Consider the following 132,489-nt stretch of genomic DNA (forward strand, 5'->3'; position numbering starts at 1 on the left):
AAAAAACTGGAATGTTGGGCGTGCAAATTATTCAGCCCCTTTCCCGTCAGTCCAGCAAACTCTCTCCAGATGTTCAGTGAGGATCTCTGACTGATATTGACCTAAATGACTAATGATGATAAATAGAATCCGCCTGTATGTAATCAAGTCTCTGTATAAATGCACCTGCTCTGTGATAGTCTCAGAGTTCCGTTTAATGCGCATAGATCATCATAAAGAAGAAGGAACACACCAGGCAGGTCTGAGATACTGTTGTGGAGAAGTTTCAAGCTGGACTTTGATACAAAAAAATTACCCAGGCTTTAAACATCCCATGGGATGTAAAGCTCCTGGCAAGGAACACTGTGCAAGTGAAAACATTAAAATGGAAGGGGAATCAGACCACAGCAAATCTACAAAGACCCGGCCGTCCGTCTAAACTATCAGCTCAAACAAGGAGAACACTGATCAAGAGATGCAGCCAAGAGGCCCATGATCACTGGATGAACTGCAGATATCTACAGCTGAGGTGGAAGAGTCTGTCCATAGGACAACAGTCGTATTCTGCACAATTCTGGCCTTTATGGAAGAGTGGCAAGAAGAAAGCCATTTCTTAAAAGATATATATAAAAAGTGTCGTTTAAAGTTTGCCACAAGCCACCTGGGAGACACGCCAAACGGGTAGAAGAAAATGCTCTGGTCAGATGAAACTAAAATCGAACATTTTGACAACAATTTAAAACATTATGTTTGGCGTAAAAGCAACACAGCTCATCACCCTGAACACACTATCCCCACTGTCAAACAGGGTGGTGGCAGCATCATGGTTTGAGCCTGCTTTTCTTCAGCAGGGACAGGGAGGATGGTTAGAATTGATGGGACGATGGATGGAGCCAAAGATGGGACCATTCTGGAAGAAAACTTGATGGATTCTACAAAAGACCTTAGACTGAGACGTAGATATGTCTTCCAACAAGACAATGATCCAAAACATAAAGTAAAATCTACAATGAAATGGTTCACAAATAAACATATCCAGGTGTTAGAATGGCCAAGTCAAAGTCCAGACCTGAATCCAATCGAATCTGTGGAAAGAACTGAAAACTGCCATTAACCACGCTCTCTTGACGAAGATCTCCCAGGTGGACACGCGTGGATGCAAAACCTGGAAGCGGATCAACAGGCAAGGTAAGTACAAGCCAGAACGTGAACTTAACCAGAACGACATGAAGGTCAAACAAGCACGGAGGTAGGTAATGAACTGGCGATGAATGCTGGGCTGGATCTCCTTATGAAGGCGGTGAGGTGATGAGCTGAGTGTCCACAGCTGGTTCCAATCTTCGGGTGCAATGAGAGAGGGGAGGGGGAGCAGAACTGCCAGAGGCACCCATGAGAACAGTAATAAATATCAAAGGTAACTTGCTAGTTAATTTATGAAAATAAAGTCATCTTACCAACCCTATAGACCTATGATGATATCAAATTTTGTGTGCCTTTATTTGTGGACAGTTTTGGTAAACAAAAAAAATGTAGTAAAAGGGACTGAGCCACAGCAGGTTTTAGATAAATGAAAGCAAAAAAACTTTTGAAAACATAAATTCAAAGGGACACTATCTTCTGTTATCCCCGGAACTCAAAATAATTATGCGAGTCCTTGTTTTTCCCCCTACACATAAGCAGAAAGCATTTGTTTGGAGCTGCAGTTTTACATGTTTCACTGCGTGTGAGTGGAAGTTGTTTTACATGTGCTTTTATGAAACACCTATAACAGGAGGAGTAACCAGCCAATCAAAACCTCTGCTCCGCTGGATGCCTGAGCAAGTGAGGGTGCAGTATTACCAGATGGCTGATCTTTGAAGGTATGCAAACACCTCTTTGATTGATATGGCGGCTGTGGAGCAGTGGAAGGCCGGTCGACCCATAATCATAATATTGCAGGTTCGATTCCCGGCTTGCACGCCCATGTGTCAAAGTGTCCTTGGGCAAGACACTGAACCCCACCTTGCCTCTGGTGGTAGGTTGGCTGTCACCAGTGTGTGAATGTGTGTATGCATGGGTGAATGGGACTGTGACTGTAAAGCGCTGTGGGCCTTCGAGTAAGGTAGAAAAGTGCTTTATAAGTATACGCCATTTACCATACGCCATTAAGTGGATCTGTAAACCTGGATAGTGGTAAAGAAGAGATTCACTTCAATTCAATTTTATTTATATAGTCCAATATCTACAACAATAGTCATCTCAATGGGCTTCACACTGGTAATTGTGTTATAAACAGATGGCAGATCCTCTGATCCCTATGTCCTGCTCTAATCGTTGGAGTAAAATACTGTGATCGATAGTGTCAAAGGCTGCACTGAGATCTAACAGGACCAGAACAGAGAGTACTCCCTTTTCTGACACCAATAATAATTCATTAGAGACTCTAATTAGTGCAGTTGCAATGCTGTGGTGAGGTCTAAACCCTGACTGAAAATCTTCAAAGTGGCTATTGTCCTGTAAGTGGCGGTAAAGCTGCTTAACTACAACTCTTTTTAGGATTTTTGAAATACAGGGAAGGTTTGATATTGGTCTATAGTTGGCCAGGTTGCTAGGATCTAAATTGGGCTTTTTTCAGAAGAGGTTTAACAACTGCATATTTAAAAGATTGTGGCACATAACCTGTTTCCAGAGAGGTATTTATTATGGTAAGTATGGATTCATTAATTAGGGGGAAGGTGTCATGGTTTGGATTTCTTTGTATTGGTTTTTCCTTTCTACCTTGTTCTGTCATGTTTGAGTTCTGTTTCCTGTTTTATTTTGAAAGGTTTCCTGTTTTGTCATGCTTTTGAGTTTTCTTTCCTTAGTCCCAATCTGTCCTGATCTTGTCCACCTGTGTCTTGTCAGTGCTGTTTGCATTTAAGTCTTGTCTCATCCTTCCTCTTGTACTGGTCCATTAACGTCTCTTCCCTGGCTGTCATGTCCATGTCTGTCTTCTGCCATGTTTTCAAGTTTTGCCCACAGTGAGTTTGTTTTGTTACCCTGCTCTGCAGCGCCTTTTGTTAAATAAACCCCTTGCCCTGGAACCGTGTGCCTCCGTCTCTGCATTTTGGGTCCTTCACGCTCACCAGCCCCCCCAACCTGACAAAAGGTTTCTTTAAAAAGCTTAGTGGGAATTGGGTCTAAGAGACAAGTTGAGGTTTTGGTGGATAAAATAATTGATGTTATTTCCGCTTGATCCACAGCAGTGAAGCAGTCTAATGTTACACTTCTACTGCTCAGCTCAGCAAGCTTTCACTTCTACCGCTTCAGGCTGCTCTGGGCTGATAGTAGGAATAACTTGATTCAACATATGTCTAATATTTGAGATTTTTCTATCAAAAAATGTAAGAAAATGAACAGAGCTGAGAGTAACAGGAAAATGTGGTTCTACTGATCTCTGACTGCAGGTTAATCTGGCAATTGTTCAAAAAAGAAATCTTGGATTATTTTCAGTCTCTTCTATTAAGGTTGAACAGTACTGGGTTCTAGCTCTACATTGAGCTTTTTTTAAAATGTTATTTAAGAGGCTATGTTTCCAGGTATTGCTCTGGACCAGACCGACGTTGTTTTCTTTTTAACTCACGGGTTTCTTGTTTAAGAGAATGTGTTTCAGCATTAAATCACGGTGCAACTCGGTTTTGTCTAACAAACTTAGGTTTCAGGGGGCAACAACATCGAGTGTACGCCTGAGCGCTTGGAAGGCATCATTAACAAACTGGTCATTTATACTAGAAATGAAGCTATGGGAGCTGGTCTCAGAGTAGGTCAGAAAAATCTGCTGATGTGAGGGCTCAGTTCTTGAACTTTCTTTTTTCATTTTTCTTTCTGCTTTGAGTTGTCATTCCTCTCTCTTTCTGACTATCTCTCAGCCTATTTCACCCTCCCTTCATCCCTCCCTTCTCTCTGTCAGCTAATCAATGAGCATGCAGCCTCAGGGGAAGAGACTTCGGCTGCATGGATTTCCAATCAGACTGTCAACCCAGTGAGGGATGGCAGCATCAGAGTGTGCCGGGGAGTACAAAATGTACTATGTGTGCATACATCTACTGTGAACTCACACTTCAGCGGTTTCAGTGTCAGAGTAGCTAATTGTGTAACCTAGTTGTAATTTTTTTCATGATAAACACGTGCATTAATGCCAAACTCAAGTCTGGAATTGGCTGATGTTTATTTAAACTGGGCATCTGCTCTTTTTATTGAAGTCTACAGCTAAAGCCTGAAAATGACTTTATTAAAGTGTCAGGAAACTCGACCTGGGACGATGGCAGGTGAGGCAGTGCCACCTGCATGAATTTTGCGCATTTTCAATGTATGAAATGTCGGCCTTTAGTGATTCATGCGTGATTAACGTAATTATGCGTGTTTCTTGTGTTCGGCATTAATCGATGTGCGCAGATGTCCCTTGAGGATTTCAGCCGATGAGTCTTCACGTGAATTCAGTATAGAGTTGTTCAATATTTTTGGTCAGTTAAAAATCATGCAGTTTTTTTACATATTTTACCATTTATATATACAGTTATTATCTAAATCTTATGCAATTGTAAGCGATTTTAGCAAGAACCACACGCAAATTTGTGTCTTTCCAGGACCGTTCCATGTATGTCAAACAGACTTTTCACGCATGTACCACTGATTTATAACTTTTATATCACATATACGGCACACATATCACAGTAAAATTACCTAATAGATGCACAAATCACAAATAAATTGCATATAAGCAGTGGATTAGTGACGCATCATTCACGTTCTAAGTTTATTTACCTGGTCTTCGGGTGGTGTTTTTGTATTTCTGGGGTTTTAATATAATTCATTCGTGATACGTTTAGGAAAATTTCATGTAAAGATCAGAACTTTTCTCATTTTTTACACGTTTAGTCACGTATAACCAATTTTCATCCGATCAGTAGACGTAAAATGTACGTAGTGGCTGTGTGACTCCGCCTTAACTCAGCGTGCTAATAATGTAATGCTTTTTTTTTAATGTAGGATGCAGGTATTTTTATTACCTGTTGATTACATGGCTCCTCATCTACTAATCTCCTTGGTCCTCAAATCTCCTTGGTCCTTGGATACCCTTCCATTGGCCTGCTCCTCGATGGCCTTAAGAAGGTGCGTCACTCCGGAAATGACGAAAGGTTATTTCTCTCTTACCATTGGTGCATATAAAATTTTGTTGTTAAGATTACGTGCAGGATCCATATTTCACTGTCGATTCTCTGTTGGAATCTGTGCTTCTGATGGCTTTCTATGATGCGATGAATACAAAAATAAAACCTTCTCCTTAAACTCACTACTTGATTTCACTTCCTCAGATTTGGTCTTTAAAAGCACCTTTATTCCCTTTATCTCAAGCATTCTAAAACTGATCAGTTATGCTAAGTCATTCATTGACTAATACTGCTTTTGTCTTTATCTATGCATCGCTTCCTGAGCCTGTGACCCCCTACTCCCCGGTCAGCACTTCCGTTTCTGGCGGATGACGTAAAACCCTTGACAAAGTTGGCTGGCTTCCCACTTCCACAGTCTCTGTTTGTCCTGCAGCTCCCCTGCAGATCGCGCCCCTGCACTCCTTAAACTGGTGACGCAATGACAACTGCACTCCACGTACCTATTTCTGCACTGAAAGTGATGGGGCGGTGGACCTCCTCCACGTTCCAAAGAGACTTCAGACTTAAATCAACTAATATGTTAGCAGCAGAATGGAATACAAGTTCTTGGATTATGGATGTTTGAATACTATATTTGCCAGGTGGAAGCCTCAAATTTAGGATGTTCTGAAGCTCGTATTATAGCATGCCGATGGAGCTCGAATTGGATGTTACTTAAGTTTGTTTTGTTAGGATGCCAGATGGAAGCATTGAAATTATGGCCGTTAAGCTCGTTCGTAGTACTTCAGAACGAAGCTTCAAATTTATGGATGTTACTTACGCTTGTCTCATAGTATGCCAGTGGAAGCGTCAGATTTGGACGTTTAGCTTCATGTCGTCTTACAGGTTGGTTCATGGCGGTTTCAATTTATAGTTCCCTACAACGTCTTTGGGGACATTGGCTCCACGTTCAATTTGCCTGGCTCTTTTTCTGTTCTATCTAGGTAGTATATTCCCTTCGTGGCACTGTACTTGAACAGGAGCGGCCCTATGGTCAATGGTGCCGGGTCACACGTAGCAGTTCCACTAGATAGTGTGTTCCCTTCTTGGTGCTGTACTCGAACGGGAGCGGCCCAACGGTCAATGGTGCCTGGTCACACATAGCAGATCCACTAGATAGTGTGTTCCCTTCGTGGCGATGTACTCGAACGGGAGCGGCCCAACGGTCAATGGTGCAACTGCATGAGTTGTCTGACTGAAGTGAGTGTCCTTGGGAGCATTTCAGGCAGACAACTCGAGCAGAGCATTTAACTGGTAACTCCTCCCTAGGGCGGTTCAGTTCAATCAACTCACCTGTTCAGCATCCTATTTAATTCCAGGCGTGCGTGTCCATTCCTTCTGGGTCCATCCAATTTTACGTTCTTTATTTCACAATTTGTTATGTCAGATTTGGAAAACCAGCTATGGACATCCAAGCACTTTTTAAATATATTTTATTTGCTTTCAAATGGGAAATTTAGAAAACATTGAACAAGGAACCAGAGTCAGGAGGCTCCATGTGTAGAACTTTCTTGAGGACACATGGAGAGGCATGTGGCTGGCAGACATGGGTCAGAATGAATGCAGAATGAAAGTCGAAGATCAAGCAGAGGCAGATGGTCAAAAAATGCTCAGAATTGTGGGCCAGAGACACCAACAAGACTTCACACTAAGCAGATTTTTGCAGGGCAAACAGAGGTGCAGATCCTGGGTTGAAAGCCAGACCTAATGGCCAGGAGACAAGTTGGGGCATTCTCGGCGGTATCTGTTCTTGGGTGCCGTAGACGGCGTGCTGGAACTGAACGTCTGAACTGAATGCCTCCCATATTTCCTTACAACGGCCGAACCAGTCGTCTACAAACGGAAGCTCTGAAGGGCCGCCCGCTCAGAGGAAGAACGGAGGCTGGAAGCCCGAGACGCACTGGAATGACGAGAGACCAGTGGCTGCTTTTTTGAGGGAGTTCTGGCTGTACTTCGCCCAGACAGGAACCGACTCCAGTCCTCCTGCCGCTGATGACAGTAAGTCCTCAGGAATCAAATCACCCACTGGTTCATACGTTCCGCCTGGCCATTGGACTAACCTGATGTTGGGCTGATGGGGATGCCCAAGCCTTTGCACATTGCTCATCATACTCGGGACATGAACTGAGGACCCCAGTCTGCCACGATGTCCTCAGGAAGGCCACAGTACTGGAAGACTTGGTGAAGCAGGTGCTCTGCAGTCTCCTGAGCCGACGGCAGCTTAGGCAGAGGGAAAGTCTGACACAGCAACTGCAGGAGACCAGCGGGGCACTGACAAGGGACCGAGGTCCTCTAGCAGGTGTAACACTGGGTGACGTACTGTGCAACGTCTGCCTGCAGGGTTGCCAGATTGGCAGATAGAGTTTGTGTGGCGGTTACCTTACCTGCCGGCAGGTGTTTCATGGACCAGGTGGAGCACTTGCTGCCGATGGGACAGAGGGACAAATGTACGGTTGGCTGGGCAAAACAGAGGATGCAGATGTTGTTCATTGATCTGGGCAAGTTCGGTCATTATATCCCATTTTACTGGAGCCAGGATGAGCGTAGGTTAGACAATGGGTTTGGGATCAGACAGAGCATCAGGGGAGGTGTCCTGGATCAGACAGCGTATCTGCTTTGCCATTCTTGGAGCCAGGTGATCTGGAATTGGAAACGAGAAAAGGACAGGGGCCAGCATGCCTGGCAATGGTTGAGTTGCTTAGCAGTATGGATGTACTCCAGGTTACGGAGGACGGTCAAAACAATGAATAGTAGCGAAGCTGCATCCAACCAAAACCTCCACTCAACAAATGCCGCCTTCATGGCCAACAGCTCACGGTCACCCAAGTCATAGTTGCGCTCAGTGTTGGTGAGCTACCGAGAGTAGTAGGAACAGAGGTATGTTTTGGCTGGCTGACTGTAGCATTGGGATAGGACCCTCCCAATGCCGGTACTAGGAACATCTACCTCTGCAATGAACTAGGATGTGGGATCCGGATGGCGGAGTATGGGAACCTGGGAGAAGTGGGACTTGAAGGCCTGAGTGGCTGTGGGTCTCCAGTGTAACTGACACGGACCGCCCTTGAGTGAGGTAAGTGGTGCATCGCCCTGATAAACCACCGGTAGAAGTTGGCAAAGCTCAGAAAACGTCTAAAGGTTTTGCACAGACTTTGACTGCAGCCACTGGAGCACAGCCTCTACCTTCCCTTGTTCTATGGCCACCCCCTGAACACTGATGACTTAGCCCAAGAATGAGACTGGTGAAATTCACATTTCTCCTGCTTGCCGTACAACCAGTGGGTGTTAAGGCTGTGCAGGACATGATGGACGTGAGACACGTGCTCCTCCAAAGTGTCAGAGTAAACCAGGATGTTGTTTATTTTCACAATGACAAACTTGTTGAGCAGGTCCCAGAAGACATCATTAATGAAGGCCTGGAACACAGAAGGAGCATTGAAGAGGCCAAAGGGCATGACCAGGCACTTGTAGTGCCCCAAGGTTGTAGAGAATGTGGTTTTCCATTCTTTACCTGCACAGATCTGAATGGGGTTATATGCACTGCACAGGTCCAGCTTTGTGAAGAATTGCACAGTCCGTAGTTGCTCCAGAGCTGCAGGAACCAGGGGCAGAGGGTAACGATACTTTACTATGAACTCATTCAGGCTGTGAAAGTCCATGCATGGCCTAAAACCCCCATCTTTCTTCCTTCAGGAAGAAGAACCCAGCAGACACAGGAGAAGTGGACAGCTGGATGAACCCCTTGGCCAGCTCCCTCTTGATGTGCGCCTGCATTGCCTCAGTTTGTGATTGAGACAGAGGAAAGACCCTTCCCTGGGCAGGAGTGGCTCCCGGCAGGAGATAAATAGGGCAGTCATAGGATCCGTGCAGAGGTAGCTGGATGGCGTTCTGTTTGCTGAACACCTCTTGCAAGTCCCTGTACTAAGCAGGTACAACCCCTGCTTCTGGCATTGAAAAAGCTTCCTTAAGGTTTGTAAAGGCTACACGTGTCTGAAGAGAGTCTTCTGGGTTACACCTCCGACCTCCTTTGTTCCGAAGACACTGGTTAACACAGAAGGTGGAGGAGAACAATTGCTGCCGTAATGACCAGATGATGCTGTGGCCATGCCTCTCCAACCATGGAAGTCCCAATATGACAGGTCCGTGAGGAGAGTTGATGGCAAAAAACTGGATAACTTCGTGGTGGTCGAGACATGAGGTGAGCCAGATGTCTTGAGTGAGGTAATGAATCCTCCCTGTGTCCGGCGGCCGGCCGTCTAGAACAGAGAATGCAACTTGAGCATTGCAAGGGAGGAGAGGGACTGCACAAGTATGGTCAAAGAACAGATTGATGAAGTTACCAGTAGCATCCAAATCTAACATTGCCTGTGTCTTACATGGCTGTGGTTCACATAAAGGGTGACTGCGACCTCAAATATCAATGGCTCGTTGGAACGACGTGGCGGTTGGATGGGGCAGGCTGCTTGCCGGTGGCTCGGCTGTCCGCAGTAGAAACAACTTTTCACGGTGATATCTCCCACATTCCGCAGTGGACAGAAGAGTGGAACCCAGGTGCATCGGTTCGAGGTCTGCAGTTTGGGTGGGCTGGAGTGGTGTTGAATGTATTGAGGAGGAACTAGAAGGAGTGACATGTGGGTGCCGGGAACGCATCAGGTGATCCAGTCAAATGGCTGATTCAAGGAGTGATTCCATATCCAGGCCCCTGTCACAACATGCCAGCATCTCTTCAGAGAGTGAAAGGCGAGGGTGTTTGAAGTGCAGTCATTTTGTGTCGCCAGGGTTAGGAACCTCAGAGAATGTACTGAAACAGTGTCCTTTCACTGGGTTATTTCCAGCAAATGATCTCCCGGATCCTTGCTGTCAGCCGTGTGTTGGAAGACTTTTCGGAGCTGCCGGGTGAACGCGGTGTATGAATGGATTGGCCTATAACCAATCGAGTGCCTTGCCGGTGAGAAGTGAGCACAGGAGTGACACCTTGGTTTCCCCAGTAGGATAGAGACAGGTCTCATGCCGGAGACGCAGTTCACATTGCATGAGGAACACACAGCGGTGCTAGGACCTCCCACTAAATTTGTCAGGTAGCGATAAACAAGGACTGACTTGGTGCTTACAGTGTGTTTAAATGGTACTTATTATGGGACTTACTGGGTACTTACATGTTACTTACTGTATATTTATTTTGTACTAATTGGTTCATACCTATGTGGTACATACTGGCAGTGACGTGCAGTGCAGAAATGACAGGTGAGGCTGTGCCTCACCTGTCATTATGGGAAGAAAAGAGAAAAAATAAATTCAATTATTATTTTTAATCAGTAATTTGTGCTTTGCAGTCATTTTCCATTTAAATGTACCATTTTTGGGTGATTTTTCTTTTCAAAATCGCTGAATTTCCGCATTTGCCGTTCAGATAATAAGAAGTGACGTGCGATGAGGCACCAGCCCGCTGAGCCTCACCTTGGATTGGGCAATACCTATGCAGTCAGACGGTACTGCTGTCTCTCTGTATGTCGGTTCAATCACTTGTACTATATGAGCTGAGTTTACATAATTTAGCAGATGTATATGATGTACAGTGTTTGTTTTTATAAATAACTGTATGTGAGGGACGTGTTTCTTGTGCTGAGCGCTTAACGCCGGCGAAAAAGCCGCTGGGTGAGGCCAGACATTCTCGTGCCTCATGTTAGGGGGCGCCGGTGAGCCCTGAGATTATGACGCTAAAAAACAATAGAATAAGTGATAGCAAGCGGCAAGTCATTTTCTTTAGAAGGATCGGCGTATGGACTTTATTTACAAGTAAATTTAGACGATAATAACGTTTGTTTTTTTCTATGCTGCAGTTTGTATATGAAAAAAAAACACGTTGAAATGATATTTTAAACAAAACACGTTAACTGTTGTCAATCAAATGGTGAATAGGTTACTCAGTATGGTTCATGTGTTTGTAAATCTGACTGATGACGTCAGTGCCTCACCAGCCATTAACCTCACCAGCCATTAACCTCACCGCACGTCACTGCATACTGGGTATTTATAATATACTTACCGGGTATTTAGATATTGTGCAAAGGAGTCTTTTGTGGTACTTACCACATGTAAGAACAAGGTCAGTACAAATAAAGTACCTTGACCTTTAGGTCTGCACTCGTATGTTTCATGGTATTTACCATGAATTTACCACAGAAACTACCCCCTAAGTACAATGAAACTGAACTGTAAAAGAAAGTAAGCCCTATTTCCACTCAACTACATGGTACTTTCAGTAGTAAATGCTGGGTATGTTCACGTATTACCTTTCCGTACAGTGTAAAAACACTCTTGGTCTTCTGACCTTACAAAAGGAGAGAATGCTAAATTGTTGGTAAAGGTGAAGTAACTGCATTGTAAAAACATATTCTGGCCTGATTACTTCTTGTAACATAACAATTTAAAGAGAAACAAGACAGCAGTGAAAACAACAATCTTTAATATGATACACTTCTGCAGCATACAAAGTGTCATCACAATGACATTTGTTTTAAGTTCTCAACAAAATAGTAAAAAGGAGCATTCTAAAGAACAGATTTTTTTCATATTGTTTATCTTTGTTCCAGAGTTTTGTGTTGTTCCAGGAATGATTTGCTCTCCTTTGCATAACTCATGAGTTTGTCACCCACCGTGAAAACAGGAAATGGCCCCTGATCCCCCCTTTTCCAGCCAAAGTCATTTCTGCAATAGTTGCAATCAAATCTATTGTATTTTTGTCTCTATTACACTGGCGACATGTGAGGGTCGTGCTTTTTGTCCGTCGAAATTCCTTCGGTAGAGTTTGGTAACGGTGCAGGACTTCTTCATGGTTGTAACTGCAAGAAAAATCACAATACAAGCTCAAATGAACATAAAAAGCATAACGACTTTAATGAAATACAAAGTGGAAATAGGACTGACTTTCCTTTACAGTCCAGTTTCATTGTACTTAAGGGGTAATTTCTGTGGTAAATTCCTGGTAAATACCTTGAAACATACGAGTTCAGACCAAAAGGTCAAGATACTTTATTTTTACTTACCTTGTTCTTACATGTGGTAAGTACCACAAAAGACACCTTTGCACAACATGTAAATACCCAGTAAATATATTATAAATACCCAGTATGTACCACATAAGTATGAACCAAATAGTACCACATAAATACACAGTAAGTATCATGTAAGTACCGAGTAAGTCCCATAAAAGGTACCATGTAAATACCCTGTAAGTACCCAGTAGTTACACAATAAGTACCATGAAAATACCACTTAAGTACACTGTTAATACAGTACTGTAAAAGAAAGCATTACCCATTGAGTTGTTATCCTTACCATGACAAAGGTGGATAAAGGTGGAGAGGATTTCATGTAATCCATGGACACAAATCATTGGAAAAAAAAGGTTCAGCGTACTGTCTTGTGGGGTCCAGATGACGCCACTCCCAATGTTAAAGTGCCTAGGATAGCACAAGGGTTACAATTCAGAACAGAAAAAACACTTCCTTAAAGAATCTCTTTCAGCTCTAAAATTATATTTATCTTTCAAATAAATTATTACACAAAGTAATTAAATGTCTGGTATGGTGTGTTTCAGAGAAGCTTTGTCCTTTTAACAGCAAGCTCTTTTTTCCTGTATTTTCTTTCTGTCCCCTCCCCAGTTATTCACTGGGGACTGATGATACATCAGCAGGGGTTGACATAGCCCAGAAATTTGCACTGGCCCACAGGGCCAGTAGGTTTTGAAAGTTACTGGCCCTGCCTGAAAGTTACTGGCCCGACACTGCACACAGCTCCGCAGGTGCTTGCAACTTTAGGGGGGTCCGGGGGCATGCCCCCCCGGAAAATTTTAATATGGGGAAATTTGGTGCATTCTGGTGACATCTAGCGCTTATTTATACACTTTTCAATTACTGAAAATAGAGCATATCAAACTTAAATCTGCTCTAGTCTGTTTCAGATGTTTTGAAGAGAGCACTGCAGTGAAGTAAGTAGCACTAGTTAAGAAGTTTTCATGCTGCCCAGGGCTCCAGACTAACTTTTTTCACTAGGAGCACAGTGGCCCCCAACTGAAAATTTTAGGGGCACAACCAGAAAATTTAGGGGCGCATACCGTAAATCAACATGCTAACCAAATCTACTAATTTCCACTGTATTACTATTAATAAATACTTTAATAATAGATGCAAAAATTACAATGTGCTGTTTGAAATTCAGTGTCACATTTTATTCTGCACTTTTGAAAATGCAACAAGGTAAACTGACAAAAGTATCGCTGTCACGATACAACGATACAAGCGGCGTTGTATCGGAGATTTTATTTTTAGGCCATATCGCCCAGCCCTACTTTCGTTACTTAATTAAATTAAATAATTGAAAAATTAAATAAAATTAAATTACTGAGATCATTCAGCTAACTAGAAATACTTACTGCTTACAGTGTTGTAAAGAAAAACAAAATTAAGTAGTTTGACCTTATACTCCATTTGAGTCTGAGATTCAGGTATTTTGAGTTGCCTTTGATTCTTTGACATTCAGCTTAAAGCTTAGTGCATACAGTTTCATCTTCAATGCATTCATTAAATATCTTGCTGTCCATACTACTAATTCCACCCGTCACTCCATCTAACATATTCCTATCTATTCCTGCCATGTCTTCCACATCTCTGACATGCTTCAGTGTCTCTTCAGTGACGGTGTCGGATTTATGATCATCGTGGTGAAAAACCACCAGGGGGCGCGCTGATATGTGTGTCAGTTTAAATATATCTGCCTAAAATGTAATAATAACCCACTGGCTTGTTCCTTCGTTCTTGCTGTTTAACATTGTTTAGTATTGAATTGTTACATTCAATAAAGTTTGAAAAAAAAAATTGAGTGAGCGGGTGCCGCGTGGTGCTCGGCAGTGACAGCCGCGCGCGCAGGCGGGAGAGGAGGAGAAGAGTGATAAAAGGTTTCCCATAGAAACCCTTGAAGTCTGAACACAGGACTAGCAGAAAAAGTGAATTATAAAGACGAGGTAAATCTACACGTTTTCGCAAAATATACTTTATTGAAAAAGGTGAAAAATGTATTAACCGTTAGATATTTTAATGGCCCGAGCGGACAAGTAAAAAATAAAGTCTTGTGGTCCGTACTGCTTGAAAAACAGGACCGGGCCAGCGGACAAATGGCTATGTCGAGCCCTGCATCAGTGAGCTGACTTTGGCATCACAAATGGCTAATGGCAAGTTTTTCAGTGCTTTTTTTAATTGTTAAGGTGCTCTACTCTCTAATCAAACTTCATTCATACAGTACATACAGACATAAAGACACAGATGGGTGGGCAGAGTGGGAGCCAAGCCTTGTAGAAACTGTAAATAACAGCTAGTGACAGACAACATGGTATAGGGTTTTTGATTTAAGCAGCTAGGTAATCTTTGATTTATGCTCTAAATAAGAGTGACAGAGTCTCCTGGCTTCATGTCTGCAAGTAATAACTTGTTTAGAAAAAGATGGATATTCTTGCTTTTTAGACATTTTCAGCAGTTTTGGCAAGAATAAACAAGTCAAGTGATTTCACTTTATCAGTTCATGCCCTACATTTGAAAATGAGCTGAGAGTAGACAAAAAAAAATTAAGCCCCAGCCATCATTATTTTACCTAAACAATCATTTGAATCGATCTTTAACCCTGTTGTCACTTACCGACCCCTATAACCCAGTGCGCCCTGTTTTTGGAGAAAATATATCCATGCACAGGGAGAACATGCAAACTCCACACAGAAAGGACTCAGCTGGGACATAAACCAAGGCCCTGTCGCTGTGAGGTGAGAGTGTTAACCACTACTCCACCGTGCAACCATAATTGTTTTGTTAATCTCCTTTTTTTCACTCCCACTCTGCTACCAGCTGTTATATAAAGGTCCCTGTTGCTCTCTGAACTGGTGAGGATTGCAGACACTCTGGTTATAGAGCCACTGTCTGTTTGTAAGGGTCTGCAGGCATACATGCCTGTTAGTCCGCATCCAATGAACTGGTAACACCCCCACTACACACAAAAAAATATCAGACACTGACACAGTGTGAGCTTTATGTCCTGCACCCACTCCAGCTCTGTTACAGGGCTCCCTTCAACTGCAGTCACTTTTGTTAATGCTTAATGCTTGATCCTTGTACTGAGTTTCACATAAATGTATACAGATTTTTAAAAAAGCATTGAGCTCAAAAATCCATAAAATGATAAAATGTCTTTATCCTATCTCACTTTTGCATAAATAGTTGCCGTGACTGAATGAAATGTTTCACATGTGTTTGTCTGAATGCATAAGTATGGGTGTGGGAACATTAGGTGTATTATGTCCATGTTTACTTGTTTGTATGTGAACATTATTGGATCCAACGGGTATGTTTGCAACATTTGAGTGTGTGTGTGTGGACGGGCCCCACCCCTTTTAGATCTTTTATACAGTCAGGATCATAAATATTTGGAAAGAGACACATTCTTTCTAATTTAGTTTCTATACATCACCACAGTGAATTTTAAATAAAACAACTCGGATGCCATTGAACTGCAGACTTTCAGCTTTTATTCCATGGGTTGAACAAAAAGATTGCATAAAAATGTGAAAAACTAAAGCATTTTTTAAACACAATCCCTTCATTTCATAGGCCTGTTAGCAATTGGACAATTGACTTCCATGCTATTGCATGGGCAGATGTGGGCAATTCCCTTATTATGTCATTATGAGTGAAGAAGATAAAAGGCCTGGAGTTGATTAAAGGACTTGTGCTTGCATTTTGAAGATTTTGCTGTGAACAGACAACGTGCGGTCAAAGGAGCTCTCCATGCAGGTGAAAGGAGACATCATTAAGATGACAAAACAGGAAAAAACCATTCCAGAAATTGCTACAGTATTAGGAGTGGCAAAATCAACAGTGTGGTGCATCCTGAGAAAGAAAGAAAGAAAGAAAGAAAGAAAGAAAGAAAGAAAGAAAGAAAGAAAGAAAGAAAGAAAGAAAGAAAGAAAGAAAGAAAGAAAGAAAGAAAGAAAGAAAGAAAGAAAGAAAGAAAGAAAGAAAGAAAGAGTTGAGTTTCAAAACACCTTTAATGACCAATCATCATTAAACAAATGAAATATTCACATCAAAAAATTAAAGAAAAACACAAAAACAAAGAAACAAACTCAAAAATTTACCACTAAAGAGTCATCCTTGACGAAACACAAAACATTTTGTACAGCCCAAATATTTTCAAAAACATCAAGTGCATGTGTGAGCCTATAAAAACCAAATTCGACGTTCAACCTTGCCACCAAAAGTCTTTTAAAAAGAAACAGGACATCGTCAGACCCAACTCCCCGTATCCGATTTTTCCTCGTCAACCATACCGCCAACTTGGCTTCACCGGAAAGAAAATTTAACAAAACATGGACTCTCCGCTTTCTGGCCAAATATTTTGGCCCATAAATGAAACACACAGATGAAAACTGTTCTCCCAGCCCCTCAAAAAAAGAACGAAGAAAAGAAAAAAGTCCAGTCAGATGTTGACACTGCAAAAAAAGATGTTCCACAGTTTCTGCAACAGAACAGCACGGACACCCATCCCCCGCGCCAGGATTAAGGTGCACCAGATATCTGTTCGTGGCTATGATCCCGTGTACGACCCTCCACTGGAGGTCACCTACCCGTTTCTCAACAGGAGCTTTGTACAGGGATCTCCAACAGCCCCTCGGGGAAGACCCCGTGCCAAACAACTCAGCCCACCTCGACACTCTGACGTCCATCAAGGAGCGCAAGTTCAAAACTTTAACACAAAAGATATAAAGCCTTCTTCCCAATCGTTTCAAAAGTTCCTATTTGAGGAGTAGTCCAGGACAGGAGTTTAGTTCCGTCCTCCTGCCATCCCTCGCAGGCCGGAGAAACCTGCAGAGGAGGAAAGATGAAATCCACACCATCCACCCACTGGCTAGATGCAGTAGGATCCATCACATAGGTTTGATAGGACACAGGCAAGGAGAGACAAATCTCCTTCACGAGATTTTCCAATGTTCTGAGAGATCTTATTCCGGTAAAAGCAGAAAGCTCAGGAGCAGGAGTCATTAGGAGATGTCCAAGCTTCACACAGCCCGCATCTCTCAACTTCGACCTCATGGTAGCAGAAACCAGAATCTGTGAGTTGAGGAGGTCGTTTCCAAAAATGGGTTCTTCGAACAGCCATATTCCAGGTGTTGAAACTATTTCCCTTTTGCAGAGCAACAGTCGCCAGGCTTGTAGGACAGAGCAGTAGAAAGGTGAAAGTCCAGTCAGGTCCAAGGTATGAAGCTGGGGCAGAAACAAATGTTTGTCAAATCCATAACCCCCAGCTTTCCTCAGCAGCACACATGCAGTATCCAACCACGGCAGTCCAAAACCGTGGAGCAGACGCTGCGCTGTCCGCAGTCTAAAGGCGGCTACACGGGCCGAAATATCAATCAGTCCCTGACCGCCCTCCTCAACCGGCAGGTAGAGAATGGCAGCTCTTAGCCAATGATGACCAGACCAAAAGAAATCCACCACGGTCTTTTGAAGTGCAGTGATGAGGCTTGCAGGAGGAGGCAACACCATCATACTATGCCAAAGTGTCGAGGCAACCAAGTTATTGACAACAAGAACTCTACCCCTGAAGGAAAGCTGAAGCAGCAGGTATTTCCATTTAGACAGTCTGGCACACACTCTCTCCATGACACCCTCCCAATTCTTTTTCTGAAAAACGTCACTGCCCAAATAAACTCCTAAAAACTTCATCCCCTCCATTCCCCAATCAAGATTCCCAGGCAAAAGAGGCAATGTGGAGCCCGACCAACGTCCCAACAATAGAGCGGTGCTCTTACCCCAGTTCACCTTAGCCGAAGAAGCCCTTTGGAAAAGATCCAGAACATTGCACAGAGAATCAATATCTGCCTGATGTCGAACAAAAAACGTTACGTCATCTGCATATGCAGACACCACAAGAGACGGTTTGTGGGACATTTCTGGTAACATCAATCCTGTAAGCAGAGTACGTAGCCTATGGAGAAAAGGTTCAATGGCAATAGCGTACAGTTGTCCAGAAAGTGGACATCCCTGTCTAATCCCTCTCTGAACCATAACAGGTCTGCTCGGTCCGCCACCAATCTTGACTAAACAAAAAGCCTCCTTATACAAAAGAGCCAACAAAGACGTAAAAAACTCTCCAAAACCAAAAGCTCTCAAAGCAGAAAATAAATAAATATGATCAACCCTATCGAAGGCCTTCTCCTGATCCAAGGATAATAGTCCAACTGAGGTGTCACAGTGTTTGCAAACATCAAATAAATCACGTACAAGAAAAAGATTGTCCATAATAGATCGGTCAGGCACACAATAGGACTGATCTCTGTGAATGATCCATCCATCCATCTTCCTCCGCTTATCCGGGACCGGGTCGCGGGGGCAGCAGACTGAGCAGAGATGCCCAGACTTCCCTCACCCCAGCCACTTCCTCCAGCTCCTCTGGGGGGACCCCGAGACGTTCCCAGGCCAGCCGAGAGACGTAGTCTCTCCAGCGTGTCCTGGGTCTTCCCCGGGGCCTCCGCCCAGTGGGACATGCCCGGAACACCTCTCCAGGGAGGCGTCCAGGAGGCATCCGAACTAGATGCCCGAGCCACCTCAACTGGCTCCTTTCGATGTGGAGGAGAAGCGGTTCTACTCTGAGCTCTCCGCGGGTGACCGAGCTTCTCACCCTATCTCTAAGGGAGCGCCCAGCCACCCTGCGGAGGAAGCTCATTTCAGCCGCTTGTATTCGGGACCTCGTTCTTTCGGTCATGACCCATAGCTCATGACCATAGGTGAGTACTGGAACGTAGATCGACCGGTAAATTGAGAGCTTTGCTTTTCGGCTCAGCTCTCTCTTCACCACGACGGACCGATAGAGCGACCGCATAACTACGGACGCTGCTCCGATCCGCCTGTCAATCTCACGCTCCGATTTTCCCTCACTCGTGAACAAGACCCCAAGATATTTAAACTCCTCCACCTGGGGCAAGGACACTCCACCGACCGAGAGATGGCAAACTACCTTTCTCCGGTCAAGGACCATGGCCTCAGATTTAGCGGTGCTGACCCTCATCCCAGCCGCTTCACACTCTGCCGCAAACCGCCCCAATGCACGCTGGAGGTCCCGGTTCGATGAAGCCAACAGGACAACATCATCTGCAAAAAGCAGAGAGGAAATCCTGTGGTCCCCAAACCAGATCCCTTCCGGCCCCTGGCTGCGCCTAGAAATTCTGTCCATAAAAACTATGAACAGAACCGGTGATAGAGGGCAGCCCTGCCGGAGTCCAACGTGGACCGGGAACAGGTCTGACTTACTGCCGGCTATGCGGACCAAGCTCCTACTCCGGTCATACAGAGACCGGACAGCCCTCAGTAAGGCTCCCCGGACCCCATACTCCCAGAGCACCCCCCACAGGATGCCACGGGGGACGCGGTCGAACGCCTTCTCCAAATCCACAAAACACATATGGACTGGATGGGCGAACTCCCACAAACCCTCCAGCACCCTAGATAGGGTGTAGAGCTGGTCCACTGTTCCACGACCAGGACGGAAACCGCACTGTTGTTCCTGAATCCGAGGTTCGACTATCGGACGGACTCTCCTCTCCAGTACCCTGGCATAGACTTTCCCAGGGAGGCTGAGGAGTGTAATTCCCCTATGGTTGGAACACACCCTCCGGTCCCCCTTCTTAAAGAGGGGAACCACCGCCCCTGTCTGCCAGTCCAGTGGTACGGTTCCCGACCGCCACGCGATGCTGCAGAGACGTGTCAGCCAAGACACTCCCACAGCATCCAGAGACTTGAGGTGCTCAGGGCGGACTTCATCCACCCCCGGCCTCTGTGAATGATTACACCTAAAACATTCTTAAGTCTATTGGACAGGACCTTAGAGAGCAACTTATAGTCTGTACAGAGCAAGGCAAGCGGTCTCCAGTTCTTCAGGAGAGTTAAGTCTCCTTTCTTAGGAAGAAGAGAGAGAACAGCATGACGGCATGAGAAAGGTAACAATCCAGTCTGTGAGCAATCCTTGAACACCTCTAGTAGATCCGGGCCCAGGCACTTCCAGAAGTGTTTATAAAAATCCGCCGGCAGCCCATCCAAACCAGGAGACCTCCCGAGCGCCATCTGACCCACAGCAGCAGTCAATTCCTCCATGGAGATTGTAGAGTCCAAAAGATCCCTGTCTGCGTCACTCAGTCGTGGGAGTCCCTCCATCAGCTGATCCACACAGTCGCTGTCGCAGTCCTCTTTTCCGAATAAGCCGCTATAAAAATCCACCGCAAGAGTTCTCATGGCAGCCGGACTCGTAGTAACAGTCCCATCAAGAAGGCGCAGACAGACCATCTGTTTCTTCCTAGAAACAGATTTCTCCAGGTTGAAAAAGAACGACGTGGGAGCATCCATGTCTCTGATGGTGGTAAACCGAGCTCGAACTAAAGCTCCCTTAGCCCTTTCACGGAGAAATGAACTCAGTTCACCCCGTCTGCTCTTAAGTAATTGACCTTGTGAAGCACTATGAGTTGAACAAGTGTTTTCTAGCCCAGAAATTTCTTTTTCCAAAGCAGATATTGCTCTCTTAGTTGCAACTGTGGAATGGCTCGTATACTGCTGACAGAAAACCCGTATTTGTGCTTTACCCACCTCCCACCACTGGCTAACAGAAACAAAATCAGATCTTCTATATCTCCAAAGCTCCCAAAAAAACTCAAATTTCTCACAAAAAACTCTATCCAGTAGAAGCTTCACATTGAAATGCCAGTATGAACTTCCTTTTGTAGAAGATCCAAGGTGTAATTCTAGTGTTATCATATGATGATCACTAAAAGCAACTGGATAAATGGAACATCCATAAACCCTGTTTCTAAAACTGTCTGTGATATAAAATCTGTCCAGTCTAGCGAGGCTCAATTTTCCACCCACATTCCTGGCCCACGTGTATTGTCTGGTTTGGGGATTATTAAGCCGCCACACGTCAACCAAAGAAGAGTCAGAAACAATCTTTGATAAAACCGATGATGACTGAAAATGAGGTTCTGCACCTGTTCTATCTAAAGTAAAATCTAACGTGCAGTTCCAGTCACCGCCCATTACTATAACGTCCCCTGGATCACAGTTCTTCAAAAAATCCTCTAAAGTGAGGAAAAAGGGGATTCTGTGAGCACCTTCTGCAGGTGCATAAAAGTTGATCAAACAAAATTTAAACCCGTTCAGTTCAACCCTCACAGCGAGGAACCTGCCCGCGGCCACCTCACTAACGGATAAGATATTAAGACTCAGCCGAGGTGAAAAAAGAACCGCCACCCCAGCAGAGAAGACTGTACCATGAGAAAAGAAAGACTGACCCCTCCACCACAGAGCCCATTCTGCTTCAGTCAGTACATCACTATGTGTCTCCTGTAAAAACAAAATATCCAGAGCTTTATCTTCAAAAATGTCTTTAATAATCGCCCTCTTTTCCGCATCCCTCCCACCATTAATGTTTAAAGAGCCTGCCTTAAATGTAAACATAGAGTGAAGAAGGAAAAGTGAAGAAAATAACAGGAAAAGAATCATCCACACACACACACAGTCATAACTACGTCAGTGTTTCACCCTTTTTCTTCATTTTCAACCTTCTGGAGCTTTTACCCTTCAAAGCCTTCAACTGTTTACGAACGGTAGTGACATGTTTCTTTAATCTAAACCGTTTCTTTTCATCAAGTATATTAAAGTCAACCTGTTTCTGCAAAGTTAGTGACGTCAGAATGAACTTCTCCAAATCTGGAAAATAATCAGCCACTTTAACTGGTCTACCAAATGAATCTTCTAGGAAGTGATTGATTTCCTCAAGTGAATAAATGTCATCGGACGATATCTGGGACTCTGCCAGAGAGACACAGTCAGAGTCTGAATCCAGCTCCATGTCTGTGGTGACAGGAGGAGGAATCACAGCAGAAAAATCATCAGTAACAGCAGACTGTCCATCTGCACACTCAACCCCTTCACCAGTCACCCCTGTGCCCATTTTATCACCACTAGAATGGTCAGAAATACCGCCAACATTCTCAACACTGACACTCACACCACCTTCAGACTCCTCCTGAAGCTCTGAGGCAGAAGCAACAGTGTTGTCTCTAACATTAACCTCACTATTGCTGCTCTGAGCAGCTTCAGAGCTGCAACCTTCACCAGGATCTGTACCAGTTAGAAGGGCGGGGTCCCCCACACCCACACAGTCTGCAGCGGCGAGCCCCTGCTCCACCTGAGCGGCCGGAGCGGCCTCATCAGGCCGCCCTTCAGCTGCCCTGTGAGGGCAGGCGGCGCGCTTATGCCCAGCGTTTCCGCACTCAAAGCACTTCAGATTTCCCGTGCTGGCATAGACCAAATAATTGCCATCCCCGTGCTTCACGCGGAAGGACACGTCCAGAGTCTGAGCAGAAGAGCTCAGAAACATGAAAACCTGTCTGCGGAAGGTCTGAACATGTCTCAGCTTCTCACTCCTGCAGCCCAAACCTACAGTTCGGAAACCGCTAGCAAACTTTCCGTAACGCTGCAGCTCTTTTTCCAGAGCGTCGTTGGGAATGAACGGGGGAACCCCCGAAACAATGACACGCGTCGACGGCACCGCGAGCGGGGACACCTGCAGGAACTCCCCGCCCACAGTGACGCCACACGCGATCAAGTCAGATACCAAACGCTCCTCCGTCAGAAAAACTATCACTCCTTTGTTCATCCGAGAAGCATAAGTAATGTTGGCGTGACCAACTAAGTCTCCCACGGCAAGGAGAATTGTCTCAACAGACACCTGTGGGTCGGGTTGGACGCGGATCCCATGCCTCAGGGACAAGGACGGCGTCTGAGACGCCATCCCGGCGAGGCGGGTGAACCGCTGATCCCCCAAACTCACCAGTGAAAGTCGTTAAAAACAGTAAATAACTCAAAATAGAAAACGAACAAAGGAGCACTAAACCACACAAACTTTCTGTCAAACTCTCAAACTCACTCACTCACCCACACCGTCCATGCTGACGCCGCTACCAATCTCCCAGCATGCAGTGCAAGAAAGAAAGAAAGAAAGAAAGATTTTTTGATTTTTACAAAAGCTTTAATAATCACATTAAATTAAAGACACACTGTACGTTAAAAGAAAGATAATAAGACCTAAAAAAAAAGTACCCCATTGCGGAGCATCAACAACAAAATCAGTATATAGCCTGTAATTCGTTAGAATTTGAACACTATGTTATCCTCCTCCCCGATAGTACACAGAACTCCCTCCAGAGCCCACGTATTTTTAAACTTTTGAAGGTCGTCGATCAACTTAAAGTAAGCATATTCAACATTCACTCGACTTTTCAGAAGAGAAAAAAACATAAAGGTAACATCCACACAACCAACAGAGAGTAACCGGTTTTACCTTGTTAGCCAGATTCCGAGTTTAGCTGTTGCGAAAATAAAATTGAGTATGGTGTGTACATGTTTCCTTCGGGCTGTATATTTGGGGCCAAAAATGAACAATGGGAGAGAGAACACCTCCCCGAGCCTGAGACACCAGTCCTCCAAAACTGTAAACAAACCCCTTAGCCTGTTACACTCTATTGCCAAATGTGCCAGAGTTTCAGATGTCCCACAAAAATCGCATTTGTCTGATTGAGTTGGTACAAAGTTTGCTTTGTATCTGTTCGTAGCTATTGCACCGTGTACAATTCTCCACTGGAGATCAGCTGCGCGTTTTTCAACAGGCAGCTTGTACAGGGACCGCCAGCGTCCTTTTGGAGTGTGCCCTGTTCCAAAAACCTTAGTCCACTTGGAGGCATCCATGTCTTTCAACGACTGCAGATGTCGTACTTTCACGCATGTGGTGTATAGTGTCCTTTTTGCCATGGTCTCAAACTCCCCATGTCCTGCATTACCGAAGGCAAGCAGTTTATCCTCATCTTCTGTCCAATCCTCAACATTTGGGGAGACGGTCAAGGGCGGAAAAGAATATTGAGAAGTACCAGTCCAGCTTTCATTGAGTAGTTGAAGAAATTGTTTCCACTGGGCAGGAACAGATTTCATGACGTCATCCACCACTTTAGCTAGGAGCCTGGGACGTAGACCAACCCGTTGTCTCATGGCTTCCAAGGGTAAGAGCAAGTGACCCAGCTTCACACAACCAGCATTTCTCAATGCTGATCTAACTGAGGACGAAGTCAAAAGATGAGAGTCAATGAGGGTATACAAGAACAAGGGTTCTTCGAGTATCCACAGTCCAGGAGTGGCATCCTGAGCACGGATAAACCTTAGAGCTCTCCAGGCGTCAAGAACTGAACTATAGAACGGAGTGATACCACTTAAATCTAGATGCCCTCTGGTCACAAGGAAGAGCTGCTTGTCATAGCCAAGGCCTCCGGCTCTTCTTAGGAGGATTTTGGCAGTGTCGAGCCATCGCATGCCGCTGTGATACAGCAGCCGCTGGGCAGTCCGCAGTCTGAAAGCCATCAGTCTGGATGTGACGTCAATTAATCCCTGCCCCCCTTCTGCTAGCGGCAGAAACAGGGAAGCTTCTCGTGTCCAATGTTTACCGTTCCAGAAAAAATCAGTAAGCACACGCTGCACCTTGGTGAGTAGATCTTTAGGAGGGGAAAGTACCAGCAGTTTTTGCCATAGCATTGAGGCCACCAGGTTGTTTGCAATCAGGACACGTCCTCTGTAAGACAGCTGAGGTAGCAACCATTTCCATTTAGACAACCTAGCACAAACTTTGTCCAACATCCCATCCCAATTTTTCATTTGAAACTCACTTATACCCATATAAACCCCAAGAACTTTTAGACCCCTTCTGGTCCAAACTATGTCTGCAGGCAATGTAGGAGGTGTTTTTTCCCCCCCATTGCCCGGACATACAGGCTGTGCATTTCGACCAATTTACCATAGCAGAAGATGCCTCGGCATAAATCTGAAAGCACTCACTAAGGGCGGTGACATCATCCTGACTGGTCAAAAACACAGTGACATCGTCGGCGTAGGCACTCACTACCAAAGGAGGAGCCATCCCACCTAACCCTGGCAAGGAAACCCCCGTCATCTTAAGTCGTAGTCTACACAAGAGAGGTTCAATGGCCAAAGTATACAGCAGCCCAGAAATAGGACAGCCTTGCCGTATACCACGGGACATTGGAAAGGGTCTACTAAGACCACCACCGACCTTCACCAAACACTCGGCACTAGTATAGAGCAGTTTCACCCAAGAAAGAAAAGTCCCACCAAACCCAAAGGCGCTCAACGTAGAAAACAAGTAGGTGTGGTCTACTCTGTCGAAAGCTTTTTCTTGGTCTAGGGAAATTATTCCACAGTGAAAATTAGCTTCGGTGCACAAGTCAAAGACATCCCTCATAAGAAAGAGGTTGTCTATAATGTGTCTGTCAGGGACACAATAAGTCTGGTCTGCATGCACTAATGTGTCCATGCAGCCTTTCAGTCTGTTGGCGAGAAGCTTGGAAATCAGTTTATAGTCTGTGCATAAAAGAGCCACAGGTCTCCAGTTCTTTAACTGAGCCAGATCCCCCTTTTTGGGGAGGAGCGACAGTACAGCTCTCCGACAAGAAGTAGGCATCATGCCTGCAGAGAAACACCTCAAGACCACTTTATGGAAATCATGTCCTAGTAAATCCCAAAAATGTTTGTAGAATTCCACCGTTAGTCCGTCCAACCCCGGGGCTCGTCCGAGGGCCATACCCTGTAAAGCATCTGAGAGCTCATCCAGTGTAACGGGCCTGTCTGCAGACTCTCTGTCTTCAGCGCTGAGTTGAGGAAGGCCGCTCAAAAGGTCAGCAGTACTCTCAGAGCAGCAGTCCTCAGCTGAGTACAAGTTCCTGTAGAAATCCAAGGCACATTTGCGGATTTCGCGCTGTTCAGTTGTAAGTTCTCCATTCGGCAGCTTCAGACAGGACATTTGCTTGCTACAGCAAGCTGTTTGTTCCAAGCCAAAAAAATAAGAACTGGATGCATCCATATCCTTGAGGCTGAGGTATCGGCTCCTAATGAGGGCCCCCTTAGCCCTTTCCTCCATAAGATGAGAAAGCTCGCGCCGTTTCGCTTGAAGATTCTCAGCTGCAGAGGCATCACGACCAACAAACAGAGTCCGCTCAATAGTTTTTATTCCATCTTGAAGAGCTTTAACAGTAGATGTCAATCTTGCTGTAGAATGCGAGGTGTACTGCTGGCAAAAAACACGGATCTGGGTCTTCCCCATCTCCCACCATTTATCTAGTGAGGCAAACTCAGCCTTCTCTAAACACCACTGTTTCCAAAAGATATTAAAACTTCTGCAAAAATAACTGTCTTGCAGGAGCTTGTTGTTAAAGTGCCAAAAGGACCCATTTTCCTGCCCTGAAGCCAAGCGCAGGCTGATACAGACCAGGTGGTGGTCGCTGAAGGTAGTAGGAACAATGAGACTCTCCACCAGGCTAGGTCTAAGGGAGTCAGTGATGTAAAACCGATCCAATCTTGCTGCATGGGGAACACCATCAGTAATCCTAAACCATGTGTGCTGCCTGTCATTTATGTGTTTAACCCTCCATGCATCAAATGTATTTAAATGTTTAATAGTTTGTTTTAGGTAAGCTGAAGATTGTGGATGAGGTTCGGCCCCGGTTCTGTCTTTCATGAAGTCAATCGTACAGTTCCAATCCCCGCCCATAATAAGCTGGTCTTGTACATAATTGTCCATGTGGAACCTGAGAGACCCAAAGAAACTCTTCCTTTCACTCCCTACATTAGGAGCGTAAACATTAACTAATATTACAACTGCATTGTTAACCTCCAGCTTAACTACCAGCAGCCTCCCTGATACCACTTCCTCAACAGATAACATTTTTGTCCTCATTCTCTTAGATATGAGAATGGCAATTCCACAGCTGAGATTTGTTCCATGGCTCATAAGAACCTGACCCCTCCACCATTTCTGCCAGTGGATCTCATCACCTGATACAGTGTGAGTCTCCTGCAGAAATACAATATCTAAATGTTGCTGTTTAACATAATCACTCAATAAAGCTAATTTATTTTTATCCCGTCCCCCATTGATGTTAAGAGAGCCGACACTCAGAGTGTGCATGGAGGGGATAGGAGAGGAAAAGCAGACAGAGAAGGCCACTAAACACCAGTTTGAGAGAAAAGACCCCGCGTGAAGTATGATCATGATTTCAGCCCTCTGAGTTTCTTAACAGATTTTCCTCTGATCTCCTTCCTCAATGCAGTCACCTGCTTTTTTAGCCTGTACCGTTTTTTATCATCCAACACATCAGGTCCAACTGAGCGCTGCAGAAAAGTGACAGTCCTGACAAACTTTTCGATGTCTGGAAAGTATTCCTTAATTTTTACTGGCCGCCCATACGTCTCTTCTAAGTACAAAAGAATTTCATCCAGAGAATAAACGTCACCACTTAATAATGAAGCATCCACCCCAGAGGGGTTGTCAGATTCTACATCATACTCATCATCACTCAGTCCCCCCTGACTGCTTCCAACTTCCAACTCATTTTCTGCACTTTTAGGCCCATCTGCTGCTGTCACCCCCATGTCCATAGCGGCCACAGCAGAACCCGGTTCGCATGCATCACTCTGCACCTCTTGAGCCCCCTCTGTAGGAGTGGGCCCAGCAGCAGGGGGAGGGGGGCAGACTTCTACAGCAGCACTTTCGACCTCGGTCCTGATCTGACCGGCTTCGCCGCTCTGCTCGACGTGAGGCGTGTCATCAGTCGAAATTGCCGCAACATCCCTGGGTGTGTTGTCATTTGCTTCCGCAGAGGCGGGAGGCCCAGCGTCAGCTGACATAGCAGCTGAGCTTCTGGACTCCCCCTCCAAAGTCGCCCCTGTCTCCGTGTCCGTCTCCTCCCGCTTTTTGTGCGGGCAGGAAAAGCGTTTGTGCCCCACATCACCACATTCAAAGCACTTCATCTGACCTGAGCTGGCGTAAACCATGTAGCTCCCGTCACCGAATTTCACCCGGAAAGAAACTTCTAAAGTCTCGTTCGGGTTCTCCAGAAACATGAGAGCCTGTCGTCTGAGGGACTGCACATGTTTCAGTTTGGGGTCTCTGCATCCTAAAGTCAAGGGCCTGAACCGGCTCGCAAATTTGCCGAAACGCCGCAGTTCATTCTCCAGGAGCTCATCGGGAATAAAGGGTGGGACACCTGAAACGGTTACGCGCACGCTTGGCACCGCCAGGGGGCTCACCGCAACAAAACTGTCCCTAATGATCACACCCTTCTCAATAAGTTCATGAACAAGCTTTTCTTCTTTAAGAAAAACAACAACAGCCTTGTTCATGCGCGACGCAAAGAGCAAGCTGCTGTGTCCTACCTGCTCGCCAACCGCTAACAGAACCTCCTCCACTCCGACTGTAGCGTCAGGTGGAACCACACGAGCGCCGTGTCGGATGGTGGGAGGAGGCGCCCCGGGGGACGCCATCCTCCCAGTTTCCACAAGCTAACAAACACTAAGTTCTATTCCTCTAACGGTGTAACAAAAAGCAAACTCACCCAATCGTGCAAAGAATGGAAAAAAAGAAGGCAAATGAGTGAAAACAGTTTGCGCTGAAGCACTCTCCAATCTCACTTCCCCGCCATTCATTCAGTCTTTCCCCACGCACCGGAAACCGGAAAGAAAGAAAGAAAGAAAGAAAGAAAGAAAGAAAGAAAGAAAGAAAGAAAGAAAGAAAGAAAGAAAGAAAGATTTTTTTTTGATTTTTACAAAAACTTTAATAATCACATTAATTTAAAGACATACTGTACATTAAAAGAAAGATAATAAGACCTAAAAAAAGTACCCCATTGCGGAGCATCAACAACAAAATCAGTACATAGCCTGTAATTCGTTAGAATTTGAACACTATGTTATCATCCTCCCCGATAGTACACAGAACTCCCTCCAGAGCCCACGTATTTTTAAACTTTTGAAGGTCGTCGATCAACTTAAAGTAAGCATATTCAACATTCACTCGACTTTTCAGAAGAGAAAAAAACATAAAGGTAACATCCACACAACCAACAGAGAGTAACCGGTTTTTCCTTGTTAGCCAGATTCCGAGTTTAGCTGTTGCAAAAATAAAATTGAGTATGGTGTGTACATGTTTCCTTTGGGCTGTATATTTGGGGCCAAAAATGAACAATGGGAGAGAGAACACCTCCCCGAGCCTGAGACACCAGTCCTCCAAAACTGTAAACAAACCCCTTAGCCTGTTACACTCGATTGCCAAATGTGCCAGAGTTTCAGATGTCCCACAAAAATCACATTTGTCTGATTGAGTTGGTACAAAGTGTGCTTTGTATCTGTTCGTAGCTATTGCACCGTGTACAAGAAAGAAAGAAAGAAAGAAAGAAAGAAAGAAAGAAAGAAAGAAAGAAAGAAAGAAAGAAAGAAAGAAAGAGAAAGAAAGAAAGAAAGAAAGAAAGAAAGAAAGAGAAAGAAAGAAAGAAAGAAAGAAAGAAAGAAAGAAAGAAAGAAAGAAAGAAAGAAAGAAAGAAAGAAAGAAAGAAAGAAAGAAAGAAAGAAAGAAAGAAAGAACTGGTGAACTCAGCTACGCAAAAAGACCTGGACGTCCACGGAAGACAACAGTGGTGGATGTTCGCAGAATCATTTCCATGGTGAAGAAGAACCCGTTCACAACAGCCAACCAAGTGAACAACACTCTCCAGGAGGTAGGCGTATCAATATCCAAGTGTACCATCAAAAGCAGACTGCATGAAAGTATATACAGAGGGTACGCTGCAAGATGCAAGTCACTCAGAAGCCTCAAGAATAGGAAGGCTAGATTGGACTTTGCTAAAAAGCATGTAAAAAGCCAGCACAGTTCTGGAAAAACATTCCTTGGACAGATGAAACCAAAATCCACCTCTACCAGAATGATGGCAAGAGAAAAGTGTGGAGAAGGCGTGGAGAAGCTCATGATCCAAAGCACACTACATCATCAGTAAAACACTGTGGAGGCAGTGTGATGGTCTGGGCGTGCATGACTGCTAGTGGCACTGGGACACTAGTGTTTTTGATGACGTGACACAGGACAGAAGCAGCCCAATGAATTCTGAGGTGTTCAGAGACAGACTGTCTGTGCAGATCCAGGTGAATGCAGCCAAACTGATTGGACGGCGTTTCATAATACAGATGGACAACGACCCAAAACATACAGTCAAAGCAACTCAGGAGTTTATTAAAGCAAAGGAGTGTAAGATTCTTGAATGGCCAAGTCAGTCACCTGATCTTAACCCAATTGAGCAGCATTTTACTTGTTGAAGACTAAACTTCAGACAGAAACGCCCACAAACAAACAGCAACTGAAAGCCACTGCAGTAAAGGCCTGGCAGAGCATTCAGAAGGAGAAAACCCAGCATCTGGTGATGTCCATGAGTTCAAGACTTCTGGCTGTCATTGCCAACAAAGGCTTTTCAACCAAATATTAGTAATGACTTGTTACGGTTTCTGTTTCTTTGCCTTTGTGTTTTGATTCTTTTTGTTCTGGCATGTTATCAGTTTACTTCCTGTTTTATTTTGAAAAGTTCCTGTGTTGTACTTTGGTTTGGAGTTTTACTTTGGTTCCCCTCTGTCCTGATTGTTTCCACCTGTGTCTTGTTGTCTTGCTTTTATTTAACACTAGAACGTCCAGGATTTTTCACTCCCCCTGCAACGTCCAGAGCAGAGCCAAAAGGCTGGGTGGCTCAAAATGACTAATTCAACAGCCTACAATTAGCCACCTTTCATGTAAATGCAGCATGAAAACAAAGATGCCTAAATTTTACAACACTGAGCAGACATTGAAAATGATCCTGGAGCAAGTCAACCCATTTGACTTGGAGGGAGAAGAGATATTCCTTCAGCTGGACTCAGCCTGGATGGGTCACCAGTCCATTACAGGGCCACATAGTAAATAACCAGGACCACTCACATACACACGTGGGAGAAATTTAGAGTCATTTAATTTAACCGCATGTTTCTTGGACTGGGGAGCCAAAGGAGGCATATTTGACGTGGAATTCATAGTTTCAACTACAATTCAACAAAAAACAATGAAATTAAAATAAACAGGTTTAACAACATATATCTTTACATTGCTGAAGGTTTTCATTGCTTAGATCTCGGAAATCAGATCACAGAAAATGAGATTTCACTGTTTAAAAAATGCTTTAGTTTTTCCACATTTTTAAGCAATCTTTTTGTTCAACCCATGGAATAAAAGCTGAAAGTCTGCACTTCAATGGCATCTGAGTTGTTTTATTTAAAATTCACTTTGGTAATGTACAAAAATAAAAGTAGAAATAATTTGTCTCTGACCAAATATTTATGGTCCTGGCTGTACATATGAACCTAACAGCAATGATTATAAACCTCCAGAAACTTGTTGCTTTATGATGCTTTATGATTTTTTCTCTTCTTCCCTCCTTTTCTTTTCCGTCCGGTCCAAGAAAAAAACTGTTACAAATATAATTATTTTGAATAAAGCTTAGTCTAAATTACAAAAGTGGGTTATCCAAACAAACAGGTTGTGTGTCAAAAGATTCATTACCCCATGTTGTAACAGTAAAATATGTCCAACACAAGAGGCCTTCAGCTTTCATCTGTTTGCTCAGCTGTTGGACAGGAAAATAAATAAATAAATAAAATGCCTTAAATGCTCACATAGTTTTTGAGAATTACAAAACAGGAATTTGGCTTCTCTCAACAGGAAATATGGAAAAACAAACATTGATTTTGTTTTTTGTTTTTATGTAATTCTGGGATGTGCATTCATCTTTCCAAAAGTAATTCAATTCCCAGGACACATCAGGTTCGAATAAAAGGCAGGCTATAAGCAAATCCCGCCTCTAATCTCCTATTTAAATGACCAACATGGCTTCAGCCAACAGAGTAATGATCCTGATTGATGATGGCCGCTGCACAGTCATATAAACAGCAACAACCTGACAGCTTGAAAAATTTCAAACATTAAAAACCGCGTTGTCCATAGATCTGCAGGGGGGCGCTTAATGTGGAAATACGTTTCCTAGGTGAAGCTGCAGCAAAGAGACAGATGATTTATTTTGTGAAACATTGCATTATCCCTTGTGCTATCCTAGGCACTTTAACATTGGGAGTTGGGTCATCTAGACCCATAGACAGTGCGCTGAACCTTTTTTCTTCAATGATTTGTGATCTTCACTGGTGTCCATAGATTACATGAAATCTTTCCACCTTTATCCACCTTTGTCATGGTAGGGAGAACATGTCAGTGTAAGGGTGGGGTCATCTAAGATGGCACAAGGGTTAAGCAGTCCAGTTATTTCCACTGTCAATGCAATTTCAAAATAAAGTTTTGACTGGCTGGACGATTGTAGAAACCTCATTTGATTAATTGGCGCAATGCCAATCCAAGGTTTTTGGGCTCACTGACTAATTTTGTATTATCTCCATTTAAAGGGAATGTTTCAGTTCAAAGAGTGCCGTTGCAGTCAATTAAAACTAATTAGAGAGCTGAGTGTGGCGTGCTGCTGTTCCTGCAGGTCCTGCTCTCAGCTGACATTTCCTGCTGACATTAAGTGATGAAATAACCTGCTTTTTTTTTGTTTTAATGAGCCTATTGCTAACACACAGGGAGGATATGTACTGTCGTTTAGCTGCCATGGTTACAAGTAGAGGATATTCTTTTGGTGTTGCTCCATGTGCTGCCTGTCAACTTTTAGAAAAAACAGCTGCAACTTCCCGCTTTTTCTGCCACAATTATCACAAAAATGCATGTGAGATTGCAGAGGGGCTGTAGTATCTATTCTAAATATTTTTTTTATACTATCCTTTTTTATTATTACATTATTACATTCATGATATCTAAGGTTATGTTTAATTCATTTTAATTTCTTTTTTAAAATGTATTCATTTATTTTATTTTTTAATTAATATTACTGTTATATCTTATTTTCATTATATTTTATTATATTTTTTTAAATTATTCATATTCTGACGCTGTTTTTACTCCAGTGTTTCCTCTTGAAGATCCATTGTTGTGGGACACTACAGGCTCCACCTGTAGGGGATGCTGTTGCTACGGTGCTCGTTCTCATTAAGCCGCCTGGGGTCCGGCTCTGTGGTCTAATAGCCGTGGAGTGGGCTCTGAACTGCTGTGTTGGGCGGGCGGCGTGACAATGACCCTAGAGGTCGGGCTGGGCCTTGGAATTAAGGGATCCCCATTATACCGTGTCCTCACAGCTGTACCAAGCCAGACTTCTTCTTTAAGCTTCATTTCTTACATTTTTGTTCAGAATTATATTGGGGGCACTAAACAAGTTTGAGTTTTAATTAGAATGTAGATGCTTTGGCAAAGCAGTCCATTTTTAAAGTAGTGTTGATTTGCTAATACCTTTGGGTAAACATGAATGATTAGTACAGTATGAGCAAATAACATCTACACAGTCAGTGACAGAAGGAATAGGACGAGTAGCAAAGGGGGAGGATGTTCCATTAATGTCAGAAGTCGGTAAAAAAGAGCTAACTGGCACCCCTCTCCTGCCGTAAAGATGAGGGGGTAATCAGCAGAATAGGCCTGACTGCTTGTTTACAATCAACAAGCACAGCAGTACCAAGCTAGGGGGGTATTCCAGAAAGCATGTTTAAACTACCCTGACTTTGAGCCTGAACTCTGGCTGAAATCCGCCTGAACTTGCTTACTCTAGGTATGTCAGTTCCAAAAGACCGGATATGAGTTAGCGTAATTACGCTCCACTTGGTAACCCTGGGTTAATGCGCGTGTACGGCAAGTACATAAAGACATTTTCATTGGCGATTTCCGGAGTCACCATGGAAACGCGTGGAGAAAAAAAGAGAGCCCTATACTCCAGTGAGACGGAGTCTGAGATTTTAATGAAGCCGAAGATTATACACCCCTCCAAAAAGTAATACGGCTGCATCAGCAAAAGAAAGTTTCTGCTTGGAGAAAAAGAACGAACAAAGTAAACGCAAGAGTTTCTATCTCGTTTCTATTTTCATTGTGACGCATATATATATGTTGTGTGGTGAAACCTTTTCCTGTCATTTTTTGCATGCTTTTGTGTTGAAGTTTGTTTTTGATGGAGGAAGTCTTCTCTGATTTTTGTTTGCATGCTTTTATGGTGGAGTTGGTTTTTGTGTTTTGTGTTGTTTCACCCCCATGAAGACTGAGTCCCAGATTGGACACACCTGGGTGTCCAATCAATAAGCTGATGGCCCCACCCATAAAGCTGCACTGGCAGCAGGAGAAAGGGGGAAGAGCAGCTGGTAGCCGTTGAAGGACACAGCACTGGAGCAAACTGTGTGGCTGGAGCTGCAGTCAGTGTAGGAGTCTTCTCCAGGACAGGAGTGCCACAGCGCGACATACACTCAGGGTGAGGAGCCCTGCCGGTGTGTGAGTATCCTCTACCCTTCCAGTGGCACTGTCACTCGGCATATAACCAGGCCTGTTTGCCCCACAAAACTGAGACACTCGCAGGATCTATCTTCACTTTGCAGGTAGATGTTGGGAGGAACACCGCGCCTGCAAAGGGTGGACAAAGACAAGACTGTGGCTGACTGCAGGACCTGTCTCCCTGGTGTTTCATGGACTATTTCTTTTAATTATTTTAACAATGTTTTTATGAGGTCCCTCTTTAAAGTTTTTACTGTTTTTACTACCTTTTTAAACATTTGGTCTTAGTTATTTAGGTTTTAACCGTTCGGGCTTTGTCGTGTTGTGGCTGCATGTTTTTATTGGATTAAATTATTGCAGTTTAAAAAACAATTGCTCCTTGGGTTTTCTGTGTGGCGCTCTTTCCCTGGTCCTGAATCTTTTGGGTGTAGCAATTTAACCGGACCCCGCTATTTGGCAAAGGTGGGGCCCGACATAATTTTGGCGTTGTCGGCAGGATCAGGTTTTAAGAGTGCCCGCAGTAAACTACGGAACATATGATGATGATGATGCCAGTGTACCCCGGGGCCCCTTGGCTCCCAAAATTTAAAGGTGTTGATGACGATGTAAAGTACTGTGAATGGAAAGAACAAATGTTAGGCTTGTTGGCTTCACAGGACCTGTCAGAAAGTCGGAAAGTTGACATTTTATTGGGTGCGTTAGTCGGGGAGGCAAAACGACAAATTAATGTGCTGGAAGATAATGAGAAGGATACAGTGCGGAAAATTGTTTTATATTTGGACTCATTATATGGGGATACAACCCCCATTCCTGTCTTAAGAGCTAAGTTTTTTAGATGCACGCAAAGATCCGATGAACCAGTATCCTTGTATATCCTCCGGTTAAAAGAGCTGTATTGCAGGTTGCGGCGATACGACCCTGATGATGCCCCCTCTGATGCAGCCTTAAAAGAGCAATTGCCGTTGGGATTGCAGGAGGGTCCTTCGGCCCAGGCCCTGAGGACTTATGCCAGACACAACCCAGACCAAGATTTTTCCTCTATCCGGAAAGAGGCTCTGCTATTGGACACTGACCGAGAGACTCTACAGCCTGAGGTAACATGCGCAGCAGTAAGTGGCCCATGCGCACCTCTGTCATCACAGGACACCAGCTGGCGGGAGACTATGAAACGAGAAATTATGGAGGATGTAAAAACGCAAATGTCCGGCCTCACACAGGAATTGCTTCGAGAGCTTAAGCCCCTTCTACAGCAACAGGTTGCAGAAAGACAACCCCCTTCCCAAGCCAAGAGGGGACGGCAACGACAACATCCAGCAGCAGCGATAAATCAATGGGATGAGCAAGGTAGACCCATTTGCCGCCTGTGTAAACAATCTGGTCACATTTCCAGGTTTTGTAGGACACCAACCACCTCACAGTCACCGTTAAACTAGACATCCCTGCTGCTGAGGTCCAAGGGGCAGGGATTGGACCCATGGTGGAAAAGAGAGCCCCAGAGGCTCTCATTGGTGACTGTCCCAATATTCGTGTGAGTATAGAGGGAGTGGAGCTGACCGGACTACTCGATACAGGGTCCCAGGTGACATTAATGCAGCAAAGTCTCTTCGAGCAGCATTTTACCCCAGCTAAGCTAGGGAAGGTCCCTGTAGTTTTTCAGTTGCGGGCGGCCAATGGTCTCGAAATCCTTTACACTAACTATGCAGTGTTAGATTTCGTGATAGAAGGTATTGAGATACCTGCACGTGGGGTTGTGATTGTAGAGGATGGTAATTGCTCGCACCCCCTTATTGTTGGGATGAATGTTGTGGCTGCTTGCTGGGACACCCTTTTTAACTGGCCAGCTAGACACACTGCCCCCCCACCAGACTTGCAGAAGCAAAAGGCGTGGAGAGATGCTTTTGGCACATGCCGGAAAGTCAGGGCCACCATGGCAGAGGATGGATTCTTGGGATCTGTACGGCCAGCCAGCCGGCACCCCATTAAAATCCCCCCAAGAGGCGAATTGTTGGTGCAGGGACGAGCTCGAATGGGCCCAGGGGGGACAGACTACTGCGCGTTAGTTGAAGCAGGGCCTAAAATGCAAAATATTGGTGTGGCTAGGACGCTTGCTATGGTTAAGAATGGCAGAGTCCCAGTGAGGCTTTTAAACCCACATCCTTACCCAGTTAGCATAGGTCGCTACCAGGAGCTGGGCAAGCTCTATCACGTAGAAGACGTGGATGTCCAGGGACAACGAGATCTGAGCTTGGCTACTACATGTGACTCTGTCGTTGAAGTCCGTCTGGTGGATACAGCAGCTATAGATGGCCAAAAGTCACCCACAGAGGTGGGTGCACCCATCGATCAGTCACACCTCACAGAGGATCAACAGAGGGACCTACGGAGCTTGCTGCAAAAGTGGGCCAAGGTATTTGCACAACACGATGAAGACTTTGGGCACACTGATTCGGTGCAGCATACTATACATACAGGGGATGCGCCACCGATTAAAGAACGTTACCGACCACTCCCTCCTACAATGTACCGGGAAATGAAGATATTACTGGCTGACATGCTTGAAAAAGGAGTGATTAGAGACAGTTGTAGCCCGTGGGCTGCCCCTATTGTGCTGGTCCGAAAAAAGGATGGCAGCTTGAGATTCTGCGTAGAATACAGAAAGTTAAATGCTGTCACTCACAAAGATGCCTTCCCCCTTCCCAGGATTGAGGAGACCTTAACCAACTTGACACATGCTGAGTGGTTTTCTACTCTCGATTTGGCCAGTGGTTATTGTCAGGTTGCCATGGACGCCAAAGATCGCGAAAAGACTGCTTTTACCACACCACTTGGCCTCTTCGAGTTTAACCGTATGCCTTTTGGACTCTGTAATGCACCAGCGACCTTCCAGCGCCTGATGCAACAGTCTGCCTGGGCTATCCCTACACGGGACCAGACGGCTCAGACTACTGTTAAGGCCCTTTGGACTAATGTTCAGCCTTTTGGGTGCCCGGCTAGATTCCATTCAGACCAGGGACCCAATTTTGAGTCGGCGCTTATGAAAGAACTGTGTGAAACTTATGGCATAGCGAAAAGTCGCACCACACCGTACCACCCTGCCGGGAACGGCGGCGTAGAGCGCCTTAACCAGACTTTGTTGGGAATGCTTCGTTCACTGGAGGTCTCAAAGCAAGACCGCTGGCATGAGTATTTACCAGAACTCTTACATGCTTATAATAATACCATGCACAGCGTGACGGGCTATACCCCTGCGTTTCTGATGTTTGGTAGGCATTTGAGGCTACCAGTAGATGTAGCGCTGGATGTGAGCCCTCAACAGACGAGGCATAACTTGGGTGGCTGGGTAGCTGACCATCAAAAAAGGCTCTCATTTGCCTACAGTTTAGTCAGAAAAAGAGTAGACGAGGCCACATCCAAAAGTAAACGGTTTTATGACAAGAGGGCGAATGCTATGCCACTGGCGCCCGGGGAGCGTGTGTGGGTCAGAGACCGAAATAGACAAGGTAAAGGCAAACTCTGTCCCCGGTGGTCCTCGGACCCGTATGTTGTGTTGGAGACTGTGGGGAACGCAGGGGTGGTGTACCGTGTCCGCCCAGAAAGGGGAGGCCGAACATTAACATTACACAGAAACTCTCTGAAGGTGTGCACAGCGCCCTTGGAGGAACCCCCTCCAGCGGTGGTGGAGGATAGGACACGGGTACAAACTTGTGCACCACCACTGATCTATGGGTTTCCCCCTGCACCGGCGGGGACATCCGAACCCGAAGAAGGAACTGGACCACGGCGCTCTACAAGGACGACGTTGGGGAGACCATAAAATGAGGATGTTGTGTGGTGAATCTGGCAAAGGTGGGGCCCGACACACACATATATATATATATATATATATATATATATATAGTAACTAAAAATAATGAGGAAGTATTAGACTTCTTGAAGCAGTATGGCAAAATTAATAAGATTAAAGTAATTTCTGACTAATTCAGAATATAATGACACACTTGTAGTGGAGTACTGCTCAGGTGCAGCTGTAGAGGCTCTACGCCCTAAATTACCATACAGTTTAGTTTTTGAAGATCACGTTTCCTCGTTCTGCATTTTTGATTTATCAACGGTTTGTTCAGCGCGTGTTGCTACCACTAAAACCGCATCATACTTATCAGAACTCCAGGACCTTGCACGGCAGCACTTCAGCCTCTTTCACAGGTGAAACAGCAACCTTCCAGTTCGTATTTTCCTGCCCCATCGTTGGGAATGCCACCATCAGATATCGGAGCTTCAAACCAAGACATCCCAGAGCCTGAACCATCTCAAACTCCAAAGTCTGCGTCTCAATCAATCCCTCGCCTGTCTAATTCTGGTCCAGATATTCATTCACCTGAAGTGCAGCGGTATGTAGTGGAGCATATTGTTAAAAGCGAAGACATCATACACCAGCAAAGACTTAAACCATTTTCAGGAAGATTCCCCAGACCAAACCATGAAACAGATAATGAAACCTGGAGGTCTGGAGTGGATCTGCTGTTGAAGGATCCTGCTGTGTCTGATCTCCAGCGCTCAAATTCATTCACTACGCAACATAAAAAGCCTGATAAACAGCAACTTCAAATATCTACATCTCACCCCAAACCAGGCTATTCCTTTAGATACAGGAAAGATGGACACATCAGACCACAATGTAAGAATGAGCCAAACTCAGCACTTGTGGCAAAGAAGAAGAAACTGTTTGCACAAAAACAAAATAATCTCCATTCACAACCCTTAAACTAATGTCGGTGCCTGTTGAGGGACAAACAAGGGGCCCATGACCAACCTGGTCCAAAGAAAACAAAAACCATCCAGTGTTACCACTATTCCAGGGTCTTTCTATAATGAAAAACTAACAGATCAACCTGTGAAGCCTCTGGAGCACATACTGGAAGTTGAAGGAGCTGCAGGACAATCAATACCCCATCTGGGGTATGTGGAAATTCCTATTCTTTTCCCCAAAGACTTTGTTGGAGCTGAGCTTGAAATACAAAGCTGTGGTAGTGCCTGACGTCCGTCCAGAGAGCCCATCTCCTGTACTTATTGGGATGAACACTCTTCAGGTGCTGTATGCCAACTACATCAGTAGAGAATTTAAGATGTTCCAGCCAAGTGCTTGCGGCCATAAAGCAGTTTTAAAAATCCTAGAACTCTGCCACCACCAGAGTCAAATGGGAAAGAGCTGGAATTGTGCGGCTAAACAACCAGAGAGCAGTCCCTGTTAAACCTAGCTAAGTCTTATATCTGGAATGTTCTGCCAAGATTCAATCCTCATCTACAAATAAATGGGCAATAATTGACTATCCATCAACACCTTTACCTGGTGGATTAAGTGTCCAAAGGTGCCTAGTAAAACTTCCTAAATATCCTCCATATTTACGTCCCTGTTATTTTCAAGAACGAGTCCAAGCAAGATATTCTGATTCTGGCTCTGTCAGCTATAGGTGACATAGATGACGCACCTGCCATCTTGTCACAGCAAGTCAGGTCTCCAGCCAAAGAAAACCAAACAGTCATGGAGTTTAATTTCGATGACTCGCCCATTCCAGCAGAGTGGAAAGAGCGCATAACAACATAACTCAACAAAATGCCTGAAGTTTTTGCTCAACATGACTTAGATTTTGGTTGCACTGACGAAGTGAAACATCACATCAAATTGCATGACAAGACCCCCTTCAAGCATCGCTTTCGTCCGGAAACATCTACGTGATCTGTTTGAAGCAGGAGTCATCAGGGAATCAGAGTCATTATTCTCCTCCCCCATTCTGTTGCAGCTGCCTTGTAAGAACCAGTCTCCAGACAGACCTTTCACATTCCCACATTACTTTTGTTGAATCCCTTTCTGTTACTGCTCATGCTATCCCAACCGATTTTGATGAATACAGTAATGGCCTTCCACTCATCCCTTCTATGTCTCATGATGACTTAAGAGCAGAGCAACAGGCTGACTCAGCCATCAGTGAAGTTGTTCAACAACTCAACACTGGTGAAAAAGTTCCCCAGGGTCAAAGAGGAGCTGCCAGAGTTGCCCTTACTGCTACGAGAGTGGAACCGGCTGGAATTGGAAGATGAAGTGTTATACAGAAGACAACAGGAGGGTCGTGTTTTTCTTCATCTAGTCCTTCCCCCAGGGCTGCGGCTTATTGTTCTTAAAGCCCTTCACAATGACATGCGCCATATGGGCATAGAACGCACCCTGGATCTGCTACGACAACGGTTTTTCTTGCCCTAAATGGTAGCGGATGTGGAACAGACTATCAAAACATGTGATCGTAAGACACTGACAAAGAAAGCTGCTCCATTAGTCAACATTAAAACTTCTTGTCCACTTGAGTTGCTGTGTTTGGACTTTTTGTCACTTAAAACTGACAGTTCAAACACCAAAGCCATTCTAGTCCTTACAGATCATTTCACAAAGTTTTTTGTAGCTATTCCCACTCCAAACCAAAAAGCCAAGACTGTTGCCAAGTGTCTGTGGAATGACTTCATAGTCCCATATGGCATTCCAGAGTGTTTGCATTCAGATCAAGGACCACCGGACTTTGAGTAAAAATTAATCAAAGAACTCTGTGAAACAGCTGGGATAACAAAGACTCGAACTACTCCCTACCACCCACATGGAAATCCAGTCAAGCGTTTTAACCGAACACTCTTAAAAATCCTGGGAACGCCAGAATCCAAGCAGAAGTCCAAGTGGCGAGAGTACGTAAAACCTCTTGTACATGCTGACAATTATACCAAGAATGAAGTCACAGGGTTCACACCATACGAACTCCTGTTTGGTCGATCACCTCGCCTTCCAGTGGATTTAGCCTTTGATTTACCAGTTCGAGAGCCCCCTACTTCCTTCCAGCAAGTCCATCTGAACTTGACACTGCAGACATCCCACTAGTAAAACCAAAGACTCGTAGCCAAATTCACTCTTATCCCATTGCTCCTTTGGAGACCGAAGATGATGAATCAGTCTTCTCAGGACGTCCAATTCTACTTCCAGCAAAGTTCAGAGTGGAAACAGTTGTTAGACCTCAACCACAGCAAGAGCTCAGTGATGCTACAGATGATGCTGTTCCACCTGTCCCAAATGACAGAGAGTCTGATCCTCAGTTACCAACCACAGCTCTTACAGCTATGGACTCACCAGGTGAACACCCACCTGCAGTTGAAGAACCTATAACCTCATTCGAGGGAGAAGAAATATCCCCAGCCGGTGATGAGTCCGCACAACTCGAAGGAGTGCCTGAAAACTTACCAGCTGCTACGTTGTCTCTGGATCCTGAGGCTGAAGGTGTTTACCAATTTGATTAATTGATAGATGAAGACAATTCTAGCTCTGCTGAGGTGCCTAGTGATTCAGCAGACGCAGAGTTGCCACACAGACACTCTACTCGGCAACGTCAACAACCGCGCTAACTTAATTATTCAGTGCTCTGAAATCCCCTTGCTTTAGTTGTTCAGACACTGTGTCAGAAGCTTTAAACCATGCTGCTGCGGTGCAATCATCAAAACCCATGCAACGTGGACGTGCATAGTCTAAAGCAGGGAAGATGTAACCCGCATGTTTAATCTGCACTGTCCCTTTAAGCTATTGTACACATGCTTTCAGAGATATCACGAGATTTCAGAATGTGATTTCAGAACGGGGTTTCACAGACAACTTCAGTGTACGTTCCATTATAAATCAGTGGCGGGGATTTTTAACAAACGACATACATTCAGGAGCTAACGGCAAAATCCTTGCTGCACAATGCCCTGCACCATCGAGCCTTCAAATTCTACTCATGCTTTTCTTAAACTTTAACTGGTGAGTGACGCCGTTTTGGTTTTTGTGTGCATCTGTGTCAGCTGGTGCAGGCTTTAGATTATCTTAGACAGCTGATCTCGGTTTGTGATCATGTAAAACAAAGAAGGAAATGATGGGAAAATTATAAGAACTTTTTTTTTATTTAAAAATGTAATTATGAGTACTCTAAAATGATAAACTATTGACCATGCGCACGTTGAGTTAGTGAATTATGATTTGATGATGATTCATTGTTTGGAATTAATCAGATGTATTCTATTTTGGAAAAATATGCATATTAAGAAAACGAATTGTCATGAAATTAATTTTGAAGCATAATTCAAAGTATTTGGTCCTGTTTATACAGGCCAAGTTTTTTTTCCACCTGGGAAAATTCCCCTCCCATCTGCTGATGGAAGCCAGCTGAGCCCACCTGGACCAAATGCCCAACAGTTCTTACTGACGTTGTAGGGCAAACAAATCCACACAAACACTTCAACAATAACTCTTATCAAGCAACAAGCATTGGAGCCAATTCATCAAGTTCAAAGACTCTTACTACAACACCCAAAGAGGGTGAACTTATTTGAACACTGGACTGAAAAAAACAAACAATTATTGACGCACTGTATATATTGTCATTGTCAATTTTGGTCACTGTGAAAATATTTGCATCAAACCAGCTGAAAGAGTTTTCCTTGTGTGATTTACATTTCCTCCCTGAGACGAACCTGCCTAGTCCAATTCGTACACTTTAATCAAAAGTGTTACACAACAAATAAGACATCATTAAGAGATAAAGAAACAAGTGCCAGTTATCTGTAGAAAAAGTAATGTTTCTGGGTCACATTTTTCTCGGCACAGGGTATTGAAGCGGACCCTGGGAAAATCCGAGTGACCATGGAGATGCCTACACCAAAAGATGCTGCTGATGTGGTGAACTATGTTGGAAAGTTCTCCTCAGCTCCTCAGTGCAGACTCCAGCCTAGAAGTGGGGAACAGCACAACAGCGGGCTTTTGACAAGCTTCACCAGGAACTAAGTTCATCCACAGTTCTCGCCATAGAGCCACTTGCACTGACTTGGGCTTGTGAGCAATTTCAGTCGTACCTGGTAGGAATGGACTTTTTATTTCCCTACTTGGCAGCAGAACTCTTCATGACTTGCCAGCTTGTATTCTAAGATTTAGGTTATGACTACTCTGTTTTACATACAAAACACTTTCCAGGAAAGAACTTAATCAAGGCAGGCACAGTGTCCAGGGCACCCATCCAAGCTCTGCCCACAATGCAGGATAAGCAGTTGGAAGAAGATGTGTGTGTCACTTGCCAGCATCTGAAAGTAAACTTGCACAAATCAGAAGGGCACAGGAAATGGACTCTACGTGCCAAAAACTGAAAAAACGTAGTACAAACAGGGTGGCCTACAAGCAGGAAAGCATTTTCACCTGAGCTTCAAGTGAACTGGCAGTACCACCAAGACCTCCTTGTTACAAATGGGTTATTAATGAAAAGTGAAAGACTTGTCATTCCAGTCAACATGCAAGAAGAAATGCTGAAAAGGGTGCTTGAACAACAAACGACAAAATCGTACATTTTCTTTCTAGGGAGGAGTGGGGACAAGGCCTAGTGCACCTGGCCAGCACTGTCACCTTCAGGATCCAGTTCCGGCAAAGGTTTTTGACTGGGCCAACTGATTTGATGTGGAGGGAGCTGGCTAGCTTTTTAAGTCTTGGCACCTTTTTATGTCGTGAAAGGAAAGAACTCTCCCTCTGTGTTTCCTGCGTCCTGTGACATACTCTCCGGGTGAGCGTGATCCAGTGCCTGATCGTTGTTTGACTGTTTGCTCATGTTTGGCAGTAGCCTCTAATTTTGAAAAGCTTAGCATTTAGCATCACTACCACTTCTTCTCCCTTCATCCCCCTTTCCTGCCCCATGTGTCATATGTTTAGTGAGGATCCTGCCTCCTTTAGTGAGGATAGTGGTAGGTGTGTTACGTGTAGTGTTTTGTTTGACTTGGAGGCCAAGCTAGAGCAGTTAGAAGCGCTGCGAGGTTGTTACTAAAGTACACGTCAAGTTCCAGGCAGAAGACCACTCCGGACCCGGAGTGTTTATTGAAGCCGCCCCGCGTGTCTCCTCCTACTATCAGCTCTGCAGTTCTCGCCCGATAAATACAAGCTCATTCATTAAGGAAGTTGTTTTTTACGTCGCACGCTCTTCGTATGGAGCCAGCAGCGCCTTTGAAATGCCATGAAAAATGAACAAACTAAAATAAAATTGAATTTTTATAAAATACTCACTATTTTCCAAAGTCACAGGGAGCCACAAAAGAAGGATGAAAGAGCCACATGTGGCTCCGGAGCCATGGGTTGCCGACCCCTGCTTTAGTCTGTTCAGTTTAGTGTGGCCATTACCTATTGAATTCTATGACTTCATGTTCTTTATGATTTCATGTTTATTATACAATTACCAGTATAAGGCCCATTGAGACGACTATGGTTGTAATATTGGGCTATATAAATAAAATTGAATTGAATTGAAATTGAATCTCAGCTCACATCCTTTCATTGAAATGCTTTTTCTCCATCTTATTCTTTAACCTCTGCAGCCCAATTAGACGTAAACTTATCTCCTGTGCAGAAATAAATAGAGCCCTGAAATCTATTGACCCTCAAAATGCCTCCTGGTCCAGATGACTTGGATCCTCATCTCCTAAGGTTTGCTGCAGATTTTATAGCTAAACCCATTTTTGAGCTTTAAAACAAACAGAATTCCCAAAGTTTGGAATGCAGCCTATGTTCTTCCTCTACTGATACACGGACGTGGAGAGCAATCAGATTTTAACAACTACAGACCCATTTCCAAATGATCAGTTCTTAAAAAATTCTTGAATCTTATGTTAATTCTCAACGAAAACGTTTTCTAATATCCAACTGTGTTCTATGTGAAACTCAATCAGATTTCAGGGCCACAGTACAATAACAGCTCCAGTGTCCCTAAAAAACGACACAATCAATGTCTTGGATAGAAAACTGCATTGTGCTGTTCTTTTTGTGGATCTATTTAAAGCCTTTGACTCTGTTAATCATCAGTTACTACTACACAGACTAAATAACATTGGTGTGGGTGATCCTGCCATTGAGTGGTTTAGGGACTATCTCTCAGAGAGAACCCAATGTGTGTTTGTTTAAGGTGTAAATTCAGACTTCTTGAACATCAGCAGAGGAGTTCTGCAAGGTTTGATTTTGGCCCCTGTGGTTTTCAATATTTTTATAAACAACTTGGGTAGTCAATTGCCAAAGAATAAGGTTCCATGTATATGCAGATGATACTACCATCACCTTAACTGCCTCTTCCATTAGTAATACTGTGAAAGTTCTCCAATGTGCTTTCCAGCCTTTTCATTTTTCTCTCCATCAGCTGAAGCTGGTCCTTAATGCAAAAAAGACCAACATTTGTGACAGTTCACAAATTGTATTACAGGCTGGTATTCAAACTCTGGGAGGAGTGGAAATTGAAAACGTCTCTTCTTATAAATATCTGGTTGTGTGGATTGATGCTCAACTTTACATCTTACATTGATCATCTGTCGAAAAAACTGAAGGCTCTGCTGTGCTTTTGTAACAAAAACAAACCCTGTCTGAACAACTGTACTCTCTGCTTTCATGACCTTCACTCAACTTCAGAAGACACAGGTTATATTTCATCTACAAGGCCATTCTTGGAAATCTGCCATCATACTTAAGAAAAGTATAATATAGACCAGGGGTCCCCAAATCCAGTCCTTGAGGGCTGGTGTCCTACTGGTTTTCAAGAAACCCTGCCTCATTTGCTGCTGATTACCTGGATCCGGTGTGTTTAAGGAGCTTCAATGGCAGGTTGGTTGGAAAACGTGTTGGACCCTTGAGGCCTGGATTTATGGACCCTTAATATAGACCATTTAAACTAAGTTATTTGTAAGTTGTTTTTTTTTCTTTTGGAAACAAAACAAGTGTGCAACTGCTAAGAACAAAAAACAGTGAAGGCAAATATGGGCAGGCTTCATAAACATTTAAACAAAATCAACAACTTGTCATGAAAACACACACACACAATGTACACCAACACATTCAGACAAACTGAGAAGAAATAAAATTGGTAGAGTGTCCCTTTGCAGCAAAAGTGAAGGAGTGGCTCAAACAGGTCAGCACTCAGCATGAACTCCTTCACTTCTTTACTGTCAATGCTTTCATAAGGGGCATCGTGATAGTTGTTCTTCATGTTTAAGAGGTTTATCAGATCATAAATTTTTTATTTTTTTTTATTTAACCTTTATTTAACCAGGAAAGTCCCGTTGAGATTAAAACCCTCTTTTTCAAGGGAGTCCTGGCCAAGCGGCAGCAGCAACTAAAATGCAGTTACACAATTACAAAGAGCAAAATAAATTATAAAATTTAAAATAAAAGATTATAAAAAACAAGTGCATGTTAAGGAGTCAGCCTCGAGACCTCTCAGTTTAACTTTAAAAGCATTCAAGGAAATCAACTCTGTCAACTTCCAGTCCTTCTGCAACATGTTCCATGCATAAGGTGCAGAGTGGAAAAAAGCCTTTTTGCCCAACTAAGCATTAGTCAAGAAAATGGGTGAAACAATTGTTCACTTCTAGATAGAAGCATGACATTTGGCACAACTGTAGTCAAATAAGTGTTCTTTCATATAAGAGCAAGACCCACCTTGGATCTTGCTTGTTACTTCCATTGTTCATGATGGCTCCTGAATATGGCTGCCAAAAACACGTTTTGTTAATAACTCAAAAATATGACCTTCTTTCCACCGAGGGCCACATCAGTGTAGCGGCTGTCCTCAAAGGGCCGGATATAACTTATACATGTAACTAAATGTAATGAAACATACATGTAACTACTCCTTAATGTTAAACAACTAATTTATTTATTTATTATAATTTTTGAAAGTGACAATTACAGTTGCATAGAAAACATATGTTTGCTTGTTACTCTAGCATAAATCCTTTTAAATTTGATTCTGTCAGGTTAGGTTATATGGACAGTGTTTGAGTCATAATGTATAGTTGCCCAATTCGATATTTCAAGGCAGATTCCCCCTAGATATGAATAAATACACACCAATTTTTATTTTTTATTTTAAGAAATCAAAAACTTTTATGCTCTCGGGGGCCACATAAAATGACATGGAGGGCCACATTTGTCCCCCGGGCCTTGAGTTTGACATATGTGTTCTAGGGCATAATAATGTATTGTTACCTGCTATAAACATGTACATTCTGCACATTTTGAGCCCCAGATCAAGTCTGTATGACAAATGGTTCTTGAGACATCACATTTTGAAAACAGTAGCAAATAGCAAAATCTTACAATATCCAAACTTACAGAGATACAAAGGTTGATTATAAACACTTATGGTATATGTTAATACAAATCACATTGAGAGGTCAATATGAGCAGAATGAAAAACTTCACCAAGTTATAAAGCACAAAGCATACAATAACCTCAATGCACCCCATGCATCAATAGATTGAAGTAATAGAGAGGACCCTTGCTAGCCCTCTGGCTGGTGACATGCACCACCACAATAACATTGAGAAGTGCAGCTCAAATTTGCCCTGCTGCACTTGCACACGTCTCTACAAGCTTTCTTGCAACCACAGTGCACCAGCTCTTGACATACTTTGGAAGCTTCAGGGAGAGAGGTCCACTATGGGATGAAACCTTCCCTGGTTTCAGTCCATCCCTATTGTATAGGACTTGGTAGATTTTGCACTGAATTCAAGACTGCCTTTCTTGTGCAAAATGGCTTGACAAGCCCTGTCCACCTGAAACAGTGGGCAGGTACAACTGTGCATTATTACAGTGTACCGTTCAGGACCACTTCATGCTCTGCTGTTATAACTTCAGGTGTGGAGCTAAGTTTCATGAACACAGGTGTCACCTAAAGAATAACTTCCCAAACATCAAATGCTTGTCTTCTTGCCCCTGCCTGCAAATGAAGATGTGGTGTCTGAGCCACTGAGAGCATGGAAGAAAGGAGGGGCTTTGTGCTTGTCAGAACCAAGGTTACCTGCCAAGCTGTTTGCTGATATGTAGGTGAAATGTTTTCCCATGCCAGCCACAGGTCAATGTCCAGCTTCTTTACATATGCAACAGCTAGAACAGCAACATCAGTATCAACTGTCCTTATCCTAACTTTCCTGTGACCTTAAGCAGCACCATGAGCTACATGCAAGAGAATCCTTCTATCATCTTTATGATCAGTTGGATCAATGCCAGCAGCAGCCATGTCACTTGGTTTCTTGCATACAACCTTCATATTAGAAGTAGAAACAAACCAAACACCTTCCACCTCCAAAGAACCCACATCTCTGCCAAGACACTGGAATAACTCTACCTTGTTTTTAGTCCAGCGCAAAATTGTCTGCCAATTACTGTAAGTGACAGTATTGGGAAGTACTTCGGATATTTGGGCCTCGAGACACTGGTTGCCTTTTTGAGGCTGCAGCCAAGAAAACTCTCCCACACTACATCAAATCATTTCACATCATTAGCCTGATTAATGATGTAAGGCAAGAAAACTCCCTAAGAAAACTCTTGGAAAGTCTTTGCTATACCAGGTGTAAGGATATTCACAACAGCTGCTCCATCAAAGACCTTAATGGTAACACCTGGACTTGGTACCAACTGGTTTTGTAATATCCCAATGTGATTTGCTTGTATAAGCTATAGGCTAGAACCATTTGTCCTACAGACTTGATCTGCATGGGGGCTCAAAATGTGCAGAATGTACTTGTTAGTAGTTAACGATACTTTATTATGCCCTACAGGGCACAGAAGTACCGTAATTTCCAGACTATAAGCCGCTACTTTTTTCCTGCGCTTACAGTCGTGCGGCTTATTCAGTGACGCGGCTAATTTAAGGTTTTAATTGGCGGCCGCCATGTACGCATTTTCGGACACAGTGAATGGTTTGTATTCTCTATCTAACACCAAGCAAAAGTCCTTTTTTTTTCCAACACACCTCTAAGCAGCCAAACAGCATGGACTTGACTTCAGGTCTTAGACACTTCAGTCATGGTTCAACAAAACGAAACACGCATGCCCGGCCACATCCCAAAATCCTTTGGTGCCATTAGACCCAACGTGCATGTGATCGCCACTACAATATTATGAAGCTTTCAAGTTAAAAGCAATCGTTAAAAACAGCGTGAAAAAATCCACCATCACCATCGGGTTTGGAAAAGCCGGTCAGCTGCGTGACGGAGAGAACAGCGCATGCTCAGGAGTGCATTTACCTCTGAGTCATAGTGACTCGGCTGGCTGCACGTAAATATGTGAGAATAACATCAGCCTTTATTTTGTCGGGACACGACTGGAAACACAAATTGACGTGGTCGTGTTAACGGTTTCTAAGGACTGAGCAGAGATTTGCATTGAAACGCTCACAGCCTCCGTGTGAGCTGGAGACTGCGTGTCGTGTGAGCTGCGGGGCCGATGGCAGTCTGAAGGCTCCCACGCGTAACAACGCATCCGCCCCTCATACACAAAACGTACAGTATTAAGTCCGATTGCTCTGCACAGACACGATTTGCTCCGTTCACCGGCGCAATGGGGACAAAGCGCTCCTCCTTGAAGCCGCCCTGGCCAGAGCTGTCGGAGTAGATAGGAAGGGGAGACAAGGAGCCCGCGGGAGCGCGGAACGCAGAGGCGTCGAGCCATTCTGCAGGCTGCAGCCAGGGCTTACTCGAGGCGTCCACGGAGCAACAGTGTTTGTTGTGAAAGGAAACTTCTGACCCACGCGCCGCGAGGAGGCGCGCGTATCGCGCTGAGGCGCGCGCTTTTCAGTCGTCGCTGCTTTATTTTACTAGTGTGTTTTTTAACCAGCCCTGTTACTCCCATAACGCTGCCGCGACACAAGCGGAAGGAGAGCTTTACCCGTTCACCCCTCCATGCACTGCTGATACTTGCTCATTCTTAAACATGTACAACAGTATGGCGAGCCGGGCATTGGCCCCGCCTTTAGCCCCTAAAACTCATGGGAAATGGGGGATCGCGGATGTAAATTTCCTCATCATAACTGAGGGATGTAATGTTGATTATATGGTTACTGTTTGTAATTTTATGTATGATACCTAGATTGTCAATAAGTTAAAAATAAATAAATAAATAAAAATAATAAAAAAACCATAACTGAGGAACTTGTGAACAGAATAGAGGTCCATGCTGTTTGGCCGATGTAGATAAACACAAATACATGAGCCTGAGGCATAGCTGACTCCACCCACTGTGAGCTAATGAATCACACTTACTCTAGGAGTCAAGACGTGTTTGTCAGGATGACAATATTGCCTAATACGCGCGGCTTGTACTCCGACGCGGCTTGCGGCTTGTACTCCGACGCGGCTTGTGTATGTATCCGACGCGGCTTGTGTATGTATAAAAGTAGTTAAACACCGACGCGGCTTGTGTATGTATAAAAGTAGTTAAACACGTGAGAATGGGTGGGTGCGGCTAGTAATCGGGTGCGCTTTGTAGTCCGGAATTTACGGTACACATTTTATGAAAACAATGAAAACAATGACGTTTTGTTTTAGCATGACCTTTTAAAGTTATAAAACCGGTGTTGTTATGTATTTCAGCTCAACGCTAACGGCGATTGATGACATCATCGAGTGGGAGTAATGTCAGAATTTAAAGACACTATTTTTCCATAACTCTCCATTTGGAGGGCTAAATTTAAGGGTAGGGAGAAGCCACAGAAAACAAAAAAACAATGAATGATAATTCTGAATACGTGATCTTTTATGCCAGCGAGGGTGAGGGGACAGTATACTCATAGATAGGCACATTTTGAACTCGTTGCTGTGCATAAAATAAGCAAACTGATTTTGTAGAATAAAAGATCCCACAGCAGCATCGGTTGTAGGTTCAAACCTTAAAGGATGACTTTGTATTTAAGTTGGGATGGTCCGGTCTACCTGTTTACTTTTGACAGCATGCTGACCAGAAACTCATTTAAAACAACTACGACCCAAGACTTAGGGGGCAATTTCCAAAACCTAGAAAGGGCATTGTTGTTGTTGGGAGAAGCATTAGGGTGTTTTTAAAGCAGGCCCTGATGATGTTCACATGTTCACTGGCCTGCCAATCCCCATTATCAGCTCCTTCAGCATTTCTGTCCAAGCCGTGTCCTTCGAAAGCTTGGTCAGGATCTGAGTTGAGACAGTTTTGACATCTTATTATAGAAGCATGACAGGGCTGTGAGAATTGAGCTCACATGCATGAATGAAAATGATACAGTCTATTATGACCATGGGTTAGAGCAGTGCTTCTCAAATAGTGGGGCGCGCCCCCAGGGGGGGGCACGAAGCGATGCCAGGGGGGGCGCGCGGTGGTGGCGGTTTTAGGCACAGGTTTGTCCGGTGCGCAAATTTAACGTGGGGGCAGCGGTGACAGCGGCTCAGTGCTTGGAAAATAATCTGGTCCACTATTCGGTTCCTATTGTCTGTTCTGTCTGTCCGCGGCTGCGCGAGTGAGAACGAAAGGGGAGGGGTGGTGTGGGCCCTGTCTGCCAGGGGAATCGGGGCACGCGGACCACTGCTACCGCTGCCTGTTGCCCAAGATCACCGCTGCCCTTAGATTCCTAAGCTCATGCTAACAATGTCATTCTTTATGAACTATTGTAGACATTTTGATGACGTGTCTTTATTTTCCATCCATGTTTTCTTTGTCTGCCTGTGGTTTAGTTGGTGTCAGACAGACATAAAGACCGCAGGTAATGCAGGAAAACAGCTGCACTTTTATGAGATCAGAAATAAACAATCCGTCATTTAGAAAAAAAAAATCAGCACGTTTTTACCTATTTCTTCAGACTAAAAACGTTAAATATATTGGTGCTGCTGTGTTAATGTTTCAGATCAATTTAGATTTAATATTATTTATTGATTGAATTATTTTTTTCAGCATCAAATGGTTCAGTTGGTCAAAATGTTTCTAGTTTAAATAAGGAATGACAGATTTTTTTTATTTCAGGTACTTTCAGCTTCTTTTCTGTTTTAGACTAGAACAGGGTTTCTATGGCTAAATAAAGTTAATATTTGTTGAAAGTGGATTTATTTTGCTTTTTTCTTTTGTTAGTGTTAAAAGATACAATTTTAGGTATACAAATTTTATAGATACTGACCTGATGTATTGTCACCGCGCGAGTGTGTCTGTGTGTGTGTGTGTGGGGGGGGGTTATGGGGGGGGGGGGGTCAGGGGGGGCGCGAAACATTTTCTTTTCCTAGGGGGGGCCTGGCAAAAAATAATTGAGAAGCACTGGGTTAGAGTCAGTCTTTTCTGGGCCTTTGTTTCCTTCCTTTTACTCTGTTGATTTTGAAGAAGCACAATCATTTGCCACAGATAACATGACTCATGGATGAAGAATCAAGTGGCTTTGTGTCTTTGTCTTGGTGAAAGATTATAATACTTTTGCTGTTTGCGATTTCCCCTCATTAGTTAATTGGTAGTTAAACATTGACAGGAGAAACATGTTCCAGTTTTAGGTTTTTACCAACTAGAACGTGGAACAGTTATCTGACTATAACCTGATAACTGAGCTAAGAACAACTGCAGAGGAATGATTCCAGGAAGATTATAAGCCCACATGCCATGACTGAATTTCAGGATGTCACTTGGATAAATGAGAACCTTCCGTGACAAACTTAAGAGGAACAAGTAATGATGGGTCACTGAGATGTTTTAAGTTTAAAGAGTTTCCTTATGATATTTCATTTCTGTTTGTAGAGGTTTAGAGGCAGTCAAAACTTCTGTTGTAAAATTGTTGTTATGCTTCTGCATCTTGTTGAATGATACAAGCCAAGCCATCCTCCATGCTCCAACATGCACGACAGTGAGTATGAGGTGTTACACGGTCTGACATTTCATGTCTGTTACAAAAGACTGGCTCTGCAAACCCAAGCTTTGTTGCTGCACCTTTCTGAGAAACAATCTCCTCACCTGGAAACTTTTCCTAACAGTTCCTGCAGTTTCGGATGTAAAACACTAAAAACAGACTTTCCACCCACAATAGGAGCTGTATATGAAGTATCATTAGGCCAACACTTAATGAGCTTAATGCAGTTTATGTCCCACAGATTTTAAAAGGAACATTTGTTGGAGGAAAAGAAACCTCTTGGAGATGAACTTTTAACTGCAATTTGACTTTACACCTTGAGATACTTGAAGGAGCATCACAACCTTGTTGATGCAGCAGTGAGACATTTCCTCACACTTACGGAGATATGACAAAGGTGTTGACGTGACCCTCATCAGACAGCCGTCAGCCCCAATCAGTCTCTGCAGCTGACTCAGCGCCTTCACCGCACATATTTATTTTGTCTGGACACCACTGGAAACACAAATTCATATGATGATTTAGAGTTTCTCAGATCGTAGCAGCACTTCCACCTTCAGCCCTCCGGCTGCCGGTCCGAAGTAGTGTACAATCATCAGGAATGCACACCCGTCACAAAGCCCTCTCCTCTGCCGCTAACACAAAGCTACAAGCCTGGCCGCACTGCTCCTAGCATGTGTCTCTTAGCAGCCAGACAGACGGAGATAGCACTGACATCATCGCCCCGCCTCCCCGAAATGCTAATCTAATTGAATTATGCAACAGTATTTTCACATCCAGGGTGGATGTGAAGATGAAAATACAATCCCCTCTTTGCATTTTTATTTTAATTATGACACAGAATAAGCGGTTTTTAAGTAGAAAATGAAAAAGCATCTTGAAGTATTGATTTGTAATTTTAATTTTGAGTCATTTGATGAAGTTATATTTTGAAAATGAAAAAACATTTCTGTTCATCCATTTTAATTGTCAAATTAGACATTTCTTAATGAATTTTGCTACACATTTAGTAGAGAACTTTTTGACAATGAAATGTCAAATAGAATTTTCATTATTATTTTAATTAAGTGACAGATTAAGCTGTGTTGAAGTAGAAAAGGAAAAAGCATTTTGGCGGATTGCTTTTTAATTTTAATTTTGAGTCCAAAAATGCTGTTACATTTTGAAAATGAAAAAGCATTTCTGGTATTGACTTTTATTTTTAACTATGCTACACAAATGCTTCCATAAAGAACAAACTTTCAAGTCAGTTTTAGTTTTGCAATATTTATGTGATCTGAATCATAAATCACTTATCTTTAATCTTAAAACTGTGGGTTCTAATTTTTTTTGTGATTCTATTGAAAAAAGTTTATCTGTTTCCTGATTGAAGTCTGCACTTCAGCCTTCCACTAAAGATAATATGTTTTTCAAGTATAAGGCTAAACATTAGTACAACTGTTTTTCTATCAGAAGGCCAACGATACTACAGGTGGTAGCTCCATGTACTTCAATACTTAATTTTTTTTACTAGATTAAATTCCACCATCCATCAGTATTTTCAAATTATCATCGTGTCACATTGCCTGCATCTTTCCTTCCCCTCTTTACAGGTTCAGATCAGACGAGTTTGTTGTTTAATCAAGCTGAGTAACACCATGATAATTAAGCCCCTTCGTGGTGTCCTGCTAGAAACTAAAACCGGCATCTTCCTTCAGCTTATCAACAGAGGACAGCATGAAGTCCTCTAGAATTTCCTATTTTGACTTAGGATTTCAGAAAACATACTGGTTCAACACCAGCAGATGACATGTCCAAACCATCACAGACTGGGACAAACTCAGTTCAGGCTAAAAATATCACAATTGCAAAATGTATTTACAGAGTCATGGGACCCTATAGTATGGTAGAAAATCGAGGTTGATTTAAACCATAGATCCATGGTACTAGATACCAAGCTGACCACACTTCTCAGAAAAAGTCAGTCCTGCATTGTACAAAAGTGTTAAGAATGATGTAAGGCTGTTGCTCTCTCAAGCTAAACGAGAGAAAAAGCCCAGTTTAGATCCTAGCAACCTGGCCAACTATAGACCAATATCAAACCTCCCCTTTATTTCAAAATTCCTAGAAAGAGTTGTAGCTAAGCAGCTTAACGCCACCTACAGGACAATAGCCACTTTGAAGGTTTTCAAAAACTGCTAAATAGAGTCTGTAATAACTTGTTGTTGGCCTCAGAAAAGGTACTACTCTATATTCTGTTCCTGTTAGACCTCAGTGCAGCCTTTGACACATTTGACCCCAGCATTTTACTCCAAAGATTTGTTAGAGCATGATATAGGGATCAGAGGATCTGCCCTCCAATGGTTTGAATCCTATCTATCTGATAGGTATCATTTTGTTAATGTAAATGGACAGTCCTCTCATTGCACTTGAGTTAGCTACGGAGTCCCACAAGGCTCAGTCCTAGGACCCATCCTGTTTTTGATTTACATGGTGCCCTTGCGAAACATAATCATGGAAACACAGCATTAATTTTCACTGTTATGAGGATGATATGGAGTTGTACTTATCCAATAAATCTTTCCAGAATGGTAAATGGTTTATACCTGTATAGCTTTTCTACCTCGCTCGAAGGCCCAAAGCGCTTTACAGTCACAAACCCATTCACCCATTCACACACCCATCCACACATTGGTGGCGGCTCCGCTGTCGAAAACTGGCGAGGTGTCTTGCCTATTTCTAACTATTTCGAGAAACTCAATGCCTGTATCAGAGACATCAAGACCTGAATGACAATTAATTTCCTCCTCTTAAACCCAGAAAAAAACTGAGGTCATTTTACTAGGTCCTAAAAACCAGAGAGATGCTCTGTCTTATCAGATTGTCTCCCTGGATGCGAGCCTCCAACTCCACAGTTAGAAACTTAGGGGTTTAATTTGACCAGGATTTATCATTCAAGCCTCTCATATCACAGTCTTGTTAAACTGCATTTTTCACCTGCGCAATGTAGCTAAAATCAGAAATATACTATCTAAAAGTGATGTTGAAAGACTCCCTCCTTCATGTGGACATCCCTGAGGTTTCTTCTTTTTTCTCTCTCCAGAATCTGTTATTTTTTGGGAGTTTTTCCCTACCAAGAAGAAGGGTCAATGTTGTGGTTCTGTGGGCGTGCCTCCTCAGCAACTACTCCACACCTGCTCCTTATCATCACCTCAATACCAGATTATTGTGCCTTATGAAATTCTGCCTGTGTCTAGTTTGCCTTCCTGCCTGTCTGCAAGATCTGCTAGTTTGTTCTCCTGCCAGACTGCTCTCTTCTCCTCCATTCATCGCCTCTGCCTTGAAGTAATAAACCTGATGGCCACTTTATTTTCTTGTGTCTGCACTTGGATTCTTCAAAACACCACTATTTCCTAAAAGTCAAAGGGCAGGGATGCCCAGTTTAGCTTAGTTTGTTTAGTTTAGTTAAACCATTACCTATTGAATTATATGACTGATTTCATATTCTTATACAATTACCAATATGAAGCCCATTGAGACGACTATTGTTGTAATAAAGGGGCTATATAAATGAACTAAAATTGAATTGAATTGAGTGGGGATAAAGAATTATGGCTGGACATCATGCACAAGGTGTATGTGACAATTACATCTGATAAAATTGATCTGGGGTGGAAAATGAAGACCTTTGTTCTGCAAACCAAAGCTTTAAATGGATACCACTTTGGTCAAAAATATTGCTGCGCTACTGCGTAAAGGAATGGAAAATTTCTGACAAGAACCCTCACTTAGTAACAGATAATGCCAGGCCCATGATTGTGGCTGGAGCAGAGGGCCAGTTCAGTCACCACACGACCTGCTTTGCACATACACTCAATCTTGTCTCATAAAAGGGCTTGAGTGTGGACCATGCTTTCAGGTTGTGTGTGTGTGTGTGTGTGTGTGTGTGTGTGTGTTGGGGGGGGGGGTGGACTTTTCCCCTGCAGCCTTGTTGCATATCCTAAAATCTGATGGGTTTACCCCCAACAAGAACTGATCCGAGACATATTTACCAGATGGAACAGTTCACACTGTTCACACTGGAGCCGCCACCAGTGTGTGAATGTGTGAGTGAATGTGTGTGTGACTGGGTGAATGGGTCTGTGACTGTAAAGCGCTTTGTCCTTGTAGGAAGAAAGGCGCTATATAAGTATACGCCATTTACCATTTACCATTCGAAATGCTTGAACATGTTTTGGAACAACAGCCAGCAAGTATGATGTCCAAGGATCTGCGCTAGGGCCCCACAAATGTGGGCACACTGATTCAAGATGATTTTGTAAACATGGAGGACATTGTTCTGTTGATGAGTTCTGTCAAAATGGCTCATGCTGCAATGTGTCCGGAAGACCATGCAACCTGTCTCTTCAAGCCAAACTATTGAAACAACTACAGCCATGCAAATATGACTCATTCCTGGTTGCAGAGATCAAGAGGGTGAAGGACAATGACTTCTCCACACACGCTACAGAGGCACACAAGAATCTCTAAACAGTGATAAGTAATTTTGAAATTCAAAAGTAAACTAATACTGATACTATTAAACTACTAATTTACGAAATACTGGTCTTTTTTTATATTCTGCGCGTTCCAAATTATTATTTGATTTTATTTTTGATTTGAAATGGTTTATTTTAAGCAGTCAAATAAGAATAGTACACAGAAACATTACAATCATCAGTTATACATTCATACAATGATGTATCAAACTTGGGATGATCAGACATAAAATTAATTATTGCTTGAAAGGGAGTGGAAGGAAGCGAATATATATAATCCCACCCCTGTTTTACCGTAACCATTTTATTACAGGATTTATCATTATCCGGTTCATAACTTTATCAGACAGAATTAAGAATCCTTAGGTATCAATAAACCACATGATGAATTACTTAAAATATATAATGTAAAAATAACTATTTTAGGAATCAACATGGTAAATGCAGCTCAGTTATCTCAAATATATACAGATTATGTTAATTATAAAAATCATGCATATGATTAAAAAAATAATACTATATCAGTAAAATAAACATAACACTGTTTCAAAAATCTTCATAGCAATAATTGATCAAGTATCAAATGTTAAATATATGTGCAAATTATGTTTCATTAGGAAAAATCATGAATCCATTTTTGGAGCAAGTGAAGTAATATCATTAGAAAACAATCAATTTAATCATCACCAATAAATGATTAAGCTTTTTTTAAAATTTATATTAAGGTAATGCTGAGAAATAAAATAAAAAAGGGTCCATAGTCTGTCGAATGACCAAGGTTGGGATTCCTTCTTCTGCTGATTAACAGCCATCCTTTTGGTTTGACAGAGTTTACAGTTCTCTTCACTAATTTGTTAGAGAAAGCGATGAATCCAGGCACCATATTTCTTGAAATTATATTTGACCCTTTGATTTATTACTGCATGTTGGTTCAGACATCCGTGATCAAACACTTCTCCGGTTTGACGTAAATCCTGCAGACTTTAACCCAAGTGTTCTCAATCTGTTTACGCTTCCTGAGAAGCCTGGCATGTTAGGCGATATCAGCATTCCCTCTGGTCAGATGGTCGTTCAGATAAGCAGCAGATTCCTTCAGATTCTTCCTTTGATTCATTAGAGCTAGCTTGTGTTTTTGATTCACAAACCTGATGAAGATCGCTAGTTCATCCGTCTCCTTGCTCCTGGAGAGCGGGTGGCAGGTCTCGATGGTATTTTGATCCAGGAAAATCCCTTTAGACGTGAGAAATGATTCCACTTGGTGTTCCAGAGAAACTCCATCGCTCCCCGTTTCAGAAGAACTGCTAGCAATGCTAGCGCTGTTAGCATTAGCAATGCTAACTTTGCCCGAGGTTTGATCGGTACTCCAGTGAGAATGACATTATACATCCTTGCTTGTTGTTCCACATCGTCCAGTCTTTTCTCCAGAATGTGGACCCGGTTATCACGTTGCTTGTTTTGAGCTCGGAGTTTTAGGAACTCTTCCACTAGCTCCATGAGAGTAGTTAGCTTAGTGGTCACTTGCTCCATGAAAGGATACAACACAGCTTGGATATCATCAAGAATCTTTTTAGGTCTTCATAGTCACCTATTGCTTGGTTTTTCTTAGGGGCCATGGTCAGCTCTCTTTTTTTTGTTGAAAAAAACAACTTTTAAGTCACTTGAAGATAGTTGTATAGCTGCAGTGAGCCACACGCGTCCGTGCTGTAACCCGGAACCAGAAAAAAAAGATATTTGCAAATGATAAATACAAATGATATTTTTCAACGATTTTTCTAAATCCTCAATGCCAATAACAGTCCGCATCATTGTCAAGTTAACAACCATTAGAGTTTGTGTTAATTGCCACTGAACAAACCTCCTAAAGATAACAATATTTTTTTCACTACTAAAAACCTTCAAAGTCACCGTTCCACATTATTACGCACAACAGAGTTCCACAACATTTGATTGTTTCTAAAGAACTCAAATGGTCATTTGTTGAATTTGCTGCATTAGGCGGTCATTTTTACTGAAAATCCAAAGCTATTCCAAACTAAAACATCTTTATAGGTTAAGTTTCATTTGAACATACCGTACAGACCAAAAGTTTGGACACACCTTCTCATTCAAAAAGTTTTCTTTATTTTCATGATTCCCAGAGATGCATAGCATGTTGGCCCTTTTGCCTTCACTCTGCGGTCCAGCTCACACCAAACCATCTCGAGTGGGTTCAGGTCCAGTGACTGTGGAGGCCAGGTCATCTGGCGCAGCACCCCATCAGTCTCCTTCTTGGTCAAATAGCCCTTACACAGGCTGGAGGTGTATTTGGGGTCATTGTTCTTTTGAAAAATAAATGATGGTCCAGCTAAACGCAAACCGGATGGAATAGCATGCCGCTGCAAGATGCTGTGGTAGCCATGCTAGTTCAGTATGCCTTCAATTTTGAATAAATCCCCAACAGCGTCACCAGCAAAGCCCCCCCACACCATCACACCTCCGCCTCCATGCTTCACGGTGGGAACCAGGCATGTAGAGTCCATTCGCCTTTTCTGCGTCGCACAAAGACACGGTGGTTGGAAAGTGTGAAACAACTTATGTCATATATGTCAATATGTCATATTGTAGGTTCTTCATAGTGGCCACCTTTTGCTTTGATTACTCCTTTGCACACTCTTGGCATTCTCTTGATGAACTTCCAGAGGTAGTCACCTGAATGGTCTTCCAACAGTCTTGAAGGAATTCCCAGAATGCTTAGCACTTGTTGGCCCTTTTGGCTTCACTCTGCGGTCCAGCTCACCCCAAACCATCTCCATTGGGTTCAGGTCCGGTAACTGTGAAGGCCAGGTCGTCTGGCGTATGCTTCACGGTGGGAACCAGGCATGTAGAGGCCATCCGTTCAACCTTTTCTGCGTCGCACAAAGACACGGTGGTTGGAAGCAAAAATCTCCAATTTGGACTCATCAGACTAAAGCACAGATTTCCACTGGTCTAATGTCCATTCCTTGTGTTCTTTAGCCCAAACAAGTCTCTTCTGCTTGTTGCCTTTCTTTAGCAGTGGTTTCCTAGCAGATATTCTACCATGAAGGTCTCCTTTTAACAGATATTGTAGAGATGTGTCTGCTGCTAGAACTCTGTCTATCTAATCTGAGCTGCTGTTAAACTGCCATTTCTGAGGCTGGTGATTCGGATGAACTCCTCAGCAGCAGAGGTGACTCTTGGTCTTCCTTACCTGGGGCGGCCCGCATGTGAGCCAGTTTCTTTGTAGCGCTTGATGGTTTGGTAACACTTTATATTAAGATTCCTTAACACGCTTTGTTAATGCATTCACAAGCATTATAATATAATTTCTAGGGTCTTAGTATTATATATATATATTTGTACAATAAGTTTAATAAGGTTTATTAAATTACTTAATTAACACATTTACTACACTCAAAAAAAGGAAATTACCAGCCAATTAAGTTAACGAAAAAGTAACTTGTCATTTCAACCAGAAAATTTTATGTTTGTAAATCTTACGTGAATGAATCATGTCGATTGTACATAAAAATAATCCATTTAAAAGTTACTAATTTCAATCATGTTGATCCAACGTGATACCATTAAATTGGATGCATTAGTAATCGCAAGGAATTGTGGGATACCATTTTCTTTGTCTATCTGGGCAGATTGGGGTTTAAGTGTGAGTTTTTGTCCCTGGGTTTTATTGTCTAGCTGTTTTACTCTGTTTTAACTAGTGATTTCAACTGTTATGTTTATTTTTTTTTTGCACCATGAGTTAAAGTTTGGTAGAGGATGATGACCAACCCCCTTGTGCGGTAAACTGTTAATGTTCCAATACTTAACACAGAGTTCGTGGTAATTGAGCTCCTGGCTTGTGATGTGGGACTTTGCTGGGTAATTCATGTCATTGATGTGAAAATTAAAAGACCCATTGGTTGTAACATTGGAACAATGTACCAATTACAGATGTGTAAATAAAATTAAAGAAAAAAATAGAAATTTAAGTTAAATAAACTTAATTTTCTCATGTGTGACCAATTGAAGTGATTCAATTAAATTGGATCAACTTTTTTCTTTTTAGAGTGAGCAACAATATCAATTTAAAGTTGGGTGCAACTGCTCTATTTAAATTGAATCAACTTAAATTTATTAGTTTGAACCTAAATACATTAAGTTGACCCAACCTAAATATATTAAGTTGAGCCAACCTAAATACATTAAGTAGGACCAACATGATTCATTTTTGTTAAAGTAACGCAATCTAATCATGTGGAAATCCTTTCCATAATTTTTTTATGTTCATTCAAAGTGAACGTTTTTTGAGTGTAGCATTATTATTAGTATGTTTTCAAGATGCTAATGATACATTTACTGGCATTATAGATGCCTAACAAATGTGTCAGTGTTAATAAGCTTAATAAGATTTATTAACAACCTTTGTTAACAAATTAAGAAGTATTATTATTGTTTGGGGTTTTAGTAAGACATTTATCAGCATTATAGATGTCTCACACAAACCTAAGTTGACATGGTGCCTCTGCCAGCTGCTCTCCCCCTCCCCTGCCTGCTCTGCTCCGGACGCGACCAGCTGTCTCCACTTACCCTCATCACCACCATGGCCTCTTAAGGAGTTCCTGGACCTCCACTCGACGCCAGTTCGTTTTCCTCCCACGGTGCTTAGTCTGACTTGCTCAAGTTCTTGTCCTGTTTACCAAGCTTCATGTTACTAATTGCCCCTATCGTCTCTGACTCAGGAATAATCTACTCTGGATCTCACCTGGTCGCTGTCCCCTGGTTCCACGCTGTCCCTCGTCTGGAATCCTGCTGCTGCTCTCCTCCAGCCAGCTGCTGCGCCCCTGTTGGAAAGAAGCCTAAGACTCACCTTTCTATATAAAGACTTCTTAACTCACCTTATTGTCCTAGTCTCCTTCTGGGTTACAGCATCTGGGTCACTCTGAACTTTTGACAAACCATGACATAAGTGTTAATAAGCTTAATAAGTTTTATTAACTAACTTAACAAATTAATAGGCTTTATTAATGTGTAAGATGCTAGTAAGATATTTATTAGCATTATAGATGTCTTGCAAATACCTGAAAGTGTTAATAAGATTCATTAACATCTAAAGTCAGACCATTGTCTGGAATCAGGAGTCAGGAATCTTTATTGTCATTTTATCACATGGTAAAATGAAATTAGGTTCTCTGGTCCCGGGCCAGCCTTTTACAGGGAGACACGAATAAATAATATCAATATATGGTGTGGTTCCTCTTGAGTATTGCACAGAGAATATGTTACAAAATTGCACATTGGAGAGTATATTATTGTATTGCACAGCCCTGTGATATTGCACCTGAGAATTAACTAGTTGCACATGGGGGGTGGGGGTGGTGGTTGCAGTGATGAACTCGAGTTCAGCATCTGACTGCTTCAGGAAAGAAACTGTTCCTCAGTCTGGTGGTCCAGCTCTTCATGCTCCTCAGTTTCCTGAGGGGAGCAGGAAGAACAGAGGGTGTGAGTGGGGTCTTTCAGGATGCGGGAGGCTCGTTTCCTGCATCTGGTCTCAGAGATGTCAGTGGTGGTCGGCAGGCTGCAGCTCTGTGCAGCTTTAACCACTTGTAGCAGAGCTTTCCTCCATGCCACAGAGCAGCTGCCGTGCCACACTGTGATGCAGGAGGTCAGAACGCTCTCCACCACACTTCTGTAGAAGGAGGTCAGGACTGTGATCCCTATCCCAGCGCGCCTGAGCCTCCTCAGGAAGTAAAGGCAGGAAGTGTTGGTGCTCCAGGTAAGGTCGTTGGAGATGTGCACGCCCAGATACCTGAAGCTGGAAACCACTTCCACCACGGCCCCTCCGATGTGAATGGGGGGAGAGGGGGGGCCTCCGATGTGAATGGTCCTTCCTGAAATCCACGATCATCTCCTTGGTCTTCTTCACATTGATGCAGAGGTTGTTGTCTCTGTACCATCTCTCCATATGTTCCACCTCCTGCCTGTAGTCAGACTCAAAGATAGGCGGGGCTTTTATGTGACCTGTGTGAAAGCTTAGAGAAAGTCTAAGAGGTCATTCAATTGGCTGAAAGCGAGCACGCCTGTTTTGCTGATGAGATGATTGACAGATTCATTAGCCAATGGTAAATTAGTTGACCTGCCCATATTTGATTCCGTACTGGTCGGTCGTTAGCGTGTTAGCTTTAGCATGGCTCCTGTATGTTTACTGCCTTCGGTCGTCAAAATTACTGGCTCGTGCAACTTTCCAGTGGATTTGGAAGCAAGGCAACAGTGGTTGAATGCAGATGGCATTGAATGCAGAGAACTGTCTCCTGGTGATGGGATTTGCAATAAATGTTTCACTCAGGATAGATGCTAATACTTTATCCTTATTAGCTGTGATGCTAACGTCATTCAACACTGGTTCCTATGTTTTTTTTTGTTGGTTTTGTTTGTCTAAAATAAATTATTATATTTCTTTTACAGAAAGAGTTTTGTATGTGTTGTGTTGTCCAAATAAACATTCCTGTTTTCCAACAGAAAAGACACATCGCTGTCTTTGCACCGCATTCATCTGCTGTGTGAGTGTTGATTCCACATCTGTGACACTGGGTGTTGCTGTCGGCTCGCTCTTGGCTGCCTTTTGTGTCACGCGCCGCTCTGGCTGCACATCCGCCATTTGCGCGTGCACTTTTCTTAGTGAAATTCACTTGATTGTCCCTTGTTCTGTGACCAGAATTCTCAGTGAAAAGTTTAGATTCTGCTTGCGCTGCTTCAAAAGCTCATGCAACTGACAATGCTTTGTCTAAACTCAGTCCATCTGCCTGTAATAACTTGTCGCATAGCCGTTTCATCGCACATTTCTCCACTATCTGATCCCGTAGCATGTCATTCTCTAGTGCGCCAAAGTCACATGACTTTGCCAGCTCTCTTAATGCATTTACAAACGCATCAACCGTTTCATCCGGGTACTGAGCTCGGAGCCGAAACTTGTGTCGCTCCAGAACTATATTTCTCCGGAGTAAAATAAGCGTCTAGCGCAGCAACAGTCTGAGCATGCGTGCCTTTGTCTCCAGGAGGATTGGCGAAAATCCTCTGAGTTGGCGCTCCTCTGCAATGCAACAGTGTGGCTCTTCTTACCGAATCTTGTGCATTAATCATACCACTGGCAACTTTGAAAAATCTATTATATTCCGTGAATAAATCTGATGCGCTAAGGTTCAGCTGAACCGGCGGGGCTAGCTGAGCATAGCTTGGTCCTGGTGCAGCTCGTGCAGATCCTTGGCGCTGCTCGTCAGACGACATTGCTGAATTTTCTTTTCTTTCTTTCTTGGCTGGGACTTAAATCTTAGTCGTCCTTCTTCGTCATGGGGTCCTTAGAAAAATAATCCTCGTCGCCAAGAATGTTGTGTTGTCCAAATAAACAGTCCTTTAGTTTAGTTTTATCTTGTTTTATTTGACACACCTTTCATTCAATCTTCCAGCTTCCTCGTCTCCTGTCCTTCTGTCCTTTCCCGCCCTCTCTATCTGTCTATCTTGCGATAATTCAGGAACTTAACTATACTACAGTATGTTTAGTCTGTTTTAATGTTATAAATTTCTTTCTACAAGCTTTATGCTTTGTGGTTGTTTGTGGTACAAACCTTCCTCACTTTAGATGAGGTGCTGCAAAACAATTAATAAACTGTTAACAAAGTTTATTAATACATTTGTAAAGCTTATAAGCAGTTTAGTAATATGGACTTTGAAGACAATGGTCTGACTTTAGATGTTAATGAATCTTATTAACACTTTCAGGTATTTGCAAGACATCTATAATGCTAATAAATATCTTACTAGCATCTTACACATTAATAAAGCCTATTAATTTGTTAAGTTAGTTAATCAAACTTATAAGCTTATTAATACTTAGGTTTGTGTGATATATCTATGATGCTAATAAATGTCTTACTAGAACCCCAAACAATAATAATACTTCTTGATTTGTTAACAAAGGTTGATAATAAATATTATTAAGCTTATTAACACTGACACATTTGTTAGGCATCTATAATGTATAAACGTATCATTAGCATCTTAAAAACATCCTATTAATAATGCTTATAAATGTGTTAACTAAGTAATTTAATAAACCTTATTAGACTTATTGTACTAATAAATATCTTACTAAGACCCTAAAAATTATATTATAATACTTGTTAAAGCGTTAACAAAGCTTGTTAAGGAATTTTCATATTAAGTGTTAACCATGTGTGTGTAGTTTTTATGCCTTTGGTGTGACTCTACAATTTTCATAGCCAGAAAATCAAGAAAACTCTTTGAATGAGAAGGTGTGTCCAAACTTTTGGTCTGTACTGTAGGACCCCGTATTTTGTAGCAGCTTCACAATTCTCGCATCCATTGAACTTGTGAGTTTTTGGAGAGTTTCTGCTTGAATTTCTTTGCAGAATGTCAGAATAGCCTCCCAGAGCTGCTGTTTAAATGTGAACTGCCCCCCAACCTTTAGAGATTTTTGCCTGAGGATACTCCAAAGGTTCTTAATAGGGTTGAGGTCAGGGGAGGATGGGGGCCACACCATCAGTTTCTCTTCTTTTCTGCCCATACAGGCAATGGTGCAGAGGTATTGCTTGCAGCAGGATATGGTGAATTGTCGTGCATGAAGAGGATTTTGTTATAGAAAGCAAGGTACTTCTTTTTGTACAACGGAGAAAGTGCCCAGTCAAGGGCTGACCAGCTCTCTCCCCCATGACTCCGGCCCAAACCATGACTCCGGCATCTCCTTGCTGATGTTGCAGCTTTGTTGGGACATGATGGCCATCCACCAACAACCCATTACTCCATCCATCTGGACAATCCAGGGTTGCACGGCACTCATCAGTGAACAAAAATAATTAGTCTTCATGTATGTCTGGTCCCACTGCAACCACTTCTGCTTGTGAGTGTTATTTGGGGGGGACAAAGTTTACGTAGAACTGAAACCTCTGGAGGATCCTCCAGAGACATCAGCAGCTTCAAATACTGTATGTGCTTGCTGCTTTGTATTGGTAATTTAGGAGCTGCTTTCTTAATCCGATGTATTGGCAGAAACCTTCCACATGACCTTCTGGTGTAGATGCCTGCTGAACCCTGCCTGTGTTTGTGTTCCAGGCGTGTCCCACCTGGAAGAAACCCAGGGGAAGAATTCCGAAGACCCAAGATGTGCTGGAGACACTAAGTCTCTCAGCTGGCTTTGCAATGCTTCGGGATTCCGCCAGAGGAGCTGATGGAAGTGGTCAGACAGAGTAAAGTGTGGGAATCTTTTTTTAGACAGCTTCCCCAAAAACTGCCCCCACATGAGTGTAATAAAATGACTGAGTAAGTGGTCGGGTGACTGCACTCGTTCTTTTCTCCACCTCGCACACGGCTTATTTAGAGGTCAGCTGCAGCTAGACTAAGACAAAGTAAGAAAAGAAAAGAACTTCTAAAAAGTTTACACTCAAGCAAAGTTGCATTCTGTTCAGTGTTTCTGCAAAAAGCCTTTCAGTCTTGTATCAGGCTTTTAAGCCAGCATAAGTCTCAGTTCACGCTTGCCAGCAGGGGGCTCAGACGCCCCTTTGTAAGGTCTTCTCTGCTTCAAACACATATTTAATAATGTTAAGAAATATTGGCACATTCACAGCATGGAAAGGCTTTTTTTGTTAAGATCGACCGTTTTGGTGTTTAGACAGAAGTGGTTTAGGAGTTACAGTGATGTGGTTCTGGACTCAAAACATATTCGAAAATGTAATTGTTTTTGTTCAAAATTTAACATAAAATAAAAACAGTTTGAGAAACTGTCTTGATCATTTTTTTTGCTTAATATCAAGAACGTTGTTACGAACACATTGATATGTATGTTGTGAGCTTTAACTCAGAGCACAACTGGGAAAGCCTAATCCTGTGGTAACGGCGTCTGATAACTTGCTCTGCAGCAGCAAAGACTGCATTGGAAAATATTAGTAAAGAGTTTTGCTTGGGGGGTTAAAGGCGCATCATCCAGAAGGCTGCAGACCCTTGAGATCCTATAAAGCGGGGGCTGCTAAGACCGTCAGGTAAAATGTTGCTCATAAACAAGATGACTGTATTATCAGGTCAGTGTCATGCATATTTCCATCACATCACTGTTTGAAAAATGTAAAAAGATAAATCAGAGTTCTCTCCTCCAGGATTTGGTGTGATTTTTGCTCACAAATTCTCCAAAAGAGTGTGCTAGTTGCAGGTTAGCACAGTTTAAGTCAAATACCAATCCCATACTTTTGTCAGAGCATGAGGGGAAATGCAGCAGGAAAGTTTTTTAAAGGTAAAATAAATTTGCCGCTCGTAAAACCCTCTGGAAAGACTATCCTGAAATACTGAAAGTTTTTAAGTGTGGATTCTTTAAAAAAGGTATCAGATCCAGAATGGTTATTCTGAACAATAGAATGACTGAATGACAGATGTTTGTTTCTCTAAATAAGTCTGTGATGTTCTGGTTTCTTGGTACTAAAAGGTACTTTCTGTTTGGAATGCCAGGGGGGAGGGGTCACTCTGTCCATTTCTCTTATACAGTCGATGGATTCAAGCTTCTTAGTGCTCCATCAAGCTCACCAACTGCTCCACAATTGTTTGTCTGCAAAATATGTGGGGATTTTAGTTTTTTAAATTATCTGCCAGATGCCAGTGAAAGTTATACTGAGAGCATTTTGCCAAAATCGCAGAGCAGTGAGCAAAGGCATGAGCAGATTCAGGAGCTCACACTAATGCTGCTGATGCAGGACTCTAATAACAGTAATGGATGCTTGTGACTGACGCTGCTGCTATTTTACCATTCAGTGATGAAATAACTGATAGATCACAACAAAGAGGATGATGCAGAGACCCATTTCTGAATGTTTTCTAACATTTACTTACATCACAATTGCTAAAATAGTTTACTCTTAACCCTTGTGCTATCCTATGACCCCACCCTTACATTGATGTGTTCTCCCTATACCATGACAAAGGTGGATAAAGGTGAAGAGGATTTCACTGGTGTCCATGGATTACATGAAATCTTTCCACCTTTATCCACCTTTGTCATGGTAGGGAGAACACATCAATGTAAGGGTGGGGTCATCTTAGATAGCACAAGGGTTAAGCTAAATTGAAACAATTTAATCATCTAAAAGGAAATAAAACATTCAATTGAAGTTTTCAAAGACTTTTTCTTTGATTAAGACAAGAGAAAAGCTAATAAAACTTCAACATGTTCACTTTTTGTGTAACTACAGAAAATATAAATATAATGTTAGTCTTTTAGTGTAAAATTTATCAAACATATTGCAATCATATAATTGTTCAAATATTACAGTTGCCTTTGCACTAACATTTAACAAAGAAATCATTATTTAGAAAGAAAATATTTGTTTTTTTGTGAGGTTACATAAAATTGCATGTTAATAAACTGAAGGGAAAAACAACTCCCAGGGGAAAATTTCAAATAATTAAGTAGAATATTATTACTGAAAACTACTTTAACGTTTATTACGTCTTTTAGAAAAAAAACAGCTGCAACTTCCAGCTTTTTCTGACACAATTTTTACAAAAATGCATGAGAGACTGTGGAGGGACTGTACATCAATACAGACTATGAGTTTCTCTTTTTTTCAATTTTTGGATGCTGGCGTGCCGCGGGATTTTTGTCAAGGTGTAAGTGTGCCTTGGCTCAAAAAAGGCTGAAAACACTGGTCTAGATGACCCAACTCCTAATGTTAAAGTGCTTAGGATAGCACAAGGGTTAAAGAGCCCATTTTCTATGTGATTGAGCATCTGAGAAAAACCAGCAGGTTTTAAATATAGAGAGGAATTTGGGGGACTGTAGGATGTCTGAACATAAAAAGTAAACAAAGGGAACTGAAGAGTTCGACCGTCTCTGTGTGAGGCCTGAATGCAGGACTGGGGTAACATGGCTTTATTTTCATAAGACATGGCAACAACAGACAGAACGCACCTAAATTTTCTTGTTTAGGTTTGCATAGAACATCTTTACACGAGACAGTACAATCTTCGTCTTGTAAATATTTAGACCAGCTTCTTTTTGTTTTGTTTCGTTAGGGTAAACACTCATAATAATGTAAACTTTGCTCCTCCAGCATCTCAACAGATGTAATAGCAGCTAAAACTAACCTGATCACAGAGAAAACAATGCAGTTTTTTGAAAGAGATGTACACCAGACCCCCCCTAACCTTAAAGATATGAAGGCTGCTTTAGTCAGCAGAGCCACATCGTTCACCTCCAAATCTCACAGCATTTTGGCAGTGCCTTGTGCAACAGCAGCCCAACTGAGTGCCGAGTGCTACATGGTACTGTACCACATGGTAGTCCAACATTTCTGTGCCACTCATTTTCTATTGACCCTGAGTGATACTCCCTTTAACAAAGTGTTTTTTTATTGATTGTAAGATATGAAGATGTAAAAAAACCTTTGAAAAGATCAATCTGTGTGCAATAAATTATTTGTGTGTTCTTGCTCGGTCCTGAAATTATTCCTGTTTTGGATGTGCTGGATAGGATAACTGCTCACCAGCAGAGGTTGCTACTTTGTTCTGTTTTAATAAGAATGCACAATTAACCCTTGTGCTATCCTAGGCACTTTAACATTGGGAGTTGGGTCATCTAGACCCACTAGACAGTTTGTTTGAACCTTTTTTCTTCAATGATTTGTGTTCTTCACTGGTGTCCATGGATTACATGAAATTTTTCCACCTTTATCCAGCTTTGTCATGGTAGGGAGAACACGTCAATGTAAAGGCCCGTACACACCAGGACGAATATTCGCCAGGCGTTATTCGCCAGCGTTTTTCGCCACGTCTTTTGTGTTCACACCCAGGCAATTTTCGCTGACGATGAGCCGAGCGAACATGCAATTTCATTCCCTGACATTAGATGGCGCTTAATGTAAAACAGAAATACTCCTGTACACAAGGTGGCGCTGCGCAACTTTACACTTTTTAAAGTCGCTTTTCACTCAGAAGAAGAGAGCAAGTATTTACGCGCTTGTCAGAATCAAACAAAGAAAACATGAATATTTCAAGCACCAGTTGCTCCAACTGGTGCTTGGTTCGGGGATATTTTAGAATGTCCGTCATTATTTATTCGCGGCTGTGTAGATGCAACTCGGCGTCTATCTTCTTCGCTGGTATGTGTGCTCAGCAAGGCAGTTTTGTGTTTGAGCGCCCCCAAGTTGTGTTTTACTGTAACTTCAGAAGCTCCAGACACGTGTGCAAAAGCATTTTTGCATTTTTCTCATTGGTCGAATAGATTTCGACGCGACGCGTCAAAAAAACAAAACAAACCCGAGGCGTTTTTTAAAAAGTGACGCTTTGACACGTGCCGTTTTTTCGCGTCAGTGTGCACACTCACATTGGTGCCCTTTGTTTAGTTACGAGGCGTCGGCGAAAATCACGGGCGAAATTCGTCCCGGTGTGTACGGGCCTTTAGGGTGGGGTCATCTAAGATAGCACAAGGGTTAATGCAGACAGTAGGGCCAGCTCAGGCTGGTCAACAGGAAGTTTCAAGAACTGGGATGTGTTTAACTTCCAAGACTTGTGTACAGATCCTTGGAACATGGGGCCACAATTATCATACTGCAACATGTTCGGCATGGATATACAGCACAACAACCGGACGCAGGATCTCGTCATTGAATCTCTGTGGATTCAAAATGCCATCAACAAAATGCACCATGGACCACTCAATCCACAACGACATTGGAAAAACCCTCACCTGCAAAATGACACACACACACTGTTTGCCATCTGCCCAGAACAATGTAAACCTGAATTCATCCATGAGGACAGCACCTCTCCAACATGCTGAATGCCATCAAATGTGAGCATCTGCCCATTCTAGTCTGTTACAACATCGAACTGGAGTTAGGTTAAGACTCCGGTGAAAAGCATGCAGATGAGCTTTACTGAGACAGTTTCTGACACCTTGTGCGGAAATTCTTTGGTTCTGCAAACTGATTTTTCAGCAGCTGTCTGAGTGGCCGATCTGAGACGATCTTGGAGGCTAGCATGCTGGATGTGGAGGTCCTGGGCTGGTTGTGTCTACACTTGTGAGGATGGTTTGATGTACTGTCAAATTCTCTGAAACACCTTTGGGGACCGCTTACGGTAGAGTACATTGTGAACTCATGTGAACTCATATTTTTTGCTTAGCTTTGCTTGTTTTGGTATAATGTGTTCGATGTTAGGTGTTTTTATTATGATTACTTTTTTAGTATTATTTATAGTTGTTTTTTTTAACTTACTTTATGTAAAGACATTTTTAGGTATTCTGTAAGAGGTAAAGTTCTCTATAAATAAAGTTTTGAATTGGAATGTAAGATCTCCAGGTGCTAAGTGCAATGATTGACACCCTTGTGCTAGAAAATGATGTCCGTTATGGACAATCAGTGACAAGCGCCGAAGTCTAAGAACAAAACTCCATTAGAGTTTAGGTCAGGGAGGCCATTGCTTGCAAAAAGTCTGTTCAGGTGCCACTGTGATTACCGATGTGGGAATTGAAATTCCCAGAAAGACAATGAAGTCCTTATTGGGACACGTTTAATGGTACTCATCCAAGAAACCCAAAGAAAGCCATAGTACAGGTACTCCAAACTGCTGTTTGGACCATAGGCCAAAACCCCAGACTTATCCCCTCATAAAGGTGAAGGAATACAACCCTCTCGTCTACCAGAGTGGACTCCAAGTCATGGCGGCTGAGCTGGGGGCTCATGTGTATGTTTACTCACACTGTGATCAACTCCGGAATGGTAGAGAGACCAACCCCTCTCAAGGGGTAAAGTTTCTAAGCTCCGGTAGCTGTTAAGGTGAGCCCAATGCCTCTCAACCTCCCACACAGGCTCAGGCCCAGGGATTGACATTCCATGTCCCAAAAGACAAATTTAATGACAGAGGGTAGGGCCGTCTAGGCACTCACCTTTGACTAGCACCTAAACCACATCTCACCAGCGCCTAGCAAGCTCTCCTACAGGTGGTGAGCCTAAAGGGAAGTATTTCTACTCAATGTTAGGAGGGCTGGGCCCGATGGAGGCCTGTGTGGAGAACCCTGGCCACCAGGTCCTCACCTGCAAACCCCAGCTTCTGGCCTGGCTCCATGATGGGGCCCCCGTGACACCAATCTCCCACTTTAAAAAAAAGGTCAAATATACATATTTCCTTATAAAATCAGAGGTGGACCGTAAGCAAGCAAATTGACTTGCAGTTGTAATGCTTAATTTTGTGCTGTTACCATGGTTTTGTCTAACAAGGTTTGCATAATCTCAGTGACAGTCATATCTCATCCAAATATTTTCTGAATTAATGAATTAATGGTGGTCAGGATAAGAATCCTGCGTGAGCTGCTATCTTTGCATTGAGGTCTACCGAGAAACAACAAATGTTTGTTTAAATGGAAATTTTGGCTTTTGGCAAATTTTTTTGTTGAACTGATCGTAAAGAATAAACCTCAGCGAGAAACTAACTGTTGTGTATTGAAGTTATTTGTATTGAACTATGACCCAGCATGCATGATTACCCATCATGCTAAGGGAGCAGTCACGTGTTAGTGCACTGCACGGACAGATTGCCATGCACTGTGTAGTACGTTGAAAGAGACTGTTTAACAAAAAGTCTAAATAGCCCAGCTACAGTGCCTCTCCTTACTTATTTGAAGATAAGCAAGACAACACATAGTGTCAGAAGTGAGCAGCAAGATTAAAAAGAAAAAGTGTCTGTCTTGTGAGTGAAACATGCTGAGGAGCAACAGGCTAACGGAGTGTGGTACATGCAGTGATGGCTACGAGCAGCAGTGACAGTGAAGCTGGAGCCTAGTGAGGAATTGAACAAACAGAAGATGATTTTGTTCCTGATTTGGCGGATAACGGACAACAACAGAGGATTGGTGACGCCCAAATACCCCGACTCGCCATAGATAAGCTAAGTCCCCCCACTTCCATACAATTGACAGGCAATATTGCCAATAAATGGAAACGTTTAAAGCAAACATTTAATATTTATTTGGCAGCAAGTGGAGCAGGGAGCAGTGATGGAAAAACTAAAGGCTAATATCCTGTTGCATATTATTGAAGAAGATGCTTTGGATATATATAATAGCTTTCAGCTGGATGAAGCTACCCTGACTCTGGCAGAATTAATGACAATGTTTGAAGAGTACTTTGTACCCACTCAGATCATGACCTTGGAAAGGTAAAAAATTTTCACCCATGATCAAAAGCAAGGAATACCTTTTGATCAATATTTAGGAGAGCGTCACACTTTAAGCAAAACATGTGAATTTGGGACTCTGAGATACTCACTAGTCAGAGACAGGGTTGTCTGCGATACAGCGGATAATGGACTTAGAGACAGACTGCTTGGAGAAACTGGACTTACATTAGATAAGTGCTTTACTATGTGTAGGGCAGCAGAGACCACAGGAGTGCAAGCAAAAGAACTTTGGAGAGATGAAACAACAGTGCATGCAGAAAAATAGAAAGAAAAAGAGAACATATCCTAAACAAGAAGAGAAACATGCAGATTTTAGATGTGGCAAATGTGGAAACAGCCACAAACCAATGCCCTGTATATGGAAAATCTTGCAATAACTGTGGGAAAAGCAACCATTATGCCAAATGTTGTAAAGCTCCCAAAAGACAAAAAGTTCACACTGTTGATGAGGAAGAATAGGAAGACGAGTTACATGTGGATGTGGTGCATGTAGGTTCAGCAGAAAAAGAAGAATGGATAGTACCACTTGAAGTGAATGCGACAATAATTCTGTTCAAGATCAATGCAGGTGCACAAATACATGTTATCTGTAGAGGATTACCAAACACTGGCAGTGAAGAGCAAAATTCATCTAATAAGAACAAAGGTGACTGGGTACACAGGTGAACGTGTTCCTGTAAAACACGTTTCAAACTCAAGGCCCGCAGGCCAAATGTGGCCTTCCATGTCAGTTTATGTGGCCCGTGAGAGCATAAAAGTTTTTAATTTCTTAAAATAAAAAATGAAAATTGCTGTGTATTTATTCATATCTAGGGGGAATTGAAATTAAAATATCAGATTGGGCAACTATACATTAGGACTTAAACACTGTCTATATAACCTAACCTGACAGAATCAAATGTAAAAGGATTTATGCTAGAGTAACAAGGACTGTGATTTTTACCTGGAAAGCATTTAATATGCGTGGATAAAAGTGTCCCTCCCGTCGTCTGTCCCTGTAGGAAAGTTCCATTTGCGCTGCAATAACCCCCCCACCCCCACATAGTCACTTTAATCACACTGAATGCTTGTCTCTATTTTCTTTATCTTATTCCATTTTATTTTTATTTATCTTATTTTAATGCTTTTTTTTATTCTTTGCTATTTTGTTGCTTGCTCCTTTGCACTGTTGTGCTAGTGAGAAACAGTCTCACCTGTGTATTTCTCTGCAAATACTATGTGTGGAATGACAATAAACCAAATCTTGAATCTTGAAAAATTGAAAGACGAGCTTGAAGTCGAGGTCATCAAAAAGATAGATGAACCAACTGAATGGGTCAGCTTACTGGTAGTCATACAAAAGAAGACAGGTGCTCTCAGAACATGCCGAGACCCAAGAGACTTAAACAAAGCAATCTGAAGAGAACATTTCAAGTTGTCAACCAGTGAAGAAATCATGGCACAGTTTGCTGGAGCTAAGTGGTTTAGTAAACTAGATGCCTCGCCAAGTTTCTGGCAGCTGAGCTCCAATCTCTGCATATTAAACACGCCTGAGGCCAGTTACAGGTTTCTTCGCCTACCATATGGAATTCGATCTGCACCCGAAGTCTATCACAAGACTATACACATGATCTACCAACATGAGACAAATGCGAGTTTGGAGTGAAGACACTTACCTTTGTGGGAGAGGTCATCAATGGAGTGAGGGAGTGAGGCCAGACCCAAGAAAGACATCAGCTATAAACAACATAGAAAGGCCAACCAACAAAGACAAAGTTAAACGGTTCTTGGGGATGGTAACCTATCTGGCCAAGTTTGTCCCACAACTGGCAACCCTGACAACACCCTTTAGGAGTCTTCTTGAACAGAAAAATGAATAAATATGATTTCATCAACAAGAGCAAAGCTTGTGTTAAAACTGAAAGATGGTTCTGACACAAGAACCAGTGCTAAATTTCTATGATCCAGGGAAGAAGACCAGAATTTCAGCGTATGCAACACAGCAAGGCTTAGGAGCAGTGCTGTTGCAGCAACATGCTGAGCACTGGCTACCTTTCTCGTTCCGGTTCTGGACGCATGATTGTTGCCGCTACTCATCTGTAACTTTCTTTTTTTTCCATTGCCGCTACTTATCGGTAACTTTCCTTTTCCGTTTTGATGGTATGAATGTTTAGACTTTGATAATCCAGGAGAAGATATACATATACCTATGCCTGTTTTATTTGGATAACTTCAACTCAGTTTTGCTGTGGCGGTCAACAACCTCTGACGTGGTCTAACCCGCTCGGGGCTACCTGTCACGATCTCCAGTCTGTGGCTTTAATCAACCCTGTAGGAAAGAAATCTTCCGCTTTTAGATCTTTCCATCCGTGCGTGTTCAGGAGTCGAGAGTGGTAAAGCAAAACAAGGATTCAACCGGTTCAAAAATACACAAAGTTTATTTCCCTGACAATAGTTCTAGCACAGATTAAAACATTAATGCAGATATATCTGGATTCCCAAGTTAAGACCTACAGACGCACAAGTTACATGCGAATTACTCGTAGATTTTCTTGAGAACCATGGAAAACTTTGAAAACAGTCCTTTTAACATGTGTTTGAATCTCCGCCTTCCGGAAGCATCATGGCCGCCGATCCTCCGCCCCTGGTCGCTCTGATTCGTCGGTAGATGTCCTTCCTGCTCTCACTGGCCAATAGCTGGAGTATCAGCCTCAGAGTTCGCTCCTCCCGGCTTTAGGGTGAGGTCAGCTTCAACTTCCACATGAGAACATGAATCTTCACACTTTCCCAGGGGAAGAACCTTCAACCCAGATGGTACAAATGTAGTCGATGGCATATTTATTGCATCTATGGAAAACTCCCAACTTTGCACAAAGAACATCCTATTTCTTCACAGGATGCTACAACCATAAAGCATAAAGGAATGTCACAGGACTATAAATCTTGATAGTTCAAAATGAGTTCACTTCACACTAAAGATAAAGCTGTAACATAATAAAGAATAAGATATTAAAACATACATTTTCTACAACCCTCAGCCATGATCTCATGTAAGGTATATGTCTGGTTGGCCTATACCTGGACACTCCCATGGCTCATCCACCGACCCACGGCAGGACCAATCCAGTACACCGCATCAGAGCTTCTCCGACTTTGCTGCCACCCAGAGGCCCCGCCGCTTATGCTCTACTCCTGCACACACTCTCCACCCCCGCAACACCAGAGGTACGTACAACTTGGCACCCGGCGGCACTTTCAGGATGACTCGATCAATTCAGCCCGTTACTTTTCCTCCACCACCCGTCGCTCTCCCTGCAACAGCAATGTGGACAACAGAGTGCTCTCCACCCTTCCCAGGTTGGCGGATGAGACTGGCGCTGCTGTGTGCCAAAACCCCGCAATAGTCAACTTCGGCCTCATCAACATCCGCTCTCTTTCGAACAAGTGTCAGCTGATCCAGGACATTAAATCTGACCATAAGCTCGACTTTCTTTGTGTTACAGACACTTGGCAGCATCCAAATGACCATTCACAACTCAACAACTCCACTCCGCCTGGCTTTGTTTACATCTGTCAACCTCATTGCTCGGGTCGTGGAGGAGGTCTCACGGTGATCTATCGCGAGGGGCTGGAAAGTCCTTCCGGTTCCACTCCCCCCACTTAGTTGCATAGAGTGCACTGCCTTCATGCTTCCTGGACCCACTCCTACCATCATAGCAGTGGTTTACCGTTCACCTAAGCCCAACAGTGACTTTTTAAATCAATTTGGAACTCTGCTCACCCACCTTCCATCCCTCTCACCTAATGTCATTGTGATGGGTGATTTTATTATTCATATTGACAATCACAGCCTTCCCCTCACCAGAGACTTCTGTTCGTGCTTGGATAGTTTTAACTTTAACCGATCTGTTCAATTTCCTACCCAAATAAAAGGACATACTCTGGATTTAGTCTGCTGCTCCGGCTTAACTCCCATTAACTGTTCTGCTATCAAGATCCCTGTAACTGATCAATTTCTAGTTTCATTTAGTATTTCTGTCTGTCTAACTATCACTAAACCTTCACGCCTCAGCACTTTTCGCAATGTCAAAAGTATTAATATAAAATGCCCTCCTCCCACATACTGTAGGTGACATTTAACACCCAGATTCTCATGATCCTGATGCACTTGTTTCTCTTTCCAATGATAGTCTTATTGGTATTCTGAGCTCCTCTCAAAACTCGTCATGTTTCCTTCATCCAATCTGCCGGAGTTCACTCCTGAACTCCCTGAAATAAAAGCTAGAAGTTGCCAGCTTGAGCGACTCTTCAGAAGAACTGGGCTGTCTGTGCACAGGGAAATTTTTAAAACCCATCTCAAAATGTAGAAAGAGCTGGTATCACTCACGAAAAGAGATTATTACACCAAACTTATCTGTATTAAAGTAGGGAATCCTAAAACTCTTTTTTCAATACTGAATAATATCTTTCAGGCCCCTGATAACCTCACCCCTCATATGTACTCTACTAACACCTGTGATTCCATTCTGTCATACTTGGACAAAAAAATTAAACTATACATGATCACCTTCACTCTTCTGACTCTTCATCCCTTCTGACTCTCTCTGTGTCCCATATATTTTGCACTTTTCAGTTGACTAATCTTAGTTAAATTTCTTACCGTATTAAAGAATCTAAATCCTCTACCTGCCAGCTTGATCATCTTGCAACATTTCTAGTTGAATCCTGTCTCCCACTATTGCTCCCCCTTATTTCAGCCTTTATTTATTCTTCCTTAACGTCTAGTATTGTCCCTTCACTTCCTAAAACTGCAGCAGTGAAACCAATTCTAAAAAAACCTGGTTCAGATCCCATCAACCTCAGCAATGTTTGACCTATCTCCAATATGCCCTTCATTTCAAAAATACTTGAGAAAATAGTAGCGTATCCACTTCATCAGCATCATAATAGTATTTTTGAAATCTTTTAATCTGGTTTCCGTCCCACCCACAGCACTGGAACTGGTCTGCTGAAAATAACTGACAATCTTCTCCACGCTGCTGACTCTGAATTTATCACTATTGTTCTCCTGCTTGATCTGAGTGTGAGCCTTTGACACTATATCCCACTCATTTCTCCTCCACAGACTTTCCTCTCTTGGCATTACTTCAACCCCCCTCCGTTGGGTCCATTCTTATTTCTCAGGCCGCACTCAGTTCACTCAGCTAAAATCCTTCAATTCTCACCCCTTATCTCTCTCTTCCGTTGTTCCCCAAGACTCTGTTCTTGGTCCTCTCTTATTTATCACTTACTTCCTTCCACTTGGTAACATCTTCCGTAAATTCAATATCAACTTTCATTGTTATGCGGATGACACCCAGCTCTATCTCTCCAGCAAACCCAATTCCTATCTCCCACCCTCCTCCCTCACCTCATGTTTGCTTGAAATGAAAAACTGGTTCACTCAAAACTTTCTTAAACTTAATAGTAATAAAACAGAACAATTATTTGTTGCCTATAAATCCACCCTTTCAAAAGTTCCAAACTTCACGGTCTCCATTTACTCTGCTTCAGTTTTCCCCCTCCCCTCAGGTAAAGAGTCTCGGTGTCATTCTTGATAGTTTACTCTCCTTTGAACCCCACATTAACAACATTTCTCGGCCCAGCTATTTTCAACTGTGCAATATAAATCACCTTCGCCCTTCCCTCACTATCCACTCCGCTTTCATTTGGTACACAGTCTAGTCACTTCACACCTTGATTACTGAAATGCTCTTCTCTTTGGTTTACCCCTAAAAACTCCACAATAAACTCCTACTGGTCCAAAATTCAGCTGCTGGCATTGTTTCCACAACTCCACCATTTCATCACATCACCCCGTCCTTCAGCAACTCCACTGGCTCCTAAACAAATTCATAATACAATTTAAACTTCTTCTTTTAACTTGTATTCCTCATCCCTGCAGCTCTCTGTACCCCCCATCGGACTGTTCACCATGGGGAGCAAAGCCTTCAGCCACTCGGCCCCTTAACTATGGAACTCTCTCTCCCTGGACCTGCGTATCATTGACTCACTACCTATGTTTAAATCCAGAGTCAAAACTCATCTGCCTTTCTTAAAAGCCTTGCAGCAGTTCAAAATATTTCTTGCTTAAACATGTGAAGATGGAGTTGCAGTAATCAAGAGGAGAAGAAATAGACGCATGGATTAGCATCTCCATCTCAGAACGCGACACAATTGGACTCAGTTTTGCAATGTTTTTAAGATGATAAAAACATAAACGAACAAGTGACCCAACATGAGAATCAAGGGATAAAACCGTGTCTAGAGTCACCCCAAGGTTCCTGACAGACGACTTGATAAAGGAAGCAAGTGGATTAGACGGCCGTGGAGCAGCGGTAGAGCGGTCGACCCCTGATTGTAAGATTGCAGGTTGCACGCCCATGTGTCTAAGTGTTGGGCAAGACACTGAACCCCACCTTCCCTCTGGTGGAAGGTTGCCACCAGTGTTGAAAGTATAGAAAGCGCTATACAAGCATACGCCAATTACCATTTAGCAAGCCACTGGACTATCTGGGGGAGGCAACTGTCAGCAGCACAGACTAGGACCTCAGTTTTAGCTTCATTTAGTTGGAGTTCATCCAACTCTTGACCGAATCCAGACACCTGCGTAGAATCTGCATTTTCAAAACATCTTGGGGTTTAAAAGACACACAGCTGAATATCATCGGCATAAAAATAATAAGTAATATAATTTAAAGAGCTTAAAATATGTTGCAAAGGCAGCATTTATAAAATCAACAAAAAAGATCCCAAAACTGAAGTGAGGGATGCAGAGGAGGACTTTAACTTGGAAAAAAATCACAGAAAAAGGTCTACCAGTCAGATAAGAGGAGAACCAATTTAAAGTGGATCCAGATCCCCCAACCCATTTTTTCAGCCTGTCCAAGAGGACGTAATGGTCAACAGTGTCAAAGGCTGCGGTCAAGTCCAGTAACTGTAGAACAGAGCATTTCCCTGCATCACTCTGCATCAGGATGTCATTAGTGACTCTGAGAAGGGCTGTTTCAGTGAGCTCTGCGAACCAGAGTTCGTTTCCCCTGATAATCTGGAACAAAGTTTTAGTCCTAATACAACCAAGAGGACCCTGGTCCAGGACCAAGAACCGCATTCTGACCCATCTTTTGAAGTGGTCTTGGTTCATTTCCAATCGGATAGCGCTTCGACTCACTCTGAGATTCCTCAGTCTAAATACAATCCGTCCTTGTAGCTGAACAACTGGACCAAAACAGCCAGCCAGGCGTTACGAGATGTAACCAGGATAGCGGAGCAACAATAAGGCACAGCGGCTAATTAAAATGTGGTTGGATGAATTCAGGCTCATTAAAACAACTTTTACGTGATCCACATTGCTTTTCACTGTTTTCCCGACAATCTATATTTAATAAACACTCCAACAGCATGCCTCCACCGTACCAAAGTGAAAAGTGGTGAAAAGTGGTGTACCTGACATTGAAACAGACGTTCAAAATTGGTCAGTGATATATAAAGTTTGAATCAGTGAACTATACCGACAAGGATTGCAAAGTGCAGGAATTCCGTTATTCTTTCTCTTGTTGCTTTGCCCCGCTTTCGTAATTCCTGGCTACAGACTAAAGAGATCTTTAGTCATGTGGTTTTGTTTACAAGCTTTGGTTAGAAATAGGAAATGCTGTTTGACAGCAGTTTGAATACAGATCATACAGGACTCGATCTGGTCCATAATCACAGGCTTGTCTTTAATTAAAATAGTCTTTGTTTGGGTCAGCAGTATTATTATGTTTTTGGTTTAAGGTGCTTCATGCCAAATAAGCTTCAGTTAAAATGATGGACAAACGTTATCATCGAACCAGTGATGTCAAACAAAACCAACTTTTCCAGTTTTTTCTTTGCTTTGTTTTTAACATTTCAGTTTGATTTCTGAAAAATGTTACTTTTTATTAATTTTTTTTATTTTTATTTTTTGTAATTGTCTTTTGGCGACTAAAATTTTATGTTTTTTTTTTATATTATTATTTGTTTTGTTTTTTTAACAGTCGTGATCTTGATGGTGTTTTTGCTGTGAGTGATTTGTTGTTGTGATTTGAACTTCAGGGCCAACCTAATTAACCCTTTAACACCAATAATGTTGCAGCAACACCTAAATAACACAGGCTTTTTGACATACCGTAAAACTTCAACCATTCACACGATCCCTGTGAATCAGCTGATTCTGACGTGGAGAAAAGCAGCTTTTCTTTCTGGCTTTGTACCGATATGCAACACATTGCTAATGTAAAGCTGCGCCGTCAAGCCGCTTTTCTCCATAGCAGTATCCGCCGGTTAAACGCAGTATACGTAAACACTTCACAACTGCACAGTGCTGTACATCAGTTCAAGGCTGCTTTTATTTGCTTCAGAATCCGCTAGAATTACGTTGATTGCTTAAATAATGGAAGAGTTACAGCACTCGAAAGAATTTAAACTCTGGAGCTGCAGCTCGGGTGTTAAAGGATTATTACAGTTTTTTCATCCTCTTCAGCTGCCGCTTAAGACTTTCACAGAATAGCTAGACACACCTGTGAAACCTCTGATTTTTTTTTCAGGTGCACTTGTTACTATATTACTTGCACTCTAGAGCCCTGTCCCGGTGCAAAACCCATGCAGTGTGTGCGGGGGGGCTGGTTTGGCATCTGGGTGCGGTGGTCGGGCCCCATTTGGGAGTCCTGAGCATCCTTCCACCCCAATCCCAGGCACAAACCAGGATCCACCTCACGCTCCAGGCAACCACACATACGGGCAGACATGGTGCAGCGGTAGGGCGTTTGACCTCTCATCAAATGTTTGCAGGTTCAAGCCTACCTTTCCCGCCCACGTGTTGAAGTGTCCTTGGGCAAGACACTGAACCCCACATTGCCTCTGGTCATTTTAGGCTGACGCTGGTGTTTGGCAATGGAACTGCCATCAGTGTGTGAATGGGTGAATAGAAGTGTGACTGTGAAGCTCCCTAATGTAACTGTAACATCTGTCCCGCACAAGAGGCCTTCTGCTCTTAGCATTTGAAACAGTGTTGCGGACAGCGTAATAGCAGCAAAGCACCAAACCCTCTGCGTTAGCATCTCTACACATCTGTTCTTATCTGTATATCCATGTTACTGCCACTGCCTCATCAGGAACATACTTGGATCTCAGCTGAGCCTGACTTTCACTCCCTTCAGTGTGTGTAGTTGTTTGTCATTTGCATGTGTGCAGCTTCACAAGTTATCTGTGATGTATGAAAAAAATGACATATTTGCCTTCAGATGTGGAATTAGGACTAGAACAAAAAGCTAGATGTTGACTGAAATGAGCAGCTCTCTGAGCTCAGAACAAAAGACGCCACAGAGGTTGAAAGAAATGGTTGGATTATAAGTGAGACGCTAAAAAAAGAACACAGCTCTGGGTGCCAATCAGCTTTTCTGTGATGACTAGAACTGTTTTCACACATGCTCTGCAGCCCTGACAGCTTTCACATGGCCCCAAATGTCAGACAGCTACTTTTCTTCAACAATCACTCCAGATTTGTACCATCAATTCCCTCATCTTAAAATAATACAAAGACATCTGGAGGATGACAGAGAGGGAGCTGGATACAGCAAATGAAGATAAGATTTAGTATGTGACCGAATGTTCTCTGGGAGGAGCTCTGCTTTATACTGTTTTCTGCTAATTTGCTGGTTGTTCAGCTCAAAAACATTAGAAGAAATCTTACCTAAAAGTCTCATGGAGCTGTTCAAGTAAGTGAGGACCAGGAGTTTGGTGCTCATCATTAAATTTATACAGTCCAGATGTTGAGTTTATGAGTAATAAACACATATTTTCACAACCACAGCCACTCAGTAACCAATCAATAGTCCTTTACCACAGTACAATAAACGGGTGATAATGTCAGTCATCCAGGTTCAGTCCATTGAAGTAGAATGTAAAAGCCGTTTCACTGGATTTAGGCTAATGTTTATTACCGGACATTTAAAGGAGATTTGTATATCCTAGATGGACCTTCTCCAAATCTCAGATCACAAATATACACAACAAGAATGAACAAGAGCCACACAGGAGAAACATCACAATCCTGTACATGTCTGAATTGTACAAGAAACTCAAAAGAATCTTTGGCTAAGACAATATCCCTGTGGATTTAAAACCTTTCAACACAGAAACTGGTTAACCACTGGGTGTTTACAATAAAACAGAGAACACTTCTCTAGCTGGGCTGGGGCTTGCTCCTTGCTCCTGGGCCCCTGCTTTTTGCCACCGAATGATCAAATTCACCAAACAGATTAAAGGAAGCAATAAAATCACTCATGTCTTTTCTACTGTCTCGCTGCTGTGATAACCTGTATGTCAACATATGTGTTATGGTAGTAACAAGAAGTTCATGATCAATATGTTGTGGATTACTGAAAAATGGGTTCCTACTATTTTTAATGTGTTAAATTAGAGCACTCTGGACCTAATGTTTGATTTGTTAATTTGTTTTTATTGTTCGAGAATAATTTACCTCTTAGTAGTGTGAAAGTAAAGGCTATAAGTGACATGGTGCCTCTGCCAGCTGCTCTCCCCCTCCCCTGCCTGCTCTGCTCCGGACGCGACCAGCTGTCTCCACTTACCCTCATCACCGCCATGGCCTCTTAAGGAGTTCCTGGACCTCCACTCGACGCCAGTTCGTTTTCCTCCCACGGAATAATCTACTCTGGATCTCACCTGGTCGCTGTCCCCTGGTTCCACGCTGTCCCTCGTCTGGAATCCTGCTGCTGCTCTCCTCCAGCCAGCTGCTGCGCCCCTGTTGGAAAGAAGCCTAAGACTCACCTTTCTATATAAAGACTTCTTAACTCATCTTATTGTCCTAGTCTCCTTCTGGGTTACAGCATCTGGGTCACTCTGAACTTTTGACAAACCATGACAGAACGAACTGGCCAAACTCCTGACCCAGCTGACCCGGAAGGGCTCCAACATGCCTTATCCATACAAGAAAATCTTCTTACTCATCAAGCGGAGGCCATCACTCTCCTGTCCTCGGCTCAGTGGGATCTTTTCCGTCGCCTCGACAGCATCACGCAATTCCTCAGTGCATCTACTAGCCAACATGCTAATTCCGCAGCCGCTGCTCAAGATCCCGATTCCGTCAACAAAGCCACTTCCGTTTCCGCCGACATCCCAGAAAATGTCCGCCTTCAGCCGGAACCTTTCTACGGCAATGTAGAGGCCTTTGGAGGGTTCCTACTACAGTGCCAACTCATTTTCCAGCAGGCTCCAAGGTATTACCATTCCGACCACAGCAAAATCTCATTGATTGTTAACTCTCTCCGCAGTAAGGCGCTACAATGGGCCCAAGCTTTTCTAGCCTCGCATCCTATCGCTCATCTCCCATACGACAGTTTCATTGGAGAATTCCGGCTCGTCTTCGATCAGCCCCGAAAGCAGGAAGAAGCAGTCCGGCGGTTACAAAGTCTCAAACAAGGTAACCGCCCGGTAAGCGACCATCTGATTGACTTCCGCATTCTAGCGGTCGAAGCTGGTTGGCCTGACTCTGCTCTAAAAGGGATATTTTATCAGTCACTTAACGAACGTATCAAGGATCATTTATGTTCTCAGCCAGAGGCGGACTCTTTTGAAGACCTGGTCACCGCAGCCCTAAGGTCAGACATCAGGTTACGGGAACGGTTCGCAGAACAAAAACGTAAGTCTCCGGTCAATCCATCTCCTCCTATGCATGCGGTTCAACCTTCTAACCGTGAAACTCTTGACAATGTTCCCCATGAACCTATGCAGATCGGTCACTCAAAACTATCCCCCGAGGAACGTGATAAACGACGGGACGAGGGCTTATGTTTCTATTGTGGCCAAGCCGGTCATATGGTCTCCGATTGCCGCGCACGTTTAAAACTCCCGAGCCCCCCGTTAGATAACAGGCCACGGGGAGGAGATGCTGAACTCATTCACAGTTCCAAGTTTTTATGTGTTCCAGTCAAGCTCAGTCACAAGAATCTGGTTTTCGAACTCGAGGCTCTCATAGACTCTGGGGCTGAACATAGCCTTATCGATCAACGTCTCGTTCAAGAACTCTCTCTTCCTGTTGAACCTCTCGCTAATCCTGTTAAAGCTGCCGGCCTAGGAGGCAAACAACTCACTCGCATTACTAAGCGCACTGGTCCCGTACTCCTTCTCACCTCGGGAAATCACCGGGAATACCTTCAGTTTTTCATTACTCACTGTCCTCAGACCCCGATAATCCTGGGGTTCTCCTGGCTCCAGATTCATAATCCACACATTGACTGGAGCTCGCCCCGTATTGCTAATTGGAGTACCTACTGTTTGGCTAATTGTCTCCATTCCGCCTTGCCCATTACTAACGTACCTGATTCAGCTCAAGAGGATATCGACCTGTCAAACGTTCCTGCCTGTTATCACGATCTTCGTACGGTCTTCAGTAAAGTTAAAGCTAGTTCACTTCCGCCTCACCGACCTTATGATTGTTCCATCGAGCTATTAAATGGCGCCCCCCTTCCCAAGGGGAAACTATATAAACTTTCGGATCCAGAAAAGACTGCCATGGAGAATTATATTCAGGAAGCTCTGTCCCAAGGTCACATTCGCCCCTCATCATCTCCTGTCGGTGCAGGTTTTTTCTTTGTAGAAAAGAAAGACAAGACTCTACGTCCCTGCATTGATTTCCGTGAGTTAAATCAGATCACGGTTAAGGACAAATATTCTCTCCCTTTAATCGATTCCGTATTTGAATCTGTCCAGCAAGCCAAAATCTTTACAAAACTAGATCTTCGTAATGCTTACCACCTCGTGCGAATCCGTGAGGGGGATGAATGGAAGACCGCATTCACTACGCCATTAGGTCATTACGAATATCTTGTTATGCCGTTCAGCCTCACTAACGCCCCCGCAGTATTTCAACGCCTTGTAAATGATGTTCTGCGGGATTTCCTTAACAGATTTGTCTTCATATATTTGGATGACATCCTCATCTACTCTTCCGATTCCTCCCAGCATAAACATCATGTTCGCCTAGTTCTAGAAAGATTATTGGCTAATCAGCTGTTTGTTAAAGCCGAAAAGTGCGAATTCCATGTTTCCACCGTTCCATTCTTGGGATACATCATCGAAGCAGGCAACATACGTCCGGATCCAGCTAAGATTGAGGCCGTTGCCCAGTGGGAAATACCCCAGACCAGGAAAAAGCTCCAACAGTTTTTGGGTTTCGCAAATTTCTACCGCCGCTTTATCCGTAACTACAGTAGTATTGCAGCGCCTCTCACTCAACTCACCTCCATCAATAAAACTTACTCCTGGAACCCTGCTGCCGATTCCGCATTCAAAAAACTTAAGTCCCTTTTTGTTTCAGCTCCCATCCTCATTCAACCTGATGTCACGAAGCAATTTATCGTTGAGGTGGACGCCTCTGATTCCGGCGTGGGGGCGGTTCTGTCACAACGGGAGGAAAGCTCTGGGAAGCTTAAACCGTGTGCTTTTTTTTCCCGCAAACTAAGCCAGGCGGAGCAAAACTATGATGTGGGCAACCGTGAGTTATTGGCTATAAAACTAGCCTTGGAAGAATGGCGCCACTGGCTGGAGGGAGCAGAAAAACCATTCATAGTCTGGACAGATCATAAGAACCTCGCCTATCTCCGCAGCGCGAAACGCTTAAACTCCCGCCAGGCCAGGTGGTGTTTGTTTTTCGATCGTTTTCACTTTACGATCTCCTACCGGCCTGGCAGCCGAAATGTTAAGCCTGATGCTTTGTCCTGCAAATACTCCTCCTCTGATTCCTCCTCTGACTCATCCATTCTCCCCATGTCCTGTTTCGTTGGAAGCCTCACCTGGGAGATCGAGAGCAAAGTCCAGCAAGCTCAAGGTGAGATTCCTGCCGGCACCTCCTGTCCTTCTGGTACACTGTATGTCCCCGAATCCCTCAGGTCAGAAGTCATTGCCTGGGGACACACGTCCCGCATCGCCTGCCACGGGGGAGTTTACAGGACCATCCGCCTCCTAAAGCGGCGTTTTTTCTGGCCCTCCCTGGAACGGGATGTCAGGGAATATATCTCAGCCTGCAGTATCTGCGCCCGTTCCAAGGCTTCCAACAGGCCCCCCTCAGGTCATCTCCTGCCTCTATCCACGCCTAGCCGTCCCTGGTCTCATATTGCGGTGGATTTTGTTACTGGGCTTCCTCCGTCTCAAGGCCATACGGTAATCCTTACAGTCATTGATCGTTTTTCAAAAGCCGCTCAATTCATTCCTCTGCCTCAGTTGCCCTCTGCCATGGAAACGGCCGATGCCCTCATCCATCACGTTTTCAGACACCATGGGATACCCAGTGACATCGTGTCCGACCGCGGACCTCAATTTACATCTCAAGTATGGAAGGCCTTCTGCTCCGCCCTCGGAGCCACAGTCAGCCTTACCTCCGGGTACCACCCACAGGCCAATGGACAAGCTGAACGGGCTAACCAGGAGCTGGAGGCGGCTCTCAGGTGTCTGGCGGCTCAGAATCAGGAGGACTGGTCCAAATACCTGGTGTGGGTAGAGTATGCCCACAATTCCCATTCGTCCACTGCCACCGGGATATCACCTTTTGAGGCCTCCTTGGGTTACTCACCCCCTTTGTTTCCTTCCCGGGAATTGGATCTGGCAGTGCCCTCGGTCCAGCTCCACCTTCAGCGGTGTCGTGACATCTGGCTGCAGACCAGGGCGGCTCTCCTCCGCACCAAGGAGAGCAACTGCCAGATAGCCAACCGTCATAGGGTGGTGAGTCCCAACTACCAACCTGGCCAGAAGGTTTGGTTATCGTCTCGTAACATTCCTCTACAGGCCTCGTCCCGGAAACTGGCTCCCAAGTTCATTGGACCCTACACCATTGACCGGGTCATAAATCCTGTTTGTGTCAAGCTACGTCTCCCTGCTGCCCTCAAGGTGAATCCCACGTTCCACGTCTCACAGGTCAAGCCAGTCACTGAGAGTCCGCTTTGCCCGCCGTCCGCTTCCCCGCCACCCGCCCGTACCATCGACGGCGCCCCGGCCTTTACGGTTAGTAGGATCTTGGATGTCCGGCGCCGTGGGCGGGGGGTGCAGTTCTTGGTGGACTGGGAAGGGTATGGTCCAGAGGAACGTTCATGGATTTCCCGCTCCCTCATTCTGGACCATACCCTCATCGACGACTTTTACCGGGCCCATCCTGACCGTCGTCTTGGACCGCCTGGTGGCGGTCGTTGAGGGGGGGGTACTGACATGGTGCCTCTGCCAGCTGCTCTCCCCCTCCCCTGCCTGCTCTGCTCCGGACGCGACCAGCTGTCTCCACTTACCCTCATCACCGCCATGGCCTCTTAAGGAGTTCCTGGACCTCCACTCGACGCCAGTTCGTTTTCCTCCCACGGAATAATCTACTCTGGATCTCACCTGGTCGCTGTCCCCTGGTTCCACGCTGTCCCTCGTCTGGAATCCTGCTGCTGCTCTCCTCCAGCCAGCTGCTGCGCCCCTGTTGGAAAGAAGCCTAAGACTCACCTTTCTATATAAAGACTTCTTAACTCATCTTATTGTCCTAGTCTCCTTCTGGGTTACAGCATCTGGGTCACTCTGAACTTTTGACAAACCATGACAATAAGTTTAATAAAACTTCATAAAGCCACTTTTTAGTTGTATTTTGATATTTTAATTTGCTACAATGTCACAAGTTTCAATGAAAATACCTAAAAAATTAAGCTTTTTACAGCAATTATGAGGTCAGATTAAAAACAGATTAATTTGATCAAGTACTTACAAGTCATAATGAAATATTTGCACAAAAATAATTGATTGCATGACAGCACTGGGTGAAACATTAGTTTATGTTTTGCCTTAACTCTCCAGATGTCAACTCACATAGCATCGTCAAGTACAGATTATTCTTGTCCCTGGGTGCAGTTTAAGAAACAAGTCCATCACTGCAGGACCCCTGCATGCCTAAAGTATTAAGAAAAGAAAAAAACACTTCTTCCAAAATAAATATCAGCAGACAAATAGAGTAGAATGTGCATCTGCTAGTATTTGCAACAGCCTACAGCACCTCTATAATACCCTAAAGTAGATGTGCATTATCAGCCATGTGAGGGTCTTTTGCATGATTGCAAACAGCAGTGTGAAGTCAGGATTTAGGATATAGGATGATCCACAGCAGCAAGGCTGAAAGACGGACAACCCTTAGGTGTCAGGACTTTTAGTTCATCTAATTTAAGAAAGTCCAAACTGGTGACAAATTCTGAATCCATTTTGTAATTTTGTTGCACAACACATGGAAACTGCATGAAGTTCTGTGAGTTCTGTTCTACCTGGTCATGTGACAGAAAAGCTTCAAATACTATCTGAGAAGTGTGATCCAGCAAAGTTTAAAGATTGATTTGAGAGCAGATCTGGACGTTTGGACTGCTACTTAAGGTTAAATCAATGTACTGTATTTGAATTCTGAACCACAACATATTTAGATGTAACTTCCATGCAGCTAAAGTCAGTAGCTTTTGTCCACCCATCCAAAGAATCACAGATGCATGCTAAACAGGGAAACCGGTTTTACACAGAATCTGTGCATGTGTGTGTGTGTGTGTGTGTGTGTGTACCTACACTGATTTCAGTGTGTGGGTTGTATTAGAGCTTTTACTGCAGCTAAACACTTCTGGGGTATGAATGCCTCAGAAATGTCCAAAGGATGCAGAAATGTAACATCAACACGCAACTATGTTCAATATCTTTTTTTAAGTGTTGTCAGTGGGTCAGATCCGTAGATCCATCAAAATGTTTGTTACTGGGGTCAAGCAGACATTCACATCTGAAAAGAGCTGGTTTGTTACCATAAATGAAGACCCCGACTTTGTGTCTGCTTGAAAGAAATAAACAAAGATTCACCTACAAGAAGATACAAGCCACCAATCACAAACTTGTGTGCACGTTGGACTGAACTTTTAAATAAAAATTCCCCTTGTGAAGAAAAGGCAGATTCTGACTCCTCCTTCACTGGTAAAGAAATGAACCAATTTTTATTCATTACAGAATCCTGAGAAATGGCAGACACACATGGAAAATGTCCACAATAGTTAAGTGTGTTGCTTATTGTGTGGGCTGAAAGTAAAAGGATTACATCTCACTGAATTCTGTTTCTTCTGCTGTAGATAGGTCTAGTTTGACTTGCAGGTGTGTGTGCTGAAGAATGTATCTGCGTGTATGTTTGTAAATGTGAGTGTACATGTAGTTGTGTGTTTGTGTCCACTTGGGGGAATGCACGTTTTCTGTAGATGTGTGCATTTTTTTGTGAGTGTGTATGTGCGTGGGGGTTTAGCTGGACTGCTGTTCGACGTGAGCGTCAGGTTGCAGTGATACAGCTGCTGTTTCCATGCTAATGTTAAGGCAGAGCTGAAGGACGTGGGAGGGGAGGGGAACAGGCCAAAGCCCACCCACACAATCACTCACACACAATTGCAAAATCCCAAAGTGGCGTTTCACACCTCTGCCAGTGCAGCATCAGAGCATCCCGGATGTGTCGATGCTTCTCTGCAGAGACTCTGGAGAATCAAACCCACAAAAGCAGACGACTGGTAAGCATTGCAAGATGTGGTAATATAATGCTTGGCATTTTCCACAGAATGGTTTTGAAAGTGGTTCTTTTTCAAGTGTCTGTGAACCACAAACTGCAGATCCCTTTTTCAAGGGTCCAGATGTGCCAGCTGACGGGAAGAGCACAAAAAAATAATGACTTTAATTTGATTCTATGATCCTTTTTCGAAGACAAACTTAGAAAAATCAAATTATGAATTTGCCTCTGGGGATTTGTAGCCTGTACAACAGACAGACACCACATTTATTCTGTCTATTCTTAGCATCCTAATTTCAATAACCACTGAAAGGCACCTCGACTGGAGCCACGGGAAGAATTTTTTTATTTTTTTTAGCACCAACCAACATGCATTTCGTTTGAAAAACAGTAAAACAAAAACCCAAGAATGTCACCAAAGAACCAGAATCGGAGGGGTTCCATGCAGCACAGCTGCATGATGTCACAGTCATGGTGCTGCACCAAAGACATCAAACTGTTAGCGGTTAGTGTTCAACCATACTCTTTGGCACATGGAGTTTCTTTTGTGCTAACTGTTTACTTCTCGCCGCTGATACCCCTCACCACAAACATGGTCAGGCTATGATCTAATGGGAGTGGTGAGACTCTGAGAGACTGTACGGACTGGGAGGAACTTTGTATCCTGTATTAAAGGAGATTTATTTGTCATTGTCAGTGAAACAACGGAAATGTGTTTGGAGCATCAACAACAAGAACCACTCAGTTCAATTCACCAAATAAATACCCAATAAATAAATAAGTAGATAAATAAATAAAGTACAGCATCAGTACAAAAGGGAACACAGCAAGGACTAAACATGAAAAAACAGTATAACAATATAACAATAAGTAAATAAGACATTCAGTGTACACAAGATCTTAAATTAGTAGCAGCAATGCAAAGTTCAGTTTGACAGTGTGCTCAGATGAGGAGATGGGGGGGGGGCAGTTCTGGGAGGGACTGTTCAGCAGCCGCACAGCCTGTGGATAAAGGCTGTTGCTCAGTCTGGTTGTTCTGGCCTTAATAGACCTGGACCTCCTTCCTGAGGGCAGCAGATGGAAGAGGTGGTGGGCTGGATGGTCCTGGTCGCGCAGGATGTTGTGGACTCTCTTTAGACAGCGGGTGGTGTAGAGGCTGCTCATCTCTGGGAGAGTGGTCCCAATGATTTTCCCAGCTGTTTTTACCAGTCTTTGCTGATCAGCCTTTGTGCAGCTGTTAAACCACACTAGGAAACCAAATGTCAGAACACTGCTGATGGCACAGTTGTAAAAATTCACCATTAGCTGCCTGGAGATTTTAGCCGTGTTTAGTTTCCTCAGGTGGTACAAGCGTTGTTGGGCCTTGCCCACCACTGAGGCAGTGTGTAGACCCCAGGATAGGTCCTCAGTCATTGTGACCCCCAGAAATGTAAAACTGGTCACCCTCTCCACCATCTCCGTGCCAATGGAAAGTGGCTGGTGGTTCTTACTGCATCTCCGGAAGTCAACAATAATTTCCTTGGTTTTTGTGATGTTTAGGACCAGGTTGTTATTGTTGTACCATGACGCCAAGTGTTGCACTTCTTTCCTGTAGTCCATTTCATTATTGATGTTAATTAGTCCAAGCACTGTAGTGTCGTCAGCAAATTTAACGATGAGGTTGGATGAAGATGATGAGCAGCAGTCATAAGTGAACAGAGAGTAGAGTAGAGGGCTCAGCACACACCCTTGGGGGGCCCCCGTATTGATTAAAACAGTGGATGAAGTGTACTTTCCCACTCTAACACTCTGTCTGCGGTTGGTTAAGAAATCTGTAGTCCAGTTGCACAGTGCGGTGTCCAAGGTGGTGTAGCTTGGCTCGAAGCTTGAATGGCCGAATTATGTGGAAAGCTGAACTGTAGTCGACAAAAAGAAGCCGTGCATAGGTGTTCTTATGCTCCAGATGCTCCAATAACCTATGGAGCACAATGGCGATGGCATCTTCAGTTGACCTGTTCTTCTTGTAAGTGAATTGATATCTGTCCAATGATGGTGGTATTGCAGCTTTGATGTGTTTTATGACCAGTTTTTCCAGGCACTTTGCAGTGATGGAAGCCAGCACCACGGGTCTGTAGTCATTTAAACATGTGACCTTCGATTGCTTAGGAATGGTGATTATTGTAGCAGATTTGAAGCTGGTGGGGACGCACGCTGTGGAGAGCAACAAGTTGAAGATGGTGGTAAAGATGTCAGTCAGCTCCGCTGCACACTCCTTCAGCACCCGGCCCGAAAGCCATCTGGCCCGGCTGCTTTCCTGGTGTTGATGTTTTGCAAAACACACCTCACCTCGTGTGTACTCAGGACTGGGGGGGTGTGGGTAGGATGGAAGGGGGGCAGGATGTGATCTGTATTTTCTCTGTCAAAACGGGCATAGAAGAGGTTTAAGTCCTCAGCCAGTGTAGGAGAGTCCACTGGGGGTGGTGGTGATTTCCTCTTATAGTCCGCGATTGCCCTTATGCCCTCCCAGACCTGTCTGGGGTTTGTGGGGGAGTCGAAGCTGGCTTCAATGCGCCTCTTGTATTGCTGTTTTGCAGTGTTGATGCCTTTCTTTAAAGCAGTCCTGGCTTTGCTGTATGCTTCCTCATCCCCAGCTTTGAGTGCGCAGTTCCTCGCTTGAATCAGTTGTTGCACTCTGTATGTCATCCAAGGTTGTTGATTTGGAAACACACAAAGCTGTCTCCAGTGTGTTACTTTATCCACGCAGAAACAGATGTAATCCAAAACAGTGGAGGTGTAATTATCCAGAGTTTGACGGGTTTTTCACCTTTTTGATTATGGGTGTATAAACTGGATGTAACAGAAGAGAAAGGTGGTCAGATTGTCCGAGGTGAGGATAAACTTGGGCTTTGTATGCTTTTGCTATGTTAGTGTACACCTGGTCTAGTGTCTTGTCTCCTCTGGTAGCACATTTCACATTTTGGTGGAAATTATGAAGGAGTGATTTTAAGTCAGCATGAGTAAAGTCCCCAGCTGCAATAAAAATACAGTCTGGATGTGCTACTAGGCCGTTGTTGATGCTGCTGTGTAGCTGTGCTAGCGCAGCTTAGCATTAGTGTCCGGTGGAATATACACAGCACAGATGTAAACACCAGAAAATTCCCTCGGGAGGTAAAACGGTCGACATTTTAGTAGCAGGAGTTCCACCTCCGGGCTACACAGCTTATCCACTACGGTGACGTTGGTGCACCAAGAGTTGTTTATGTAGATGCATAGCCCTCCGCAGCTCTTCTTACCTGAGTCCGCAGTCCTGTCGGGCCGGTAGGTGCGACAGGACGGTGCGGCTCTCCAGCTCTATAACCGCGTCTGGGATGGTGCTGTCCAGCCACATTTCCGAGAGAATCATGCAGCAGCAGTTGTTAAAAGTCCTTTGTGTAGCTGTCAGCAGTCGGATCTCATCCATCTTATTCCGGATTGATCGCACATTGGAGAGAAAGATGGTAGGAAGGGGCGGTTTAAACAGGTTAGCCTTTAGCCAAACCCCTATGCCCGCTGTCTTGCCTCTCTTCTATCTGCACACGCAGCGTCTCCTTCTCCGGCCTTCTGTTGTGAGTATATGGTCTATGGTATATGGTGAGTATAGGGGATGGTCTGGCGATCTTTGGGGGGAAGAGATACTCGGCTGACAAGTGACGTTCTCCTGTGTTTAGTTGTAGGAGTTCCGTACGACTGTACTTAAGTGATAGCGTTCTTGATATGTGCAAAGAGATGCAAATCACCAGAGTTAAAGTGCAAAAAAAAGAATTGACTGTGTGAGCTCCAAGCCACTGCGTCTGTACGCGCCGCCATCTTGGATCCAATTCCAATCATAAGCATCATGTATGCATCATGTATCTGTATGCATCATTGATCACATCAACTTCTGTGTGGAGAACACTGTTCCAAACAAGAAGGTACAGTGCTTCTCTAATAAAAAGTCATGGGTTACCATAGAACTGAAGGCCCTGCTAAACGAGAAGAAAAGAGCTTTCCCATCCGGTAACCGAGATCAGTTAAAGCAAAAAGATCTTAAATTTAAGCTCTGGGGATGCCAATCGCGCTGAAGGATGAAGATGGACGAAGAGCTTAAGCAGAGCAATGTCAAAGAAGTCTGGAGATACATGACAAAGATCTCTGGCAACTTCAAGGACAAGAGAGGATCAACAGTGTCTGTTGACCGAACATGGGCAAACGACTTGAATCTGTTTTTGACTCAGAGTCGGTAGTTAGCCCACACATGCCCCATGAAACATCAGCTCTCCGGCTCCTTCAAAGGTTGCCATATCAAAGCTGGTCTTAAGTGTGTTACCTAAGACACATGGGGAAGAGCAATTTCAAAGTTGGTATCTGTGATGCAACGTGAGTGTGCATCTTACTCTTATTGCTCTGTTTCCCCTCAGCTCTCTTAATGTTTCTTCAAGATGTAGTTGGAAAACGTTTGGATTCCAATGCAAAACCAAAAATGACAGAACTTTTGTGACCCCTCATTATCAAAGGACCTAAGACCCAAACAACAGTGTTCCTTGTGCAGTAAAAACAGAAGGTTGTGTCTGTTTACGCTCAAAGTGTTTACATTGTGATCCCTTTTGACTGAAGTAAGGTGGACCAACAAAGAGACTTCAACGAAACTCCCGCTTTACTTTGTCCTGTCAAGGGAGTAAACTTTTGTCAATTTGCCTGTCCCACTTCAGGCTGTGTTTTCCCTCTTTAGAATCATATTCACGTCGTAAGAGCTGAAGAAAAGCAAAACAACAAACTGACAATTATTCCCTTTTGGTTTTACAATGATTTTTTTTACCTTAGCTAGTAGCGTTAGCTTGTTGGATAACTTCAAAAGTATTTCGTTCTTTAACACAAAACACGTTACAAACATTAACACTTTTCTTAGAATGTTCTCTTACATCTTAAACATTACCTCCTATGAAATTACAGGCATCTTCAATGAAAGGAAATGTTAAACTATAATAAGAAAACCAGTAAATTGGTTCATTTACACTCTCACCAAACAATTGGTTTTAAATAACAGGTTGATAACAATAGAGGGAGCAAACACAAATGATTTCTAAATAAAATGACCAATGACCAGAAACATGTTCATTAAAGGGAATATTATAAATAAAGAGGTGTACACTCAGGACTTGTTAAGCATGTGTGCCTTGCTGCAATCTAATCACCTTCTAGCCATAAAACCAGTTTCTGAACTGGACGTTCAAGCAGCAAATGCTTGCTAATATGTTCACCCTTCTTGCTAAGTTTTCTGTCACCCAAACATGTCTTCGCTCTTCTAACACATCCATTTTTATCTGTTGTGGTCTCTAAAACTCAACCCAACCTCCATTCAGTCCTAGGCAGGTCATCATCTTTTATCATCACTACATCTCTGATCTGCAGATATCTTTTTGGAGTGTGCCAGAATTGTCTGATGGCGATACTCCAAAACGACTCTGCTAGGTATTGTACATGATGTCATCTCTTTAAAAAGAAAATTAAGCCTAAAACTGCATTTCTGAATACCTTTTAAAATCGTTATGAATTCGAAGAAGATGAAAAAATGTCTTTGGAATAAGCTTGTAACTTTGATGTACAAGTTACTACGGCAAGCTCCCTGCTCCGCTCCATTCTGATGAATCCACCTGCAGACAAATAGATTCATGTATGTCTTTGTTTTCCTCGTCTGGAATCTGAATCTACACTGTACGGCTGGATGGCTCTGATAATGCTCGCCATTTTTGTTGGAGCGGTAATGTTAGGTTGCTAACAGGACAGAGTAAAAGTAAAATGATGATGGAAAAAAATGCAGGCTTACTCCTCGCCAACATTCAGACAACTCGGAGGTGAATTTCAGAGGTGAATTTCTAACGAATTCCTGCTTCTCTGCAGAAAATATGTCCTAGAAAACAACACTGTTTTTATTTTCTCCTGTCTGAAAATGGCATGAACAGAATTTAAAGATTACTGGGAACACTTGTTTACAGTTCCTGGGTTCCTCAAATTAACATCACCCTACTGAGCTCCAAATAAACCTTATTCTCTGTTGTGTTGACGTGTCATTTTATGGACAGTGACACTGAAGTCCAGTAAGCTTCCCAGCTGGTGATGCCCTGACTCTGTTTTCAAATATACTTGAATAAATGTTGGACATTGTGGAAATTGCATAGGAAAAATACTTCTTACAAAAAGATTTGTGACCAGATTTTTATTTTATTATAATATATTAATATTTTCATGTGTCACAGCCAACTGCAAGCCACCACTGAATTTGGTCTGAAATATGTCCTAAATTTCTCCTGATGTTCACATATTTGTGTTCACATCTACTTGCAAACCCAAAATTTGACTCTGGTCATTTGCCTTTTGGTTTGTCATCAACCATCACAAAGCCTCTACATGTGAAAATGTGAATTGTGAAAGCTCTGCATCAGTTGAAGATCGGCTAATGGGCCCTCAACAATTGGTCGTTTCTTTTCAGCTGTAAACATTTCAGATGCAATAGAGTAAGGCCCTGCAGCTCACACCTGCAATTTGTGGGGATCCCCGGTGTTTTTGAGGTGTATACTTAATGTCGTAGCAGCGTTTCTTAATTCCTAAAAGCACATCTACCAGCACATCAAATGAAACATGTAAAAATGTGTTTCAACACAAAAGCACTCCTTAGACAACAGAGCTTCTGTCCTTCTGAAACAAGAATAGCCTAAACTCATCAGGTCCCACAGTCCCACAGTCTTCCGTTTCTGCAGTCGCCAGCCTTTCCTTAGTAAACTAAAGCTTTCTTTCTCTTCTGCACAGCTTTATGTCCACAAAGTGGAGCTCTTTTCACTTGTTTTATGAAAAAACGATTGTAAGTCTCATTTAAAGGATAAAGTGCATCTTCACAGTTTATCCATAAAGGTCCATTTCTGATGACATTGGACCAAACAGTATCTCATGTTGCTGTGGACTATGTTGCTTGAAAATATTTCTTTAAACCTTTACTTTGCAGAGAAAAGTTTTTCGACGTGTTTTCTTTTTACCAGTGCAGCAACCACACGACCGATCACCTCCTACTCTCTGCCCTGAAAAGCATGTCCCTGTTTCAGAGAAGGATTAGCCACATAAAAAAGCTCTAGTTCTTCATCTATTACCCACAAAAATCATTTCACCCATTTATAAACTCCAAACAGTCTCTTAGCAGAGTTATTGAGCCTCTCTGACTTTATTTTCTTGACATACAAAGCTGAACCTGTGCATTTCACCAACATGTTTGCATAAAGCTCAGGAGGAGAAAGAAGAGAGAAAGGATTTTGTGATAAAAATAATGCAGACTACGTGAGAAGGTAGTCATGGATACAGCATCCAGTCACCCTTCTCAGTGCATATATGGAGGGATTTATGTTTCCACCTCAAGTACTCGTCTAAATGCTGCGTGTTGTCAGAGAGCTGCAGTGTAGGAGGATACTGACCCCAGGAAGTCACAGTGTTACATAAGCCTGATGGATCTGAATCACCGCCTCATAATTAACAATAATGCTAAAAGTTCCTCCAGAAAACTGTTTTAGTTCATGTGATTTCTGCTCAGGGATTCATGCTGTTGCATATTCTGACAGAAAACTCTCCCACAGGAGACCTTATGGAAAGCCAATGAGTAGTTATTAAAGAATACCTCAACTGAGGTGTCAGACACTTGAGCCACCACCCTGACATCCTCCCTCAAGAACAATCGTCAGAACTGACAGAAAATCCAAACTTGATTTTGAACTTATTTGGCTCTTTTACAGGAGAATAAAGTCGAAAAAGGTTAGTCTCAATCAAAAAGTGAGACAGGATCAAAAGCATTGTGGATCAATCTTATACATACAAAAAGGTAAAGACTTATGCATTAGCAAAGATAACTTGGCTAAAGAAAAATAAAGTGACTTGAACAATAACTCTATGGGCTAACCTATGTGTGACCAAGGTGCCGCCATTGCAGAGTGGAGCCACCCAAAAAAATGGCTGGGAAAATAAAAACGTATAAAATTTTAATTTATCAACAATTTAAAATTTCCATTGTTGCAATTTTACTCTGACGATCTATACACAGACAAAACGATCATAATAAAAGGAAAAGAAGAAAAAAACCTGGAAGGCCGAGTCGACCGCCCATGCAGGAGGGGAGGGGAAGAGAGGGGCCGTGGACTAAGCCAGTACGAGACAGCGCACCTCACTCCACTTCATGCTGAAAACAAAACAATCCCACGCATACACAGTGAGAAACGTGCCAACGAAGCTTCCACTATGCATTGAAAAGGAATAGAAACAAATACAGTGAGGGAACTGGAGTGAGGAAAACGCTGCCAGCAGGGGCCCCCCTCACCAACACCGCACGCACCGGTGCCCAACCCAGACCTGTACAACAAGACAAATCAGAGTCATCCACACAGCAATGCAACTTTGCTCTAAAAACACATTAAAAATGTTTCAAAAAAAGGGTAGGTAAAGGACATGCAGTGGCTCATAACATCTGCAACACTTCCAGCCACTTCCAGCATCACCATTTAGGCAGGCAGGTGCTGTCTATCCACTCAATTCCTCTTCCTTATATAGGGACAGACACAGCTGAACCAAATCCCTAATCTAGCAGGCATGCACCTGTCACAGGCAGACCTGCAAGGTACATTCGCAACCATCTGTTAAAATCTACAAAGAATGTCTATTTCTTTGGGACAAAAGAAACAGGTAAGTATGCACTTTGTCCTGTCAGTCCACTCACATCTCCTTTATTCCATCATATGCTTCTCAAACAGGACAGCCTAAATAAAAGTGCTGAATCAACAGAAAATTAAAGGTGACCTTGACCAGAACAGAAATGTTTGTGCTTCTGCTCCAGAACCTCAAAAAATTCTGCCATCTATGAGCAAACCACAGAAACTCAGAACAGCGCACCTGTGTGGTAGTGTATGTGTTTTTGTGTTTGTATCTGTTGGTGTTAGTGTGTGTGTGGTTGTGTTTGTGGCTTCTTTTCCTTTGTGAGTGTGCACTTGCCTGTGTGTTATTTAACCCTTGTGCTATCCAAGGCACTTTTGTGGTCTTCACTGGTGTCCATGGATTACATGAAATCTTTCCACCTTTGTCCACCTTTGTCCACCTTTGTCATGGTAGGGAGAACACGTCAATGTAAGGGAGGGGTCATCTAAGATAGGACAAGGGTTAATGTGTCCCTGGGGGTGTAGTTTCTTGTGTGTTTTTGTTTCTGTTCATGTATTTGTGGGTGTGTATGCATTCCTGCTTTTGCGCCTGTGCGTTCACAAACAGCTGTAAACTCCTCTAACACCTTTTACAGGAACCATCAAATCAGGTTTCTCCGGCAAAACCATTGTACCGCCTGCCACTTGGTCCTGTCTTGGTCTACGAAGGACCAGGATTTCTTGTTTGGATCAATCATCTGACGCGATGGCACCAAGATAATCAAAACTATCAAAAGCTTCCAGTTTCTGACGCCCCACTTTGACGTTCTGTTGGATGCCATTTGAGTTGTTGGTCATGAGCTTTATGTTTTCTGCATTAATCTTCATGCCCTAGACCTGTGATGTTTTGTCAAGGAGCTCCATCAGAGTGGACAGTCCATCCTCTCTGCCCGCCAAGCCGTCAACATCATGAGCAAAGTGTAGATTGGTGACGGTTCTGCCACCAATGCCGACTGATCCTTCATGGTCTTCTAGTGCATCAGTTATCAGCCTTTCCAGGAAAATGTTGAAGAGGGATGGTAAGACAAGACAGGCTTGTCTGACTCTGAGAGTTGTCTGGAACCATTCACCTGTATTGCTATTCAATAATACAGCATTTGTGGCATGGTCATAGAGATGTTTTACTACTTTGAAAGGTTGGCATTGATTTTATACTTCCTCATGCTAACCCACAATGCAGTGTTCCATATCATATCATATCATTACAGATCTTGTTGGCAATAGATATTTTTCCCAGAGGATTCTAAGATTGAAGAGCTGTTCTTTTGTACTTCTTCCTGACCTAAAACAATCCTGTTCTTCTGCAATGATGGTCTCTGCCTTTGGTTTCAGCTTGTTCAGTTGCACCCTCAGCATGACTTTGCTGGCATGGCTTATGAGACTTACGGTGCAGTAGTTCTGGCACTTTTAAAAGTTCCCACTTTAGCAGGTTGGCCATTTTTATATGTGCCAGATCTTGTTGCAGATGTTGTAAGGGCATCAATCATGGCTTTTACACCTGCTTGGATCAGCTATGCTGGAACGTTGTCAACTCCAGGACACTTAAGAAGGCCCTGTTTCAATTCCCAGCTCAGTCCTGTCTGTATGACACTTGCATGTCACCGTTGTGCATGTATCGATTTCTTCTGAGCATTCTGGCTTCCTCCCACACCCCCGCCCTGCAATAGACTGGCGAGCTGCACAGGTGTTCCCATCCATTACCTTGAAGTAGGAGGATTTTGCACAATCAACTCCCATGACTCTGCAAAGGACACAGCAGGAACACAAGGTAAAAGGATGGACCTGTTTTCATCACACCTACATCATTATTCTCTCACCATCCTGTCTTCCTCAAAACATAAATCTTCACTTTGACCGTTGTTGTTACTATTTTTTCTACATTGTTGGTAAGGCTGCTCTCCTTTCTTTCCACCTCTTTGTGCCTTTGTGTCAGAAGTCAGTGCTCTGTCTCCCCCTCTGGTCACCAGTGGGAACCGTCTCCAGAGTTCCTGACGCACTACATCTCCCAGCAATCCCAGCATGCAGTTTCTGAGTACTGCACACCTGACTCTCATTCACCAAATCAATCACAGCATACGTAAACACTGCACTGAGCCTCACTCAGTGCAATGCAAAGAATTGTTTGTTCCACTCTGCTTTCTTTAGCAAGCGTTATATCTGGATCTGATCTTCTGTTTCCTGACCCTGTTCCTGACTCAGTTTGCCTGCGACCTGCCCTGAATCTCACCTGGATCCTGACTACTCCTGTTTCTGTCATAATTTTCTATGACTAGAACAGACCCAGTCGCTGGAACCCAGAAAGATCATGCAAACAGGAGTGGATTTATGGAGAGCTTTATTTTCCAAAGCTGATGATGGAGCCGGAGATCTGTGGAAGTTGAGACGAGGACCAGATGGTGAGCGAAATCTTCCTTGAGCTAGAGTGAGGCAGGGAACGTGAAACCTTGTGAAGGTGATGCGACTGCGTGGCGTGGATTTGTGGTGAGGCGGGGATTCTGGGCTTGGCTGGAGGCTTTGGATGAGAGGTGGAACTTGATGGAAAGGCTTGAGAGTAGACCCAGGTTGGCACTCGTAGATGATGATAGTCCTGATTATGAGGAATAATACTTGGTTACTGAATATTCGTGGGACATGAAATAACCTAAACATGGGACCAGGTAACTGCACCATGGAGGGCAAAGAACTGGCGAATAATGCTGGGGAAGGTCCACCATAAATAGGAGCAGGAAGGCTGATGAGGAGAGTGCCAACAGCCATGTCCAATCTGGGGAGGAAAAGCAGAGAAAGGGAAAAGGAAAGGAGAGGGCTCCCGGAGGTACCATGACAGTTTCTCCTTTAATGCTCACATGCATAGTATTGACCTTTGTCTGCCTGACCCTAATTTAGCGTTTTGGACCTTTAGGTGAGCCTATAAACCTGCTGCAATTGAAACCAGCCGTCTGCCTGTTTTGTGACAGAATTCTTCGGCAAACATGGATTCAGCAGCAGGAATTCCTAGCCTGGCAAACCAGCAGAGTTGAACCCACTCCAGGCATGTTGGTCCCTGTTCTCACGCTTTCAGTTTCAGATCACATATCGCCCAGGCTCCAAGAATGGAAAGGCTGATGCACTGTCTTGTCTATAAGACACCACTGCGGAAGGATCAGTCACACCAGTACCCGTCATGCCCTCTTCACTGATCCTAGCTCCTGTTCAGTGGGACATGATGACAAAGTTGTCAGAAATGAATTCTACGAAGGCTCCACAGCCATCCTGTCCAGCTGATAGGGTGTAAGTCCCTCCATCCAATCGGAAGCGGGTTCTCCACCTTGTACAAAACTTGCCAGGCATGGACAGCACACAACCGTAAACTCTTTTTGGTGGCCCACGCTTCAGGGAGACATGGCCCAGTATATAACCTGATGTGCATCCTGCCAAATGGCCAAGACTTCCAGACAGCATTTGCAGCATTTCCGAATGAAGCAACAAACTCCCTGTTTTGTGACACTGTGATTACCATGTTTTATTTTGTTAGTGCATTTACACTAAAGGTCCTTTCTGCATGAACACCATGTAACAATCCTGGGCTTGAGTCCAGCGCTTGAAGGGTGCTGGTTTTTCATCTCTTGAGACTGGTTTATTTCACGTCACCCTAGTTATTTTCTGTCATCTGAAGATAAATAGATAAAATGGACTCAAACTGTTTTGACACACAAAAGTAGTTAAGATGGCCGGGATACTCACAAGATTGTAACTGATTTTGTTTTTGATTCAGACAAAAAAGGGGGCTGTCACTGACCGGCTTTATCTGGAAAACGTGGAATGTTGGTTCAATCTTGAGTGCTACAGGGAAGTGAAGACGGAAGCAGGTAGGATTGATGACCTTCTCGATCTCATAGGGACCAATAACCGGGGTGCAAGTTTGCGTGACGTGGACTGGATGGAATGTTCCTGGAAGAGAGCCATACCTTTTGACTGGGCTGGTACATGGGTCCTAACACCCTGTGTCGATTAGCGACTCTACAGTAGTTTTTCTTGGTTTGGAGGAGTGTGTTCCTGGTCTGCCTCCAGGTGCACCTGCATCGGTGAAGGTGATTTTGGGCCGAGGGAACTGCCCCATTGACTTCCTGGGATGGAAACAGAGGTGGTAGGTACCCAAGGCGGGCCTCAAATGGAGAAATTCCTGTGACGGAAGAGGGAAGTGAGTTATTAGCATATTCAATCCAGACCAGACCAGGTGAGTAGACCAATCAGAAGCATTCTGGGCAGCAACACAACATATAGCCACTTTCAACTCTTGGTTAGCCCATTCAGCTTGCCCGTTGGACAGCGGATGGTAGCCTGAGGAAAGGCTAGTAGTAGCCCCCAACGCAGAATAGAAGGCTTTCCACACTTGAGAGATGAATTGGGGTCCTCTGTCAGATACTATGTTGGTAGGGTGGAAGGGGGTATACCGGTACGAAGTCCAGGGCGATATGTGACCAAGGCCTACTAGGAGTGGACAAAGGATGGAGGAGACCGGAGGGGGAAGAGGTAGAAGACTTGGACCGAGCGCAGGTAGAGCGGGCTCCGATATATTCATGGACATCTTTGTCCACAGTGGGCCAAAAGAAGCGATGACGAATTAGGGCTAATGTTCGGTGGACGCCCGCGTGACAGGAGATCCTGGATGAGTGACGCCAAGTAATGACGTCAGATCTCAGGGACGTGGGGACGTACAGAATTCCAGGTGGGTATGGTGCATGATTAGATTCCTCATCCTGGGCTTGTAACACACGGGTCTCAATCTCCAAAGTGAGGGTCCCTACTATATAGGTGGCGAGAATGATTCGGGAATAAGTGTCGCTTTCGTTGGTGCAGAATTTACGAGACAGGGCATCGGCCTTGATGTTACGGCTGCCAGGTCTATAGGTAATGGTGAAAGCTAACCAATCAAATAATAGGCACCAACAAGCCTGACGGGAATTTAGTCATTTGGAGGATCGTAAATAAGCCAAATTCTTATGGTCAGTCCAAATGATAAAAGGGTGAGTAGGTCCCACCAGCCAATGGCGCCATTCTTCCAGCGCAAGTTTAATGGCTCACAGTTCACGATACGCAATATCATAATTCTGTTCTGCAGATGACAGTTTCTTAGAAAAGAAAGCCCATGGTTTTAATTTTCCCGACCTTTCCGCTTTCTGCGATAGTACAGCACCCACACCAGAATCAGACGCTTCTACCTCGACAACGAACTGACGAGAGGGATCAGGTAGAATTAGTATAGGAACTGAAACAAATAGACTTTTGAGTTTATCAAAAGCTTCTTGAGCAGCAGAATCCCAACAGAAGGGTTTTAAATGAGAATTGAGTTTTATGAGAGCAGAAGGGATTTGACAAAAATCGCGGATGAACCACCGGTAGAAATTGGCAAATCCTAGAAACTGTTAAAGCGTCTTTCTATTGTTAGGAGCTTACCAATTGAGGACCGCTTCGATTTTTGTAGAGTCTGGGTGAATACTACCGGCCTCTAGTATGTAGCCCAGAAATGGAATGTCAGAGACATGGAACTCACACTTCTCGGCTTTGACAAAAAGTCTAATCTCCAAAAGACATTACAAAACACAATGAACATGAATCTTATGTTGGTCAGGATCAGGAGAATAAATGAGAATGTTGTCAAGATACACAAAGACGAAGCAATTTAAAAAGTCCCGGAGGACATCATTGACTAAACGTTGAAAAACAGCCGGAGTGTTGGTTAAACCAAAGGGCATGACGAGGTACTCAAAATGTCCTAGGGGGGTGTTAAACGCGGTTTTCCATTAGTCTCCTTCCTTGATACGGATGAGGTGATAAGCATTACGAAGGTCGAGCTCGGAAAAAACGCGAGCCCCTTGGACAGAATCGAAAACCTAGAATTTAGTACGGGCAAAGAATGTTTATCTTTTATGGTGATTTGATTGAGTTCCCGATAGTCCACACAAGGACGTAGTGTTTTGTCTTTTTTCTCAACAAAGAAAAATCCAGCCCCGACAGGGAAGGAAGATGGACAGATATGCCCATTAGCGAGAGCTTCCTGAATGTACTTTTCCATAGCCTCCTTTTCGGGTACAGACAAGTTAAATAATCTGCCCTTAGGTAAACTAGTCCCCGCAAGAAGGTCGATAGAACAGTCGTAGGGTCTATGGGGTGGCAATGAGTTGGCTTTAGTTTTACTAAGAATGGCTTGAAGATCGTGATAACAGGTGGGAACTTTAGACAAGTCTACCTCTTCCTGGTGGTGGGAAGAGGAAACAACGGAGGGAACTGCAGATTGGAGACAGTTAGACATACAGAAAAAACTCCAGTCATCAATGTGGCATTGAGTCCAGTCTAATTGTGGGTTGTGTAATTTAAGCCAGGGGAAACCCAAAACAATGGGGTTCTGGGGATTATTAGTGATGAATAGTTTTAGATGTTCATGATGGTTACCGGAAATAATGAGATGGATGGTCCTGGTGCGATGGGTGATACGGGAAATGAGTTGACCACCCAGTCCAGCAGCTTTAGCTCGGTAGGGATAGTTGATTGACCAGGTCTTGTCTTAATCGATGAAACTCTGTTCAGCTCCAGAATTCACCAGGGCCTGCATTTCATTAACTTCAGTCTGTAGGTTTAATTTGACAGGTAAATAAAAAAAGTTCTTGTGAGAAGAGTCCCCCACCCCCCGCGGCCTGTGCTCTAGCGGGGGGTTCTGCAGTTTAAACGAAGTTGGCATTGTGAGATAAAGTGATCCTTGTTTCTGCAGTAAAAACAAGCCCGTTCCTCCCTCCTCTTCTGACATTCCTCCCGAGTCAACTTGGAGTGACCGATCTGCATGGGTTCCTCAGGAACTTTTCAGGAGGTATCCTGTACTGGCGTGGAGGGAGGAATATTAGGCAAGGTTGAAAAATCTTACTTAAAAATCTGGCTTACATGATGTGTACATCTTTTCAGTTTGTCGTTCCGTTAAGCGAGCATCCGAACAGAGAGCTGCAAAAACTAGTTCTTCGAAGGCCTAAGCTTCAAGTTGAGAACAGAGATGATCCTTGATGGCTTTGTCAAATGATTGATAGAAGACTCCTTTTAGCACTTTGTCCGGCCATCCAGATTCAACAGCCAGGATGCGGAAGTCTATGACATGGTCACTTACTGACAGTTGCGTTGTAAATGGTAAATGGTAAATGGCGTATACTTATATAGCGCTTTCTACCCTCTTTTGAAGGCCCTAAGCGCTTTACAGTCACAGTCTCATTCACACATGCACACACACATTCACACACTGATGGCGGCTCCACTGCCAAACTCTGGCACCAACCTCCCACCAGAGGCAAGGTGGGGTTCAGTGTCTTGCCCAAGGACACTTCGACACATGGGCGTGCAAGGCGGGAATCGAAACTGCACTCTTACGATCATGGGTCGACCGCCCTACCGCTGCACCACGGCCTGTTTCAAGCTCAGTAATTTCCGTGTGGCTCACGACGTGGCAGATCAAAAACAAGTTTAAATTCTTCCAGGAATTTGTTAAATGGTAAATGAGAAATAGGATTGGAAGTTAAGTAAGCCTGAGCCCATTGCATAGCTTTATTACGTAAATAGTTTACTATAAGAGTTATCTTGCTGTGATCTGACTGATAACATTTGTGTGCTTGTTGCAAAATCAGTTGGCATTGTAACAAAAATCCTCCACAGTTCTCCACTTCCCTGTGGAATGGTTCTGGTTGTAAGCAGAATTTTTTGATGACGAAGTGGATGCAGCGACCACCATGTTCCCCGGGAGGTGGAGAGTTACTCACGGGAGTGGCTGTCACGTGACTTGTTAGGTCCAATAATGCCTGACAAATATTATCCATGCGGTGGAACAAATCTTGCTGTGCTGAAGCCATCTGGGATATTGCATCAGCCTGATGACAAGAGAACACCTTGTGAACACCCGGGTAGGACAAGAACAGACCCAAGTGCTGAAACCCAGAAAGACAAACACTGGAGCTGGCGAAAAAGGATTTATTTCAAAGTCTATGGTGGTTGAGAGGCTGGTAGCGGAGACATCACCGGAGATGGAGTAGTGAGACGTAGAAATGGAGGTAAGTTTCTTCTGAGGCAACGTTGAGAGGCAAGATGAAGGTAAGCGCAGCCTGGCGTAGAGAGAATGGGCTTGGCATGATCGTAGGATGAAGTCAGGGCATGGTAGTTACTTGGAGCAAGGAGAAGATCTTGTGACTGGACCCAGTTCGGCACTTGTGGATTAAAGATCTCATAGAGGGCAAAGAACTGGCGATGAATACTGGACTGGAGTCATCGTAAATACAGGAGTGGGGGATGAGGTAAATGCCGACAGCTGGATCCAATCTGGAAAGAAGCAGAGAAGGGAGGGGGAAGGAGAGGACTGCCGGAAGCACCATGACACAATTCAAATTCAAATTCAAATTTTATTTGTCACACACACAATCATACAGCGTACAATGTGCAGTGAAATGCTTAAGCGACCGCCCGCGACCTCAAACAAAGAAAGAATATCAATATGAAAATAGATATAAAATATAGAAATATAAAAACATAAAAACAGAATGTCCGAATGAGTGCAAATATGCTCTAAAGCAGGGGTCCCCACATCCAGGCCTCGAGGGGCCGGTGTCCTACATGTTTTCCAACCATTCTGCCATTCAAGCTCCTTATTGGCTAAACACACCTGATCCAGGTATTCACCAGCTGATGAAACAGGGTGTCTGGAAAACCAGCAGGAATCCGGCCCTTGAGGCCTGGATTTGGGGACCCCTGCTCTAAAGTGACATATGTGAAAGTGGCTTGTGTGTATGATGTCCATGATTACTGATTAAGAGACCGTATCGCCTCCTGGAAGAAGCTCCTCAGTCTCTCTGTGTTGGCCTTCAGAGAGCGGAATCGCTTTCCTGACCTCAACAGAGAGAACAGTCCGTTGTCGGGGTTGCTGAGGTCCTTCGTTATCTTCCTGGCCCTGGTCCAGCACCGCCTGCTGTAGATTGAGTGTAGGTCAGGGAGCTCGGTATGAATGATGCGCTCAGCTGAACGCACCACCCTTTGGAGAGCTCGTCTATCCCGTATGGTGCTGTTCCCGAACCAGGTTGTGATGTTTCCGGTCAGGATGCTCTCTATGGTGCAAGAGTAAAAATTCCTAAGCACCACAGAGGGCAGTCTAAAGTCTCTCAGGTATCTAGGTATTTATTTTTCCCCCAAAATATCAGAACTGGTGCAGCTAAACTACACCCCATTACTGAAAAACATACAGGACGATCTAACACGCTGGACCAACCTGCCTTTGTCCCTTATGGGCAAGGTAGCCACGGTTAAAATGAAAATCTTACCCAAAGTTAATTATCTCTTCTCAATGATTCCCACACAACCGCCATTAAAATGGTTCAAAACATTAGACTCATCCATATCAAGCTTTCTATGGAACAATAAACCTGCAAGAATTAGTCTAAAAACTTTAAAATCTGCAAAAAGCTGTGGAGGATTAGAATTACCTAACTTCCACAATTACTTTCTTGCAAATAGATTACAATACATCTTAAAATGGTTAAAAAATAATCCAGAAACCAACTCATGGTTAGACTTGGAACAGGCGTTATGTGGAAAGATCAACCTGTCAGATCTTCCATTTATTAGTCAAATAGTTAAAAAACAGGATTGTTTCAAAAGTATTAATATAAATGCCACTTTAACAGCCTGGTGGGAATTTCTCAAAATATCAAAATCATCAATTCAACCGTGCAAAATGACACCCATCTGGAACAACCCAGACATCCTCATAAACAAAAAAATTATCCACTTCCCAGCTTGGCAAGCAGGGGGCATAAAACAACTAGAGCACATAATTATTGATAGAAGATTCATAACTCCCCAGGAACTTCAACTCCAAAATATACAAACTTTTATGTAATTTAGATAACAATATTTCACTTCCGACAACAGAATGGGATGCGGATTTGAGCATCAGCACAGATGAAAGTTTTTGGTCAGAACTTTGTCTAAACACCTTTAAAATGACAAAAAGTCCAAATCTGCAGCTAATCCATTTCAAAACTCTTCACAGAATTTACTACACTGGACAGAGGATGTTCAAGATGGGTCTCAGTAACTCAGACATTTGTCAGCACTGTGACAGTAATCTACCCGACAATTACATGCATGCACTATGGTTCTGCACGCCTGTCCAGGCTCTCTGGCAGCAGGTATGTGCCGATCTATCAGTCTGGCTTAAGGTTTCAATCACAGCTTCACCGTCACTTTGTGTGCTTGGTGACATGAGTGCCATCGATGTAGAAGGAGGATTAGGCTCTATCATTTTCATAACTCTTTGCATTGCTAAAAAGACTATTTTAATAAATTGGAAAAGCAAAACAAATATAAATATAAGTCAACACAGAAATCTGCTGCTTGATCATATCAGCTTGGAAAAAATGTCAGCCCAAAGTTCAAGTAACTTTGAAAGAATTCGGTCTCTCTGGTCTCCCATAGCTAACTCCGTGACTTAGGGGGTGGGGGGGGCATGGTCGTCACTGCTCCTTGCCGGGGCCTCCGGTGCCTGGCCGGGGGTGGTGGGGGCTCCGTTGGTCGGGGGGTCGGGTCCGGCGCCTGGGTGGGGCGGCCTGGGGCGCTGCGTGGTCCTCTGGGCTTGGGTGTGGGGGTGCGTGGTGGGGGGGTGGGGTGGTGGTCTGGCTTGGCTTGGGGGGGTGGTCCCTTTGCCTGTGCTGGGGGGGGTTGGCGGGGGGCGCTGCTCGGGGGGGGGGGCCAGCGGCGCTGGATGGGCTTCCCGTCTACACCTGGGGCTGGGATCGGCCCTTCCCTGGCTCTGGGGCGGGACGGGACAACCCTCTTGGGGCCCCCGGTCGCTCTGGGTGTCATCCGCTTCGGCTGCTGGGTCTGGGGGTGGGGTGGGGGTCTTGTCGGCCCTGTCCTGTGGGGGGGGCATTCTGGGGGGGGGGGGGGGGGCAGTATTGGTACGGGGCAGGGGGGGTTGACGGGTCGGGGTCTCCGCTGAGGCCATCGGCGGTTTCCCCGGCCGGTTGGCTACCTCGGTCAGGTCGAGGCCTGACCAGAGCTCTTCTAGGGCCGGCGTTTGGGGGTGGGGGCCTGGGCTTGCTCCGGGGGGGGCCGGCGCTTTCTGGCTCCCCTCTCTCTGTGTGGGGGTGGTGGTGCTGGGCCTGGGGTGTCTGCGCCTCCGGGGGTGGGGCCCCGGGGCGGGGTGGGCCTGGCCCCCTTGCTGGGGGGGGGGCAGGGGACGGCTGTTTGACCACCGGGGGACAGTCTATCATCTGTCCCCAACTTACCCCCTTCCTCATATAACCTCATAATAGGGTGAGGGGGTGGGGGGCTTAGCCTGCGATGAGCCTTGGGGGGGGGGGTTTACTAGGCAGTGGCCCCCCTCCTGTGGTTGCCGTATGGAGTGGGCCCCCCCTCTTTCGGTTTTATTTGCACCTTAGACATGTAGGGCCCTTGGTAGGGGGGGTGCTTGGACATCACTGCCAGCAAGCAGCGGATGTCCTCCTAGCACCCTACCCTTCAATTTTAACCGCACCTTAGACATTTAGGGCCCCTTGGTGGGGAGGGTGAGGGGACGTCACTGTGAGTAATCAGGAGATGTCCCCTTAGTGCCCTACCCGCCAATTTTAACCGCACCCCCCTTAGTACACACACCCCTCCCCCTCAATATATACATCCCAACATAAACACACACACATGCACACACACACTATCTCAAACACACATACACGCACACACATTTTGCAAGGAAGGTGGGACCTAGGACCATCTGTCCCCTGCCTCTTCCCTGGTGGGGGGTACGGGCCCCTTTGCAACGGCGGCTGTGTCCCCGGGGTGCCGGCTTCCTGGGCCCGGCGGTGCTCTCTCCGCGCGGTGGGGGGGTTCACATTACATCTGAGCCGGGGGTGTTCGTGTCCCTGGGGGGTGGGTTCTGGTCCTTGCTCCTGAGTGCTGGGCCCCGCCAAATTTCCAACTGTGGCCGAGCCTGGTCGGGCCATATTTACAACACCCCTTGTGGGCCCTCTTTTTTCCCCGGGGTTCCCCCCTCCTGGGCGGGGGCGGCGGGCCCCTGCCTCGCTCCTCCCTGGACCAACCGTCGGCCGGGCGGATGGCTGCCTGGAGTGCGGATCGGGTCTCCCTTGGGGGGTCCTGGCTCGTACCTGGGGTTGGGGCGGGGGGATGCCCGGAACTCCTGGGTGGTGGTGGGGTGCTCGTCTGGGGCTGTGGGCGTCCTTCTCCGGTGGGGCCCTGCGTTGGGTTCTCCCGGCGCGGCGGGGGGGCTGCTCTCCTGGTTGGGCTGGGGCGGCGCCCTCTTTCCCTCCGTGCCTCCCTGCTCTCTGGCTCTGGGGGCCTTGCGGCGGCCCTGCTGGCCCTGGCCTGGGTGTCGGGCTTGGTCGCCCGGGCGGCGGTTGTTCCCTGCCGGTTCCCGTGTGGCGTTGGGGGGATTCCGGCTGCCGCTGCTGGTGCGGTGGGGGTCTTGGGGTGGGGATGGCTGGGCACTCTCCCTCCTTCTTTTCACGTTCCACCATCCATTTAAGAAGAACATCAACACTCACCTGAGCACAGGTGTTAGCTCAACAGACTGAATTGTCATGATCGGACTACTAGGGAGACCCAGATGCTGGAACCCGGAAGAAACTCAGGAAGGCGTTGTATTTAACAGGATGTTTTAATTATAGAAGTCAGGGAACGTCGTGGATGCAGGAAACTGCTGTGGCGAGGTGGAGCGCCGAGGACGGCGTTCACAGTCCGTGACGTGGTGGAGCGCCGAGGGCGGCGTGACCGGCTTGAGGCGAGACGTGGACGCTGAGGACAGCGTAATCAGCTTGAGGCGAGGCGTGAACGCTGAGGACAGCGTAACCAGCTTGAGGCAAGGCGAGGACGTCGAGGATGATGTAATCAGCGTGGAGCGAGGAACCAGCGTGACCAATGGAGTGAAGACCTGAAGACGTGAGACAGACGGTAAGTACAAACTAGGATTACTAAAGCGAGAGTAACTTAACTTGAGGCCAGGCGTGATCACCGGAGTGAGTATAACGGACTGGCGTAGTATGCTGGGATGGATCTCCTTAAGAAGGTCTGCCAGGTGATGAGATGATGCAGGTCAGCTGGTTCCAATGAAGGAGCAGGGAGGGGAGGAGTAGCAGCCGGAGGAACCGTGACAGTACCCCCCCCTCAACGACCGCCCCCAGGCGGTCCCGGACGACGATCAGGGTGGTCCCGAAAGAAATCGTCAATGAGGGTACGGTCCAGAATGAGGGAGCGGGAGATCCATGAGCGCTCCTCCGGACCGTAACCCTCCCAGTCCACCAGAAACTGGAAACCGCGCCCCCGGCGGCGGACGTCCAACACCTTGCTGGCGGTGTAGGCAGGAGCGCCGTCGATGACCCGGGCGGGCGGTGGGGAAGCGGACGGCGGGCACAAAGGACTCTCCTGGACAGGCTTAAGCTGCGAGACATGAAACGTGGGGTGCACCTTAAGCGCCGCCGGGAGCCGCAACCGCACACAGGAGGGGTTTATGACCCTCTCGACGGGGTAAGGTCCAATGTAGCGTGGAGCCAGTTTACGGGAGGTGGCCTGGAGCGGTATGTCCCGTGAAGACAGCCAAACCCTCTGTCCCGGTTGGTAGGCGGGGCTCTCCACCCTGTGGCGATTAGCGATCCTGCAGTTCCTCTCTCTAGTGCGCAGGAGAGCGGCCCTGGCCTGAGTCCATATACGCTGGGCGCGTCGCAGGTGATGCTGAACCGACGGGACCGCCAAGTCCAGCTCCTGGGAGGGGAACAAGGGTGGAGAGTATCCGAGGGACGCTTCAAACGGGGACATACCGGTAGCAGCAGACGGATGGCTGTTGTGGGCGTACTCGATCCATGCCAGGAATGAAGACCAGTTGGAGGGGTTTTGGGCGGCCACACAACGGAGGGCGGCCTCGAGCTCCTGGTTTGCACGCTCCGCTTGCCCATTTGACTGGGGATGATGACCGGATGTGAGGCTAACCGTGGCACCCAGAGCAGAACAGAAAGCCCGCCAGACCTGGGATATGAACTGGGGCCCGCGGTCGGAGACAATATCACTGGGGATGCCGTGATGCCTGAATACCTCTCGAACCAAGACGTCAGCCATCTCGGTGGCCGTGGGCAGCTTGGGAAGGGGAATGAAATGGGCAGCCTTGGAAAAACGGTCGACCACTGTAAGAATGACGGTGTTATCCTGAGAGGCCGGCAACCCAGTGATGAAGTCCATGGCGAGATGGGACCAGGGCCGCTGCGGAACAGGTAAAGGATGGAGGAGACCAGCAGGCGGCGAGTTGGAAGACTTAGAGCGGGCGCAGACGTCGCAAGCCGCAACGAATTCCCTCACGTCCCGAGCCATGGAAGGCCAGAAAAATCTACGTTGCACGAGCCTCAGGGTTCTATGAATGCCGCCATGGCAAGCAATACGCGACGTGTGCCCCCAAACCAGGACATCCGAGCGGAGGGAGGAGGGGACGTAAAGAGTTCCAGGGGGGGCCGGAGGATGGTCAGGTTCCTCTCCCTGAGCTTGGATGACCCTGCTCTCAATGTCCCATGTCAAATTACCCACAATACATGTGGGGGGAATAATGGGAGAGCTGTCCTGGTCATCCCCTGAACAAAATAAACGTGAGAGGGCGTCTGGTTTAATGTTCCTGCTACCCGGCCGGTAGGTGATAGTGAAATCAAACCTGTCAAAAAAAAGGCACCAACGGGCCTGACGTGAATTAAGGCGTTTAGCTGTACGTAGGTAGGCGAGATTTTTATGATCCGTCCAAACGATGAACGGATGTTCAGCCCCCTCGAGCCAGTGACGCCATTCCTCCAGAGCGAGTTTAATGGCGAGGAGTTCGCGGTTACCGACGTCATAATTTCTCTCCGCCGTAGAAAGCTTCCTAGAGAAGAACGCACATGGTTTCAGTTTCCCCGAGCCAACCTCCCGTTGGGAAAGAATCGCTCCCACACCAGAATCGGAAGCGTCGACCTCGACAACGAACTGTCGGAGAGGATCAGGCTGTGTTAGAATGGGAGCGGAAGTAAAGAGGTGCTTAAGTCTAGTGAATGCGGATTGAGCTTCGGGGGTCCAGAGAAACGGTTTAGTAACGGAGGTGAGTTGAGTCAACGGAGCGGCAATGCTGCTATAGTTCCTTATGAAGCGACGGTAGAAATTTGCGAAGCCGAGGAACCTCTGAAGTTGTTTACGGGAAGTGGGAGGTTCCCAGCTGGTGACGGCCGCGATCTTGGCCGGATCGGGGCGAATGTTACCAGAGTCAATGATGAAACCCAGAAATGAAATGGTGGGTACATGAAACTCGCACTTTTCGGCTTTAACATATAGTCGGTTCTCTAAAAGCCGTGAGAGAACCTGGCGGACATGGTGGGTGTGTTCATCCAGATCGCGTGAATAAATAAGGATGTCGTCAAGGTAAACAAAGACGAAGCGGTTCAAAAAATCACGAAGAACATCGTTAACGAGATTCTGGAAGGTAGCAGGAGCGTTGGTGAGCCCAAAAGGCATCACCAAATACTCGAAATGACCGAGTGGGGTGTTAAAGGCGGTCTTCCACTCGTCCCCCTCCCTCATGCGAACCAAATAATAAGCGTTACGGAGGTCCAACTTGGAAAAGACTCGAGCGTCCTGAACAGAATGTAGAGCAGAGTCAATAAGCGGAAGGGAATATTTATTTTTAACAGTAATTTGATTGAGGTCGCGGTAATCAATGCATGGGCGCAAAGTTCTGTCCTTCTTCTGGACGAAGAAGAACCCCGCACCGACCGGAGAAGATGAGGGGCGAATATGACCAGCCGAGAGGGCTTCCTGGATATATTTTTCCATTGACAGTTTCTCAGGGCCTGATAAATTAAATAGCCTCCTCTTAGGCAGCGTAGCGCCTTTAACTAGTTCGATGGAACAGTCGTACGGCCTGTGGGGAGGAAGGGAACCAGCCCTGGTCTTACTGAAAACAGCCCCAAGATCGTGGTAGCACGGAGGAACCCTAGAAAGATCGATCTCCTCAGGATCTGGATCACAACGAGGAGAAACCGAGGGTATGGCGGAACGAAGACAATTAGCCATGCAGGTAGTGCTCCAGTTGGTAACGTGGAGATTAACCCAATCGAACTGGGGGTTGTGAGCGCGAAGCCAGGGGAACCCTAGAATGATGGGAGACTGGGGGGTCTTGGTAATGTAAAACTGAATGAGTTCGTGATGATTACCAGACGTGATGAGACGAACGGCCTTAGTACGGTGGGTTATGTGAGTGAGGACCTGACCACCCAATCCGGCCGCCCTGACAGGGATATCCAAAGGTTCTGTGGGAATGTTAAGCTCAGAAACAAGACAGTCATCAATAAAACTCTGCTCAGCTCCAGAGTCGATAAGGGCTCTACCTTCAAAAACACTAGAAGAAAAACTTAACTTGACAGGTAAATAAAGAAAAGGTCTCTCGGTAGAGAGAGAAGATTGACCCGCCCGTGGCCTGCCTTCTAACGGGGGGTTCGGGAGTTTAAACGAAGCTTACATTGATGAACGAGGTGACCGGTCTGGCCGCAATAGAAACACGCCCCCTCATCTCTTCGTCTCTGCCGCTCCTCAGGGGTGAGCTTAGAAAGTCCAATCTGCATCGGTTCCTCTGTGGAGAGTCCGACAGAATCGTGAGACATAACATGAACATAGTTAGCAGCAGGGAATGGAGGAGAAGCACTGGTAAGGAGTCTCTTGTCTTGACGGGGGCGCTCAGCATGACGTTCACGGAGACGCACGTCGGACCGCAAGGCCGCGGTGACGAGCTCTTCAAAAGAGCTAGCCTCATAAATGGTCTTTAATCGAGTCATTAAGGGATTGGTAGAACACCCCTTTAAGGGCTATATCCGGCCAACCCGCCTCCACAGCTAGAATCCGAAAGTCTATTAGATGGTCACTCACGGATCTGTGGCGTTGTTTGAGGGCTAGCAGTCGGCGGGTGGCCTCCTCCTCCTTGCGGGGTTGGTCGAAAACCAGCCGGAACTCGCCTAAAAAGCGTTCGAAAGGAACTTGAGAGATGGGATTAGCGGTCAGGTAAGCCTGAGCCCATTGAAGCGCTTTACCCCGGAGAGAGTTCACTATAAGGGTGATTTTGCTGTGGTCTGCATGATAGTGCCGAGGTGCCTGCTGGAAGATCAAACGACATTGCAGGAGGAATCCCCCGCAGGCTCCTACGTCACCCAGGAAAGGCTCAGGAAGGAGCCGGATGTTTTCGTGAGCTGCTTTGTCTGCAGCGGGGCCCGGGCTTCCGGTGGCGGAACCCGTGTTGCTGGCTGAGGCGTTAGTAGGTCCTCGGGAGGTTAAATCCGTCAGAGCCAGAGAAATACCGTCCAAGCGACGGAAAAGATCCTGCTGGGCGGCGGCCATCTGGTTGAGGGATTCAGCTTGCCGTCCCAGAGCGATGCCTTGGTGAGTGACGGCCAAGCGGAGTCCCTCCGGGTCAGCTGGGTCTGGGTAATGGCCAGTCCGTTCTGTCATGATCGGACTACTAGGGAGACCCAGATGCTGGAACCCGGAAGAAACTCAGGAAGGCGTTGTATTTAACAGGATGTTTTAATTATAGAAGTCAGGGAACGTCGTGGATGCAGGAAACTGCTGTGGCGAGGTGGAGCGCCGAGGACGGCGTTCACAGTCCGTGACGTGGTGGAGCGCCGAGGGCGGCGTGACCGGCTTGAGGCGAGACGTGGACGCTGAGGACAGCGTAATCAGCTTGAGGCGAGGCGTGAACGCTGAGGACAGCGTAACCAGCTTGAGGCAAGGCGAGGACGTCGAGGATGATGTAATCAGCGTGGAGCGAGGAACCAGCGTGACCAATGGAGTGAAGACCTGAAGACGTGAGACAGACGGTAAGTACAAACTAGGATTACTAAAGCGAGAGTAACTTAACTTGAGGCCAGGCGTGATCACCGGAGTGAGTATAACGGACTGGCGTAGTATGCTGGGATGGATCTCCTTAAGAAGGTCTGCCAGGTGATGAGATGATGCAGGTCAGCTGGTTCCAATGAAGGAGCAGGGAGGGGAGGAGTAGCAGCCGGAGGAACCGTGACATGAATGACTGAAATATTTCACACTAGTTGGTTTTAAGGCATAAGTATGCGTGTGAACACTATCTGTTTTGTGTACATGTCGACAGGTGGACATTTTTGCAACTACAGGTGTGTTTATAACATTTGAGTGTGTGTGTAGACAGGCTCCGCCCTTTTTTTTTTTTTTTACATTTAAACCTTACAATAATGATTAACAACCAGTAAACTTGTTGCTTTATGCTGCTTCATGGTCTTATCCCCCTTCCCCTCCTATTATCACCCCCTACCCCCCCTCTCTCTAACGTCCCTCTCTCTTCTTCCCCTCTTTCCTTTTCCGTCCGGTCCAACACCAAGATTTTCAGACATGTTTGAAATTAATAAAGTTTGGCCTCAATTACAAAAGGGGTTTATTCAGACATACCTTTGGTTTGTCTGAAGATTAATAACCCCTCTTGTTAAAGTAAAATATGTCCAACCCAAGAGGCCCTCAGCTCTCATCTGACTGCCCAGCTGTTGGACAGGACAAGTTAAAAAAAAAAAAAAAAGAAAAAAAATAAAGTCTCTCAGGCGTCTAAGGTGGTAAAGACGCTGCCGGGCCTTTTTCACTACGGTGTTGATATGACAGGACCATGACAGGTCCTGCATGATGTGGACACCGAGGTATCGGAAGCTGTTTATTTATTTATTTATTTATTTATTTGGAGCCCCATTAGCTTCCACAAAGTGGACGCTAGTCTTCCTGGGGTCCATACGCAAAAATTACATACATTATACCAATTTCACAAAACCCAAAACTGATTTCACAAAATACAGTGACTAATTCATCATATTTACCTTAAAAGCTTCACATGTTAAAATAAGTTAAAACAATTTCATTTTTTACCAGCATATCAACACATAGCAACATAACATCAACAATAATACATTTCATACCAGCAAATCATTCAAATTCACTCTCTCCACTCTCTCCACTGGGCTCTTGTCGATGACGGGGGTCTGGTAGTTCCTCTTCTGCTTTTTGGCGAAGTCCACTATCAACTCCTTTGTCTTGCTGACGTTTAGGAGCAGATTGTTCCTCTCACACCAGTTTTTCAGATGTCCAATCTCCTTCAGGTAGGCCGACTCATCATTATCAGTCATCAGGCCCACCACAACGGTGTCGTCAGCAAATTTGATGATGGTGGTGGAGTTGGTGGAGGCCACGCAGTCGTACATGTACAGTGAGTACAGTAGAGGGCTCAGAAACCAACCCTGGGGGGCTCCAGTGTTGAGAGTGATGGAAGCTGAGACATATCCGCCCATCCTTACTGCCTTTGGTCTGCCAGTTAGGAAATTGGAGATCCACTGACACAGAGATGGGTTGAGTCCCAGGTGCTCCAACTTGGTGGTGAGTATGGAGGGAATTATGGTGTTAAATACTGAGCTGTAATCGACAAAGAGCATTTTAACATAATTTCCCCTTCTAGTGTCCAGATGAGTGAGAGAAGTATGAAGTAGATGAGAGATAGCATCATCCGTTGTGCGATTTGAACGGTAAGCAAACTGTAGTGGATCCAGTGTGTCAGGTAATGAGGAGATAATGAAGTCTTTGATCAGTCGCTCAAAGCACTTCATCACTACTGAGGTGAGGGCTACAGGTCGATAGTCGTTGAGGGAAATAGGATGGGGTTTCTTTGGGACTGGAACAATAACAGACTCCTTAAAGCATGTAGGGATCACCGACTGAGATATAGAAATGTTGAATATCTCTGTGAACACAGGTGCTAGCTGGTCTGCGCAGGCTCTGAGGACTCTACCTGAGATGCCATCTGGACCTGCTGCTTTCCTGGTGTTTACTCTCCTGAAGGCTCTCCTCACGTCATGCTCGGAGATGAAAAAACGCGTTTCTGGTACTGGTAGTGACTTCCTGTCTGCAGCCGTTAGTTCCACTAGCATTAGCGACGCTAGCTTAGCAACGCTAGCGTCCTTGGCTGCAGCCTCGAAACGAGCATAGAAGGTGTTCAGTTCGTCTGCCAGAGTCCTGTCCGCGTTCGTCACACCGGATGTTGGTGCTCTATAGTCCGTTATTGTTCTAGGGCCCTGCCACAGGCTCCTGGAGTAACTCTGTTGGAGTTGTGACTCTAGTTTCCTCCCGTCGCGCTTCTTCGCCTCTTTCACCGCCTTCCGGACATTGTATGACGCAGCCTTATACAGGTCCATGTCCCTGGACGCGAGTCCCGTGTTATAGGCAGCGGTGCGAGATCTCAGAGCGTCACGGATGGTTTTATCCACCCACGGCTTCTGATTGGGAAACGTTCTGATTTTAGTTTTCTGTACGATGTCATCCGCTAGTTTCCCAACAAATCCCACAACCGCTTCCGTAAACATGTTGATGTCATCGGAGCTGTTTCGAAACATGTCCCAATCAGCGTCCTCGACTGCGTCCTGTAAGGCGGCCACTGATTGGCCTGTCCAGTGCGCGACCTCTCTCTGAACCGGAACTTCCTGTTTGAGCCTTTGTCTATATTTTGGCATGAGGAAGATGGCGGCATGGTCAGATTTCCCAAACGGTGGATGAGATTGTGCCTTGTAGCCATCCTTAACTGTTGTGTAACAGTGGTCCAATGTCCTTTTGCCCCTGGTCGGGCAGGTGATGTGCTGATAGAAGTTCGGCGCTGCGCGTTTGAGGTTGGGACTGTTAAAGTCCCCTGCCACAATAAGCACAGCGTCCCGGTGTTGAGTCTGGTGCTGTGTGAGTGCCTCATGCAACTCACATAGGGCAGCGTCCGTGTCCGCTTGTGGTGGAATATAAACGGCACTGATTATGACCGATGTAAACTCCCGGGGAACATAAAAAGGACGACATTTGATGGTCAATAGTTCCAGGTTGGGTGTGCAGGAGCGTGTAAGAGGAACAACACTCGCGCTGTTGCACCAGCTGCTGCTCACCATTAGACACACTCCACCTCCCCTTGTCTTCCCCGAGTCGCGTGTCCTGTCCACTCGGTGAACCGATAAAAACTCGGCCGGCTGTATGGCGTGGTCTGGCACCGCTGGATTCAGCCATGTCTCGGTGAAGCAGAGGAGTTTGCAGTCCCGAATGTCTCTCTGGAACTTTACCCTGGCCCTGAGGTCGTCAAGCTTGTTCTCCAGTGACTGGACGTTGGCGAGCAGGATGCTGGGCAGAGGTGTGCGGTGTGCACGGGCTCTCAGCCTGTTCCTGACGCTGGCTCGTTTCCCTCGGGGGCACCGCTTCGGGTCGCGTCCTTTGTTCTCTCTCAGGATCTCTCTCGGCCAACTCGGATCTGGAGTTAGAAACGTCGAAACGTGAGTAGGTTGTAAAGCAAGAGAAATGAGAGCATTTCGATCGTACCTAATGTATAATAGGTAAATAGGTAAAATAGGTCGGAGCAGTCGCGTCGGCTGCCGACCTCACCTGCGCCATTCTGTTCAATATTCATATATATGAAAATATGTTACCGTTTGCTCACTAACTTTATGAAATATGTGTTATTTTCTTACCTCATTTTCCTACTCAGTAGTAAGACAACTCGATCTCTGAGGCTCCGCCTTTCTCTCTTTGTTGGTGCCGCCCATTTCATGAGGTCTACCTAGAGTCGGCCATGGCAGCGTGTCTGCTTTTTGTCCACGAAAAAGAACATGCAATGGAGGTGCATTTTGTGCTTAGCCGATCATGCTAGCTCCGCAGAGAAAGTGGGTGTGTCTGTTAGCCTGGGGGCGATGCTGAACTCGTCCTGGAAGGGCTGTTTTCACTTTGTGACGTCACAATGTGAGGACTCACTGGTTTTCATGGATTGGGAAGGGCCGGTGCTCAGAGAGCAGGTTTTTAGAAAAATACTTAGAAATGCCTAAATGGATAAAAATACCACTTTGGGGTGGGGTTTTTTTAGGAATAAACATTATAAAACACTTAAAAATTCAAAACATTGACATTCGCCCTTTTGTTTAAGTTACTCACTTTATATATTTGTTGCAATAGTCATCATTATGTTTGCCACCTGGTTTTTCTCGTTTTGCTTCTCTACCTTCAGAAACCTTGCTGTCCCTTTTGGATTTAGTTTCCCGGTCCTGATTGGTTGTGTTATGCCGCACCTCGGGTTTTTAATGTGAATGAGATTTTTTTTAAATTACCGGTACTTTTTGTCATAAGCAGTAGACACTGAGGAAGAAAGGAACTTCAGTGAAGTTACCAAAAGGCTGCAACAACCAGAGGCCTGAATATTGCCTGATTGTACTGTTTGGCCCTTTCTACGGAATTCAACTTGGCTGCTGCCTGTGCAGCAAAAACTCCAGGCAGCAGGTGGAATTAGTCTCCTGCAGCAAGAAAACTGCAGGGCGGAAGCACCAATAACACATCACATGATGATGTATGAAGCCATTACTCTGCAGATTGCGAGATCAGTCAGCAGCCTGCTTCCCTGCGCATTGCAATGATTATTTTCAAGTTGCTGCAATGTCTTTAATCAAACCATAACAAGTGTTGTTAATTAACATTGTAACTTTGCATTGCTTTTAAAATAGGATCTTCCACAGTTCATTATCACTAAGCAATGAAATAACTTACTGAGAAATAAATGATGAAGGACAGAATTACAAAATTACATTTTTCCTGTATTTTGTCCTGATTGCTTTTCTATTTCGAGATGTTTGAACCAGATAAAAAGACAAAACCATTTTTAGAACTGGAATTAAACCTGAGGCAGTGAAAGCCCTTCAATTGTGAATGTGTGAACAAAAAATGATGTGTGAATAAAGTCGTATGATTGAAGTTATTTAGAAGTCACCTTCACAAAAGCGAGCCTTTCTGAGCCTTAGAAATGCTGTAATAATCATTCCTCTTGTCTCTCTAATCAAAGGCAAACAAGCAGCAGCCAACATGGGGGAATCAAACTGTATAAAGAAGCACAGAAATTTAGCAGAAGGTTTCATAACAGCAGTTGCAGGGTGATGCAGAGACGAGCTGAAAAAGAAAAAAGTAATCATTTCTTTAAGTCAGAATAATGCAACAAAGGTTAAGTTTTAATGTTTTTTTTCTTTTTATCAAATAATCACATGATCACCAGCAAAAATTCCTGATGAATTCCTCAGCAGCAGCAGAGATTCCGTTTTTCACAGTGGGAAGACTGTTAGTTTGTTGCACCAAAAACCAAACTTTTAAGATAAGTTTTAAAACCTGCAGTCATTTCTGCTTCTGACCACATAAGGAAAAGCTGTACAGAAATACACAGAAGCAAAACTGAGAGCTACAAAACTGCATCAGGAAAAAAAACAAGTCTTCTGAGAGGATACAGCCCAATTTTCATGACGAACAACTCACACTGCCTGATTTGGTCTGTGCTCACAAGATCTACTACTTTGTGGTCACTGAGATAATCCTAAACTCTGCCCTTCAGGTACATTCAAACGCAGAGGCATGTGCCCAGACGTGTCAAAATTCACGTGTGAAAAAGCTTTGAATGGTCATTGGATACGTCAGCGCTGACCACGCACAATTGGGTGGCCGTGGTGCAATGGTATGGCTGTCGACCCCGATCAGAACATTGCAGGTTTGATTCCTACCTTGCCATGTGTCGAAGTGACCTTGGGCAAGATACCAAACCCCACATTGCCTCTGGTGGAAGGTTGGCGCCAGTGTTCGGCAGCGGAGCCGCCATCAGTGTGTGAATGTACAGTATGTGTGAATGTATGTGTGAATGGGTGAATGGGTCTGTGACTGTAAAGCCCATTGGATCTTTGAGGAAGATGGAAAAGCGTAAGCATACGGCAATTACCATTTTACAATCATTGGCCTGAACATTATTGAAAAAGCTGCAAATGTCCAAAAAACAGCTTTTAAGGTCGTTAAGAATACCTGAAGGCTCTCAGCAGATTGCTCCACTGCACGATGTTTGAAAGTGTAACAGTGAAGGATTTTCACTGACAAGAGTTGAACATGATGTGTAGTTTGTTTGGTCAATCAAGCAGCTGGTGCATATAATACGTGGAATCCAAATTCCCTTAAGCAGAAAGACCTGGCACATGCTTTTATTGTAGCGGGCCTGTTGCTATCTGTAACGGCTGCTCGATCAGACTGCACATGCGCACATTTTACATCACTTCCTTTATATGGCCAAAATTATAACAGTTAAGCAATTTGATTTATATTTATTCCTGTAGCGGGAATATTTTATTCGTTTTTGGTTTAAGATTGCAAACCTTGTAATTAAATATCACAAGATTTAAATAAAAAATGTTTTCTATAGATCAGCTGTCAGTAGCGTTTCCCGAAAACGATGCCTGCTTTACGACTGTGAGAGCCTTTTTAACAGAGGGTAACTCCGTGATGACAAGAATTTATGTTTTCCTCAACAATAGAAAGTTCCCCCCAACTGGATTACAGCGCAACAAATAAAAAAACCTCGCCTAAATGCAAAACTGTATAATCGTAAATTGTAGTCATCACAGACAATGGAAATCTCAAAGATGCGTCATGGAATGACAGCCGCAAGGCTGTATGTGGCGCTGGATCCTCTTACTTTGGGAAGCAAACTGCTCTCAAACAAAACAGAAGAAGAAGAAGACATTTGTAGTCCGTTTATAGTCCTTAACAGGATTGCGCAGTCCTGAGCATTAATATTTCTTCTTTCATTTTTATCAACATTAAAGTAAACTTTTTCATTGTTACAAACATTTTAATTTTTATGAACATTTTAATAGTTTATTGTTGTTGTTAACATCCAAAGACATAAACCACAATGGAGGAAGTGATGTATATAGATCAGGTAGCCATCACAGATTAGACAGACAGAGAGACAGAGACAGAGCGCTCTCAAACAAACTCCTGCTCTTCTGGTGTGAGATGATGAGACATGAATGTGGTTGTCGTTCCCATTACACCTCACATGCAGCATATATTGACATTAGCCACTCAGTGGTGTTGTGACAACATTCTGGAATCAAGCAGGTAAGGGCTGACACTGCTGCTTCTCATTCAGCAGCAGCAGGATGCGGGCTCTGAACCAGGGATGCCATGTATCCTGATCCCAAACACACAGAAACAGCTGACCTCAAATGCACCACAAGGGTTTTTAGTCATTTCCATTGTGGAAGGTCTAAAATGCACCAGATTTCCTTTGTCTCAGGATGGTTGGATGGAAACAAGATTTACTGACAATCAGCTACTTCCTGAAAAGTATTGATCCACCATCCCATCTTTATGTCTTACAAACTGTCTGTGAGGGCACCATCTTCGTCATCTTAAACTCGGAAATCTCCATCATCAAACACAGCAGAAAGAAGGTTTACCCTGGTGAATAAAATAAAGAATACACACCCGGGGAAAATGATGCAAACTGACACAACAACACACACAGAGAATCACAGTCAAATCCTGCTTTTGTGGATTTTATGGGCTGGAACCCTAGTTTATGTAAAACAATTAATACTTGACTTAACAGTGGGCCCTGTACGGAAGAGGATTAGGGCCATGGAGAGAAAAAGGATATAGAAAATTCTGACTTTTTTCTCAGAATCATGACTTTAATCTCAGAATTATGACTTTTTTCTCAGAATCATGACTTTTTTCTCAGAATTCTGGCTTTAATCTCAGAATCATGACTTTAATCTCAGAATTATGAGCAACAGGTGGATGTGAGCCACTTCCTAAACACAGCACCTCAGTGTAAATGTCTGATACCACAGCTATCAGACATTTACACTTACATGAAGTAATTTTTTTAAATGTGCAGAATGCTGTTCATTTATCGGAGTTAAATATGTGTACCTGGAGCAAAAACTACAGTTTTACCGAGTTGTAAATTGTAGGCTATTTTATTAATCTACGTTATGCACGTTTTACCGTCAGAATCGAAGGGTTCTGTCTAGACACATTTAGCTACCCCCATTGTGCCCATTTATATGAACAACTACCTTAAAATGTAATTTTTATAGTCTTCAGAAGATACTATCGCCAAATGTCTGACAGATTGTTGTGTTTTTAACAATGCGAGATACCCACCGATCTATATTTACACTCCAGTACAATAACATTACGCTCTCAGCCTTCTCGTCACGTAACACCATCTCTCTTTTTTTCGTCCTAATGGTTAACAAAGACTCTGCATGTGACCGTTCCCCATTACTGAATCATCCCCTTTCAGACCATTTAATACAACACCACGCAGTTTTTGTAATACTGTATGTGCACGAGTTTAAATAAAGCTCAGGAGGTGGAAGTAACGTGACACCCCAGAGTAGCGTTGCGTCTCCACGGCAACCACCGCTTCTTCTTTGCGGAACAGAGAACCTCGGATAACCAGATATAAAGTTGTTTTTTTTTAAATGTACAGAATGCTGCATGTATCAGGGTTAAATATGTGTACCTCTGGAGCACAAACAACAGTTTTACTGAGTTTTAAAGTCTAGGTTATTTTATTAATCTATTTTATGCACGTTTTTCAGAATCGAAGGGCTCTGTCTAGACACATTTAGCACCCCCCATTGTGCCGGTTTATTTGAACAATTAAACCGTTTTTTCCCTTTTGGGTCATGGGGCTGCTGGAGCTTGTCCTGGTCTCTCATTCCTTTCTGTGAAATTTAAAGAAATATGTATATTAAAACCCTTTTTTTTATTTTATTTGGTTACTTACTTTTAATTTTCAATGTTTACATAACAGATGCAACAAATGATAGTAACCTATGATCAAAGGTATTAAATTAACAAATTTTTCATTATATGATTTATTTGTATCCGTTTGCAATATTCAGTAGCTTGCATTACATGGGTTATGGTTCCAATAAATGGTTCCAATAAATTCATGCAAAAACTTTCAGAAGAAAAACTTTTATTCCAGACATATATTGTTTATGACAAATTTGAATTACACATCTGATCTGTTAAACTGAGTTTGCTCTGCACTTATATTTCCCCACAAATGTTTTAAAAAATCGAGGTTTTACAGGTGTGAAAAGTATTTACAAGTCAACCCAAGTTTGATTGAGATATACAGTAATATCCTCATTGCTTCATCAAAGGTAATAAATACAATGGTACTTCGGGCATACAACAAATTTTGTAAAGTCATTTTCAACAGCCAATTCCTTCCAGAGCATGTATCAAGTGGCAGGAAAGAAAAACAGTATAATATATTATACCAATAAAAAAAAAAACATAAGAAAGCTTTAAAGAAATTTTAGGATGGTTTTTGGTAAGAAATCAATGATTACTGCTGCTCTGTTTAGTGGCTTAAATGTTTTCAAGTAGTTTCCACCAAGTTAGAAGTGAGCACCAACATGAAGTTGGATTTACACAACTCACCATAAGTTAGAGATAGTGTGAGAGACTCAATGTCAAGTATTCAGTGTTACTTTCTTTTCAGAGATTTTCGGGATAGGATGGCAATTGTATTAGTGTGATGCCATTTAGTGTTTCCATGTCTTAAGACCAAACATTAAGTTACAATAACTATATAGCATTGATAATGGATAATTAAGATAAGCCACTGTGACAGTCTGCATGGCACATTTTGAATACTCCACTTTGGAAACATATTTGCAATATGTTGACCTCATCTTCTGTACATTTCATATTTCCATCGACTTGGAGCTTGTAATCGAGCTATTGACAGTCTCAAGTGCAAAGAGAGAGAATGGAGATAGAAGCAAGGAGGAGGTCAAAAGGAGGACCAGTCAGCATGATCAGGCGAATTGTCCTAATTGTGACCTTGTTTCATTTATTCAGGTCATGCATGGTCCAGTTGAATTGTGTGTGTGTGTGTATATGTGTGTGTGTATGTTGTTTCCTCTAATTAAAATAAAATTTTCCTTTCTTGTTGGTCCACAGCTCTTCCAAAAGAGGGTCAAAATTGCTGAGAAGATTCTCAATCAAGAGGATCTGTCATACACAAAAGGAGCCAATGCAAACTATCGAGGAAAGTGACGAGGACAAACCATCTTATTATCAAGCCTCGCCAAAGTGGCGCTCCACTAGGCTTACCAGGGTGATGCTGAAATGCCGAAAAGCCTTGGATGAAAACCGAAAGAGTGGAATTGAGCCAAAATTACGGACGAGACACTCAGCTGGCTTTACTGAAAGAAACCCACCCACAGTCAAGAGCTTCTATCTGGAAGAAGAGAAAAAAAGGATGCATGTTTGTCTGTGGTGTTTGACTTATTTATTTATTTATTTATTTATTTATTTATTTATTTATTTATTTATTTATTTATTTATTTATTTATTTATTTATTTATTTTTAACTTGTCCTGTCCAACAGCTGGGCAGACAGATGAGAGCTGAGGGCCTCTTGTGTTGGACAGATTTTACTTTAACAAGAGGGGTTATTCATCTTCAGACAAACCAAAGGTATGTCTGAATAAACCCCTTTTGTAATTGAGGCCAAACTTTATTAATTTCAATCATGTCTGAAAATCTTTGGTGTTGGACCGGACGGAAAAGGAAAGAGGGGAAGAAGAGAGAGGGACGATAGAGAGAGGGGGGGTAGGGGGTGATAATAGGAGGGGAAGGGGGATAAGACCATGAAGCAGCATAAAGCAACAAGTTTACTGGTTGTTAATCATTATGGTAAGGTTCAAATGTAGTACAATAAGGGCGGAGCCTGTCCACACACACACTCAAATGTTATAAACACATCTGCTAGCTGCAAAAAATGTCCACCTGTCGACATGTATACAAAACAGATAGTGTTCACACGCATACTTATGCCTTAAAACCAACTAGTGTGAAATATTTCAGTCATTCAGTCATGCAAACTGTTAGTGCAAAGGTGAGCTAACACCTGTGCTCAGGTGAGTGTTTATGTTGTTCTAAAATGGATGGTGGAACGTGGAAAGAAGGAGGGAGAGTGCCCAGCCATCCCCACCCCAAGACCCCCACCGCAGCAGCAGCGGCAGCCGGAATCCCCCCAGCGCCACACGGGAACCGGCAGGGAACAACCGCCGCCCGGGCGACCAAGCCCGCCGTCCAGGCCAGGGCCAGCAGGACCGCCAGAGCCAGAGAGCAGGGAGGCACGGAGGGAGAGGGAGCGCCGCCCCAGCCCAACCAGGAGAGCAGCCCCCCCGCCGCGCCGGGAGAACCCAACGCAGGGCCCCATCGGAGAAGGACGCCCACAGCCCCAGACGAGCACCCCACCACCACCCAGGAGTTCCGGGCATCCCCCCGCCCCAACCCCAGGTACGAGCCAGGACCCCCCAAGGGAGACCCGCTCCGCACTCCAGGCAGCCATCCGCCCGGCCCACGGTTGGTCCAGGGAGGAGCGAGGCAGGGGCCCGCCGCCCCCGCCCAAGAGGGGGGAACCCCGGGGAAAAAAGAGGGCCCACAAGGGGTGTTGTAAATATGGCCCGACCAGGCTCGGCCACAGCTGGAAATTTGGCGGGGCCCAGCGCTCAGGAGCAAGGACCAGAACCCACCCCCCAGGGACACGAACACTCCCGGCTCAGATGTAATGTGAACCCCCCCGCCGTGCGGAGAGAGCACCGCCGGGCCCAGGTAGCCGGCACCCCGGGGACACGGCCGCCGTTGCAAAGGGGCCCGTACCCCCCACCAGGGAAGAGGCAGGGGACAGATGGTCCTAGGTCCCACCTTCCTTGCAAAATGTGTGTGCGTGTATGTGTGTTTGAGAGGGTGTGTGTGTGCATGTGTGTGTGTTTATGTTGGAATGTATATATTGAGGGGGGAGGGGTGTGTGTGCTAAGGGGGGTGCAGTTAAAATTGGCGGGTAGGGCACTGATGGGACATCTCCTGGATACTCACAGTGACGTCCCCTCACCCTCCCCACCAAGGGACCCTAAATGTCTAAGGTGTGGTTAAAATTGGCGGGTAGGGTGCTAGGAGGACATCCGCTGCTTGCTGGCAGTGATTTCCAAGCACCGCCCCTACCAAGGGCCCTACATGTCTAAGGTGCAAATAAAACCGAAAGAGGGGGGGCCCACTCCATACGGCAGCCATAGGAGGGGGGCCACTGCCTAGTAAACCCCCCCCAAGGCTCATCGCAGGCTAAGCCCCCCACCCCCTCACCCTATTATGAGGTTATATGAGGAAGGGGGTAAGTTGAGGACAGCTGGTAGACTGTCCCCCGGTGGTCAAACAGCTGCCCCCCCCCCCCCAGCAAGGGGGCCAGGCCCACCCAGCCCAGGGGCCCCACCCCCGGAGGCGCCGACACCCCAGGCCCAGCACCACCACCCCCACACAGAGAGAGAGGAGCCAGAAAGCGTTGCCCCCCCCCCCCCCCCCCCGGAGCAAGCCCAGGCCCCCACCCCCAAACGCCGGCCCTAGAAGAGCTCTGGTCAGGCCTCGACGGGACCAAAGCAGCCGACCGGCCGGGGAAACCGCCGATGGCCTCAGCGGAGACCCCGACCCGTCAACCCCCCCTGCCCCGTACCAATAGTGCCCCCCCCCCTCCCCCAGAATGCCCCCCCACAAGGCAGGGCCGACAAGACCCCCAACCCCACTCCCCCCCAGACCCCGCAGCCAAAGCGGATGACACCCAGAGCGACCGGGGGCCCCAAGAGGGTTGTCCCGTCCCGCCCCAGAGCCAGGGAAGGGCCGATCCCAGCCCCAGGTGTAGGTGAGAAGCCCATCCAGCGCCGCTGGGCCCCCCCCCGAGCAGCGCCCCCCGCCAACCCCCCCCAGCACAGGCAAAGGGACCACCCCCCCAAGCCAAGCCAGACCACGCACCCCCACACCCCCCCACCACGCACCCCCACACCCAAGCCCAGAGGACCACGCAGTGCCCCAGCCCGCCCCACCCAGGCGCCGGACCCGACCCCCCGACCAACGGAGCCCCCACCACCCCACGCCAGGCACCGGAGGCCCCGACCCCCACCCCAGCCCACGGCAGAAGGGCAAGGAGCAGCGACGACCAGGCCCCCCCACCCCCTAAGTCATGGAGTTAGCTATGGGAGACCAGAGAGACCGAATTCTTTCAAAGTTACTTGAACCTTGGGCTGACATTTTTTCCAAGCTGATATGATCAAGCAGCAGATTTCTGTGTTGACTTATATTTATATTTTTCTTGCTTTTCCAATTTATTAAAATAGTTTTTTTAGCAATGCAAAGAGTTATGAAAATGATAGAGCATAGTCCTCCTTCTACATTGATGGCACTCATGTCACCAAGCACACAAAGTGACGGTGAAGCTGTGATTGAAACCTTAAGCCAGACTGATAGATCGGCACATACCTGCTGCCAGAGAGCCTGGACAGGCGTGCAGAACCATAGTGCATGCATGTAATTGTCGGGTAGATTACTGTCACAGTGCTGACAAATGTCTGAGTTACTGAGACCCATCTTGAACATCCTCTGTCCAGTGTAGTAAATTCTGTGAAGAGTTTTGAAATGGATTAGCTGCAGATTTGGACTTTTTGTCAGTTTAAAGGTGTTTAGACAAAGTTCTGACCAAAAGCTTTCATCTGTGCTGATGCTCAAATCCGCATCCCATTTTGTTGTCGGAAGTGAAATATTATTATCTAAATTACATAAAAGTTTGTATTTTTTGGAGAGAGTTTTATTCATTGTGAAATTGATCAGAGTGGTAACTACATCTGGTAGCTTTAAATCGTTGTCTCTGTATTTAAACTTTTTAGTAATAATTGATTTAAGTTGCTGATATTCCAAGAAGTTATTTATTCCATGTTTGTCTTGAAGTTCCTGGGGAGTTATGAATCTTCTATCAATAATTATGTGCTCTAGTTGTTTTATGCCCCCTGCTTGCCAAGCTGGGAAGTGGATAATCTTTTTGTTTATGAGGATGTCTGGGTTGTTCCAGATGGGTGTCATTTTGCACGGTTGAATTGATGATTTTGATATTTTGAGAAATTCCCACCAGGCTGTTAAAGTGGCATTTATATTAGTACTTTTGAAACAATCCTGTCTTTTAACTATTTGGCTGATAAATGGAAGATCTGACAGGTTGATCTTTCCACATAACGCCTGTTCCAAGTCTAACCATGAGTTGGTTTCTGGATTATTTTTTAACCATTTTAAGATGTATTGTAATCTATTTGCAAGAAAGTAATTGTGGAAGTTTGGTAATTCTAATCCTCCACAGCTTTTTGCAGATTTTAAAGTTTTTAGACTAATTCTTGCAGGTTTATTGTTCCATAGAAAGCTTCATATGGATGAGTCTAATGTTTTGAACCATTTTA

The 132,489-nt window shown here is 44.4% G+C and overlaps 2 long non-coding RNA genes across 2 annotated transcripts; one reads left to right on the forward strand and one right to left on the reverse strand.

The window, feature by feature from the left end:
* Nucleotides 1-11,595: 11,595 nt before the first annotated feature.
* Nucleotides 11,596-100,029, reverse strand: LOC144992122 (uncharacterized). Its single transcript, XR_013655919.1, has 3 exons — nucleotides 99,687-100,029; nucleotides 12,483-12,607; nucleotides 11,596-11,986 (listed from the first exon to the last, which is right to left on the reverse strand). It is a non-coding gene; the product is annotated as an uncharacterized LOC144992122 (long non-coding RNA).
* LOC105354052 (uncharacterized) lies at nucleotides 62,295-62,660 on the forward strand. Its single transcript, XR_002290130.2, has 2 exons — nucleotides 62,295-62,424; nucleotides 62,506-62,660. It is a non-coding gene; the product is annotated as an uncharacterized LOC105354052 (long non-coding RNA).
* Nucleotides 100,030-132,489: the final 32,460 nt, after the last annotated feature.

The sequence above is a fragment of the Oryzias latipes genome, chromosome 5 (genome assembly GCF_053564925.1).
Source record: "Oryzias latipes strain Hd-rR chromosome 5, Olatipes_Hd-rR_3.1".
Taxonomy (NCBI): Eukaryota; Metazoa; Chordata; class Actinopteri; order Beloniformes; family Adrianichthyidae; genus Oryzias; species Oryzias latipes.